Raw genomic sequence first — 144,179 nt, 5'->3', positions numbered from 1 at the left:
TTTGGTCATTCTTTCTCTGTTATACTGCAGGCAGCATTACAAAAAGGACTGAGCTAGCTGCGAGCACCTCTGAGGTTCACAGGATCAATGGGGCCATACGAAGGCACTAGTTTGCACTCTTTGAAAGATGTCACCTCAGCGGCAACATATGTGACTTCCTAAGCTCTGCTGATGTGACTGTGCCGCTTTGTTGTACATGTTACTTGTAGCTCAAGTGTCTTTTTACTATTCTTTATTACATGATGCAGGTAAGCTCTGTGCAGTATTGGGAAACTCAGTAGGACAAGGTTTAGAAAGGATCTTGGGTCAACTCATACATACAGGCGCTTACATGCACAGCTACTTGTTCGTCTTATAGGTGCTTACAGCCCACAGATCCCTACATGTGTAATGTATGTCTTCACCTACCTGAAAGTATACGTTGACAAGAGCGTTTGTCCCTGTTCTCCTGGATTTTTGTGTTTTATCCCAATAGGTGTCCCATCTGAAATAAAAATAGCTTTCTCCTGTCTCACTGTGGTGATTGTGGAGTGTAAAATACCCACAGCAGACCAAAGTTCAGAAAATCTATACCAGTATGAGAACTCTCTTGAGTCACTTGTCCCTTTGCTTCTATGAAGTTACTCTCAGTTTATATCAACATGATAGAATAATCAAGTCTTGACTGAAAATGACAGATGAATCTAGCATGGCTAAAGGGAGAGCCTTGAAAATTAGAGTTGTGTATGTACACAAACTCAAGAGTTGAATCACAGATGCAGCCATACAGAATCTGCACAATGACAGGGTCCTGTTTGACTGATGGTGGTGCTACTTCTCACCCCCATCACTGGTTTTACATTTTGAGGTCTCACAGTCAGCTTTGAGGAGCGTTTGATCTTTGTTTTTTCAATGCGTGACACTTTTCCTAAGGCCATCACCAGAAATACATAAAGGCGTCTGCTCATCCGGAACACTCTGAGCACAGCACGGTGCCTTGCTGGTTAGCACCTGTGAACGTGGACAATGTCATTTGCATTTCTAAGGATAAATGTAAGAGCTGTGGTTGAGTTTTGGGTGGTTTGGGGTGGTTTGTTTTGTTTCTAATTCTCTGCATGTACCAGCCTGGTTTAGCTGCTTCTTTATGTTGCTTTTTCAGCAAAAAAACTAAAACAATATTGAACTATCGACCAAGGTACTTACACTACTAAGTACCTTTGAGTCTTTTTATTGAAGTCTGCTCAGTTTGACCCGAACCTGAGGCTCTTCTGTGCTAATTCAAGTTACTTTTAATGAATACATTTTCTTTCTTCTATATTCACTTGTTTAGCTTCTTGCTGTTAAAGTGTGTTTATAGATGTGCTATGTCAGACTCTATAAAAAGCTCCTTTTAGAGAGTTTCAGAGATGACAGTACAGTATGAAACTGTTACCTAGTCTGGCTTAATCACATTTTTCCCTTTTCTTCTTAATCAGCTGTTAGGGGTTCTGCCAGATGGTCAGCTTAGTGTCACCATTCCTTTAGAAATCTGCCTGCGTGTTCTTTATCCTCTCTTCTTAAATCAGGGCACCCTAATGGAAGAGCTCCTTTTCTATTTCATATTTATGTAATAGTCGTCCTTTAGAGGTTTTCCACTTTCCAGCATTGTTGTCTGTCTAAAAAACAAACAGAAAAGCCCGGACAGTGTTGGTGATGGCCCATTAAGCAATATGGACACAAGTAATTTCAGCATATGCCAGCAGTTTGCTGCAGTTATTCCTCATTCTAATTATATCAGAGCTTGCCAGCCTAGTCAATACATTACAGAAACTCTTCCTGTTACTCACTAGTGCTGAATATTTTCTCTCAAGCTGAATTTAGCTGGATTCTTTGGTCTTCTCTCCTTTCATCCTTTTAAACAGGCATCATAAGGTACATTAGTAAATGGCTAGCTTTACCACTTCCATTGCTAGTGAGTACAGGGCAGGTTGGCGAGTCCCCTAAAAGCTCAGTGGCAAATTGATTAATTTTAATCCCCTTCAAAAGAGACTATTTTCAAGTGAGGCATCTCCTTCTGACAAATTCATGTAAACCTAGTGCAGTTCATGCAATAGACACATTCTCAGCTTGGTATAGACTGGTATTGACAGTAATATTAGTGGGTTAATTTGAAGTAACTTAAATTCTAATCCTATATACAACTCCCTGTGAGAGAACAGACAAGGATTCTATGTTGCCACAGTAATTAACGTGATCCCCTGGATTTTAAGAAAATATCCGTGGACGATGGGTTTTGGTTTATATATTTATTTTTTTTTTACAGAAGTCATTACTTATGAGCAACATGTCTAGATATGCTTTAATATGCCTCCAGTGCCCCCTCAAAAAAAAAAAACAAAACAAAAAACCCCAAACCAACCCACAGCAACAAAACACCACCAAAAAACAACAAACAAACTAGTACAGAGTTTCGAGATATTTTGTAAGCCTACAAAAGGTGGGAAGAGTGGATTGTGGTGTTGGTTTTTTTTTTCTTTGTTTGGCTTTGGGTTTTTTGTTGTGTGGGGGTTTTTTTGGTTTGTGTTTTTTTTTTTAATCTGTCTAAAAACTAGCATCATAGTAGCATTTGAATTTTTTAACTGTACAACCAAAAGCAAATCTTGAAACTTGAAATCAAAGAGAGAATTCTCACTGATTTTGCTAGTTGCCTTTACATTCTAGCAGTTAAGCTAACCCGAGTAAGGTGCTGAAACCTATAGAGAGCACTGTGCAAATCCTAGCTCTCAGTGCATCTGAGAGAGATGTCAAATATTAAACCTGAATTTTCTTTTTTATTGATGAGTGAGACTTCAAGACTAGTTTATTACAGAAGGTTTACTTTTTTCTGTGCTCATAATATCTTTTTCTTACATTGGCACAATCTTGACAGCTTCTTCCCTTATTTCCCCTTAACTCAGTATTGGCAATTTGTATCTCATTCGTTTGCTTGCAAGCCTCAAGAATTTACATACTTTTCTGGAAAATAAAAAAAGCTCCAGGCTAATAAGACTTTGTGGACCTTAACATTAGTTAAAAAACAGATGATAGAAAATAAAAGTAAAATAAAAAATCCATCTTGGCTATTACCCTAGAAGATCTCATGGAATTTGTGGCCTGACTTACCTTTGAACACTTGGATTTGGTAGTACTGCATCATCCAGAACTTGTCAGTGAATCAAAGATGACAGTTAAGAAAAACAAACAAACAAACCCCATAAGCTGTTCATTTTATTTGCACTCCATGTTTAAATTTTAAAATTCACTTTTGTAGTGGAAAATAAGGTGGTCAGGAAACTTTGAGTGTAGTGGGTCTTGGCGAAAACAGTACTGCGCTCTCTTTCCGATAGACATTGATCCCAAAAAAGGCTAAAACTAATGTAAGCAGTTTTAGGTTACGAGCAGTGTTCTTTCTCCCTGTATTAAATTTATTATTAGAATGCGTATTGCCACTCCATGGAAATCTGCCAGCAATATTCAGATTAGTAAAGAGTTTAATAAAGGATCAGCTTTCTTTCCTAGAAGGCAATGTGTTAGCAGTAGAAATTTTACTGATAGCAAATATTTTGAAAATTTAAATTCATGCAAGCACATGGAGTGGGTAAAAAAAGAAGTTATTAAATCTTATTTCATGTACTGTTCTTTTTTTTGTGTGTAGTTTTTCCTGTACAACTTCTGACATTCTCTCTCTTTTTTTTTTTTTTAAAAGAGAGCAAACAGAGGCTTTTTTCCCCCTCGATTTCTACTCTAAACATTTTGGTATGCAGTTTGCTATAGGTTAAACCACACTAGCTACCCTTTGTGTGAACTTTCACTGGACTCTCATACAATCAGGAAGAATAATTAAATTCTTGTAAACTACAGATTAATTCTTTTTGATTGCTCTGGTTTGAGAGCCCCTAAGGATTTACAGTCTTACCCTACAGGCAGTTATGTCCATGTATGTCTTCACAAGGAAGAGGAAGCTGGGGAGGAAAGGGTTAAGTAATGAGCTTTAATCAGGCCACACACCAGCTGTAGGCATTCGCACCTCCCTGTTAGTCTGGTCCAGATAGTGGAGAGACCAGGAGAGGTGTCAGCCTCCTGCCACAGTTAAACCACAAAATCCTCCTGTGCTCTTGTTGACAGCCTTCAAAGGTGGCTGAAACGCCCAAGCCAAGACAACATGGAGGAGAGACAACCTGCAGACCTAGACTGGGCAACCTGGAGGAAATTTAAGAAGCAGCTAAGTCCCGGCTTATTTAGATTGAGAGCCGCGGAACAGAATAAGGTGGTTTGGGTGTACTGAGGCAGTTTGTTAGTTGGTATTTCCTTATTACGTTCTTTCAATGGTTCTAATATTGCAAGGTGATAAAGTAAAGTAACAAAAATGTAACCATCTCCATTAAAGCAAATCATCTTAATTACTCATCCCTTTTTCAGCATGATACATCTGCAGGTGCTGCTAGTGGTGGCTGTAGTATTAGTTAATAAATTGTCTCTCCATATGCTGTTACGTTTGGCTGCATGCTCGTCACTGAAGGAATACTAGCATGGGACTGCTCGTGTGTCATAGGAAAATATATATTTTTAATGGAAAGTTTTCAGAGTTACAGAATTTTGTCTTAATAATACCTAAGGAGATTTTGAATCCTTCACAGGGTTTGCAACTGTTACTTCCCCAAAAGAAATAAAGAAATAGGTGAGAGGAAGGTAGGAATTCTTAAAGTAAGAGAAAAAGTGTATTTTTTTTGTGAACAGATTCTTTATTTTGTTTTATTGTGAGTCATTTTTGTTACAAGCAGTTTTATAAGCAGCTCATCAGTAACATACCGTGCTGCAGGAATTGAGATGCTCAGGATGTTAGTAAGTACTGAAACTGCTGCCCTGCAGCTGAAATCTTACTGGCTGGGTAAAAAACGGAGCAGTAAGTAGCCGTATATGTTCGGATGCTTTTCCCGGACTGGCCAGGTGGGTGGTTTCATGGTTATTAACACCACCCTAGCCATCAGATAAGACATGCCACAGAGCTTGTTGCTTGTTTATAAGGCTTTTCTCCATCAAAGACAGTAGTGTCTGTAGTGGTGAATAACGACTTCCAAATTAATCTCACTGGCCAGTTTGTCCAGATGTTTATCTGAAAAAAGGGCCAATATTTCAGTAACTTTTTTGTTACTAAATCAGAGCATGGACTGGTTCCAGCTGCCCCCTCTGGTTTACTCAGCGTTGAGCTGCTTGCAGAATTTTCCAAGCAGAAGGAACTCAAAGGAAGTTTGAAAAAGCATTGGCTTTTTTTCTTTTTCTAACACCTGTCTTAATAGCCTTTTAATGCTTAGGAACCACATCCCAAACGGAAATAAACACTAGGGACAAATCTAAGGTTAAGATTGTTTTCAGTAATACTTTTGCAGACGTTGAGACTAAATACAAATTCTCCCTGAAAGAGTTTTAAATCTTCATGTTAAATTATTTGGGAAATCTAATTGCTGTAAATGCATAATTGCAGTTGGCTGTGCAATCTGCAGCTGATTGACGGTGCATTTAAAGGGCTCTAAAAATGGTAATGGCCACATGCATTTCTTTATGCATATAGGAGAAGTGTATAATTAATTATGAACAGTTAGTGCAAACACGGAGTTTCTTGCTTTCTGAGAAGACTTGAGAATAAATGTTATGGTAAACTTATGATGTTACTGTGAGTTTTTCCAGTAACTGTTAACAGCAAATATCACAAAATCAAATAATGCTTGAAATATTAAAATTACTAATGAGTACATTTTTCAATATAAATTCCTATACTCCTAGTGCTTGTACTCAGGTGGTACACATGTTCTCAGTTTCCTTCTTAATTCCTTTATCTTCATGGGTTGATTGATTCCGTGTCAGATGATGAGTTATGCCATGGGAAATAATTCTTACATAGATTTCTTTCAGAGAAGTCCTATAAAAACTGGATTTTTTTGAATGAAATCATTATAATGAGGTTGACATTTAGCACAAGTGTCTTATGAATTTAGAAGTGTTGGGCTCTCCTAGAAATTTTAAACTTTTCTGAAGAAAATGCATTCATGCAACAGAATTCTATTACATTCTATAAGGTGATTTTGAAGTAATGCATAAGAACCACTTTGTTTTTATTATACTGTTTTTTAGTATGTTTTGATAGCATACAACCATCTAGGGTTTTCTACTCAAAAATTAAGAAAATTCAAAATTAACCTTGTGTGTGATTGATGGCTTGCTTGTCTTTCAAATTCAATTTAGTATCTAATGTCTGTCTGACCTTTTAGTGAAAGTGGCAGTACAAAATCATGTTGCTTCAGCCATAAATTAACTAATATTAACAGAAGGGAAGGATTCTTTGAATATCTATCAACTTGAGTCCCACTGGAAATTCATTTGTGTAGAATTACTCGGGTAATGTTAGTGTATGAAAAATTCAATGAAAGGGAGAAACAAATTAGTTCCAGTCAACAATTGTGCCAACAGAACACTCTTTTTTTTCTTTTTAACAGCCCATAGTTAGAAATGGTGGGTATATAGTTAGATGACATAATTTATTTATTTAAATATATTTTTAAAGTAATCTTGTAAATCTTTGTTTTATACTATGGACTCTTTTTAATTTGTTTATACAAACGTTGAAAGTTTAGGCTGTATTCAACTCAGTTCAGCTGAAGGTGATGACAGTTGTGGGTCTCTTGTAAAGTGCTTCCTTAATGGCCTCTTTTTTTGTATGAAGTAGATATCTTTAAATTATTTAAGAATTCAATTGAATTTTTTTTTTTTAAATGAGAATAATATACTGTGGCACTGATTGTCTAATCTGGGATGCTATTGATTGCACCCTGATGCTGACAGAACTGTTTTTCTTCCCTTTGTGGCTTTTTCACCTTTAGAACTTGCACAAGGTGACTCTGATTTCCACAGCCACATTCAGTGATATGTAAAATGGATTAATTAAAAATTTCCAAGCAGAGTCTTAAGTTGTAATTAAAAAGAAATGTTTTTTTTTTCACCCCAAATTTGTAGATATTCGTAGGTAGTCAAACACGTAGAAATAAAGTTCTCTGAGGTTTGCAGTCCAAAGGTCTGTCTGCGCCATGATTCAGAGTCCACAAAGTAGGATCTCTTCTTTTACTTTGAAGATTAAAAATGAATATGAAAAAATCCAATCATTTTGCTTAGTCACAGTTGAACCCAGTTTTCCTCTGGTTCCCTCTTCTTCTTTTGTCCAAAATAACTACCTTAAACTGGTTTCTAAATTTATAGCAGGACTTTGCGATGCAGGTTGCTCACCACCATCCTGATTTGAATAATCCCATGAATTTTCTTCTGCTTAAAGAGTAAGCAAAGGAAGTAAGCAAACGTTCAAACTTTTTTTTAGCCTGGAAGCAGTTAGAGACACTCTTCTCTGAAAAGTCCTCATTTGGATTTCTTAGTATGTCAAAAGTGAGAAGAGTTATTTTTAGCGTTCCCATGTAGCTGCATGTTCTTTATTTCCATGATTCCTGCACTATTAAAGATGCTGTTTGAGCAGGTGTTTCACCCATCAACATGGCTTATGTCTGTCAGGCCATTTCTGTGCCATCGACACAGTGTCAGCAGCATCTCCTGACTCTAGCTTAGAGGGGCCCCTCCAAAGAGGTGGGGAAGCAGGACCTGCTCCTGCATGCGCTGAACATCACGTCAGCCCTGGAGGAGTGTGGTGCAGAGCTGGACCTGGCCAGGCTCATGTTGGCCCTTGCGCACTGGCCGGAGGTGCTGCCCCTCCGATTCATCCTTGCAGCCCAGCGTGGAAATGGATCTGCTGCCATCACTGCCGCTGTAGGTAACCAACCCTGCTGCCCTATTGAAGGACTTTGTCTCATATAGGAAGCTTATGCCACCAGTTTATCTGTGTCCTTAAATCATCTTATTAACTGCCCCTCGAGGCACTAATTCATTCTAAAGATTTTTTTTAAAATATTTGTTTCTATTTTTTTGTCTGTCTTAGATTTTACAAGAACTTGCAATACACAGAAATTCCAGGTATGGCATAATAGAGAGTATACATAACTTAAAAAAAAACCCAACATCTACTGTTTATTTTGAGGCGTATGCCAACTACTACAGGACATAAATACATGCACTGTTATTAGCACAGACTGCAAATACACAAATGAAAATCCCTTATCTAGTTGTACTTCTGTGCTTGGGTAGGAATTGGTCCAAATTAAAAAACAAGCAAGTGGAAGAAATAATGACGATCCAAACTCCTACAGCCATCTGCTTGGAATACTATATTTGAAATCTGTGTAATGGGAACCACCAGTATTTGCTTTTCAGAATAAAATGCCGTTGTAACTCAGTGAATAAAGTTGTAGCTGTGAATCAGTGAATGAGTTGTGGCTTTTTCATCTTTCTTTTTACCCATTGCTCTCAAGCAGATTGTGGAGAACTTTTTATTTTGTTGTGGGGTTTGTTTTTTTTTTTTTTGTTATTCACAGGTTATTTCAGCCAATCATTGCTGGTTGAAAAATCATGTGAGCCCTTTGCTGTGAAAAGTTGCTGCTCATTTTATGATGGTTTGGGATTCTGTTCCACAATATGTTTCGTATGTATGGGGTTGTCTTCAGTTTCATGCTCTTACAGGAAGAGTCATATAGTGAAGTGAGAGTAGAAACAGAAATTAACATCTCAAAACAGTCAGAATGGAGGTATATTTTAATGTTTGTTATGGGACCTTATATATGTCTTTATACACCTATATGTCTATATATAGTTCTTGAAAGAACTGTAGTTCATGTAGCCTGTACAAAATCAGAGACAGAAACTGTCAGACCAAAAGAAATGATACGATAAATTTTCCTATGTATTATTTTCGTTCATTTATAATCTGAACTACTTTTGGAATCACAGGTAATTTTTAAACCACAGAAATAAATTATACAAGTGGAAGTGCAGAAATCTTATAACACAGCTTTTTTCTGATAATTTTCTATTTAGAAATAGCAAGGGAAACTTTTGCATCGCTGTTGCACAGATTTTACTCGGTATGTCAGCAAAGAGTGGGGGAGTTGGTACTACAGGAGTTGTGACATAATGCTTCTTATTTCATAGTTACTGCTACTTCTTTGGGGATTTGGAGGGGGAAGGAAAGAGTTTGTACAGCTCGATGGAGCCTTAACAAGCATTGCAATCTATGTTTTGTACTGTACTTACAATCAATAGATTTCTTTTTTTTTTCTGTAGCAGATGGGACAAATGATCAATGGTCTTTACCTCTTTCAGGAATTTGTATTTTACATCTTGATTTGCATTCTGCTCGCTTGAAGCAGAGGAGTTTATTTTGTTCACTTTTTAGATAGAAAAATATGACTTAAATACGGTGGGTTTTTTTTCCGTCTTTGCAGGAGGTGCAGTTAAGATGTAGCTTGCTTTTTTTTTTTCTGTTTAAGGTTTTTTGCTAACTTATTGTCACCGCTTTCAAAAGCTATCTTAATTCCTGGGGCATAAAGAAGTGACCTCCCTTTAGTGCTTAGATGAAGTCTCTTTAATTAGTGCAGGCATTATAATTCACCCACTGGAGGTGGTAGGAAAACACCTGCAGCAGGATTTGACATAGGGCTTATCGGTTATACATGAAACATCAAATGAAGAAAATAATTACATGAGTCTTGCGCTGACTTGGATGTCTCACTGCTTTGAAACTATTTTTAGACTTTCCCTTCCTATATTTGGAAGTTGGCCGATATAGAGCATTTTCCTGACATCATGTTTTCAGTGTGTCGGCGGCTGTGTGACTTGCTTTTAATTGTACTCCACAGAGCTTACAGAGCTAGCATGCTATTTGTTTTACTGCCTGAGCTGTCATAGAGCAAAAGCCCATGTTTGTCTTTCTGAACTAACCAGCAGTAAGATGTCCTTTGCTTGGTATCTTCTCTTATACAGCTACTCGAGGTGTCACGCTCTTATCTGGGGTGTAACTGGTAGAGGAGTTTGCATGCAAAGTATGAAAATGTTTACATTTCTAAGAATTGAAAAAACTGCTTAAGACTAAGCGGCAGAAGAAGAAACTGGTTAATGCCTCTGCTAAGAGTTCTATGCTTTCTAAACATTGGAGAAGTCAGGATTTTCAGTGCTCACACAGATGTTAAAAAACATGTATGATTCACTGGAAGATCGCTCTCAGAGGCAAAGCAGAAGCTCAGTTGTTCAGCTTGTCTTTTGCTCTGCCCTTTAGACTCATCTGCCTGGACAGAGCAGCCATTGAATCCTTCATCTCTGATGCTTGTGCTTGCTTACAAATACGAATTTCCTCAAGATGAGAAATCATGGTAATGTTTTAGAATATTATCTTGTTATATGGAGTCTTAGTGGTCAGTAGTTAACAGTACTACTACATATTAGTATTCAGTCTTACCATCTTAGTGTATGTGTGCTGTTTTTTATAGTGTGGATATTTAACACATGATCCAGAAATAACACTTATTAAATGTATTTAGACTGGCGAGTAGCTTCTCTGGAGAGTAGCAGCCAGTCACTAATTTTCCATTCCACATAGAACGGCAGTAGCATCAGGTTATAAGAAATACCTTTGGAGTGAAAGTAATCCTCTTTCTATGTCTGTCTTGGTATTATGGAAATTATCTTACTTGAGGCTTGCTTTGCATTAAAAAACCCAAAATCTTTAGTCTGCTAGAAATGCCTGTTATTTGCATACACTATTGCTTTAAAATCTCTCGGTAGAATAACGGATAGATTCTTGAGGAAACACAAATACCTGCTTGTGACATGTTCACAAAGTCATGATGGTGAAGGTGAAACACTTGCCAATAGTATCTGCAAATGCTTCCCTCCCCAGCAGATTATGTTACCATCACCAGGTGTGGCCAAATACTGTGAAAGTTCTTTGTTTCCTCCTCTTTTGGTGCTGATATGGTATGGGTCCCTTGTGTGAGGAGTATCTGTCAGCAGCATGCGTGGCACACAGAGGCCTCATTTACTTCTTAAGTAAACTACATTGCCAGGTCTAACCTACTTGTGACTTTCATTTCGTATGTCGGCTGTGCATGTTATATTCTCAAAAACTCTTGTATGATTATGTGTTCTTGAGCGGAGGGTTAGATGAAGATTAGGGAGAACATCAAAGCTGCGGTTAAAATGAAGAAAGATGAGTTAAAGTCAAGTCATTAGAGATCTCTTTGAAGTGTTTACAGATTAAGCCCTGTCTCTTTTAAGTGGACTACTTATCTGCCTTTCAATATTTAAATAATAAGACATGACAGGCAGTGCTTTTCTGAAGGATTATTGTATGCCTGTGCTGTGTTGTAAGGCGTCAGGCCAAAGGCAAGTGACTTCAGTTGCGGAAAAACTGTAGTAATCCTTTAAATTCACTGCTGGAATCGCTTTCTGCCAATGTTGAGCAGACATTTCAAAGGTGAGAAGACCACACAGTAATGCACTTTCAGATGAGTGTTGTAGATGATAATGTGGCACTGGCATTCGCTAGAGTTGGATATAGCTTTGAATGTGATGTTTATGTTTTAGGGTTATGTTTATGTTAATAGGTCTTCCTGTAAGATGTTTTAATGACATTTTACAAGAAACAAATTTATTATCTCTTGATCGAATTGAAATGCTGCCTATTTCTGCTACCTGTGCTAAACCATTTCGGCTTGCCAATCTTAATACAATTATTAGAATAAGCACAGGAGAGCTGTTGGACTGTAACCATATACTTGTTCATGCAAACAAAGGCAAACTGAGTCTGAGAGTGCTCTTCTGCATAGAAGGTGACAGCTGGCTTTTTGTGTGTGTATCTACATATTCAGAAAACTGTTAACATTTCCACTGATAATTCTACATATTCATAGCCATACCCAAAATAATTATTTTTATAGTGTGAAATAAAAAATAGTTTTCTGGTTTGGTCTCTGTACAGAGTGCTTTTTCCCCAGAGAACCTGTAGTACAAAAGTTCATGGCATCATAGAATAATTTATGTTGGAAGGAACTTCTGCAGGTCATCTGGTCAGGCTTCCTGAGATGGAATATAATGAGATAGACGGGAGGCAGGGATGGAATAATCAATATAAATACAAAAACCGTGCAGTTCTCATCCAGGTCTGAATAGGTCTGGTCACTGCCTGTGACCCAGTGGATCCAGTCGTCCATGTATTAACAAGTAGCAGTGAGTTTTGACAAGTCCTTTGAGGGACAGCTTGATCAGTAGGTGCACTGATAAATAATGGCACTGATGGAGAAGGGGAGAGAAAGGCTCTCATCAGAGCAACAGCCTCTGTGACCCAAAGCAGTAGCTGAAACATGCGGGCAGGGCCCACTGCACATGCATGGATTGAGTCGGTCCTGCTGAAGCAGGACCAGTGGTACCAGTCCTACTCTGGGAATCTCTCCCTGGGGATGCGTTGACCTCCCTGTGCGTGTGGAAGCTGTTGTATAGCACGTGTGCGTTTCTGCTTATGCCAAAGCTCTGAGCCTGTGTGGCTGTAGCCGTGGCAGTGTGGGTGCTTTCCCTTTTTTGAGGGTATTTCACTTTTGCTTAGAAGTAATATTTCCAGTTTAGCAAATACTCTTTGCTGAAAGGTTCAGGTTAAATTCCAAACAAAATTGCTGTATCATAATGAAATCCCTTGTGGTTTATCCTGGCATAACAGTAGCTGCACAACTGGCAAACACTTTTCTCTGTGCAGAAGGTCGTTTTTTGGTAATGTGCACATGACAGACAATATTCAAGTTAATGCAGTTTTCTACTTGCAGCAATTAAAGGCACAATATTTAGCAGCATTCCTGCTAAGAAATACAACTTCAGAGGATTGCTTTTTAATGATTTGTTTGCTTGTTTTGTTTGTTTTTGGTTTGTTGTTTTTTTTTTTTTTGTTAGTTCAAATACATCTTTGGATCACAAGTTAAACAAAATGATAACTTTATAACATACCTTTGGAAACTGTACTGAGACACAAATTTCTGGCTTCTCCCTGTCAAACACAAAGGTGCCATGCAAGAAGTTCTGTTACGTAAGGGAAATAAATACAAGGAAATTACAGAATTCTCACAGATGTTTAAAGGGGAATTGAAAAGTCTGTGCCGTTTCAGAGCCTTATGGGTATCAGTGTCATATTGTACCTTGTGTAAAATGTTTTCCCCTAACGTAGAGGTAACCATCAGTATCACATAATATGAAAGCTTATTAATCATTCATGAATCTTGTATTGACTATTTCTAAATGTACCTTAATATATTATCAAGAAGACACAGGCAAAATAATTCTGAAGAAGGCAGCAATTTATGGCAAGAATTCTTATTTTTGTCTGCTGAAGGTTTTAAGATTGCTGTAAGCTCTCCTTGCTTAGGGGACAGCTGAATTTCTCAAGCAGTTTCCTGACGAGCAGCATTTTCAGTTTCCATTCTTTTTGCCACTTCTCTCCAAAATTGTCAATATGTAAAATTTTTTTATTATTTTTTTGTTCCAGTGGAAAGCAGGAGAGTGCTTGTTTTTCATTGTGTTTCATTGCTAGGTTAGGTGCATTGGTAGATGAGTTGCTTATTATGTGTCCAGTGAGAAAAGTGCACACACCAGCTTCCTGGGCAGCAAACCTGGAGAAGGAGTCTCCTGCTCTTGGGACGGGGGCGGGGGGTAATAATAGCTCAGGCTGAAAAGAGAAGAAAATAATTGCTTGATGAGAGTAGCTGTACTGCAGCGTGGGACAAGAGGGGCTTCCAAGTTGGTCTGCCCAAGGTGTTTGGGTGGGAGACCACTTCCTTGGAAGGGTTATTAAAAGCTGGTACTGTCGAGTTGGATTTAACAGAGAGTTTCTATTTTAACTTGCTCTGTTTTACTGTGCAGCTCTCTAACAGGATGTAAGTGAGGAATGCTGGCTGTCTGTATTCCAGTTCCCAATCTGTTCGGGATTTAGCTGTTCGGGGAACGTACAGTAGATGATGTTATTTAAATAGAAAGTTTTGCTCTTTTGGTGCCTTGTGTTACTCTCGTTGTTTGGGAACTAATGGAGGATGCCGCTCACCCGTCTGGAGCTTTCTCTTCCAATTATATGTCTAAAAATGAGTTTCACGAACATGTCAGATTTATTATATACACAGTAAAACTGTTCCCTCAAATTATAACTCATACTGCTAAAATATGCAGCGCTCTCAAATACATTTCATCTGCCTGCTCTTTTTGTTTCACTTGGCAGATAGAAGGTGGTAAAGAAAAGTCTTTAGGATAAATCTTTAGATTGGACTTGTAAGAGCAGCCTAAGGGAATTCAGGTGTCCAAATCCCTGCCCCAGCCAGAGGCTATAAAACAGTATTTTATTTCTGCCTATCAGCTCATCAGCAGTGATGGGGCCAGATTAAGTCTTTCCATTCAATCAGCTTTTGTGGGCTAATGTTTACTAACTGTTTGACACTGAGCGACTGGCTTTTTTCTACAGCACCTGCTGATACACCCCAGGGGTTTCCCTTTCAACCCAAGTGCTAGTCAGGCCCACGTTGGCTTTGTTGTAAGGTCAGGTACATCCAGCCCAGTATGCGATTGTGTGTTTGTAAAATATCATTTGCCAAAAATACTCTTTTTTTTTTTTTTTTTTGTGAGATTGAATTTTCCACTATTGATTTTTTTAGTATTGAGGGATTATACTGCCTAAACAAAAACTGGTAGTGGTTAAAATAAACTAATTTTCATCTTGTTTATATCACTGAGGATTGTGCCTATAAAGATTTTTATTGACTACAGCATTGTGGATGTCTCATTAAAAATATTCATCATTGCACGCTGGCATCTTTTATTATATCATAAAACTGCAATGCTACATAATGTCTCATTTTTCACCCTACTATGGTATAAACCTAAATCCTGCTTTCCTTTCAAAAGTAGATAGGTAGTTTTATACTCGCAAGATTAGTGCTAAATGTTACCAACCTCAGCCTTATTCCTCAGGAGAAGTTGAAACAAAATTCAGTGACATGGTTTTGAGGTGGAATTCTTCTTTTTAATCATAGTCTCTACCATCTGATAGGTAGTGTAAAGCAGGAAGTCTGTTAACTGACTTAAAGAAAAAGCTGCCTGATTTAAATTTAAATTGTATTGTTCAACAATGTTGTGTAATTAGATGGGAAAGCAGGAAAGTCCTTTTATTAGAGATGTCTTTGTAGACAGTAGCCATGAAAGCCACAGTGGTTGATGCTAATTACCATATTTTGTTTAAACTTCCATCTAAATGAAAGGATCATTCAATTCAGAAGCTGCAGCCATACAAAAACCACAAGTGCAGTTGAATTGCTGCTGCCAAGCAGATGGGGCTTTGATCAGAATAAGTTATTTGCAGCTTTATTGTCTGGCTGCCAGGGTGGGGTTTGTATTGAACCACCTCGCTCAGAAGAAGGGGAAGAGGAGAAATGGGTCTTGCTGATCTGAGATAAATTCATGGGAGAATTTTCCCCTTAGATTATTTTTGCAGATGAAAATCCAATCTTGAAAAGAACAGCAGTAAGGTATTCGATATTGGGCTACTCTAACATGTAAGGTGGTTTTGGTAAGAATATGTTGGTATGTTTAGTTTAGTTTTAGTATGGGAAGAGGAGAGATGGAGAATGTTGAGCACAGCTGACTGCATAATTTTCCAAGGTCAATTCTGTCTAAAGCATGAGTTAAAAATTGCAGTACTACACTTTTCAATGATGTATTTCATACTGTATGGGACAGACAAAAACTTAGCAGCTTCACACATCTGAGATGCTTTCTGCAAAGGCAGTGTTGGAAACTGGTCGATTTGCAAAGCCATCAAAAGAGTAGGATTGAGGTAAGTGAGAAAGTATGCAGGAGAAGGGACAACGGGCGAGCTAAAAGTTTAGTGAGTTTTTAGGGGTTAGTTTTTTTCCCAGTCATATAGCATTCCTGGGATGTATAGGGGTATCTTTGATTGCAGCAATTTACTGATATAAAAACTGATTTCCAACAGTGGGTGGAGAAGATAGGAAACATTACCTGGCATTATGTGGATAATGAGGTTGGAAATCTGTATAGATGGAATATACCAAAGTATAAAAGTAGAAACAACCACTGTAGGACTAGCCTGAGCGATACATAGCAAACATATTTTCTATTTTTAAATTATATTGATTGCCCTCAGTCTTGTCTTCCAGTGAAAGTGAAAGCCTAAAAGTGAGAATTAATAATTGCTTCTGGGATTTTGCTATGTTATGGTCTTATTTTGACCTCTACCATATCTACATTCAGGCATTGAAGCTTTCTCAAGCATAAAAAGTCTTTTGCATGGAGAGACAGAAAGGACAGGAGTGGGGCGTGGGCGAAAAGGCAAGCCCAAACCCGTTAACTCTGAATTTCTTCAATGTTGCGCTACAGATACTGTGGCAGAACAGTATCATTTGCAGGCAATAACAATTGGGAATATTTGGAGGCTGCTTCAGATTTTTTTTTTTTGTATTACTTTTTTTCTGAGATGATGTTTGTGTTCGTACATGCTGGTGCTCAGTGTTTGAGATTTGGCCTTCATCATGCATATGAAACTAGATAATGGTTTACCCTCAAATAACTGTGAACATCTTAGATTGATCTAGAAGTGGAGATCTGTGTGATTAGTACAGTTGAAGTGGATTTGACATAAAACTGTATAGTTGCTCAGCCTGACTTCTATTTTCACTTAGTCTGTACAAAAAACAAAACAAAACCCACAGAAAACCCAGAACCTCCAAACTCAATCATTTTGGTATATTTTGCTTTTTTTCTTGAACTCTTTTCTCTTTCTTTTACAATTTCACTTCTTGTCATGTCTCTGAAAAAGGATCTCAGTGGTGCTTTACACATAAGAGGGTTTCAAAAGAAAACGTAACAATCTAGTCTTTGTGTCAGACTATCTTAAAAAAAAAGCATGAGAAAATTGAAAGTCAAAGGGTAGTTCTCAGCACTTAGAAATTTTAACCACATTTTATAAGTCAAGCTTTGTTTTAGAAGCACAGCAACACAGATATCTTTGTTCTAAATAAATTATGTACTCCTCCTAAAATAAATAAATATGAAAACTATTTTTGTAGTAAAAAAGAAACCCAGATTTGATATGCTCTGTTAAATAGATTTTGGATACCAATTCCTAAGCTTGTTTCAGAATTTTTACCCCTCCTTGTCTCCCACAGGAAACCATGGTAGAACTACTACTACTATAGTAGTAGAAGCTACATTTCAGTAGCTTATGCAGTAGAGTGTTATCATTAACATCAGCAATCTGTTTTTCTAAGTGTAGTGAACAGAGCATTAAAGGAAAATAAAAGGCTGTCCCACTGTCGTGGTGATATGTTAACAAATGAATGAGATGCCCAACAAATCTCCAACTCTTCTGCAGAGGGGACATGCCATAATTATACACTTGTGAGTAAGGCATTCAAATACCTGTTCCAAGGTTGTATTAATCCGATTTTCTGAAAGATCTTAGAGGAATCTGAAACCTCCCAGGGGATAATATTTGGATGGAAAGTCTGTTAAACTGTAGGACAGGCTTGCGCTTTTTTTTTTTCCCCCTCCATGAGTGGTAGTAGATAAGCAAAAACCTTTTTGTCATATTTTTGGCAGTAATATAACTTTAAGAAAAAAAAAAGGGAGGGGCGGAAAATCCTTTAAAACCTACTTTCTATAAGTTTTGGCTTTTCTCCAGGTACAGAAGGCATCAGTGGTTGTGGAAAGGGAAGGCATTGGTGGGAGGCAGAGAGCAGAGACTTTGGGGTTTTTGGTTGTTATTTTCCTTTGTGATGGGAGAGTTTTGATTTCACTCAGCTGTAGAATTTGGTCTAGCGAGAAGGTACGGGTAAAAGGCTCATGTTTTGATCATATACAGCTTGAATTCAGTGTGCTGCCAGCATAACAAAAGAGTTTTGTTGTCTTGCTCTTGAGAAACATATGATGGAGTTCATGGATAAGCAGAGTTCGGTGTCTGCTGAACGCTCATGCTAAGGGTTGGATAGTGGGACACATCTGGATTGGTCCAAGAGCTAAGCCTGCTGCTCCTCGCTTTGTTAGTGTCTCATACCAAGTGAAATAATTGGTGTCGACTGGGGTACAGGCAGACAATGATGGCTGTTGGCTCTTGAGGATTTCACCACAATGTCAGAGAGCGTTTCTTTGATCAGTGAGTACTTTTTATCAGTAAAATGTTCAGATCAGTCCTCAAACTGAATTTGCAGGTTACATGTTACTGCATAATTGAAATGCTTTTTAAAAAGTATTAAAAATATTTTATTATTGAAATAATATTTTAAATTAAAATAATTAAGTTATTAAAGTAATTAAAACATTAAATTTCATTTAATTAAAATATTTATTAAAGTATTATTAAAATAATCCTTGACATATAGTAAGATGCAGTTCTGAACTTTTCAAAAATGAGATCGAAAATTTTTCAATGTTGAACTTGTTGTGGCAAAGAATAATATGTGTCCATATACTTTATTGTTTAAAGACCTGTGCAGATGGCTAGTCCTTCCACTGATCCTGTGCATGAAGCTAAGGGCAGATGTCGCAATTTGTTATCTTGACAGTACAATGAGTGTTGCAGTCTAATTTGCAGTTTGCGGAATTAATGGTAAAGTGATAAGAGGTGATAAAGATCATAATCTGTGTGAAGTAACAAGGACCAGGATGAGTTGTGTCATTTACTTTGGTGCAAATGAGGTATTTGTTGGGCATTGCTCCCGTAGTTCAAATGAGGTGAAACAAATGCAGAAAGTCTGGGAAAACATGTTTATAAACAAAAGTATTTATCGTAGGCGTCCGTTTATCACCAAGTTATGCTAGAGACCAGTATGTCTGTCTTGGCTGGTTTATATCTCTATAATTGGATATTTTTACGAGAATAAAATAAAAAAATCCTTAGCTAAAGAGCACTATACTTATGTAGCTTGTTTTCTTTTTGCTTTCTTTTTTGAAACTTCAAGGTGTTGCATGAACCATTGCCATAATGACTTTTTGATTCACAAGTTTCTGTTCTTATAAAAAATAGAAGGTGACAGCTTTACAGCTGCTGTAGTGGTAGTTTGAAAATAAGAAATGCAGCCTTTTTTTAACCAGGAAGGAGTAAAAAGCAACCCAAATTCCTGATCGTGTGTAAATAATCTAAAACTGGCAGCAATTTGGAGAAGAACTTCCCAAATTTTTAAGCATGGATTCCAGCCATTTGGCATGGTTTTTCTCAGTTGTGCAATGTCATGTAATACAGTAGCTAGATGATTTTACCATATTTTGGGAGACTATGTAAATATTTGAAAGCTTTCATGTAGTGACTTCAGTCTTTTCAGCCTCTCAGGAAATAGCTCTATTTTTGAGTATTCGAGTTTAATCAGTGTCTGTGAAAAGCATTAAGGATTACTAAAGCAAAAAGCTCTCTGGGTTATGCATTCCTGTTCCTTAGTATCTGCAAAGCTGGTGGTGCATTTTGGGACATTTTCTGATTTATTTGGGGAAATGAGTGTTTCACAGGTTGAGGGTGAAATTACAGTGTATTCATGCTGTTATACAGAGCTTCTATCTTTAGACTCCTAATTGAGGCTCAGAGGATTCCTATGTAGCTAAAAGTAAGACATAGGTAGCCCAGCAGGTGATTTATAACATAACTATAACATAACTCTAATTGCTCTCTAGAGGAGTATGCCCATATCCATATAGGAGACAGCCTACATGTGTCTTGGTGTGAGGTTGCGAGAAGACTCCTAACTTTGGTACATGAAGCTAAAGCTCTGAGGTTAAGCACTGTGACTGTCCTGCTTTGTGTCCATCAGGTATGACTAGACAGGGCCATACGAATCAAGTCGCACGCTGTAAATTCACCCCGTTGCCTGTTACGCGCTGTATTCCCTGGGCAAGCCCTCGGGCAGAGGACGGGAGTGCTGACTGTCCTGGGTTTGAACACACTCAAACATGGCGGGCTCTGGACTTTGAACCACACCTCACTTCTTCAGACTTCCAGAGCTTTTGATGATCTCATGTGATAAACATACTTGTCAACGCCTCTGAATCCCGACAGTCTGAAAACCTGTTGATGTGGAAAGGTTGCTCCATGCAAGATTTTAATCTCAACGAGGTGCTTTAATGTGGAGTTTGTTTATTCAATGGCTGTGGGTTGCCCCCTGTGTAGTGAGTTATGATTAATTTCAGTTTTCTGCATAAAGACATTTTCCTTACTTAATGTTTAAAGACAATACTTGTGCAAACAAATGTTGCTCATATTCATGGCAAATCTGCCACTCGTTTCAAAGTGAGCCTGCTTATAAAACAAGTCTAGGTGTACTTAAGGAAATAGTTTTAAAAATACCTGTCCTGACAGTTCAAAATAGTTTTGTAAACTTTCACCAAAACTTGAAAATTTTATAGGGAAAACTGCAGTAGGGCGTCAGTACAGCATCTAATCTGGATGTATGGGGGAGTCATAAATGTGTGAAAATGCCTGTTAATCTAATTTTTTTAAAATAAGAAATAAAACTTAAAATAACAGATCCTAATGTAAGAAGGAGGTTTTCCTGCATATTACTAAAACTAATCTATTTCAGAGTAGGTTCACTAGAATTTTGAATAGTTTTAGTAAATTGATCCTTTTTGCTCTGCTATAAGAAAAGTAGTGAGTTGCTTAAAGAATTGTAGTTTACTCATACATTGAGAATTACTTTCTTCTAGAGAGAACCTAATTGTGCATTTAACCAATTTCAAGACGATTTCCTTATTTAGAGCAGAACTTCGCTTTTGCAGAAGAGGCCTGGAGGGACAGATTGCAAAGGAAAAGGGGAGAGCTTCCTCTGGGTTGTTTTGTTAAGATGATTTTTCCCTTACAAGACTTTCTCCTCTCTGTTGGCTCAAGGTCAGCAGTGACTTTCCTGGCTCGCTTGAAGCACAGCAGTAATGAGAACACACTTCTGGAAATGTCTTTGTTGTCTGTTGCCCTTGGAACTAGTGCTTAAAAAGGGTTTTGTCCTTAAAAGTGTGGAGGAGCAACATTCAGCCTTAGCCAAATTACTTTGTTAGATGCATGGTTTGTAGGATGGGAGGCTGCGTACCTTACTTGTGCCCCCTGAAGATTTCTTCCTCCTCTGTCCCCTCCCTTGCTGACCTTGCAGGGGTATTTCTGGAGCCAGAGCTGCAGTGGAGCTGGCTGACACATGTGGATGGAAGAGGAGGAGATCTGAGACTGAACTGCACAGCTGTTAAAGCTGCTCTTCAGTATTTGCCAAACGTAATTCCAATGGAGTTTTACATTAATTAAGATTTTGATACATTGTCTTGAAGATTAGTTAATCCTGTCATTGTTTTACTGCTGCCTACTAATACCAGTAACAGGTATTAATCCCTATGCTTTTTAAGAAATGAAAAATAATGGAATTTCCATATCAGCTCGTTTTCCGCAAGCGTCTTTCCTGAGATATACCTTTATGGCAAGATAGTACTAGATGTAGCTCTCTGCAGTTCGACTAGGCTTAATTTGAAATGGTTTAAGGGGCCTTAAAAATACATTTGCATTATAGTCAGCTTCATAACGTATTTCAGGTACCTGTACCAAATCCTGATTTTTTTTTTTTTTTTTTAAATTTCTGTGTTATCAAAGCAACACTACTTCAAATTACAAGTTCAGTTGTCAGCAGCATGAATTAATGTTATCAATCAATCTTCCTTCTTCCAGATAGTAATTTTCTAGAGCCTGCGTTTTGCTATGTCGTAATGAAAATAAAGTTGGTGCCTTATTTGGCTAAATGACGGTTGAGATCTTGTTATGTATATGGTTTGGCTATTTTTCTATTTCTTGTGACTCAAACTGGTTATAATGGATCCTACACTTAATGTTATTTAAATTATTTTCCATCAACATTTTAAACTACATGTCTCATGGACTCAATGTCATATGATTAAATCAGATCTTAATAATAAATAGGATCTTAAAATTATTTAATTCGATTTTTAATAGGTATGTTTAGCATTTCCATTTTAGTGATCTCAGAAAGATATTATCTTTTACTAAGGAATAGAAAATGTTTCTGTTATCTTGTTGGTAAAAGTCTGTAGATTGGCCTTTTTCTTAAATGGAATTTTTTGAGGGTGTCATTTTTTGTTCTCAGGATATTTTTTTTAAATGAGGAGAAATATCAACACTTCTTTTGTTTAGTGAACCAACTTTTTTTGTTGTAGTGAAAATCTGTCAAATATATCTAGTTGAACTCACATTTTTATATGTTGGTTGAATTGTGTTTTTTTCAATTATCTGGATCCACTTTTAGGGGAAAAACTGAGAACCTTCTTAACAGTTCCTTATTCAAAGTCGAGTGTAACGACCTAGCAGTCCAGAGAGAGAAATGCATTCACATGAAACCATGTCTCGATAGCAAGATTTCAAATGTTTCGAAGGCAAACAAGCAGTTATTTAAATAATAAAACAAACACCTGCTCCTTAAAAGCCAAAAGCAAAGAAAATCCAACCCCCCCTGCAAAAACCCAAATCCAGAAGCACACTCTTTGGAAGAAAATGAAGTACTGCCTTAGGAGTTTGCTGAAGTGAAAGATGATTCTAAGCTCAGTAGTTGAACAATACAGTCATGTTTCTAGTGTTTGCTTTAAATAAATGTTCTGTGGTCACTGCCTCCTTTACTGAACATGCTTTTTGTTGATTTTAGTTTTTCCTTTTTTTTTTGTTTTTTTAGTAGCATCCTCCTCCCTTCATCTTCTAGATTTTGAATCCATTTTTTTTAACAGTGTGATTTATGTTCATTTAGAAAGAAAAAAAAAAAGAAGAAAAAAGCTGTATGCATCTTGTATGTGGGACTTTTTTTAATATAAGAAAATTGCGAAGGATCTTGTCAAAGTTCATTTCTTTGTGTTAATCTAAAAAATTTAAGTTAAAAGCTTTTTGAAGTGTGTAGCAACAGCAGCAGCAATTTATATGGATGTGAGATCAGAGCTGTATAATAAATAGCAAGCTGCATACATATAATTTCTACAAGCCTGCTATCTTGTCCATTAAATAACTTTTTTTTTTTAATTAAAAAAAGCCTCTAATTAGCCATGTGGTAATATTGTGGTATGATTAAGAGAAGTTTAATTTGAACTAAATTCATTTATTTGCCAACGTGAACACAGTTTGACAACATACTATTTAACTCCATCTCCGAATCGAGCGTTCTGCATCGTAGTAATATTATTACAGTTTAATGACAGAGCTGCTGACTCGCAATTTGACCAGCATGCAATTACAAAGCTTCTTGAGCAGCCTGTTCTCATCCCCAGCTCTGCTTCTGTGGACGACTGCCCCAGAAGTGGCTGACGCACTGTGATCATGGTTCACTTCAGCATCCCACTGCAAAATATTTGGAGGAGAGAGGCCCATGTTCCTGAATTATTTCTGGAGGGAAGGACTGAATATCCCACTCCTGCTCTGTTTTAACAGGGAGCACTGAAGTTTTAAAACTAACAGACCACAGCAGAATCTTCCTCCCCACCTTCACCATTTCTTCCTGTGACTTTGTGCTCAAGCTTTGCTTTGCTTTCCTCTGGCTTAGCCTAGGGAAAGGATACCCATGTAAGATCATTCTTTGTCTAGGAGTAGATGGGTGGTGAACGTGGTTTCATGCTGCCTCATGGGCCTCTCTCAAGCACCAGCTACCCAACGAGGTGCTTATAGCAAGGACAAGAGGGTTGGTTTGCCTTCCTGCTTTGCTTTCTCTGGGCTGGTGGAATGGAGGAGCTGCACTGACTTACTAAAGCTTACTGGAGGTTAGTGTCTCGTCGGAAGCAAGTGTCCAGTTGTGCCGACTCCTGCTGGAGGCACCTGGATATTCCAGGAAGCTCATGCCCAGCCAGCACCAAGAATATTGAGGATGCGCTGCTAGGACAATCCATCAAACTGTCTTGATATCTAATGTTATGCTGCTGAACCTGATTATTTCAAGTCTTATTGAAACACCAGCTGATTTTGTGATAACGTACCTATGTAGTTGGCCTCTGAGCATCATCTGAAATTTAGAAGTCACAGAAATTCTCTAATCATGTGTTTGGGGATTGCACTGCTTGCTGCAGGATATGAGGGGGAACAAAATTAATTCAAACCCTCCTTCCAGAGGGTTTAATGTTAAACTTTAGTTTCCTAACCCATGACTGAAATAGTTGTCTTTATGCTTTCTTCATGTGAAAAATCTATGGCAAAAGTAGTTTAGCATATGATCTCCAGTAACATACAGGATATATAATTTTGATTTGGCTCATGCTGATGGAGTTCTATCTCCTGTGTGAAAACAAAGAGAGATGACAAGATGACAATCTTTCCTTCCTTTTTTCTGAACAAAGAGAATAGTTTTTCCTTATGTGTTTCATACTAAACGTTTTACGTCCCATGTCTTTTCTCATCAAATGTTCAGTCCTGGTTTTTTGGTACACCTGAAATAGACTCTGCCTTTTGATTGTAAGGAATGCAACTGTCTGTACAGAAGGCATAAGAAAACGTGTTTCTGGCAAAAATGTCCTAGAAATTTGACTTAAAACAGGAAAGTGCAGTTTTATATGTCTACAAATATATATTTAGGTATTATCAGTGACGTATACACATGCTTTGAAAGATCTGCTGTTTTCAAGCGTACAGCATGCTGGGTAGCTCATGTAAGAGCTGAACGTGGCCTCGCTGGCTGAGAGGGTTATGTCAGACGATGGCAGGACAGGGCAGAGCCGGGTAAGTCAGCACCCTCTGTGGCACTAAATTGTAACTTGCTCTGTTTACATTAAAACTCAGCAAATGAATCTTTGGGAGCGTATTAGCATTTTTGGTGCTGAGTTTTTTTCTAAATGGTACTTTGCAGGCTTCTAATAAAACAGAAAGGAAGCCTGTAAGTAGGATCAATTATCCCCAAATATGTTGCAGAGCGAGTGAGTTTGCTTTTTTGGAAGGTGTTTCTGATGAGTTTTTGTATTCTGCGTGTCTCCAAGACAGGTTTTATTGTTCTGGCAAACTACCAGCATGTCTGACTGCTTGAATATGCTATTATTATCAGTTAACTTCCTGAACTCAGACACTGAACAACATAAGATTGCTGTTACATTTTCTTTCTTGGCCAAATTGTTGTTCTGTCATATGATGGAATTGGGAAGAAGTTCAAACATATCCATTTTTCTTGACAGAACAATCTGCAAATGTAGATATTAAATGTTCCATCTCATATAACATGTATATAGAATGCATAAGATATTTTATAAAATATTTTGGAATTTACCCATAAGATATAGTTTATTAATAGAGCTAAACAATTACTAATTTGTTTCCATTAAAGATGTCTTCTGATAGGCGTCTGATTAAAAGAACGAAAAAAAAAAGTAGCTTTCTGTAAAAAAATGAAAAGAGCTGAAATGCATGCAATTCAGCATTATGAAATGCACAATACCATGCAATTATTATTTTAGACTCAATCAGTTAGTGTTCCAAAGGAAAGGAGTTCTTGGCATATCCAATTGCATGTACTGGCGGCACTTTCTGGTGTGACCAAGCAAGGTGCATGACAGAACTTCTTCCAAACAATCAGTTCTCCTGTTAAAATGTTTGGCATTCAGGAAGAAATCAATTAGAGGTGAATAGCTTGTAGATAGGAATGCTATGTTGCAGGCAATGTGTTGATCCAATTAACTGGGGGGAAAAGAAAAATTAAAGGAGAAGATCAGAGTTTGTGAAGTCCTTGTTTAACTTCCAGCACAGAAATGTGTTGATTTTTCGTCTCTTGCTTTTCACAGTTTCCATTAAATGCCTTTTCCTCCCAGAGAATTCAGGGAAACTCAGGCTGTTAACTAGCTTGTAGGACGGTGTTTGTACCATATTGAAGTTTGTCTCATGCTAAATGCAGGCTAAAAATTGGGAAGCAGATTCACCCTAGAGACGAAATATACAGTAATGGTAACTCCTAAGAAAAATAGGTTGATATAATGGAAATTCTGCCTAGCTGTGAGCTACGTCAGTACAAACAGGACCATTTGATTTATGACTTCATGTGTAACTCAAAAGGTGGAAAAACAAAGCACGTATCCAACTGCACGCACACATCACTTTCATTTTTGAGGGCTGGAGCTCTGCTGTGATAGAGATACAAAAGAAATCCAAGGTCTCAGAGTTTAGGAGCTTTTACACCAACATAGCAGATAACAAAGGGGTCTCTATATCAGTGCCGAATAGCTTTTCCTTCTTTCCCTAAATAAGTTAACATAGTTTTGTTTGATTTCTTTTTTACATCTTTAAACTTGGATTGTGTCTTCTCTGTACTGATATGGCAGTAACACATTTCTGTATTTGCTCATCTCGACCACATTCAAAATTCACACACTTCCTGAATATTAGCTCTCCTCGCTTTACCCCTCATCCTTATTCTTCTGTGACCTGCTATACTTGTTGGAGCAGCTGTTACTACGATAGTACCTTTTCTCCCATCTGGAAGGCAGATGGGCTAATCTACAAAGAGCCACTATTTGTTCATGGATCAATTTTCAGAGAGTCTAAAGTGAACGACTGACAACCTTCCCAAAGATGCTGAACATGTCCACGCCTGGGCAATGTTCCACAAAACAAGAAAAGTCTTTCAAGACTTTTGTATATTCCTCTCTATATATAGGAATAGTAAGAAAGACAGACCATGGTAATTTATTTTAAATTAGATTGTTTTGCACTCTCCTTTATGCAAGTGCCTCAGCATCTTTTTTTATTTCATTCTAGTTTTTAAAGAGAGAAAATAATAACAAAAGGAAAAAGGAAGGACTTATTCTCCTCTCCTAGACAACAGCAACCGCATTAGTTTAAGTATTTTACGAATTCAGCAAAGATTGTGTCATATCAGAAGACTAATGCTTGTTTGTATTGACCTATGATCTCCTAGATTTTTCAGTATTCCTGCTGGCATCCTGCTCTTTACTTAAATATTTGGGCTTTGTTGCATGGAAAGTCACTATATCCTTCCTGTTTAAATATGATGTAAAACTATTTATCCTCTGTTTTTAGAAATTTTGGAGAAGTACAAGATGGGCTAGAAGTACACTTAGTCTGCTAGAGTTTAGTTAGCAGTGGGATGTATGTCATAGTATGTCTGACATCATGTAAACTGTCTATACATTACCATAAGAAAAAGCTCTGTTGAAGGGCAACTTGGTACTTTATGAATCCTATTTTTAAGTCAGTTGTAACAGATTGAAAAATAAGTGGATAATAGTTTTCACGTATATTTTTTGGGTGAGTTAAATGATGAGATTGCTTACTTTGTCTCTTCAGACCTTGAGTTTCTATTCTAGAAGAGTCAGTAAGATGTGTTCCTCTTGACAAACAATTATGCCAGATCAGTATCTCTACTGCAGTCAGCGTTGTTTTTCCTTCACAGAGATTGCATCTCTCTTGTGAGCCCTGTGCATTGTCCCAGGTGGGGTAGGTAATGCTTCAGAGAAAATGTTAACAGAGAGTCTGCATATACTGTGAGTGGCTGGAAAGCGGCCCTGTAGGTGTGACCATCCCATGAAGAAAATGATACATTTTCACTTCACAACATAGGATGTCAGGAGAGTTGTAACACGTTTCAACTGAGGAGCGGAACTGCTTTCTTGTATGAGCTGGCCCACGCGTATTGTGTGTCTTTCACCTTTGTTCACCATCTGTCCTTGCTGGAGCTGACGTCTGCCATCTGAGAGCTGCCTCCCTGATGCTTAATTCTCTGATTAGATGCTTATGGCACCCTCAAAAAAACCCCAGAAAACCAAAGACAATTGGGTGTCTTTGTACGGCACACACTTCCATGTCCCCATGGCGCTTTTGTGCGTGCACCCTTACGAACAGCCTTTTGTGTGTCCAGACCCCAGATGGTTGCCTGCAGTCACAGCCTTTAGTAGAAGAATCATATTCAAATTGTCTAATGGATAATAAACTGTCGTGACTTTGCTTTTGATGCGAATGGATGTTTTCAAGTTGAAGAAACAAAAGATCTCCTGGGGAAAATTGCCGAAGATATGTATCACTGTAAATCTTGAAGGGGAAGGGGCAAGCTGAATAAATTACAGCTACTTACTGGATTTGCTGAGGAAACAAGCACTGCAGAAGTTGAAGATGCAAACCCAGAAAATACGGTAGAATTAGTAGAATATCTCTTAAATCCTGTTGTGTAGATTATTGCAGCTACAACTTTTTAACGCAGACTTTTTTTGTATGTTCTGAATTCACACAGGCCATATTTGATACTTGAAATACTTAGCAGTTTAATTTTACTGAAACAAAATGCTTTCAAGAAGAAAACTTTACAGTTGCTAAAGTATTCCCAGAAATTTGCCAGGGCAATAACTGAAAACCTTTGAGGCTCTCTCCCCTCCCTTCTGCCCTTCAAATCAGGGAACAGAAAAATGTGACACATCCTGAGAGTTTCAGATGGAGTTTCCTGATTCAGATGTTGGTAATCAGTCTGAGCAAAAAATGTCCACAAGGATATTAATCAGGCTTAAGTGGTATCTTTGAGTAAATATTCCAGGGCTGAGAAAACAAACTTGTGGGGGTCTTTTGTTTGTTTGGGTTTTTTTTTGTTTGATTGTTTGTTTTTTTTTAACATGATGAGAAACGTATTAAAGTAAATTTCTGTTTTAGCTCTCTGAGGCATGTTGCTAGAACATGTTTTTCTAACAACTAAATAGGTTTTTTTTTGTCTTTTTAGAAGTAGTAACTAGCACTGGACTTTTTATAACATAGAAGGTAAAGTTATGAAACAGTAAAACTCATATATATATCTAATATTCCTGAAATATTATATATATGTGGAAAAAAACCCCTGTGAAACAAAGCTGAATGTCTGGAATATGCTGGGTAACAGCAGTAGTGGATTTTTGTAGGGAGAATGCGAATAAATCCATCTTTGATACAGTTTCCACAAGTTTTGGAAAATTCAGGATTTTTCTTCCAGGAGCAAGGCAGAACGCAGGGTAAATTCTGCCTTTTCAGAGAGAAGGATCCTTTTTGGACCTACCTCTTCATTTGTCTGATAGCTGTATTTTGAAATCTTGTGGAAATTATCCAGTAAGTAGTTTAGGAAAGCAGTTTTGAAACAAAAACCAGTCTGTTTCAGTTAAAGAACTTCTGGGCACTGTATATGAGAGATACGTTTTTATTACTTACAGTTCCAGAAATACGTCGTGGGGAAATCTGGGGGACAGATCTACCCACATTAGCTCCTCATGACAGGATTTGAAAGAACAGCTGATATGCTATGGTTTTGCATGCTCAAGTTGCCTGTGACCCAAAGCATGCATCTTGTGGCTTTCCACAAGTAATTATTTTGGGATGTTGTATTCACATTAAAAGAAAAAGGTAGGAGAGAAAGATCATCGCAGTCATTTCTTGCTAAATATGAAGTCAAAACTTTTCCCATGGGAGGCCATAAAGGCCTCTAATCTCACTTGACTGGCTCAGTGGACAAGTACCAATATTATCAAAAGCATCAATAGTATCTAACTCGAGTTTCCTTCACATCTGTGGTAGCTGATGTAACAGAATGAATACAGAGTGACCTAATGATCCAAGGGGCTGCATCAGTCATGATTCAGTCTAAATCAAGCTAAGATTATATTGATACACTGAGGAGACTTAAGTGAGCTAATGAGGATCTACCTGCGTCCCAAACTCATCAGTGTCACTGTCCTTTTGCAAAACAAGTGCGTTACGTACTGCAGCGTCAGCGGTCTTGTATACTGACCGGCATTGTCCCAGACTCCATATCCATCTCTTCCTACTGGAAGTTCTATGTTTGATTTCCTTCCTGAAACGGACCTTCCTATAGTTGCATTTGATATACTATAAGGTGCTCCAGGAAGTGCTATGTACTAATACCACTTAAAAAGTAAAGCTAGTGCAAAATACGGTAACATACATTATTGGATTTCAAAGTGAAGACCACAATGCCGGAGTGTTGTGATGTGAACTAGCTGCCAGTCAGGTTCTGATGGGGTTTGTGGCATTGTAAGACTTGAAAGAGTCTAATGTGGTTTCAAAGCAAGGTCTAAGAAAATGCCTCTTTGTACTGGACTGCAGCAGCCAGTGGAGGTACATGCTCTCTGAGTTTCCTAAACAGGAACTACCTTCTCAGAGATCATTCTTAGACAGAGGTTTCTGTGTTGGAATGTAACACTGGAATTTGCCTTTTAGGTTGTGCAGAACCCAAAATAAGTAAGTAGAATGAGTTTTGTATTGTTTTCAGTACTGTAATAACCATTGCTATTGTTTATCAATTGATTCTGTTGCATCCTCTGAGATGTCCTTACCTTGTTTACTGCTGGCACAGACCAAGTAGTCATTACGGTGTTTAAGAAAAAATCCTTCCTTAAAAACCTTGGACTGTCTTGTTTCTGGGTTGGTGGAAAGTTATGGCTGTCTACATCCAACTAAATGTTGCATGAAGGAAAGAATTGAATACCAGCTCCACAGACCAATCAGTTACTTCAGACAGTCCTTGAGACCATGAGCTCTGATGAAGATAATACATGAGCAAAACGAAAGGGGACTTGAGCTGCTTTCTTCTTACTTGAGAGTATTGTGTGTATATTGTTTGAGTGGGTTTTTTTCCTCATCTGATGTGTTTGGGGAAGAGACTTGACTATGTTACAGGATATGAAGTATATAGTTGGCTTTGGAAATACATCTGAGAGTGGGTAGCTCTGCTTTTGGATGTGCAGACTTTTGACCTTTTAAAGTAAGCTACTTTGGCAATGGTAAGTATTTCTGAATGTCATCCTTATTTCTCCAATGGGGCATGCAGAATCTTTATCCTCTGTTTAGAATCTTTGAACTAACGAAACATTTATGCAAGTGCTGATTTCCTAATCCCTGTGGGTTTTCCTCATTGTTGTAGGGGGACCTACTCCAAGAAGGTAAATTCTAACTTCTGCCCACTGGCCTATGGGAGCAGATCTCAGTCTCAGCAGCAATGTGTCAATTCATTAAGAGATGCAGGTATCGTAGCTTCCTGGTTAATAGTTTTGGTGGACTCCAAGTAGCAGTGATAAAGTCTGAATTCACTGTTACAAGTATGTAGCTGGGTCACAATAAACATACCCATGCAGAGAAGCTCTGCCACCAGATAGTGCTTTGAATGGTTAAAGGAAGGTGTGTGCTTCTGGATTTCTCTGGATCCTTTGATACAAATGTCCAGCATTCGTGGAAGCAGAGCTTTGGGACTGGAGTGCTCTTAAGATTTAAACATCTCATGTGGGAATTTTGTTAACTTTAGACTACTATAGCTAAGGTCATGTATTTTCATGTGGATATCTAAAATGTGTGAAAACAATGATTTTCATCGTAATTCTCAACTTTGGTTCCTCTCTAAGAATGATGATTGTAGAATTGCTGTACCTAAGAGGGCGGTTAGAAATAATACGGGTTGTTTAAGCACCTTAAATGGAAAATATGATGCAATGAAACATAGTTCTTTACAGTTCATGAATCTCAGTTGTGTATTTGTGCTGTCTTGGTGGGCTTCAAGGTGGGCTTTGTCTATACTGTCCATTCTGCTCATAACCTTTTGTTTGTGGCCTCGCTCAACTCTCCCCTTATCTGGAGTTTGCACAAAACTCGGACCTACATTCAGGCCTGCATCCAAACAGGAAGAATTCCAGGGATGCAGACACACGGGGCGTAGAAGCAGTGCCTAAATGGTCTTTAGTTGGGAGCTCCTTCTGCCTGTGCTGCGAGGCAGCTCTGACCAGAAAGCCGGGCGACTGCCAGGCAGGCAGCCCGGGCTGTCAGCAGAGCAGCTCAGCCTGGTACTAAAAACCAGAGTAGATATTGACATCTTGACTGTAGCAATACCCAGAAACCAAGTGGATAAAATCATAGTAACTGATTTGTAATTTAAATAGATTGTAGGGTCAGGGCTCAATACTTATTGCATGTGTGTAGGAAATGTTTTCTAATTACTTTTGAGCAGAGTTGAGGGTGGATGAAGGTTCACTGTGCAGTAAGCGTGGAACTCACCTTGTAGGTGAGTGTGTATGGGAAGAACAAATTTGGGCAGTTACTTCTTTTCCATCTGTTTGCCAAGCTCAGATGCCAAGATACATCTTCAAACTAAGATTCTCATGTGTGATACTATTAGAAAGCAGATTATTGCCTTCTCTCTCTTGATCTAAATCAAATTTCTTTTTCCTCATCTTTTTTTTCTTAACTGCACTTACTCTTTCATGGGCAGCTCTTACTCTCAACTGGCTGCCCAGCAATTCCAAGCAGATAGGAGCGGCAGAAGACTTCTCACCTGCCTCTCACCACCTAATGGTGGTGTTTCCCAGTCATATAGAGACATGTGTAGTATTCTTAAGATTTCCTTTCTGACTGTGGCTTTTATTTTGTGAGGTGAATCAAATCAGTGGAAGACTTGGGGAATCTGAGTAATGCCAAACGCTTATGATGCAGCCTGGGTTCTGCCCATTGTGGTACGCAGCTCCAGGAATGGTACCAAATGGTTTGTTTTGTTGATTTTGTGTCGTAGAGTTTATCTCGAAAGGTTCATAATGTCATATAAACGTGTGCCTGTTCCTCATCTCCGCAGGTATCGTATGAGATCAGCTGAAAGAGAACCGGCTGTATCTGTACCATGCTCAACGTCCGTTTTAAAATTGTGTTTATATTTTAAAATGTAATTGTTTCCTATTCTTTTAATGAGCCCTGTGGAGAGGTGTATATACATTCTCATCTATCTACAAATCGCATGTTCTAGCCCTCGTTAATCACAATGACACTTTCTACACCCTCTAGTGTTTTCCCATCTGCACATGAAGTGTGTTCCCAAAACCCTGTGCTGCCTGATTGATCTCGGCATTGTTCAATTTTCAGACCTATGTGTCTAAAGCTGGCTGAGGAGATACAAAAGTTGACTTCTAATGTGATTTCTTTAATCTTCTTTTGTAGAATTAGTATTACAAACCATGGAGAAAGTCTTTCCAAGTTTGCTTTTTGCATCAAGCTTGGCACAGGCACCAAGGACCACATCTCATCTTACACTGGAAAACATACTGCTTACTGCCAAAAAAAAGTGTTAGGAGACACTGCTGCTTTGGGAAAGTGAGTAAGAGAAGTAAGTCTGTTAAAAATTGAGGAAAAGAAAGCAAAACATCCTTCAAGGCACAGGCTTGCACCACTTACTCTGTTCAAACATTGCCCGTTCTAGGGCTCCTCTCCCAAATGAGTGCCACGGAATAGACACGAGTCGGTGCTCACATCCAAGAGAAGGATTTAAATTCAATAACTTCTCTGCTAGTACAGAGCACAGACCACTACTTATTTCAAGACTTCCATGTGTGTATATATAAACCAGACAAAGACCGCCTGAGGGGATGGGAAGCAGCAGAAAGCCTTTTCTAGGCTTAAAGAACTGTGGAACTTAAAGAAAACTTCCCTTCATCCTTCGTTTTCCATTTACTGTACTTCTACCAGTTATCCCCAAGGCTAAGGGATGGGTGTCTGTGCAGGGCCCAAAGAGGAACTTGAGTTTAGTTTTCTTTTCTATAATATTTCGGTAGGGTTCTGGAGCATCTGACCCCTGGAGGCACCTCTAGGTTCTCACAGAAGGGGCACTGCCATTATCTGACACCTTTTCTGCCCACATAGTGTGTGCGAAACACACGGCCAGTTTTATTGCAGCTTGTACTGAGGATTTCTTGATTGAGGATTCTCAAAGAATTTGCAGAATTTCCTCTCCATTTTTTTATGGTCTAAGTGTGGGTATTTCTCTTGTCTGGCTCAGTTCTTTGCTAGAAGGCTGTCTGAAGATTTTAGTAAAAGAAATAAATATAATGTAGAAATAAATATCACCATGAAAGAGCAGGGTGGGAAAATCTTGTGCTCTCCATCCCCACAAGTATAAAGTGTAGGAAGAACAGCAAAATTTGAGGAAAAATACTTCCTAATGTAAGTTATTCACCTTTGTAAGTTTTCATTGTCTTGTCCTGCAAGACAGTTTTGTGTCACCTTTACGGGCTACTCTAAAATCTCAGAGAGAGGTTAATCTAGTTTTGGGGTGGGAAGCACATAGACAGTGTGAGGAGAAGCAGCACCTGATGTTTCTTGTTTTAAGCTCCGGCCCAAGTGCTGTGTGTGAGAGGGAAGGCACACCACCTGTGTAGAACTATGCTGGTGTTCTTGGTAGTGGGGGAGTTGGAGCCAGAGATTATTAGGGTTAGGAAACACTGATTTTCAGGTTGGTTTTTACTGATATTAATGAGAAGTGATGGAAGCACTCGCCTCTTGACTGTTTTGTAACCTGCACTGGTTTGACAGGACTTGCCTTGTCTGGAGCCTTGGAGGAGACTCGAAGCTTACCTAGAAGTGTGTTTGTGTTTGGCATCCAAAAGCTTAATTAGAGCTTCATCTGCATGTGTATGGCCTAGAGGGATCAAATAATGCAAAAAACCCCGAGAATATACACGCTTTATTTATTCTAAGCCCTTGTGCAGTCTCTGCCCAGTGCCCAGCTCCGCTCTCCCTCGCTGACCAGGAGGTTCCAGCAGGAACCCACTGGCAGGACTTTTGGCGTTTTCCTGTGCCTTCCTCTTCAGGGAGGCAGCGGCGGCGGCGTCATTCCCGGAGGTGCCAGGGAGGCAGCGGCGGCGGTGTCATTCCCGGAGGTGCCAGGCAGCCGCCCGCTCCCTCCCGCCGGGGGCGGCGGCGCGCGGGGTCTGTTCGGAAAAGTTCGCGGACGCCCGAGGGCGGGTCTCGCGCGGGGCCGCGCGGGGCGGGCGGGCGCTGCCCGGCTCGGCTCGGGGGGCGGCGGGCGCCGCGCCGGGGCGGGGGGAAGGGGCGTCGCCATCTGTTGTTAATTCCCCGGCCATTGGATTAGTAACCCGCGGTGATGAGATCAGCGGGATCGGCTTTCGCGAGGGGGCACGGCGCTCGCCGCGCTCCCCAGCTGCGCCGGCTCTCGCATGAGGCGGCGGCGGGCGGCCCAGGGGGAGGCAGCGCGCACAAAGCCCGGTAGCCGCCACAGGCCGCCTCCCGCCTCGCCGCCGCCCCCGGGCACCGGGCGGGGCTCGCGGGCGGCCCGGCCCAGCCGAGCGGAGCCGAGCGGAGCGGGGCTGAGCCGCCCCGAGCCCCGCAGCCGCCCGCAGCCCCCCGGGCGCGGCGACCGCCTGGGTGCCGGGCCGCGGCGCCTCCGGGCTCCCCCCCCGCCTCCCCGGGCAGCGGCTCGCCCTGGCGCGGCGGCGGTTGCTGGAAGTCGGCGGCTGAGATCAGCCTCCCCTCGGGGAAGAGCACCGTGCGAAGGGGATACTCCTGCAAGTCGCAGCGGCCGGCGGGTTTGAGTTTGTTTACTCGTGGTGCGCGGCTGTCCTCCCGATCCTGCTCGCATAACGGATCGATAGATGGGCTGTATGGTAAGTTTGCGATGGGTGGGTTCTTCCGTTCGTGGGAATTCCGTGTTTCGTTGCACGGTGTGGAGAGATGAGGGATTTTTTTAAACAGTGCTCTTTTCCAAGCTGGCGTTTAAAGAAATACACTTCCGAAACGTTCTCTGTTTTCTGATGAAATGTTTTACGGTAGAGATTAGTTTCCCGAGCTAAAAAAAGAATCGTTTCTAGATGTTAGATAGCTAAAGATTTACGTTTCTTATAAACTGAGTTTATTTGACTTTATGCTGGTGAAAGCAAAACCTCTTGCCTAATGATTGCCACAAGCTGATATTTTGCAGTGGTCACTTGGTGCTTTTTCAGGCAGTAAAAGCCAGACCTCAGTTCAACTGTTTAGACAGATCTGAAATTCTAAACTATCTTCTCAGCGAGGGTAAGAGGCAAGCCGAAGCTTTGTCAAGTCAAGCCCGAGTTTGTTTGCGAGACTTGGATTTCAACAAAGAAAGGTATTGACTGAATTTGCCCTCACGTTACTTCTAAAAACTCCTCCCAGGCAGGCGGTGGGGTTTGCTGCCGGGGGTGGGTGGCTGTCCCAGCAGCAGGACCGAGAACGGGGAGCTGGACGCTGCCCTTGCAGTGCCATTCATTCCCGGAGAGGCTTCGGTGTGAGGGCAGCCGAGGAAGTTGATGTGGCAGCATCGTGCTGGCAGCGAATCGTTTTGATTTCTTTGTGTTTAGGAGCATTGACGGCTACAGGGGGAAAGCGTCCTATACAGAGAGATGGGCAGCTACTGCTTCGGTCGCTGGTTTGATGTTGGCTACAGCCCTTCAGTGCTTAAGTCACAACTGATATTTTCATAGTGCTCCGTTTGCCTCCAGTGACAGGAGCAATCCCTTATAAGATATTTCCACGTTGCGAAAGAGTTTATCCTCCGGAGAAAAACCAGCCTCAAAGAGTTACTCTTCATGCTTGTGGCTGACGTTGCCCTGGCTTGTGCAGCGTATGTCAGAGGACACTACATTTTTAATGTTGTTTCTGTAACTAAAGCAGCCTGTCGGGGCCGTGACTATCGAATTGCTGTTAGGTTATTCGGTGCTGCTGACAGAGCAATGCCAGATACTGTACATGCTCTTAACAACAAGCGGAAGTTTTGTAACCGGCCTTGGTAATGGAAGTCTGGTTTTCTTGGTAGCGAATACGCATCAGTGTCTTGCAGCTGACTCTGGATGTCCTTGGATGACCGTCCTGTGCCTCAGTGTCCCTGCCAGGGCCGAAGGGAGGCCCGGTACTTCCCTGCGTCACAAGGATGATAACACTTCACAGCTCTGTGCCTTGCTGAGGCCCTCATGTGGGTGTTGCTCTGGAAGTACATTCTGGCGCTGCGAGGCATGGAGAGCCCTGTGCTCACACTGATACCATCCTGCCAGCTGCTCTCTGGACTTCTGTTTGTCTTTGCAAATGTCACTTCAGGCAGCTCTGAAACACCAGACGTCCTGTTCAACAGGCTTTGGGGCTTGGGAGTAATAAGCTTTTCAGAGTTGTGAGATTTTTGTCTTTTTCTCATAGAGGCACAAAAAAACTCTAGTGAAATACTGGTCGAGTGTCTTGCTTCTTGAAAGAACTAGAACTTCTGATTTTTGGTTCAGTGACATTACAGTCGTCTTTGATTCATGTTTGTGCGGCATAGGAATTTCTGCACCATGGACCATCTCTCCTGCGACTCCACAAGCAGCAGCTCATCGACTTGTCAGGCTTCATTGTTGCTGTGTAAACTTCTATAATGGATTTTCCGTGTACCAAGAGGAATTGAGCAAGCTATTTTCGTCTCATTTTCCTTTGCAATGACTGTTTGACCCTCTTCAGTGTATAGGTCACTGTCTTCTTTTTGTGGGGAAGGAAGATAATTTTCACAGTGGAACTTGAGACCATGTCGCAGAACCCCATGTGATGGTTACTTTGAGTTGGCTTTTTTAATTCAGACAGCTGGAGACTTTTCCTTTGAGGAGCTGTTTTGCTTACACATTTGAGACATAGTGACAGCAGTTGAGGAGGAAAGCAGAGCATGGTTTTCTGAGATGTTAATTGTTAAAAATATTTGGTTAATATGATTAGCAGCATCATGTTAAAGACCCAAATGTCCCATATGCATAATTCTTCTTGGCCAAGAAGAGGAGGGTGGAAAGAGGTATGCCTTTACCACATTCAAGTGCTGTAAGACATGCTGCGTTTTAGCTGTCTTTTCTCTTTAGCCTGCTTGGCTGCTCACTGCTGCTGCACTGACATCCTTAACTTGATTCTTTTTGTGCTGGGGCAACATCGCTTCAGTGCAAATTTGAGGCTTTCAGAGTGCTTCCAGGCACGGTAGATCCCGGCTTGAATAGTAGCAACGCAGAGTGGCCTTGATGCTCACTTCCATTTCCTCCCTCGGTTATTGAGGATAAATGCACTCTTCTTAATAGAATATCTGCGTAAAGGAAATCTAGACGTGCTTTCATTTTAGCAGGTTTCCCGGGATAGAGGTTTGACGTAAATGTTGCTGAACTTCATAAACCCTGGCTTAAGGCCAAGGCAAGACTGATGGTAGAGAGGATCGGAGGCTGGTATGGAGGGTGCTTGCCTTTCTGACGCCATCCGGGAAGCAAACCTGGGCTCGTGGCTCGAGTGGTGAAGGGCTCCATGCTGGCAAAACTGTTTAGATGGACACAGCTAATTTAGTGTATTCTCACTGAGCTATGTTAATACAGTATTCAACTTGAGACTAATGGAGATGTAGGCTGCACATGTTGTCTTGGGGCCTTAAAGTATTTATTAAGCCATTTTCTGTGATGATGGCAATGCTTTAGGCTGCCTGTTGAACAGCTAACCCATTTTTTGAAGTCAAAACTCAATGTAAGGTTGCTATGTGTAGCTAAATGTTTGCTAATAATGGTGGAAGTTACTGTTGTTGGACTGAACTGTTTGAAAACAAACACATGCTGTGACTTGAAACTTGCCAGACCAGGTAGCTACCTTGCCCAGACATATCTTTCTTGGAATCGTGTACATGCTAGTGAACCTGCATCACTCCATGCAGTGCACATCCTTCAGGGATGACTTAAAGCTGTCTTTTCAACATGCAATTTAGATGATTGAGAACTCTGTTAGCTGATGGATGGTTGATACTGTAGGATAAGATGTTAATGCATCATGCACTTCCTGGAAGAGTGGTTTATGTCTTCAGACTTCTTTACTCAACTTATGCTCAGGTTGTTTGTTAGGGTTGCTTAGTTGAGGAGTGTTGTGTATTTACTTTTGGCTTTGAAAAAGTGTATGTGGGTCACTAACACGGTTGGTAGACCATATCGTACAAATATATTAGGGTGTGCCATGGCAAAAGGTCTGAATTCAGTTTTCTAATAACCCAGGATCAACTGTTGTCCTTTACTTTGAGAAAGTTACTTTGTTATGCTGTTCAAGCTGCTGTTGCATGAAGACAGCTGTGTGCTTGATCTCTGCTCTCTTCAGAGTAAAAGTGTTTTGAAATGGTGGCTGCCATCTGAATCCCACTTTAAGATGATGTCAGGAAATGCCTTTGCCTTGCCTCAGCTGCTTGCACTGCTTTACAGCCCACGGTCCTTTAGATTGTATAGTGATAAAACTGGGGCTTGGGTTTTCTTTTGTGTGTGGAAAGCTGACAGTGTAATCCATAGCATCCACGACCTAGCAAGGAAAAATCCTTGCCCTGAAGAGATCTAACTTTAAAGTAAAGCTTAAAGAAAACTGCAGCCTGGTAGCCTTGGTGGCAGCGTGGAGAAATGCATCAAAGAGGAGAGAAAGAAACATGTGGCTTATGTTTCGAGAGCAGTGCTGCGTAACAGAGAGCAGTGCTCTGGGGTGCCACGGCTTCAAGCTAAGTACTGCAGTTGTAATTTCACTGGCAATATTTGATTAAAACCTGCTGGCTATATTTTGGCTACGTCTGCTCTATCAAACACTGGTTGTGCCCATCAGGAGTGCTGGGTGGAGCTCACTCCTTTCCTTCCTTTGGCTCCTTTTCCACCAAAAATGGAGTAGTGACAGGTACTAGCCTATTTAGGTATGTGTGTGTATATATATATTTATACAGTGTATGTGTGTCTTTTTTAAAGGGATGTTGCCTTTGCCTCAGAGGCCAGTGCAGTGCAGCCCCTAATGTATTTAGTGATTGAAATGTAGGAATTAAACACAATTTGCTGTGTTCTGTCCCTAGCAAAAAAAAAAAAAAAAAAAAAAAGAGGGAATTTGTACCTGTTTTTCTTCCTTAGTAAGAAGTGAAGTACCTGGGCTAAACATGAGTGCTCAGCTTTGACCTAAATACATTCATACTGAAGCCACTTGAACTTAGATCAATACTGAGCAGTATTTTGTTTAATTTTTGCTTATCTCTGCTTATTTTGTGTATCTTTGGGTTGAACATCATAGACTAATCCTGCTTTTGACCAGTGTCAGATGACAAGTTTTATTGTGTTGCACTGCAAAGCGCGGATGACTTAGCAACTTCATCTTTGAGGATTTGTCAGAGGCTGAAGTGACAAGTAAGCCTTGGTGTGCAGCACGAATCACAGCAATGTACGAAATCCATCTTTCAGCTGATAGCCAACTAATTCTTTCAGAGCTGTACAGCAGACTCTTAGTTGAGTTTACTTTCGTGATTTAAATACGTGCGTTTCCAAGAGCTTGGTCTAGTTCTGCCTTTCTCATTTTACCATATTGCCAAAGTCTGGCGTCCACTTGTCTTCTGTGAGACTGGGTTGTCCCTTAGACTGGGTTGTTGCATTCTATGTTAACAATTCCCAGAGAAGGTCTCTCAAAGGGATTTTGAGAGAGAGAAAAGGTGGCCCACGCTTACATTGTCTTGTCAGAAGAAGGAGGATTTCCTTCCTGCAGAAACAGGTCCATGCCTTAGGACCTAACCAGGGTCTGAACTGCAATAGCTCTGTCTCCCAAAACCTGCCCTTGGTGGGGTAGCTGCTGAGCTTTCTGCGGTGGGCTGGACAGCCTGGAACTCCTCTGTGTTGAGGCTGCACTGAAGGGCTGCAGAAAGGACTGCTGACTTGTACTTTACTATTTGTTGTGGGTTAGGCTGCTCCAGCAACCAAACTGCCCCCCCCACAGTCGTTGACTCACCCTCCCCCAGCCCCAGGGATGAGGGAGAGAATTAAAGGATAAATGGGATACCCATGGGTTGAGATAAGAACAATTTAATACAGGTGATTTAATACACAGTGTAGATGCTCACCACCCCTCGTATGCGAAGCCCGTCTCGTCCCGAAGCTGCAATCCCAGACGAACGCGAGGCCCCGAAATGGGGGGGGGGGAGGGAGGGAGATAGTACTCTGAGAGTGGGAGTACTGGGAGAGAGAGGGGGGAAAAAAAGGCAATAGAGCAAAAGCGCAGCAAGTGCAAAAGAGCAAAAGCGGCGAAAGAGCCAAAGCGCAAAAGCCCTTCTTCCCGGCTGACCCTCACTTTTATGCTGGGCATGACACTGCATGCTGTGGAATACTAATTGGCCAGTTTGGCCCTCAGTCTTAAGTTCCACACAAATCACAAGGGGAATCGTGGCCCCCTTGTCACAGCTATGCTCCCCCCTTATCCCGCCGTGCTTCTGCACTCCGGCCCACTGAAAAGTCCTTGGAGTCTCACGTCCAACCACAAACATCAGCTTGCTATCAGCATTGAGTAAAATCAAAACACAGAGCTCTTCTAGCTGCTAAAAAGAAGAGCTAACTCTGTCCCAGGTAAAACCAGGACACTATTGTATTTCTGCAGTAGTTTTTCTGCTTGGTACCTGCAAGACTACAGCAAAGCTCTGTATGAGGTGGAAAGTGAGGCTGGTACCTAGGGACCAGTCAAGCTCCTTCTGCACCTACCAGCAGCAGCTACCTCATGTGACTTCCAGTTTTTCTTGTGCTTAGACTGGGACATTCAGTAGTCTGAGCCATGCTGTTTCCAATTCTTTTTCAATGCAGTAGCCTTTGTTAAAAGTGGTATTTCTTGACTATTTAAAAATTGGCTTGTTTAGAATTGCTTTTTCAAGGGGGCGTTAATCATATGATCGCTTGTGTAGCTTTAGACATGGAACAAGATGGGATTTTTAATAACTGCTAAAAGGTTGAGGTGCTCAGTTGCCATTTAATTTTTACTGTTTCCCCTCTGTTTCTTCTTCAATGAATGCAGAAATAAATTCCCTCCAGTGGAGGACTACCTTTTTCATTAGATATTGGAGATGATAATTTTAAAAGAAAGCCTTGTTGCACAAAGTATTTGTGTCAGTTGTACATTTCATATTGAGAATGTGCTGTCCCCAGAAATCCTTAAGTGGTGGTTGTGGGCATGGTTATGATCTATGAGTTTTGTTATTTTTGTTTTTCTTTAAAAATATTCTGAAAAACAGTTTTGCTAGGGAGGGCCAGAAATGGCTTGGAAGAACGTTGACTGTTATCTTGGAACACTGATCTGTTCCCCAAAATCTTAAGCTTATTTCATATTTAAACTACTTTTGGTAGAAGCCACACAACACACAATTCTGTCAATGATAACTGTATTACCTCACAAGTGAGAAAAGGCTGTGACAGTCAAACCTATGTGTAGCCAAGGAAATAGTTGGATTAAGTGTTGGGTAAAAGGAATTTTTAATTCAGAGCTTTAACTCTTCTCTAAGTTACTAGCTAAATAATAAATGGTTTCTTGTTTTGAGAAATACTTTAAGGATAGCTTGGACATACAGAACAATCTGGGGACCAATTCTGATACTTTTGAAACTTCGTTTTCCAAGTTAAATATTTTAGACTCTGTTTCCAGAATAAACTCTGCTGTGTTCCTCGCCAAAGCTTGTCATGTGCTTTTGGCAGCAGAATCATTATAATGTTTTGAAGTGAATAATCGCTTTAAAATAAAGTTCAAATATTAATTTGTTTATACTAGTATAACTTGCTCAATGATGTCATTACATACAATTTTGTCGTGTGTTCTGAATTTGACTTCATTTATGTGAATTGTTGGCTCAAATTAAAAATGATTCCAAAACTCAGTGTAGCTAATCTGGGGATTTAAGAGTTAGAATTTTGATCTGGTCTTTATGGCCTTATTTGTGTTCTATTATTTGCTTTTCTGGCTGAAAGAGACAGTTAGTTGAGGTTAAAAAAACTCATTAAAATTACAATGTAACTACTGCATTTGTTTGGTTATCTTCAAAGTTTATCCTTATTTAGCCTGTAAAAAGATTGACTTGTAAGTATTTTGTCAGATTTGTGTGACGTATTTGCATGGGGAATTGAGCATCTGTTCTGCATGGTTTGTCACTTGGACTTAAATTGAGGACCTCAGAGTGTGATACTAGTGTGCAGTGAACTTTTTCAAGGCCCTGGGAATGTTTTGGGGCTCCAGCTAGTTCACTTGAGCAGGGTCATTATTTTATCCTTTGCATAGTAAAGAAGCAGCAGCATGCCCTTGGGCATGTGTTAAACCTGAGACTGTTGATAAATTAAATTCTGAGCTTTGATGGTTTCATCCTTGCTTGAGCGCGGTTGCTGCTGGTGGAGCACCGCAGGTTGGGGGTTAGTTTGGGGCTGCGACCCTGGAAGGAGGTTTAGGTGCATTATGTCGTTCTTGCTTTCATAAATTATGATGCAGCATGAAGAAGCTAAAACACTGTTTTGTCTGTTGTTGTTGAAAACTGTTGTCAAGCATGTCGGAGATGACACGAGTTACTTGAACTAAACACGATGACACATCAAAGTGTGTAAAAGACAGCAAACGTTGCCGTCCCGACCTCGTGCGGGGTGCGTTGCTGCAGATGTGTCACACCTGGTTTGTGCCAGCGATTGACTGTCGCTGCATTTCAGTGTTGTCAGTCTCTGATGCTGTTAACACCTGGGTAATACTTACTGCGATATTCTCACTTCTAATTTGGAGTGTACTGATCATTCCCTAAATATTTATGTAGTCCTTGGTTTTGATGTTGCAAGATAAAAAGGGTGCATTTTTTTTGGTATTCAAAGGCAAAAAATGCATTGAGGCTGCTGGTTATTTAATAAAATAAAGAAGTTCCTTTGTACTTTGGCCAGTGCTGATGTAACCGTTTCCAGTAGTATAGAAAATCTTAGATGTAGTTCACTGATGGCTTGTTTAGACTAAGATGCAGTGTCGTAAGTGCAATGATCATCTACCAAAGATGTGAGAATGTGCTCGGGAAGGATTTGTTACAACATGAGTTGTATCTTAACGCTTTGAGGTTTAAATATAACAAGATATATTAAACAAGCATGAGCATGAGACCTGGAATATGCACTGATTGTTCTTAAGTTTCTTAATGTTCATATTAATGGTATTTGAAGCAAAACGTGTGGGTGGAGGGAAGGAAGAGAGACTTGCTGTGCAATAGCTCTCTGGTAGCCATGTACTGAAGCACGGACATAGCAGGAGGAGGGAGGAAGAGGAACATTCAGCAGCAGAAGTTCTTGGAGGTGCACCTGGAGAAAAGGTGATTAGTTTGTCAAAGAAACTAAGCTTAAATATTCATCAGGATTTAAAAAATGGAATGGGGAGTGAAATAAACTTCATAGGCAGGGTGCACAACTGAAACTGTCAGAATTGCTGCAAGATACTTCTGTGATGTTCAGATTCCTGTGAGGAGTCAGCACTGATGTGGGAACGTACCTTCCCTCGCCTCAGTAAGCTACAGTGGGATGGGAGAAAGTGCGTGAGGCTGCTGAATTCATGTCTAGGGATAGTGAGCCACGTACAGCATTGATGCTTGGCTTACATGTCCTGCTCTTAGACCCTGTAACAAGAATCAGCAGTTTACTTTTATTCATGTACACCTCTTTCTAGCAATGTTGAATGATAGTGCAAGAGAAGAAAAAGTCCATATGTGCCAGGCTGTCTCAGTTTGACTGCTGGAAGAAGACACTGGAGGGAAATTCAAGCTGAAGTGTATTGACACTCCAGGGACACGAGACTAACTGATGAGCTAGCTTTTACTGCTGTACTCCATCCTCATCCTGCTAATAGAGGACGTTGGAGCAGGCAATCTTAATGAATGCAGAAGCCAGCCCTCTCCCTTTACTCTCTTTACTTTTGGACTTTCTTTTCCCTGTGGTAAAATAGTTTGGGATTTAGGGGAGCTATGCCCGAGGCTGGGCAGAAATGTGATTCAGTAGTGAACTGCCTGCTGTGCAGTTATTCAGGAGGTGAGGGCAGACTGTTTCCCTATAGCTAGAGATTGCTGAGACAGATTGGTTGGTTGTTGGTGTAACGTAATTCCAGTGTGTGGAGGTCTGACATCCTGTTTGCTTCTGCAAATGGATGAAGATAGTGAGTTAATGGAGAAGTGTTTTTCTTTTCCTTTTGGGTGTTGGAAAGAGTGCGAAAAATACTGTCTAAATCTGGCATCTAAATTTAGATGTCTGAATTAGCAATGCAGGAAACATAGTAGTGAGTGTAGCAAGCAGCTTCGTTCCTTCGGAGCAATGCCGGCAGTATAGCCAACTTGGGCACTTAACCCATGCAGGCATCTGAACCGTGCAGAGCAGGTGTGTCTTTGCACCCCTTGTGAAAAATGTGTGTGGGCTGCTTCCTCTGGATATCCTTACACCAAGGTATAGGCTGCCCAGAGAAGTTATGGACTTGTCCCTGGAAGCGTTCAAGGCCAGGTTGGATGAGGCTTTGAGCAACATGGTCTAGGGGAAGGTGTCCCTGCCCATGGCTGGAGGATTGGAACTGGATGATCTTTAAGGTCTCTTTAAACCCAAACTATTGTATGATTCTGTGATAACTGGCATTTTAATATAACATTAATCGCAGAGTTCCCACTAAAGTGCTCTTCATAAGGAATTTTCTGCTTGTACTTTTTTTGAGTCTGAATATTTGCATATAGTGGTTTTTGCTTCCAAAGCTGCTCTGCATTTGGTTTCCTAAGTGGTAAGAAATGTGATATGCTGAAATCAAAACTGAGCCTGATAGTCTATTGTATAAATACAATTGTAAGGGAAAATTCAAGCAGTTACTGTATTACAGCAAAGATGTGTGGGTTGATGGTCTTGGTAGAATTCAGTTCTTGTGTTTAGGTCTCTTATGGTGCAAGAAGAAATTACTACATATAATAATTAACTTTTGAAATAAATGAGATTATCTTTCATTTTAATCACTCTGTCTTAATAGCAGCGAAGAAAAATAATTATTTTGTAAGAGTCCCAACTCTGTTCTCAGTGTTTTCTAGAATAACGTTTTAATTGAATTTTGTATTTACGGGAGTGAGACTTAAAACTTGCCATTTTCATTGATTCTTACCTGTTCCCCCACTGTATATTAATCAATTGTATTTTTAAAGAGTGTAAGCTGCTGTCCTGCTCGTCTTATCAAACAAAAATTCAGTAAACACTTTTTTGTGAAGAGAATTATTACTTCCATTGATAATTTTGAGTGTGTAACTCTAATGTTCAGCTACACTTCTCTTGTTAACATGAAGCATTATATAGTTGCTTCATATCCAGTACGTGAATAGCTTGTAAATAAATAACAAAAGTAGGTTTAAATTTCATGCCCGTACTTAGTAAAACTAATGGATGGTAATCAGCGTAATGGCTGATGATAGATTATACTGTGCCAGGAGGGGAGCTTGCGCCCAGGAAAAGAAACACAAGATCAGGAATGGCTAGAGACTGCTTGGTGGATGCCTTCTTCTCCAGATGCTTTCTTAATTCCTTCAATTAACTCGATTAAGCAGCTTAGCTTAAGTAAGCAGAATTTGTGACTTGGAAGTTCTCCCATGTAGTATTTTCCCATTGCCTTAGGAATTAGTTCCTTTAATGTTTTGTCAGTGTAAAGTAGGCAGCCTTGGTTGCTCCTGTGTCTTGCACAGACGCAAGATGATGTGTGCTTAGTATGAGAGGCACACACAGGGGTGGGTTTTTTCCTCTCTGCAGTTGGATCTAGGCAGAAAGCCATAAATCATAGTGATTTCTGCACAATGCAATTGAATGGAGACTGACTACCTTATTTTTTATTGCTCTTGAGAGTTCCCCCCTGCTTAGATCACTATGAATCCTTCCTCACCAGAGAAGAGCATGCCCTTTTTTCCCCTCATCTTTTACTCTACTTCAGAGCTGTTTTTCACAGTGCAAGGTTAGCTCCAAATGCCATCCTGTGATACGAATTAGTTAGCTGGAGTATCTGTGGTAGAGCCTGGCCAAAGCAGTGACTGAGAAGGTTTTATACAGGGGATTCTTTGTTCAAGAACGCTGTGTGCCATGTTCCAGTTACAGCATTTGAAGGTGCGTTTTCTCATTGCTCTTGGTTGTCTGTGTTGGCTGCAGCTGTGGCACAGTTGACCAAATATTTTTCCTCCTACGCTTGCCAGTGAAGTGGCTGCTGTTAATCTGACCACTGTTTTAAGGCAGTTCCCAGGCAAAGGAATTCTCTCAGGGAGCACTCTGGAGTATAATTAAAGTTCCTGATTGTACCACTAGTGTCCTTACCAAGCAACCTGGTGCCTCCTCTTTCCTACAGAAAGGCTTTATCTTCACAGTCTTATATAGGGAATAGAGGTAGGGATGTTAGGGAAGTTAGGTGGTAGCACAGAGTTCTTGTCCATCTCTCTCTGTTTGCTTTCTTCAAGGATATTTTCTCCCTTTCCAGTAAGAATGGTGGTTATGTTATAGTGTCTTCTATTTTTTCAGAGTACAGAAAAGTGGCCTGAGTTCTGGGCCCCTCAGTTCAAGAAGGACAAGGAACTGCTTGAGAGAGTCCAGCGCAGGCCCACAAAGATGATTAAGGGAGTGGAGCATCTCCCTTATGAGGAAAGGCTGAGGGAGCTGGGTCTCTTTAGCTTGGAGAAGAGGAGACTGAGGGGGGACCTCATTAATGTTTATAAATATGTAAAGGGTGACTGTCATGAGGATGGAGCCAGGCTCTTCTCACTGGCATCCAATGATAGGACAAGGGGAAATGGATATAAGCTGGAACATAGGAGGTTCCGCTTAAACATGAGGAAGAACTTCTTCCCAGTAAGGGTAACAGAACACTGGAACAGGCTGCCCAGAGAGGTTGTGGAGTCTCCTTCTCTGGAGATGTTCAAAACCCGTCTGGATGTGTTCTTGTGTGATCTGATCTAGGTGGTCCTGCTCTGGCAGGGGGATTGGGCTGGATGATCCTTTGAGGTCCCTTCCAATCCCTAACATTCTGTGATTCTGTGAGATGAAACTTAATGGTACTAGAGAACTCACCCTTTAGTAACTACTGCAGCACAAACCTGGGGTTGACTTTGGAGTATTTTGGTAGCCAGGACCTCTGTCTGGCTCATCTTCCATGTTTTCAACCGCTGGCCCAATGAATTGTTGATTTCCAAATCATAAGTCTTTCCATCTGGTTCTGGCTTGCCCTCCCAGGAGGAATATGTGCTCTGTTCCACTGGTACATGGCCCGTGTCTGTGGAGAAAATAGGAGCAGCATCCACTAACAGTGGTGATGGTAAAGTCTCTGGAGTCAGGTCAAGAAGATTCGTATGGAAAAGAGCTCTGAAGGTGGGGGAGAGTCAAATTGTTAAGAAGAAAAAACCCAACAGGGACACACAAGTAAAGTCTTTCCTTCTGTTATGCAATGGGCTGAGTTTGGTGCAGAATCTTGTGTCTCAATGACTGATGAAAACCAGTTAGCTTTTATAAACCAGTCTTGCCTAACTGTAATTATTTTGGGAATTTTTCAGCTTTTTGTGAATAGATAATAAGAGAGCAGATTTAAGTCCATCAGAAAGGCTGTATGATTAAGCAAGCACATGCGGCTTCCCAGTATCAAAGATGCTGATGATTGGATGTGCAGGGAAAGGAGAAGGGGTAGAAAGGAGAGGGAGACTAGGAAGGCTGGGATTGTAACAGAAAGCCCTTTGCCATAAATCTGTGATGAATATGATATGCAGGGAACCTGTTTTTCGTTCTTTCCTTCACTGTGGGGGAAGATTGCTGTTGGTGAGAAAGATTCTTCAGGTAGTTAGAAACATTTGTAAAATTCAGGATTTTAAAACTCCATTTAACTTCCGTACTGGTTAAATTACTTTCTTCAAACTTGACTCTATTTTTAATCTGTCTTTACTGTAAACTGCAACAGAGTTAATGATAAATATAAAAAATTCACAACTGCTTGTGATCCCATGATTCTAGTAGCTATATTTCCATGTCTGCACAATACTTCTGGAAAAAGTATATGTCAATTTGTCTTTTGAAAGACTGGTTGAAACTTAAAACCCCTCACATTTCTAGTGTCTTTACATACTCTTTTTTTTTTTCTTAACCGGTTGACCAACGGGCTTGCGTTCCTCTACTGAAGCAATTTGTGGTGTTTGTGCGGTGTCCAACATGATTTTATGTTCCACAGAGTGGAGCGGTTTGTATGTGACTTCCAAGTCTTTTGCAATAGTAAACCATAGTTTGCTTCATGAATGCAAATTTGCATTTTTGCTGAAGTGAATACCTTGGTTAGATGTCAAATGATTTTGGAAGCATGTTTGTATTAACTCAGTTCTATCTTGTCTGTGCTGTACTTGAGGATGTGGTAAACAAAAACAAGTCTAGCTCTGATAAAGTTGAAAAAAGAATAATTTTCCCAGTATTTGTTTGGGACTTATGGGTTCATAACACAACAGGAAAATGCTTTTTTTTCTTTTTTTTTCCCCCCTAGAGGTAGTCCTGTACTCTTAAAGACATTTCTAAATGTTACTTGTATTCTTTATTACGCTGGAAATCAAGGTGGCCTTTATATCCCAATGCAATCTAGGATTTTGCTTGTTTTTTCAGAATTAAAAACTCTGAACATATTTTTTTTATTTTTTTTACCATTATACCTGTTGATGGAACTCAGCTTGTAATTAATGATGTGCTATCTCTTCTGTGTATAGTGCTGCTGATCCAAATTTAGACTGAGCATATTTTTCTTCCGGGCAAAGCAGAGGCTTGCCAGAGTTATTGGAGAATTGGTGTCTGGCAAATTCAGAGGGTGTCTTGAAGATTCTTTGTGGTAATATCAAATATGATTTTTTTTGTGCAAAGATTAATTGGAGCATGCTCATTTTTATACGGCTTTCACAAGACTTCCAGAATGTGATGCTAGTTATTTTATTTCAGTGACAGTACACCTAGAGATTGAATACTTATATCTTTTTATTCCCATTAAAACTTGCATCTTGGTACACATTTCTTCTGAATAATTTCCAATCTTTTTTTTTTCCTTTTCCCGCAATGGATTAAAGGATGAAATGTGATTGGTTATTAATTGTTACAAATAAAATGTTGCTTGAAAGAATATTGTCTGTCGAAGACTGTGGGAGCTTGAGTGTGAAGTTATTTTGAGAAATACAAGCGTTGTGTTTGAGCTTACAGATCATGGTCTGTGTTCAGACTCCTGTAGGTAGGTACAAAGCCGATTTATTTTTATCCATACCTCCATTAGGAGATCTAGTGTGGGGTTTTTAAAGTACTTCCTGTGGCCAAAAATACCTGTAATTGTTGGCACTTGTAACATGAAGTTCTTCTAGGAAGTACACTGTTAGGTCAGAGGTAAAGATATGTAAATGCTACTCAGAGTAGCAACTTATCATGGCTTCTCATAGTTGAAACTCCTCTCTGATGTTAACACTGGAAACAGTCTGGGATACTTTGTAGAACAGTATTTGTTTGAAAGGCAGCATTTTCACTTAATCTGACTCTAGGACAATGGAAAAAAGAAAATAACATTCCACATAGCCTTCACTGCTTTGAGACCCATCTGGGTTCTCATCAAGATGTCCCTTGTGTCTTCAGGAGTCACAGATTAGAGGTGGGGATATAACTGGCTGTAAATCTTGGTAACTCCTTAAATCCCTGTGGCTTTTTCCAGCCTTTCCTGCATTACCAAGTGCCCTATTTCCTAAACTAATAGCAAACACAAATGAAAATACTGCTCTGTAAAATGGGAAAGCTTTTGTGTGCATCAGGAAAATAAATTTTGTTGCTTGGAGCTCAAGTGGTTTGTTTCTATGATAGTACTTTCTCCATCATCGTCATTTGTCTGTGCAATTGTTCTATACTGACAGATGGGCTTTAGCAGAGGCATGTGTTTAAGACAGATGAAATTCATTGCTGTTGCTTGAAAAATGTGTTGAGCTTTTTTTGAGAAAACATTTATTTAACAGGAAGCTGGTTTGTCTTTTTGTTAGCATTCGAAAGCTGCATGTAACTTGATTTGTCGCCTCACCTGAGAATTACCAAATCATCCACATAATCTAAATTTGTGATGATGCTTCCTTAAGATATGTAAAGTCTGTTTACTTAATTTCTGTTCTTTAAAGGAAGTCACTTTAGAAACTGCAGGACTAATGAAGCGTTGCTTCCTGGATTTGTGTCTTGTGGTTGATTTAGTTTGAAATCTTTAGGACGCTTTGTTTGCAGTTACAGCTTTGAAATGAGCTCATTCTCTTCTGGGTTCCTTGGCGAGATGTGAACTGGCAGCCCAGCCTGGTATTCCATGGGGTCACTTCCAAGGTGTCTGTCCTCTCCCCACCTGCCCCTCCTGTAGGAACATAGTTATTTTTGAGCCTGCTGCTGCAGTGTCAGATTTGCCTGATGGTGGCTATTGACTGGAACAGTTAAGGGGGAAGGGTTAGGAGAGACGCAGATGGTGTGATTGTGTAAGCCTATTTTTCTGTTAAACAAAAGAATACGCTTTTGTTCAGGATCAAACTTGTTCTCGTGTATTCATCTTCTACATGTTTGTGCAAGTACAATGGCTGGGTTTGCTCCAACCCTGCCCTCCCTCTCTCCCAGTGCAATCCTGAGCAAAGGGAATGGGCCTGAGCCCTGCGTGTGTGTGTGGTTTCTTTACAAGAGATCACTGTGGTTTGTCCGAGACAGCCTTTTTGGACATCATCATCTTTTGAGTCTGTTCAGCTTGCTGCAGGGGGAACAATATCTTCAACTCTAAGAATCATGGAATCATACAATGGTTTGGCTTGGAAGGGACCTCAAAAATCGTCTAGTTCCAACCCCCCCGCCATGGGCAGGGAAACCCTCCACTACACCAGGTTGCTCAAAGCCTCATCCAACAAGGCCTTGAACATTTCTAGGAATGGGGCATCCACAACATCTCTGGGCAACCTGTTCCAGTGCCTCACCAACCTCAATGTAAAAAATTTCTTCCTTAGATCTAATTGAAATCTATCCTCTTTCAGTTTAAAGCCATTGCCCCTTGTCCTATCACCATATATGCTTGTAAGAAGTCCTTCTCCAGCTTTCCTGTAGTCCCCCTTCAGGTACTGGAAGGCTGCTAGAAGGTCTTCCCAGAGCCTTCTCTTCTCCAGACTGAACAGCCCCAACTCTCTCAGCCTGTCTTCGTGGGAGAGGTGCTCCATCCCTCGAATCATCTTCATGGCCCTCCTCTGGACTCACTCCAGCAGTTCCATGTCCTTCTTGTGTTGGGGACTCCAGAGCTGAACGCAGTATTCCAGGTGGGGTCTCACGAGAGCATCTGATGGATTTGCTTCTGGCCCATCTATGGGGAGAACATCTGATAGCTATTGTTTGTATGCTGCTGCTTCAATTCAAATGAGAATTAAACAAAGTAAGGTTTAAAAGCAAAAGAAGAAGACAAAAGTGTCTTGGCTGTTCAAAGAGAAAATTTTAAGCTGTTAGTGAATGTTTTCTTGTAGTCAAAAAGGTGGAGAGGCTAAGCACTCAACTCATCCGCCGACTGCAAAACATATAGACAGGCACTGTGAGAGTGCAGGCATCTCTTGTAGAGTCTGGTAAGTCTACAACAGCCTTGTAATTAAAAAAGAAGAGCTGCTATTAGTGGGTGTTCCTCCTTACCCCCATCCTCATCATGATACTGCCCCTAGAAAACCAGTTGTAGACCTAGACTCCATCATGATTTATGAAGACTCACCAGGCTTGGAATACATTGACACCTGTAATACTATGACTGAACCTTGAGCCAAGGGGCCAAATTTTCACCAGAACATGTTATTACAGTTTCTGCAGTTGCAATAAAGTTCTGCTGAGCTACTGTATTAAGCTAGAGGAGCTCTCCTCTGTCTGATTGTCACTTTCTACCATCTTTAGACCTCTCCTCAGTCTGCTCAGGGATCATCTCTAGCATGTCCCCTGGGATTTGCTGCTGACTAGAATAAGGAATGACGCTTTCCAGGAGTCTTTTTCTCATCTATGAGCTTCTAACTTTTCTTTCATTTTGAAGGCCAACTGGCTCTACTGTACACTGGAGCAAAAGAAAGATAATGGAAAGGTATTCTGCCATCGTGGTAATCGTTTAGTGAATGTTCTGGTTTTGAAATTGAATCCGTAGGGGTATCGATCCTCTACAAAGCTATAGAGATAAGAGTAAAATAAATTATCTAAAAAGCATTAGGCTGGTGAAAAGTAGTAATGACTGGAGAGAAATTGCACTATTAAAACTTAATTATTCTTTTGTCTTTAAATCTTATGTGGTCTGACACCTATTGGTATTACTTATTTGATGAAGCATGGCTGAATAGAAATGTAAAATGGCAAACAATCCTGTAAAATGCAAAGTAGACTGAAAACATAATTCTCAATTTAATGTTAAGCCTTTTTTGTGTGGTAATTTGCTCTTTTAATATAACCTTGACACTTGAATATGCAAGGTGGCTACGTCAGGCATTCAGGAAAAACAGGAAGGTATTTATTGTGGCAGAGAGGTGGCTGATGGATGAAAGATGCATGACTTCATGCCAGAAGGGTGCAGAAGATATAAGCAGAAGCTCATGACTGCACTGGTTTTGGACGTGAAGTTCAGTTGTGCCCCTTAGGGCAGCTTGAAGTAACTGTGGAAATTCCCTCCACGGTCTGGGCTGCTGCTTAGAGATGGTTCTGCCTTTCAGCTTTTTATTTTTTTTTTCTCTGCCTTTCCTTACACCAGAGCAAGTGTTTACATGACTATCTGATGTGCTGAATCAGAGGGCTTATCCACCAGAAAATAACCTGGCAAAATAAAATACTAGATTTTACCCATTTTAGTTTTCTGAGACCATTTGAATGCAGGTGGCTGCAAGACAAAAGGAAAAAATGAATAGGAAGGGGTGGTAGAAAGGATGTAGCAGCTTTAAGCTTATGGTAATTGTGCAATTACATGGGTATTCCTGTCAAATACTCTGAAAAGAAAGTAAATGTTTCCTTTCAGTAACTGTAGAACTAGAATGTTGCTTTTTAAAAAAGTACTTGCATAGGAAAAAAAAAAGTAATTTTTATTGTGTTATGTTACTGTATTTGTTTTTCAAATGACATTGGTGTATTCTACCTGAGAAGTCAGTATGCAAGAAACCTGTTCACAGAATAGAAGCGAGTTTTTGTCATCTTTCATGTTTCTTCAGGATATAAATGTTTGCATTTAAAACCAGCTTTCAGTACCGGAGAGGCAAATTCCAGAAACACGTATAGAGAGACGTAAGGCATAAAACCAACCCAAACCTCAAATCAGCTCAGTTCCTAAGTACAGTAGATGGAAGTATTTAAAAAATATACATTCCACTGTATTCATAGCTACTCAAGATTCTTTCTGAATTCTTCATCATATGACTAAACTGCTTCTAACTCTGGTGGCACAGATGGTCTGGTATTTCAGATTATTCTAATTCCAAGTGGCTAAATGCACAATCTATTTTAATAACAAGCCTATCTTGAATTTTGAAATAATTACATTTTTGTAACATTACTAAACAAGTTACCCTTTACGGAGGAATGTCCTTGGGATTTTCAGGATTTGCATTCCTTTCAGGAATTGAAGAAGTCATGACTTACTGTTGCATTGTTCATCCACATGTTAAATGTCATTTGCTAAGTGTGCACGCAACATAAAATTTTATCTGTACAACAGGATAGTTTAGAGTATCCAAGCGTTTTTGGCTGGTTGCATTGTTACTGTATATTCCCAGTTTGACAAACCAAGCCAACATTGTTCAAAATAAATCAACAATGTTGAATACCAGGATCTGTAGTTGAATCCAAGCTGGCCAATCTTCTAGGGTGTCAAAAATGTGCTTAATTCATTGTCACCCTCGAAACAGTCTTGTTACGTAGCTGTTTGTGTACTGGGAACATAGTTGATAAGATGCTGGGCCTCATGCCTTTACCTCGTGTGGGTGGAGGTAAGAGTCCTTATTCTTGAACTTGTAAACCCTTCGTCATCAACTTGCTCAGCACAGCAGAGCTGGTGTTTTTCTTTGATATCGGTTCTGTTCGGCATCTGGGGAATGAACAATTTTGGTGCCCACGAGAAGAGACCTTTGTTCAGAGCCTTACAGTGTAACTCTCTTAGGGTTCAGGAGACCTTTGCTGGTGACAAAGCCCAGGTCAGCAGGGGAGGTGGCAGTGATGTCTGGCTGCAGGAACGTAAAAACCCAACAAGGGTCAATAGCAAAACCAGTGGGAACTGATGTGTAGAAGTTTGAAATGCTGGTAGATAGAGAGATCACCTCTCCTGTTTTTCTGATAGACAGTTTCCCTGATGAGTACTGTTAGTTGGGACTCAGCCAGCTTCTCACTTTTTCTGTGTCAATTTAGCAGAATTAACCTAAACCCTAGCACGTTCTTACTCTAGTTTTGAATGACATTTATGTAGTGTCATTTCTCATGCATATTTTTCAAGCTTTCTGCACGTCTAGTTCTTGATAATCCAGAGGGAAATATAAGTATGAATGCTGAAAGCTGACTTTGCAGAAAGCTGTTTCCTTTATCAGCAGTTATGTTCTACTGATGCCAACATACTGAGTTGTTAAAAAACACACCCTATTTAATTATAGCAAAGTGATGTCCCAGCATCCCTTTCTCTGGTAAGTATAATTTGTGTTTTTGTTGTGAATAATTTCCCTAAATATTTTGGCAGTCTGCATGAGGACACTGCTAAGTGACGTTGACACACTTTTCCTGTTTGGAGTTGGCTTGTTCTTGTACAGTACATTTAATCATCATACCCTGACAAAGCGTAGCGTGAATGTGAAACTGTCAGACAGAAATAATTTAGGTTACAAAAACTAACAGTCTTCTGAACCAGAGATTTCCAGTTGCTACAGGAGTGTACTACTGTGTGTTTCTTCTCTTCCCATGAAAACGCTGCTTTCTTTTCCATGGAATACCTTTTATCACAGAGATAACTGATGAAATTGAGTGTTTCAGTTGTAGTCACTAAACAGGTGTAATGGAGAGGTCGTATATATTAAGCCAAATTGAAATGTTTTCTTATTTTCTAGCTCCTGTAGTGGTTTGAAATTACTGGAAGAGCAAAGTTTGGGAAGAAAATTCAAAGTGAAACTATAGAGTGAAAACACATGTTGTTTTAATTCCAGAATATTCATGTGTCTAGTGAGAAGATACAGGCAAAGAAATCTAAGTTTCTCGAAGTAGTATAAGATTACAAAAAGAGGTGGTGAGAAGATTTTTACAACGAAATATTTCCGTAAATGGATTGAACAGAACATAACCTGAAAGGAATAGTCTTCCGTCCTTTCGGGTTGACCTGCAACTTTTACTGATCCTGTGTGGTGTAGCCATTCCGTCCTGCAGACAGGAGGCCGGTTCGGGGAGCCTTTGCCGGATGAATTGACAGTCGCTGCGCTTCCCCTCATGAGCGTTGTGCTTGACTTTTCCAACAGCCGCTGGTGTGTCATAATTGTGTAGCTCTGTGGGGAGAAGCTGCCTGGAGATCCTGACAGTAATGGTGTGAGCGTGATGTTTCTGAGGCTTCTGCATTGGAAGTCTGACATTACCTGTGGAAGCAGGGAGGGGATGTTTGCCAGTGGAGATGGGCCGGACCCCGGTGAGCAGCAGCTTCTGGTGGGGTGAAGGACAAGGTGATGCCTCTGCTGCTGTTCCTTGACATAGTGAGGATCTCTGCAATCTGCTTGGTGTAAATGTACAGGATGCAGAGGAAAGGGAATCGATGGTCTTGGCTTTGAGACAGGTTGCTCCTGCAAGCAATGAGCAGGACGGTTGTGAGCTGCCAGGAGTTGTTTCTGCATGAGTCGAGAAACAACTGTCCTGTCGAGCTCACGTTAGTGTTGCACGGGTTGCAAGCAGGAGGCATGCGTTGCAACCCCTCTCTGCCTCCTCATATAAAGTTTTTATGTCAGCGGCTACTAAACACCAGCCATCAGAGCTGTTAGATCGCAGCCAGCACGGGGTTACGCCTTTATTGCTGTACTGGTGCAAATGATTAAACTTTGACACCTCCCCCCCCCGTTTTTTTTTTTCTTTGCATTTACTTGTTCAAGTCCACTGATACTTAGATGAGATTAATGTGGCTATAGTTGACCTTCTAACAGAAACTGAGAGCAACTCCCAGCTACACAGAACTAGGATGCCAGAGAGTGTAATACGTTACAGGGAGGGTAGAAAGCATTTGATGAAAAATAGCTTCTGAGTTGTACCACTGCTTAGGAACTGCTGTGTTTTGAATGCATCAGTAAGAATTTTACGCTATTGTTCTGTCCTGTGTCCATACCAATCTATTTCGCAAAATGTTATATTATATAATTAAATTATGTGTAGTGCCCATGTATGAAGCAAGGCGCCTCATATTTTAAGATACAGTTTCAAACTGAAGTACTTCCTAAGCACATCCGAGAGTAAGGGCTCAGTTGTGTGCATATCGAGGTACTTAACAATGGTGCATTTTACTCCTCTGAATTACCAACCTATCTATTAGCAGCCTATTTGTGTTACGGTTTGGGGCACATCAGGAAGAATGTTTGTCTGTGGCTTGCCAAGTGAGTCACTTCAGTGTTTATAATCTCTTGGTGATTTGCCAGGTAAACCTCTGTGCCAAGTTTAGTTTCTCATGTGACCGGGAAGTGATACAGGAGGATGCACTGAGGACTTCCCCGGCCGTCTTCCCACAGCGCCCTGACAGGAACATGGCAATTGTCTTGAGATTTAAAGAAGAAATTTTCAAAGGCACGTAGAGCTAAATCTCATACAATCATCACTGGGATTCCCTTTGAACATCTGATATTTTCCCTTTTCGTATCCTTCTTTCAAGCTTCAATAATCAAGCACCTTTTTTAAAGAAATTACCCAATCCCTGAGCATCTATTCTCCTGGGAAAAAGCTTTCTTACCTGATCACATTTACTCCCTGTTGCTTCCCTGCGTGTATATTAGTGTCAATATTTCATTTCCTCCAGGCTTATTAGTGTGGAATCAAGTACTGAACTTGCTTTGGTGGGCAAAATTTGTCATTGTACCTTTGAAACAACCTGTGAGTGCTTCTGCAATAGTGGAAATGGCAAGTGTCAAGTTAAATGTAATTATTCTTTAAACTTTCAGATGCTTTTGCATGGTTTGGAAAGAAGTAAGGGGGATTGTTCAAGCTGACTTGATATAGGGTAATTTTAAAGTTGTGATACTGTTTCAGTGAGAAGAAGCTCCTGTGAATCATTCTGAATCCTCCTGTAAGTGATATGAGGGACTTGGGAGCTCATGTTTTATTTTCATTTTAAAGATTAACATTAGGTGCAAAGAGGTGGTTGTTTTATGCTCATGTGTGCACATATACCCATGTGGGACCAGCCACCAGAAAATAATATTTTTATACAGTAACTTAACTGTCACATAGATTTGTAAATCAACTTTTAACTTTTTTTTCGGAAAGAAAGCTTTCACATAATACAGGTGTTGTTTCATTTCTGTATTTAATACATGCAGAAAACACTTCACATGGTTTTGGCCATTGTAAATAACATAAGGACTTCATTCACTTCTAAAACATGGTTGACTGGTAAATTTTATATGTGTCATTTTCCTAGACTTCTCCTTTTATTTCCTTTCATCGTGAGTGCGTGTTTCTTACTCGTCTTTTCAGAAATGATAATTTGCAATGGGACAGTATATCTAGGGTAGAAGTTCTTTAAAAGGAAGGACATGGACTTGTGACTTACTGAGTAAAGTCTTGCAAGATGTTTTTTGCAAGATGTCTATGCCACTGTCTGCTGTTTGGTACTTTGTGAAAAGCAGCTGTCACCTAGGCACTTCATGCTTTTGAGAGCCTGGTGATTTTTCCTGCCTCTTGAAACACTTCATCACTCTGTCAGTAAATAAACAGAGTGAGTCTCTGCAGCTATATTTGAGCATTCCCAGACTTGGAACTTATTTTATTAGAAGACAGAAGTATGTCTGCCAGTGCAGGTGCTTTATTTGATCCCGTGTCAGTCATCTGCCTGAGTTTATAGGACGTCGTCTTAATTTTTATCCCTGTAGTACTTCTAGAGATTCTTGACTTCCCTTTGCACTCTACCCGAGCTCTAAAAGGTGAATGCATCTAACTTATCCAGACTGCAAAGAATCTTTCCTGGGTGCTTTTGACCACTTCCGGCTACATTACTGTGCTTCTCTATGAAAGCACAGAAGGAATACATTTCAAAATCACGTATTGCTGCGTTCTACTCCTTCGCATCAGCCTAATAGTGTGATATTGAGAACGTGGATTGGCCTGCTATCCAGTGGCATGAAGAAATACCCCGTTGTACAAGTTGCCCATATGGAAAAGTCCACTGAAGAACTGAAACTGCTATTCTTTGTTTGTCCTTTCATGCCTCCTCTTCCCTCATTACTGCTCGCTTTTTTCTTTTTTTTAGCTCCTTTACGAAAAAAACTATAGCTTGATGATTTTTTTTTCTTTTATTTAACGATAGGACATGTTAACTTTTAACATTTAAAATTTGTAGCTGCATTTACTGTTGGTTGCATTTGTTTTAAAAATGGTACAGAAGCTGAAGCCCTGTGTTACCAGGGCCCAGGGAAGAGAATAGCTGGAAATAAAAGGAGATTCTGACAGTGCGTATTTTGAAGACTATGGAACAAAAGTGCAAGTGAAAGTGAAGTTACTGCTGAACATAAAGTTTATCACTGTTGCTGGGGAATAGCCTATGGCTTCTTCAGGGCTGCTGTGAACTTGGCCAGACAAAATGGGTGGAAGGGCAAAAGGTGGGGAATGTCTGCATCCTATTATGAATTGGAGGAAATGGCTGTCTGCGCTCTGTACGCCCATGGGCTCAGAGTGTCCTGCAGTCAGGCTGCTTAGTGCTGTAGGATACCGAACAAAAAGTGGGAAATTCTTAAATTTGGTGTTTAAAATAACTACTAGGGATGAGTTGTTCTTTAAAAATATGCTGTGGGCTTTCTGTTGGCCTTCTTAAACTAACTGGAAACTTTCTGCTTTCTTTCAGGAGTGTTTTTTTCTCTGAAACCATTGCTGCTAAAAAGCTCCAAAGAGGAGAAGTAAATCCAGTCAGCTTGTCAGGTCACTGGCTCGGTGTAAAAGTGCTTTCATGAGGTAACGTTGGGCCAAAGTCAACTTTTCTTTCTCCTTTGTAAGTCTGCGGCCAAGCAATGGGCCAGAAAATCTCAGGGAGCATAAAGTCTGTGGATGTGAGGGAGCCCCCTTATAGACCTGTTAAACGAGAGCTGAGAGGCCCGGATTTTTGCAAGCCGGCGCGACTGGACATGCTGTTGGATATGCCCCCTGCCAAGCTGGAGGTCCAGTACAAACACGCTTGGAACAATGAAGATCGCTCCTTGAACATATTTGTCAAGGAAGATGATAAACTGACTTTTCATAGACACCCAGTTGCCCAAAGCACAGATTGCATCCGGGGCAAAGTGGGCTACACAAGAGGCCTGCATGTCTGGCAAATCCACTGGCCCACGAGGCAACGGGGAACTCACGCTGTGGTGGGTGTCTCCACGGCCGAAGCTCCACTACACTCGGTGGGATACACGTCGTTGGTTGGTAGCAATAGTGAATCGTGGGGCTGGGATCTGGGACGCAACAAACTCTACCACAATTGTAAAAACCAGCCTGGGATCACATATCCTGTCTTTTTGGAACCGGATGAGTCTTTTGTACTCCCAGACTCTTTACTGGTGGTTTTGGATATGGACGAAGGGACGCTTAGCTTCATGGTAGATGGACAGTATCTTGGAGTGGCCTTCAGGGGACTAAAAGGGAAAAAACTTTACCCCATAGTCAGTGCAGTTTGGGGACACTGTGAAATAACAATGAGATACATCAATGGACTTGACCGTAAGTGTTACTGTATTTATTCATTACGCTGTCTTTCAGCTTTTCTCATGTAGGATTTTTGTTCTTTATCCTTTGTTGTGAACAGAGCGTGCTGGCAGGGAGAGGACTGTCCACTGTGAGTAGGTTGCATCTCAGTTACTGACCACAACTAGTATTTATCAGTTGTGTCTTGTAATGATGGTATGGATTGTATCAAAACATTTTTCCTTTTGGCAAACAGAGGGTGGAGAAATCTGTCTCTAAAGAAAGTGAACAGATTGAGCAAAAAAGATCTTGAGAAACTTCCTGGGTATATTTAACAGTAAACCTCTTGTTTACTGGAGGATATGTTTTAAATCTGTGGTTTTCAAATAGGATTTGTGGATCCTGTAAAAATTTCCTGTAGTAGTGGGAACTCTTACATGGTGTGCACAAACATACTTGAATTCAGGCCAGCAGGCTTTCTTTCCATAGTTGCCTTTCCAGGACCCTCTGAAGCAGCTGTGGGTTCCCAAGAATCTGGAAGCTCAGGTCAAATATTCCTTTCAGCAGTTTTTCTGAAAGAGAGCTCTGTTCCTTAGTTCATTTCAGAAGGTGCTCTCTCAGGGTATTTTTTTTCTCTAGAAATATGGGGGTTTGGATAAGCATTAGCTATTTTTGATCTACAGGGGTGATATCAAATTTAATCGTTATGTAGCGCTGCCGTGACCCTGAAGTAGTAGCCCACCAGAAGATGAGTTGCAGAACTGGGTTTTGTCCAATTCTTCTCACCGCTCAGGAAGATGTGTGCTGTGCCGGCTCCGTACGCCACACAGCCTATGTTCAGTCGTGCCCAGTTACCCACAGTCAGCTCATCAGCTGCTGTCAATGGGGAATGGGAGGCCGAAGGAGGTAGTAAGTGGAACTTCGCTCTTGTTTAAGACTATTATCTGTGCCATAGGAGGAACCATGAACATAAATATATAAATTTATAGATTTAACAAAAATAGGTGGCTGAATGAAATTTTCATGGTTTTTGATCTTTATGAACGGAACTTGGTCTTGTGAAAAGAGAATATAGCAAGTGTAGAACACCTGCCTTTCAATTAGGAATTTCTAAAGGAATTTACTACTTTTTTTCAATTAGGATAGGGTGGTCTAATTTTTTTTCTGTCAAAATTAATTCTCTACTCATTAGCCTTACATCTGACATACCAAGTAGAGACATAATTAAATAATTTGACCCTGTTTAAGATTACCTTTTCATAAACATCTATAATAAGCACTGGGGGAAAGAATCTTTATCCACAGAAGCCCTGCAGGTTGTTGCAGCTAGATGCTAAGTAGCAGCTTCCCGAGTGCTTCGCCACAGGGGAATATCAGAGGATGGTAAGTATTTTGCAGTTACTCAGACATTGCAAAGAGTGGTGTGCTAACAGCTTGCTGCAGATTCCTTTTTTTGGAGGGTGGTGGAGGAGAGATCCTTTTGCAAACTGAATATTTGTGTGCGAAAGCAGTTTTTATAACACTGGGAATATCTGCCAAACTAAGCAAAGTACAGCTCGGCTTGATCCACCACATCCACACAAGGAATCGTTCTGCGTTCCTTTTGTAGCCTTCACAGGGCTGCTCAAGGGAGCTCTAGAAAGATGAAAACACAGGAGGAGGATGTGAATGAGTTTGGTAGAAATTATAAAATAAAAGGGGCTAAGAAGAGCAGGATAGCTGTGGTCTGTGAGATGACAGAGAGAAAAATTCCCATCCGGTTTCTCGTGGGATAATTTTTCTGGAAAAGGCAGGATAGCTTCCTAAATTCCCTGAGAAAGTTAAGAGTCATTTTCTCTTTTAAGTGTGAACCCATGGCTGAAAGTAAACTTGTAAACTAAACTTTTATGTGGGCCTGAGTGTTACTCTGATCATGTGAAGAGGAAGTTTAAAGGCACTTTGTTGTGGGCAGTTTGACATCCTGGAATCACATAGTTTCTTGTCACATGTTCACTGATCTCTTACTGTCCTGCAACAAAAAGAGCCTTCAAGAACCGAAGTAGCTTCTTTAGCTGGTGCTTTAAAGCAAACACCTCTTTTCTGCTAAAAGTGTTTCTATCCAGCCAGCCCTTGTGCAGCGGTCCAAGTTTGGTCGCGGCACTCTTCATCTTCACTCTCGTAGCACTTAATATTCCAGGGTTTTGAGTAGATCTTGAAGAGTGAGATGCTTATGTTGCATTCACAAATTTAAATACATTTCAACATATATATATGTATGGAGGGGTGTTGTTTGCTTGCTATTTAACTATACAAATTCTCTCTTTTTTCCCTTTCCCCTGGAGGTATCTCATACTACTGATTGCAGCTTTTGGTAGATCTGCCAATAGTAACTTAGCTGTTCTTTAAACTGTGCTGTCAAACAGTGACTTGCAACTTGCTATTTAGTGATTGATTGTCACTGCTCAGAATGCATATCACAGCTTGCAGTGGTTGTTTATGTGGTGTCTTGCAGAGCAAATGGAGACCTCGACTGCAGGGATTTCCAGCGTTTTCAATACTTGCTGTTTAAATAGAAGACCTCTGAATGCTTTAAAGGCCCATGTATTTCAGTTGCCTGGCAAAGAGTGAAAGGCTTGTGGGAATGAAAGAGCGAAAGGATCAAATGATGGGCTTGTGCAGCTGCAGTGAACTTAAACATATGTCATAGTGGCATAGAGACGATGCAGGCTTGAAGTACGTTAATTACTGCATAGATGGCAGAATCACCGAAGGAGAAGGCTGCAGGTCAGAGATCAAGAACCTGTGTGCCCTCTGTACTCTGGATATTGCTCTTAGAATAATGCTGTAGTTAAAGTCAATTGTAGCTCTTCCAGCTGCATCTGATACCCAGAGTATTCTGCTTCAGAAGCTACTTTGAGCATCACATGATGATGCGCTGTGACTTTACAAGGCAGTTTTTCGCTCACATTTGAGAGACTTAGAGTTGCAAATATTTGTCAGGGTTTGGGAGGGAAGGCAGTGGGGCAGGATGGAGAGTGCTTATCATAAGTATGTTAAGTTCTTCCCGGGACAAACTTCTTTGATCAAATGGTGTCAGTATTTACCACACTGGTGTTTGCCCAGTGCTGAAGCTTTACAGAATTTTACATCAGACTCCTGACTCATTGCCTATTGCAATAATTAAAAACCCAAATCACGGAAGTGCACAGAAAATGCAGTATATATTATTTTTCAGATGCTCTTTCTTTTCATCAGGGTATGTTTGTGTTTAAAAAAAGCTTGGCTATTTATGTCTGTTGTCTGAATCCTAAAGACTCTTTATAGACTGGGACAGAGAAATGGCAAAACATTTCTGTATAAATATACATTGCAGATCATGACTGATACATTAGTACTTGTGTGTTTAAACAAAGCAGTGGGAGGACAATATAGCAGTGCCGTGGGGGAAAACTTGCTCATTACGTAGGTGAGTCGAACGCAGTGATTTATTTTGATCCTTCAAAATGCCTGACAGCATAGTCAGTATTTTGACTTGCAGAAGCCTGTGTTATGGGTCCAGCTCTGCCCTGTTCCGAGTCGATGTGGAAGAGCAAAGCGGATGGTCTGTGTTCTGGATATAGCAATAATAGGTGATCCATAGATACAGAATTTGATAATGCAACTTATAGGTAAAAAATTTAAACTTTGTGTATGTAGAATTTAGAATCTTCCGAGGCAGGGAGCATGTAGAAGGAGGCTGCAAAAAGATTTTTCCAGCAACCCCTGTGTGATAGCATAGATGTCCTTGAAATGGTGAGTGCTGGCAGGAGGCTCTGCTGGTCTTGGGAACTGTCCCACGTGTGTACACATCATGTGCTCTCACCCATGCCACAGGGAAACATCTGCAGGTGTGCGTCAGCACTGGCCTTCTGGCCATGTCTAAAACTGTCTTCTGGTAGCACTTTTGAATTTCTTCATCCTGTAACATGCACTCTCGCTGCAAGTGGAGTCCTGGCTGCTACAACTGCTGCCTTGGAGTGAAGTGTCTGTTTGGGATGCATTGAGGGATGCATCCTAATTAAAGATGCTGTCTCCATGTGATCATGACACTTTTAAAGCAAGCTACAGCTTGCCCAACTCTGGCCTAAACTCTTGACTGTTGTGCACTTGCATGAAGGAAAGATAAGTCAATGTTTAAATAAGCTCCTAAAGCCTTGAAATCACCTGTGAAAGAAGAGAACTCTGAATTCTGTGTTATGACATGTTGAATAGACTACAATAACTGAAGATGAAAAAATCGCACCCCACTGCTGCCAATTTATGTGTTTCTAATCCAGAAGCTATTTCTTAGAGATGAGTAAATTTGGCAGGATTTTGGGGTAATGCTTCCCAACTTTTCGGTAATAATATCTGATATTCAGTATAGCCATGTTTTACTCTTAGAGTTTCTTTTGCCTTTTTAAGTTTCAAAAAGAATAAGTTCTGTTTTGGTTAAAAATAGACTTGTAAGACTTTTTAAGATAAACAACAGTATCCCATTAGCTTCCTCATTCTCTTCCATTCAGAATTTAGCCATCTTGTCTTAAAATGATGTTTTCTTAGGTCTGGGAATTACATTTAAGAGACCTTTGGGATGTTGTCTGCTCTTTATGCCTGAATCTCCTCCTCCTAAAATTAGGAATGTTGAATTCAAAATAGTAACTTTCAGTTTCCCTTATGTAATAGTACAATTACTTGGAAATATTCTATAGCAGACCATTTATTTCCTTTTGTGTGATATTTATGGTTCTTTTTGCTATTTAGGTGTGAAAGAATGCTTCTTGAGCTTGATATTGAGAGCCCATTGTGGTTCTTGTGCTAAACTTTGCATAACCCTTACACAATTTTGAAAATAAGTTTAATTGTCAAGTTCAGGGAGCTGGAAGCATTTGTCTCAAGAGAAGAAGACTTTACTTAGAAGTGTAATTTCTGGAAAACATTTGTGTCTACTTGTTCATATTTTAAGCTACCTTAAATTAAGGACATTAAATTATTAAATTACCTACCTCAAATTAAGCTACCTTAAATTATTAAGGACCTTCCTGTAGTATTTGGTCCTTATCGACAAGGGTCTCTAGGCAGCATACAGCCTGTTTTTCACATCTGTAACTATTTACATCCCCAGATGAAATAGAAGTATTGTTGAAAGTATGTACTTTGAACTTACCTACAATGAATGAATAAGTGGGTTAAAGCAATTGTCCACACAGAATCTGGGGTCCTGTTTTTACACACCAGCAGCCTGTTTGCTGTGCCTGCAGTGAGCTGGTCCAAACATAAAATGGAGGATGTTTGGAGAACGTTGGCTCAGTTCAGGGAGCCGTGATCTGCTCCTGCACCCAGGCCCAGGAACAGTAGTCTGCTCTCCCTGCCCTCCCCTGGGCTGCCTGGGGGAAGGGTGGTCCCTTTGGCTCCTGCCTCTCAGAGGTTTGGCTGCTGCTGCTGAGGCTGCCTGTGCACCTGCAGCCCACGGGGAAGAAGCCTTGGAGTTGTTCTGCACCACAGGTGTGGGGAAGGAGGGAGAAGGGGGCTCAGGGCACATACCCCCTGTTTGGTGATACAGCTACAGACGTTTTGGGATGTGGTGTTCTCTCTGAACTTCTTGCTCTTCACCTAATGGAAGACCATGACTTAATCCTTGAATCACTTTCAGACCTTAGGTTGCATATGTTTAACATTGTGAAATAAGGATGATGTTTCTAAGCTAAAATGACAAATTTGGAGCTAAGCACACTACTATTCTCAGTTTATTTTAACTTGCATTGGTCTGTCTCTAACATACCACAAATGCTAATTATAAATATGGACGCTTGCCTTTGGAGGCCTTTTTACCATAAACAAGTCTAAGTCAAAATTGCAGAATTGTTAACTGCCAGGAGAAATACATAATCTCTCATCAAACTCTGAGTTTTCCCCCAGTTGGTTTTCAATTAAAATTTTAAAATCGATATGGTTTGTTTTATATGATACTTATATAATACATTACTCTGGAGGTTGCAGTGGAAGTAGTGTACTCTGAAGATTCAGTATTGCTAAACCTTAGGAAGAATTTTCCCTACAGATATGCAATCAGAGAATGGAGCAGTAGTAATTAAGCAGCTAATTCTGTGAAGAAGCCATCTTTAGCTTTTGAGATAATTTAACAGGAAATAGCATTTTCAGTTCCTACTTCAGGAATCGGATAGGTTATTGTTGTTTTTTTGTTGTTGTTGTTGTCCTCTACGTACACTGCCCTCCCCTGGGTTAAGTGCATTTCTTGTCCTTGAATCCTAATTTGTTGACACTTTCTAATTAATTCACAGCCTTTTTTCAGCAGGTTGAAACCACTATATTGTCACTGGAATAAGCCACTTGGTTAATTGGCTTTTTGCCCCAGCCACCTCCTGCCCCTTCCAGGTGGTCTCTTCATTACATCTCTCTCCAGAATACTCTTCTCTTCTTCAGTCCTCTCACTTCTTTCCTCCCTTCCTCAGTTGAGTTTATCCTCTTTTGTGTTGCCATACTCTATTAATAACAAATTCTTACCTACTCTCCCCTGCCCCCCCAACTTCAGGTGGGGCAGTTTTTATTACTGGTAACAAGAGAATATTAGATGCAGTGTCACTATTCCAGAGGAAGGACATCTCAGATTTAAGGGTGTGACTTGAGCTGGAATGGTTAATGGCCTTTTGGGGTGAATGTTGAATTTTATTTTTTTTCATTTGTATAATGACTAAATCCAAAACACAGAGCTCTTGTAGCTGCTAAAAGGAACAACCAGCTCTGTCCCAGCCAAAACCAGGACAAGCAGGGAATCCAGTTATCATTGACCTAAAACATAAGGAGGTGCTGGCATACTTTATGTTACTTTCAGTAGCTCCTAAGGCTGACAAGAAGCGTAAGTGGTCCACAGCTGTGTTAGAGTTTATTTGCATCCTGACATACCTGTGCTTTTTCTTCCTGCTCTGGTTCATAAAGGTGTCGTGGCAACTGCTAAATCTGACAGTTTAAGGGAAGAATGCATGTTAGTGTGTTCTGATCAAGTTTCCACTGATTTCCCATGTGTCCGGTTTTTAAGAAATAAGAACTTTGAAGAGCAATGACTACAGCTCTGTTCTCAAAATTGAAGTGAATGTTGTGATCTAAAGTTACGCTTTGAATATCATATTTATTACTGTAAAACAGCCGTTAGAAACTTGATAGCCTTGCTTAATCCTTGTGTGAATTTGCTTGAACTACAATGCTGGAATTGCTCAGCAATGTGAACTAACTCTTGCAGGTTTGTATTAGAAGTGGAAATTTGTGAAGAGTATTTATTTTTGGATTTGCTTTATCTGTATTGCTGTTGGGCGTTGTGCAGTGTAAATCCAAGCTTCAGTGCAAATAATTGTGCTTCTGCAATACATTATCTAGTGATATGTTTACTTTATTGCCAAAAATGTGTATGCTTTGTCCATTTTGATACGATCTCATACAAGTTTCTTCCTAAGTTATATTTCTTCTGAAGATACTCCTTTATTTATCTCTCTAGCCATGAAAGTTTCTTTCCTTCTCTGATCACAAGATGTTTCTGCAGGTGTCCTCCTTTTCTTCCCTAAAAATAGCCTAAGTAGCTTCTCTATTAGGAGAGACAGATAGCAACTTAATTTCTAGTTTAGGCTCAGAGCAAATTCCACTTTAAAAAGATAAACATGAGAAGGCCTTGATCTTCCTGAAGTATGTCGTGGTGAGTAGCAGTGTATATACCAGTCCTCAGATCATAGCAAAACCTGTATTTTTGTGGTAAATCTACAGGCACTGTGCCTGAAAACGAGCACGTCCAGAAACGCTGCCGTGTTCTGCAGATGGTTCCACTGAAAGTAGTGATGGTGCTGTCCGCCTCCCTGCGTGAACGAGAGGAAAGCTGCCCGGGCAGTAGCGCTGTGAAAAGGTAATGCTGAGGCTGTGAAGTCAAACACTCTGAAGTTGGCAAGTGGCAGGGTGGGATTTGTTTTCTGCAGCTGTAATTCTGAGCTCGGCAGCCTAAAACTGCGCTGTGTCCCACTTTCTGCCAGATAATGTTTCACTCTGCTAAAAGGTGGTTAAGTTCTGCTGCAAGTCATCCTTTTGTGTTCCTGTTCTGCCAGTGCTTTTTCCTTGAATCTTTTCTCCCCAGTCCTCTGTGTCTGTGAGCTGATGTATTTTGTAGGTTCCCTGGGATAGCCAGTGCGGAAACCTGACGGAGCATGACAGTCTCTGTGTTCTCAGGTTCAGTTTGGTGTTGCCCTTTGAAGGTAACACATGAAAAGCCTTGCTAGTGAGGACAGGACTGGATCAAAGCTCCCTCTCGTCTTGTTTGATTTGTGCATGTACAGAGAATTTAAATAACTTTTAATCTTTGCCTTTAAACTGTTTTGGGTTGGAGCTGATGATCAGATCTGTCTTCAGGTCTGTTATCAAACCTGATTGTTGCTGAAGAACCTCCAACACCAGAAGTGTGAGGTGGGGCATTTCAGTTTTCAGCACTGAAACTCAGGGTTGAGGCAGAGATGTTAGATTAGAAGTTATTGACACAATTGAATTTCACGTACAAGATCTATGAGGATTCTTTCAGTTGTTTAAATGTTAATTTTAAATGTTAGTTGGTGGTGAAATACAGAAGATGAAATAAGGATACTCCTAAGTGTATTTCTGTTGGTAATTTGAAGCAAAGTGAGCATTTTGTGTAGCTTTCTGCGCATTGTCCAGGATTCTGCGTGACTGGTTTGGAGTTGCACATCTTCAGTGTTGGTGTTGAGTGTCTGTTGCAATGGGAGGATATTCACCAGAATCATTGGATAAAATATTGTTATTGGTAAAGTCAGAGTGGACTTCACAGGCAGTAATTAAGTGAGGCAGGTGTCCAGTGGTACCTCAGATCAGTTAGTCAAAGCTATACCTCTATTGTTCATGGACACGCCTAAGAAAACACAATTTTTGTAGATATGTCAAACTCATATGATGAATAACAATATAAGGGTATCTCCCTGCCTTATGTGAATGTTTGTTTCTCAAAGTAATGAACTTCCAGCCCTGGCATGTCTTCGGGCTGGTGTGTGTTTTTTTTTTTTTTTAAAAAGAGATTACTTACTAGCTCTGTCTCTGCCAATTTCTTATCACTTATCACTGATTGGCCAAACAAATTATCTTATTCCAGGTAAGTGATTTGTATGAAACCAGAATGTATTTAGAGCAAGCAAGTAGGTAACATTAAAAAAGGATGATTTTTGTTTGAGATTCACAGTTGCGTTTTCTCGCAACAGACGTTTTTATTTCTGCAGCATGTCCATTTCAAATGGGAATTCATGTCTGCACGTATTGTTTGGACATGAAATTTAAAGGTGTGCTTCTGCTTTTCAATAAAAAGTAACTATAAATGTTTAGTAATATTCTTCTTGTATATGCCACATATCTGTATGCATAGGCCGCAAAGCCTGGATACAACATCTTGACACTAAAGAAAATTGCTTCCTCTTCTCTGTGGTTTCAGCAAGTTTGACAGCCAGAGTATATTTAACCAAGAAAAAGTGATGAATGTCTTCTGGATCCTGGTGCTTTTCCTCATTTCTTATAGTGTTTACCTTTTATTTTTTGGCATTCTCTTAAGCAGAAAGCCTGTAATTGCCCTCAAAAATATGTTCCTCTGTCTGTCAAAACGAAACAGAGTGTGGAGTTTTATTAATACCCTGTTCACACTTTCAAAATTGAAACTCTTTATGTTTCTGAAAATGCCTCATTTCCCAGTAATTCGTAATATGTAAAACTTGCTGTTTGGAGACTTTCTGTATCTTGATCTATAAAGATTAAAATAATTTTTGAAGGCTTAGGGATTAGTATTTTTTAAGCACTTAATGATTTCTTAAATAGCAAATTTTAGTTTTAAAGTGAGCATAAGTATTATGAAAATTAATGTATTTTCACTGAACAAAGAATTTCTCAGTGACTTGTCTCTGGTGAAATGTACCATCCAGCTATGGGAATCTGGTGTTCAAACAAACGCAGCCCAGCAGTGTGCTTGGTACCTTCAGTGACAACTTCTCTTCCAGCCTGGCTTTGTAAACTTTCATATTCTTTGCAGTATTAAGTGCCACAGTGCTGAATTAGCACTTGCTCTTAAAAATTTGTAAAATTTAGACACCGATGATGTCAAAGGCTGCCACTTCTTATGAAACAAGCACTGTTACAGTGAATGACTTGGGATAGACTGGACTGGAATGTTTGTGTTGGCTTCTAAAGAAATGCCAGTTAATTTCTTAGTTCATACTGAGTTTCATCGCACTGGAAGGTCTCCTCATCACGTATGTGGACTCACTATCTTAGTTATTTTAACTAAAACAATTGCTTTAATGTGCTGTATATGGCTGTAGCCATGACTACGTTACTGCTCCATGCGTGCTTGCCATATGTGTAAACAGTTTGCTGATTTTAGTGGTATGACCTATTGGCCTCTGCCTGTATAAACAAATGAAGGCCAAAGTTCAGAGACATCAGAGGGGAAACTTTAAACATCCTGCAAAATCTGCAGTCCATTAAGTGTATGTTAGTATTTGGTTACAGCCAGTGCTTTTGTACTTCTAAATAATTTGTTCATGACACATTCACAAAAGGATAGCTTCATCTGGTGCATGGACACTTCTTCAGGGAAGGTAATTGCATTGGTTTCATGTTAAGAAACCAGCTTCAGTGGTATTTTCTTGTCTCAGGAAGGGAAGTACTGCTAACACATGCTTTACTTTTCATTTCGATTGAAATTTAAATGTTAAAGTTGTGGGAACAGGCCACCGGAAAAAGGGTTTTGGTGTACAAAGAGTGAACAATGAGACAATGATGACCCACAGGCAAAGGAATGAAATGTGTGTCAAGGGAGGAGGAAAAATAAAAGGTAAAGTGAGAAGTGCCAGCAAGAATCGAGGAAGATATATTGGAAAGAGCAAGTATGAAGAAGGCACTAGTACTTAAAAGGAAGAGAGAAGGCAAGGAAGTATGGTGAGAGGGTTAAAAAAAGAAAGATGTTGAGGTTTTGAGAGAGCGAAATAAGCCTTGATGAGGTAAGCCAAGTAGCACATGGAAAAGAAAGGTCAGGACTATCCAAGCTCCTGAATGACCAAGCGTCCCTACTTCACTTTCTTTACTTTCTTTACTTTCATCAGCAGTTTTTCTGGCAGGAGCGCAGGAGCTCAGATTCCAGCCTCGAGCTGCATGATAGGGGGTGAAAATTCACCTGGCTCCTCCTGGTGTTAAGTACAGCCATGCTGGGCTTTCCTGACCGCTGGTAGCTGCTTGTTTTTGTAAGTCAAACTAAGAGCTTGTATAAGTCAAAAAACTTGGCAAATGTCTGCTGTGTTTTCAGTATGAACTTTACAGGAATCACTGTGATGCTATTGGCATCTCACAGGGTCTTTTGTCATCTGTGACTTTACAACTGAACTTTTCAATTTGAGTAGAAATGAGTGAAGTGTTAATGTTTCTGGATCTGAGAGGCTGAATTAACCCTGCAGATATTTCTCACTGGAATATTCTTAATTAATTTTCTGATGATCTCTTATGTTTCTAAAATTCTTTTTTTTTTCTTAATTTTCTGAAGACTTACTAAAAATTTCAATCTATTACTTCTATACAACAGACCTTGTGTCCTCTAAAAAAATTTTATTGAATTTCAGGTATAACTGATCACTGAAGTTGCAGACATTTTATAATTTCATTGATCAAGAAAAAAGCAGAAGCTAAATTGCCTGCAATGCAAATGTTTGCAAAATCCAGCATGTAACCTGATGTACTTGATATACTAGAGTTATAGCCTTTTATCATCATCCTGGGCAACATTTCTGAAATGAAACTCTGATAAATTGGCAGCATGAACAATGCTCTAGCATCTGGATGCAAACAGCAGCTCCCTGACAATGCAATTTTTTTCCTAAATCACTTATGCGGAGGAACATCCAGGCTTCTTCTGGCCCATTTTTTCAAACACCTTTAATACGTAATGCATATATAAGCTATAATCTTAACATATCAATGAAAATAAGTTTGTTTTTAAAATAGAATGGAGATGGAAAAAAACAGAATGATGGTTTTGACTTTGTACCAAAGAGGGTAATGCCTGAATTCAGCAGCTTCTCTGGCTGTGGAGCAGCAGCAGTTCTGTACTTGTGCATCTTACCCAGATACTGCTGCTCTGGTTCTCCAGACCTCCAGGGTCTGGTGTGGTGGTGAGGTAGTAGATGTGAGAACCTACTTGGTTGGGGGGTGTATATGAGGTGCTGCATGCTTGATTAGTTAGTGGGTGAAAGCTCACTACCGAGAAGGGGTTGCAGTAGAAATTGGCTAGAGATTGACTATTTCCAAAGCTGTCTAAAATGCATGCATTTTGGGGCGGGGAGCGAGGTGTCTACCCGCTTAGAGAGGCCTCCCCTACAATGCTTTGCTTTTGTCATTAGAGATTTTCTGTTGGGAAATACAGTATTGGGGAAGTGGCCCATCATTTCTTGCCACTTTCAGAGCAGGAGAAACCATTATGCTGTTTTGGCGGGTGGTTTTCTCAGCAACCCACTTGAACATGTCCGTCAACAAATCTCAGAGCTCCAAGGAACTTCTCATCAGACTACTTGGCTGGAACCACCATCTGCTTTCTGTTCCCCAGATTTCTGTGTTGGTAGAAACTTCCTTAAAATGCAAGTATGAAGAAACATTTCGTGTATGAAACATGAGCGAGCATAAAACCTAAACACTGCTTTTATCATAGTATATTAAATCACTTACTCCTCGTTATGCTGAGTTAGTGTCATTTTGGTTTAACAGAAGTTAACTTCAAGGGTACCTGTTTAATTTATAAGACATGTTACTAAACTGTTACAGTAAGCATGTTGTGTTAAATAGGGAAAAGGTTTGCTTTCCTAGGTAGAAAACAACAAAACACTGTATTTGTAACAATGTCAGTTTTCCTTCAAATACTCTGAAGACAACAACTTACTTGCAAATGTAAATATTGGGAACTCAGTAGGAGCTCTACCATTAAGTGGTATTTACATACGTGCATTTTGTATTCACAGACCCTAACTGACCCACAGAGAGTGTTCTGATTTTAAGGAGTTTTGGTAGTGTAGAAGGTGAAGTCCTTTGCAGGTGGAGGAAGACTACTGTATGAAAATAGAAAAAGTGTGCTAATAGTCATTAGGCAGGAGGGAGCTGAACTAATGTTTTGTACAAAAATTGTTTTTCCATTGTTGACAATTGCTTACAATAACAAAGGTCATTATTTGCTATTTTACCCCTGTTGTATGTTTAGTCACCCTTATAAACAGGATAAGCTGTAGATCCAAACCCCATTCATCTTATCTTCTAGGTGCATTCTCTCCTCAGGACACAACTGCCTCTGCGGTTAATTTTTGAAAGAGAAAGAGGTTAGGCTTTTACACTACAGCTTTTGGCTAACTCTGTGTGGTTAGTGTTTGAAGTAATCCATGAAAGTAGGTGTTTGATAGGCACTGACCTGCTCTTGGAGCAGGAAAAAATGCTAATCAAATGTTCTCTCTCTACTTGAGAAGTTGCTCAGTACTAAGAAAAGAAGAAGAAACTCACATTTATAGAACCAATATGAGAAAAGACATTAAGTGTAAAAAAAACCCTCTTGTTTTTCAAGCTTTTAGGATTAAGATTTGAGCCAAAAAGACAGATGGTAAATCCATTTCCCAATGCTAATGTGACAATAATGTTCTGATCCTCTGTAGAGCTCAGTAGTGCTGTGTGCTTGTCTGAAATCCACAGGCTGCCGGTAAACGGTGTCTCCTCATGCAAAAAGTCTTCTCTGTTGATTTAGCTGGTGGTAGAGGAGACCCTTCTGCTAGCGAGCAGGTGTGGGTAATGCTGTTTCTGTGCAGTCAGTATTACAAAATACTGTGTTTTTTCTGGAGGCAGCGAAGAGTGCTATGTCCTTTTCTGAGTGGACGGCTCTAAGCCACCTTTGACTCATTCTTTCTTTTCTTTCTTTAATCTGCAAATGATACTGTCTCTGTTCCTACAGATTTGAAAAAAGGGCTCTGTTCAGCGGAATCTGCCAGTTGTTTTGCAAAAACAGTTTTTAAAAATAGTCTGTTGAGGTAAAAAATGAGAAACGACCTTTAAAGAAATTAGAGTGAGCCAAGTGAGTGAGTCATAAAAATGCAGTTGTGCAAAGCTGTCTAGATGTGTCTTGAACACATCTAAATTTGAATTCATCCCCTGAATAAACACTAATTTTATTTTCTTTGACTGTCAAGAAGTATTAGTTTTGTTTAATGTTGAAAATGACCGTGAAACTGATTCAGTTGTAGAGCACGCCTTTAACCTTAACCTTGCAGAATCAGAAGCTGCCAAAGAGATGGATTTTCAGCTGGTAGGTGGGAGAGGCACTGACTGAAGGCCCTTCTGGACCTTCTTGCTGCCGATGCTGGGAAGGACCTGTTTTGCTTCTTTTTCTGTGTCAAAGTTGGTCTCAGTCACAGGGTTCTTAAGGGCTCTTTGACTCGGTGTGGCAGCTTGCTGTTCTGTTTGACCCAGAGTTCAATAAACGGGTAGGCAAATGGAGCCTTTTTCCCATAAGAGCTGAAGTTCGGTATTATATGACACTTTCAAAGAATGAAATGTTCTGGATTAAGCAGGATTAGACCTGTAATTTTTCCAGATCTTTATCTGTTTTTGAGGTAATGAGTTCTACATTTGGCTGCATTATAATATTACAAATAAGCTTCTGCAGACAGAGCCAAAGTATCCATGCCCCATATGGGCCATCCAAGATGATATACAAGATATACATATATTTTGTTCTTATTCATTTTAAGGCCTATCTTGAAATTCTCATAAAACACGTTCAGCTGTTCCTGAAAAAGTGAAACCGACTGCTTCATTAAACACGTAATTGGGTGGTGCAGACAGCAGTCTCCAAAGATGCTACTACCCTTTTTGGTAGGTAATTGTAGCAGGAGTTCAATGCCCTGTGGGGCACTGCTCCTGCTGGCAGTCTCTGATTGTTTCCTGCCTCACAGGAAAAACAGCAAACAGTAAATGATTTCTGGTTTTAATTAGGCTGACAAAGACGTGTGCCCTGAAGTACATTTCAGAAGGTGTAGTTGTTAAGTGTAGCATCCCTGTAGGTGTTTCCTGGATGTCCCTTACAGTTGGTGTGCCCAGGGATTTGCTGTTCAGCAGGCTGCGAGGGTTTCCACTTCTTTCTTAAACTTGCACTAAACCACCGTCTCTGGTGGTCTGTATTGCCTGGTGCTGGCTGTGTCTGATGGCTGAACCTCCCAGCACATCACCGGCTGGGGGGTCCTTGCTGTCAGGTGCAGCTAGCTGAGCCTCGGAATTCAGTGCAGCCACGGAAAAGCAGCCAGTGTGTAACACAGGGCTGTAACAGGCTCTGCAGTGTGAGACTGTATTGGCAGCGGTGTGCTCTCGGTCCTGAAAGCTGGGTTAAATTGACCTCCTTTTGGCTATTGAGAGACCAGGGATTCAGTTTTATTGCCTGTTTGCTGCTAAAATTTGTACTCAAATGACAGTTTTGAACAAAGTAACTGCCAGCGGTGGTGGTCTTGATGAATGCTTCTTTAGACTCTTCATGTAGAGGGATTTCAGTGTCTTTTCAGCCGTTGCAATTTGAGTTCAGTTTCTTTTTAATAATAAGTGTATAAAACTAGAACTTCCACCACTGAAGTGGTGGCTCTGTAGCACTTCGACTGGCGTTTTTGTGCTCAGACTACAGGAATTTTCATGTTGTTCCCATTGAGGTATCAGATCTACTTCTGCAGTGCTTTTCAATTTATCTAGATGTTCCAGTTGAGAAAACAAGTATATTTTCAATTATCTAGCCAACATTACGTACCATAGATTCCATTACAGAGGGAAACTCATACAGTTTTTGCTTCTCATTGATCCAGGCTGGAGATCTAGTGTTCAGATGAAGATTAAATTAAAAATTTTAGAAGAATTTGGGCTTCTGCTATTAGAAACTGTAATAAAGAATAGAATTATTAGGCAGGTGAAACATTTATCATAATTATGATCGTTTCATGGAAGGGGGTTAGTGTAATGCTTTTCAGAGTTTTCTGAAGGTGGTAACACGTGGGAGTAAGGGCAATCCACTAGATTTTGGAATTCCAAAAACTTCAGAGAACCTGTCAAAAGCATCCCTTCTAAGAAACCCGTACATTGTTAAAGCTGGACAGTTCTTCAGGGAACTTTTTTAAAAGACAGGCAACAAAAGATAGAAGCAAATGGTCAGATATTAAATTGGAAGGGGATTATTAGTAGGATGTCTGCTGGGATCTACTCTGCACAGTGTGAGCAATGAGCTGAAAAATACAGTCGAGTAATAATTTACACAAAATTTTTCAAGGCGGATAAGTCTAAATTGGACTCTAAGAAGAGTTGTAGAAGAGTCCCGCAGTACTTCACAACTGAATAATAAACACCAGTGAATTTCACCAACCACTTTATGTGCCCGGTAATGCATAGTGGAGGACAGGGGTGAGGGGAGCTATCTCCCTGTACGTAGTGTGTGAAGAGTTCTGGTGCACCAGAACTCTTGCCGCCTGGAAAGAGATCCTGGAGGCATTGTGCATAGTATTATGAAAGTATCAATAACGAGTGATCCAAAGGGTGAATATGATGTTGTGAATTGGAACAGAAGGGAAACCTGGCTATGTTATTGTGGCCAGCTGTATTGTGGCCAGTATCTTGAGTACTGCATGTTCTTGTTGCCCATACCTGTCCTCCTCTACCTCTTCTCCCTAGCTGTAAAAATAAGTACATAAATACTAAACGAAATACATACTAAAACTTAATAGGCTGGAAAGAAAGAAAGTATGGCTTTTACACAAGGAAGGAATAAATAAACGTGGACCTGACCAATGGTCCACCTAGCTCGGTATCCAGTCCTCAATAATGCTGATTAATAGCTGGCTAAGGGAGAGTATGGGAACTGGGTGAGCTTATAGGTTGATCCCTGTTCTTTCCGTGATTCCTATGAAGCTTATTTCATCTGGTTGATCCCTTAGCCTCTAATAATCTGGATTTCAGTGACTTACTTAGCCAGATGTGTACGTGTTTAGTAACCTGTAATAGTTAGTTTCCTAAACTCTCTAGTCTCCTTTTGTGGAGCCGTGTGAGCTTTTTGCGTCCAGAGCACGTTGTGGCAGCTTACATATGTGTTATGTGACAAACTACATCCTTTGGTTTGTTTTGGCTTAACTCTTCAGCCTGAAAAAGAAATAACTGCAGAGAATATTAAAAAAAAAGTCTACACATTCATAAATGCACAGAAGAAGTGACTATGGAAGGTCTCGTGTCAGTTTGAGTTGTTCCAGTGAAATATCAGGTGCCTTATTAAAAAAAGAAAATTAATAAAAATAAATTCATACAACTCAAATCATTGCAGTGAGATTATGTGGAAATTAAAAGTATAAACGGGTTCAAAAAGGGATTAAATATATTCATAAAAGATCAACTGATATTGATTGAACGTGGCAATCCAGTTACATCCTTCAGCACAGGAAATGTCAAAAATGAGAAACTAAATAGTGTTAGGTAAATTGTAATAAAATTGTCTACTCGTAAAAATGTTGAGATTTCATACGATGCTTCCTTGTGTATTAAAATAAATACGAGATTTAGCTATGTATTTATTAAAACTGAAATGCCAAAAGGTAACAGAAGTGAATTTGTGGCTCTAAGTATAATGATCTATGATAGGAGAGAGAGCATAACTTGGTTTTTAGTGAAATGTCAAGTAATTTTCAAGAGCACTGAAGCTGTTACATGAGTTGCAGCAGGGATTACAGGACTGGTTTGTCTGGTCAAATAAGGTGAATTTCATTTCCACTTTGCCTCTATGAATAAGATTAAAATAAAGTATGGAAATACTGCTTTTAGAATTATTTGATATTCTGTTTCTCACATGTGTTTTCCATTACCAACTAAATGCTTAAAATAGTTCCAGGAGACTGAAAACAAGTTTTTGTCAGACACAGTTTATAAAGTAGTTTCAAAAACTTAAAATGGAAACAGCTTAAAACGGATTATTATAGGTAAGCCGAAAAACTGCCCTCTATTAATAAAGATTAGACCATGGCACAATTCCTGCTGTTGCTCGATAGTGGAGTTAATTCCATTTTTTTTCTTGAGCTGAATATGGGCATCTGTCCCTATTTAGGTAACCTTTAAACCTAAAAGGAAGCTGTATGTGTTGTTCATGGGTATCCTTATAGCCACTCACCAGTTGTCCATTCAGAACTGATCATCACAAACACATTGTAAGTGTAAAACTTTCCCTGCTGAGGAAAAGCAGCAATTATTTTGCCTTTTCTCTCTCTATAGAAAGTAGATGCAGCCCAGCCTGTGAAGAAGGAAAATCTAACAATCCAGCTGTTACTCAAACCCATCACCAGTGCTTCAGGATAGCAAGGGAAGCAAATGCTGCCTCCTGACTCACTTTCTATCTGTTTGATTAGCTACAGCTTTGAGGGTTATGTCAGCAGGTTAGCACTGATCAACTAACTGGTAACGGTATCTGAAATAGGAGTTGTATTCAGAAAATGGGTAAAATGTGATATTGCTAAAATTGCTGGTATGTACCCTTGAAATGGTTCGCTTTAAGTGAATTTTCATTCATGGCAAATTTGCCCTTTCTGGTTTGCTTCCACTATGTGTATATATATGGATTGATTCCTTTTAATGATTGTATATTTATATTCTAAATGTTTGGTGACTGACACTAGCCTGCTCTGTCTTGTTTCTGCTACATTTGGAGATTGATGCTCTATAACGTGTCCTTAAAGCATTATGCAGCATGTGACCAAAGCTGCCTCTTGCCTCATGTTGTTGCATGCTGTAACTGTAAGCGTTGGTGCAAGTTCGGTCTCAGTGGGCTGGTTGTGGAACATAATTGCTACTGAATCTGGACGTGGGGAGTAAAGTGTCAAGGTACCTTTTTGGCAGTCAGTGAAGTTGGTATGGCTCTCTCTTTGTTGCAAATCTTCACCTCCCCCAAAACATGCCTAACAAACACGTCACCAAAATAGTGTCCCAGACAAGCTATTAGCGGCACTTTGCTATCTAAAAAAGATGGATTATAAGAAGAAAAAAGCATTAATTCTTAACTTCTCTCTCTTTTTAACCCTGAGAAGTTTATTTAAAAAGTTATCGAGTCTTAAGAAAAATTATTTACGGGTACCTTGAATCATTGAACAACCCTGAAGTAGTTCATTTGCAGATTGATTTATCTGCCAGCAAGCTTAATCTGTTTGACATGCATTGATCCAGTCCTTTAAAGAAGGTCACTTTCTCATTATTCCCTGAATTGGAGCTTAAGATCCCAAACTGCCCAACTTTGGCAAGGTCTTATATTAGGTAACCAAGTCTTCTCCCAGCCCAGAATGACAGCACCACCACCTCCTGCCTTGTTTCTTCCATGTTTTATCCTTCAATAGCACCAGATGTCCAAAAAGCTTATGTTTTCAGCAAACCTCCTGGGCCTGTTTGTTGTCTGACAGTTGCACTGGAGAGTGTTGGAGAGGTCAGCAGTTGACCTATTTAAAAAAAAAAAAAATTGATTTCAGAAGAAAATTAAATGCTTTAAGTGACATGTGAAAGCAGTGTGCTTTCTTTAATGTTTAAGTTTGTGTGAGAGAGTGAACCAGGGCTGTTTTGTTGTTGGCACCTAGTGATAAGTTCTTAAAGGGGGAAAAAAAAAAAAAAATCAAACTGTGACTTGTAATTCATTGAGCAGGAAAACTTGTAGTAGCATCTGCGCAATAGTTTAAAACCATACCAGAAGCTTGGAGGTCTTACCTTTATTTATTTATTTGTCTATCTTTTTTTTTTTTTTTTTTTTTTTCCAGTTCAGTGCCCTGTTCACTTTCACTCAGGCGGTTCGTGTTTCCGAGTTAGAGGTGAGGTGGGCCACCCCCTCAGTGGCTGTAAATGTGCGCGGGGCCAGCCTGCGTGTTAGGGGAGAGCTTGAGCAGCTGTCTGTCCTCGCTGACTGGTCTCTATTTGCTGAGGTTTGCAGAGCATTGTACAAGCCAGTACGTCAAGACAAATTCTACTTGGTGTCTGGTTCACCCTTCTGGCTTTTCCACTCTTCAATTAAACTCGTATTTTCAGCATTAAGATCTATTTTGGAGCTAAGTATGTGTTCTTCTAGAGGAGAACTCTGTACCTTTTCTATTTAATTATTTTTGTGTCTGTTAAATTCTCTTTTCTTCCATGAGTTATTCTAAATATGGACTGTAACTTGACAGTATGGTCTGTGCAGTCTTATATGCTCCCTGTTGCTGTTTTGAGAGAAATTCACCTCTTCAAAAATTGTACCTTAACAGTGCTGCAATGATGTTAGGGCTTTGGAACACTTCATATTCTTTCCTGATGTTAAGGTCCCGTGAAAGTGCCAGAAATACCAAGGAAAGGAATTGATAACGCATTGTGCACATCACACAAAAGACTTGGCCGTGGAAAACATTGATTTCCTTTCAATCTTGATATTTTGGGTTTATTGTCAGTTGTCTTAGTAACCAGCTTTAGTAGTCTTGATTGATGAGCTCAAGAGGGGTGCATCTGAAGGAAACGGTATTCTTTCTCTTTTTTCCCTTGTCCTCGCACCACCATGCCCCATCTGTGCTACTACGTGTACTTTGGGGTCAGTTTTGGTGTCCTAGCCATAGTTTGTGTTTTTCATGCATCACAAGCATAGAATTTGCTTTCTCTTGGGAAAATGAAAATACTGAAACTAAGCAAACTTGGACTGTAGTTGCAAGATAAGAAGAGACTTACTGGGTCAGTATTGTCCGATGACCTTTAGTACTTGAGTAGATTGCTTACGGGGCATAGGAGCTAAGTTGAGTTTCTCATGCTGTGGTGAGTGTACTGAGTCAAGATTCAAGGGGCAAGAAGAGCATGTAAAATTACACAGCGTAATCCTTTGCCTTATTTATAAAGCTCTTGTTCTGAATTATCTCAGTAGTGTAATCTATCATATTTTATTGAAACTGTAATGAATCCTGGACTGAAAAGAGAGGAGGGTAACTTGATGGTATGGTCACTTTTGGATATAGGATGATGTTGGGAATAGGCTTGTTAAATGCGATTTCATTAAGAAAATTATTTGAGCTTCGTATTGGGATTGACTCTCATTCAAATGGACATCAGCATATTTAAAAACTAGGTCCTGTAAGAAGCATGGAAAATGGACATAAGAGTTTTTTGTGTAAGAATCAGTTTTATCAGATGCTTTTTTTTGTTAGTGTGCATTCATGTGCTTTTACTTTTGAAGCATTTTTTTGTTACATAAGCTCTTAATGCAAATTTTTATTTGCTGTTAAATTTTATTACAAAAATCTTTTGACTAGACTACCACTGTATTAGAAACACAGACTCTATTGTTTCACTTCCTGCTTGACGTTGCTTTATTACAAAGAAACTTTTTGTGGAGAAAATGTTTCTGTCTGTCTTGCTTTAGGTAGCTATGATTACTGTAGAGTTAATGGGGCCGTGTGCTCCTAGAAAGTTCATAAGGCAAGGAAAAAAACTTGGCATTTCTTTAGCTAAAAAGCTTGTGTTGGGATGAGGCCAAACTAAACACTGGTACCTCTCCGGGTTTATGATTTGCATCTCTCTCTTCAGCTGTTGGGGTTCCTTGAGATTCGAGTCGTTGCTCAGGGTCTGCCTGCAGGCACTATGGATCCCATTATTGTATGGAACAAATATATGGAGTGCATCTGGGGAGAAGTAAAATTTCTCTTCTTTGACTTTTTTAAGAGAAGTTTTACTGCATCTCCCTTGACAAACAGTTCCTGTAGGTGAGTGATTACTGTTTTCCATGAGGGGAAGTGTTGAAAAACGTGTAGGTGAATCCATACGTTTTTCCTTTACAGTGTAAGTGTGTGCCTGCAATGTTAGATTTTAAAAGTATGTCTAAAACAACTGGCAAACCGTAAATCCTCATGAAAACTTAGTGAAATTATTGAAATGTGTATTTTTCTTAAAATCACTCTCAGGCCTTGTTTGTTCAGTTTTTTTTGTTCAGAAAAATTCAGAAACATTTGTTATACAGAAGATTCCACATTAAGTCCTATATCAGATTTTTTTCTCTCTCCATGCATCTGCATATCTATATAGATATAGATAAATAAAAAAAAAAGCAAAATTTGCTTGCAAGAACCGTCTTCTGTCTTTGTCAGAGATGAGGTTGCCCTCTGTACTGCAGCTGTCAGCTGCCTTGCTCCCTTCCCTGCATGGTTCACTTCTCGCTGAATGCTCCTTCAGCCAGAAACTGCATCGTGGTTTAGGAGTTTGTATTCAAGGAGACAAACGATGAGAAAGAGCTCTTTCAGTTCACATGCACAGGGCCCAGAAGGATCTGCTGGTTAGAAGGAAAGTATGAACTGGATGTAAGTTGCATGTTTTAATACCAAGGGTGATTTATTCTTTGGAACGCTTTATCGGGGAATATGCAGTAAATTCCCCTAGTTGTGAGGTTTTTTTAAGTTTAAATTCAACTGCCTAGATAAACCTGCATTCCATTTATTGGATCTAATGGGGGGTTGCAGGGTGAGATTGCGGGTGTTGCTGTGCAGGATTCAAGTTGGCCGATTTTGATTCTTCTGGCTGAATAGGTCTGCTGAGATTCATTTAGTCGCAGCAGAACCAAATGCTGATTCCTTCTGCCACAGCCGGGGCAGCTCCGCTCCGGATTTTTCAGTGGGAGTGCGACTGAGCAGCTCTGAAAACACCACCCGTAGTCACTTGCGTGGTTTGTAGCCACGGCAGCCACGGTTACTCGCCTGTTGCTGCTCCGAGCAGGTTGTAACTGTGACAAGTGAGGGAACGTGGCCGTTTCGTTCTCTGTTTTAAAAATGGAAAATGAGCACGGGCTGGTGTTCCTTCGGCTCCTGGGCACAGCGAGGCAGCCGCTGGTCTCTCCCGACGTATGACACCTGGAAGTTAAAAGGTTTTCAGGAACATGTGTTGCAAAGTAACCTTTAATACTGGGTGAAAAGATGTGACAGTTTTTTGGTCTGCAAAGCCGATGGGGTCCTTGAATAACGCACGGCTGGCTGACCGACCACCGGCTCCATAGCCTCCTCGTCAGGAACAGGGCTTGGCCCCGAGAGCGGCACCGCAGGATTCTTGTCTTTTGGTCATTAAATATCATGTATTTACTCACGTTTCTTTTAGACAGCAGCTAATGGAATTATGGATATTTTATGTCATCTCTACATCAATAATGCAATATGGGCCACATAAAGGATTGATTTTTTTGGGGTGGTGGGTGGTTTATTTTTGGAGGAGGGAAGCAGAAAGACAATTTAACTCTTGGCAATGAGATTTCTTCTAGTAATTCCAGTTTGATGTAGATTCCAGCTGTGACCTTGAAGTCACATCTAGAAGCAAGGAAGCTAATTAGTAAAATTTTATAATTACTTTGGATGACTCCCTAAATTATAGCTGTGCAATAAAATCAATATCCCCTGGAGCAAAGCAAGTTGTACTGCAAAGACATGTTAGTGCTTAGGACTATACTGGTTGTATTGCTACGCTAAATAGGTTGTCATATCAGTATTTTATTGTGTCTGGAAACTAGGTTGTTGGTTGTGGTGTTGTTTTTCTTTTTTCTTTTCTTCTTTTTTTCTTTTGTGGAGTAGCCTGTGAGAAGAATTGTTAATTCTTCTGTGTACTATTTCCATGCCTGTTCTCCTTCAGTCAGAGAAAATCAGCACTTTTGTTTACTCGTGCCAAGTTTGCCATATCCTTTGAGAGGATTGATGGAGTCCTCTAAGCTGCCTTCAGAACGGAGGAATAACTTTAGGTTGCCTGTGCCTTTGCAGATGGCAAGGAAACGCCATGACTTAGCAGAAATAGTCCAAGTCAGGAGCATATTCAAAAGGAGCTGACGATTCCATGGTGCTGTAGAAAGTGTTGGGAATGTGTGCCACTTGTAGATAAGCAAGGAGTGGACTTCAGAAGATGCAGTTTTGGTTGGCAATACTTCCCCTGAAGGCTGACAGTAAGCATATAGTTCAGTATTCATCATTTCAGAATTCTGGATTTTGTATGCGTGAGTTAACATACACCTGCTTGGTTTTGTTTACTTCAGGTATTAAGTATTGAAAAACAATACTGATGTGTTTATTTCTGTAATTTGATTTTTGTTTTATTTTGCACACTGTAAATATATATTCCAACATTTGTAGCAAACATGCATTTGAGGAGATGATGTGCAAGAACTGGAGTGTTTAACATATGATTGTGTTTTTAAAAAAAGAGAAAAAGATTTCCGATGAAGCTTTTGCTTATCTCTATGGCACTGGGAGCTTTCTGTACAAGATGCAGCATTCCTATGTAGCAAATACTTCAAAAGTGTTACTGCTGTTACTGTTAATCCATAGTTCTAATACAGGTTAATCTGGATGTTGATATTCCCAACATAAATTGGATAGTGATTTGTACATAAAGGATAGAGATTTATAGATGTGGTCTTACCGAAAACTGCTAAAGAGAAGCCCTTTGGACACTTGTTCTCTTCAATTTATTGATTTTGATAATATTGTTTTTCTTAGGCTGAATATTAACCCCTTTTGTTCCTTGCCACTTTGGTTCCTTACACCATGAAGGAAAGTAACACTTTTATGAAGTCTTCTTTTATTTTAGGCTTAGACTGACTGAGGCAGTGTTCATTTATCAAATCTGCATCTATCACATAGTAGGATTCCTATAACTGATGAAATACAAGTGTAGCTTTGCCCAGCAAAACACAGGGCCAAGTGGATAATTAGTTGGGAGAAAGTTCGAGCATGTTGTTCTGACCGGCAGGTCATTGTGGAGTGTATGAAAGAATGAGATGTCTAAATGTTTGTATAAACTTCCATTTTGTTGATGGAAGGTATGCTTCAGGTAGGATTTCCAGATTAAATACCTTGTTTCTTTCTTTACTTTATATCGCAAGTGATAAAGGTAAGTGAGATTTCTTTTCCATGCTGTTTTCTTCTGGTTTGTGAGTAATTCCTTGATCTGGCAAATGGGGTACTAAAGACAGGAGGAATGCTATTTTGATCCTGAAAATCCTCCCACATATATCATTTGTTTCAGGAGAAGTTTTTTTGGTAGGCTAAATCTTTTGTCTTGATGGATTAGCTTAGGAGCTCCATTTTGACTTCAGACAAGGGCTTAAACCATAAACAAGCAAGCTTTATAACTGAAGAACCACACAATCAATACAAATGTGGTGGATGCCTTTTACATAGCACACAGTATTGTATTTTATTCAGTATTAAAGATTCTAGTTCCACGTTGTGCTACAGGCCACTCCAGGGTTTCCTTGTATTGCTTAAGAAGTTCATACAGAAACTATTTGTATGTTTACCCAGAAGTTCTTTGCTCAATGCTTATGGGCACCAGTAGAGTACAGAAGTCAAACTTCAGTGTCCTCGTGTTCAGTTCAGCAAAGGCATGTTTGGATAATGGAAAAGCTGGCAGTGCTAATGCCGTGGCTGTGTACTGAGCACCAAGCCCAGTTCAGGGCATCATCTCTATTTAGAAAATTCTTCACACGTGTGCCTAAGTTTAGTTGAAGTCAATGGCATGTAGGCACATGCTTAACTGTACTCGAGAACTTCCTGTTGCCTGGCCCAAATCTGTAGAAAGAGACCAACCTGCCCATGACAGAAGTTGGTTACATGCACATCTGACTGAGGCAGCTGGTTCATTAGTACTGGCGGAGCTTGGGAAAGACTCGCTCTTCTGTTGGTGCACTGTACATTAAGATAATCAGCCGCGATTATAAACTGACTTACCCGGTTTTAAAAAAAAACAAACCCACAAACTCCTTTCAGTCTTTCATCAAATACTATTTTGCTGATGCTGGCAGAAATGAGGCAGGCATGCTGTGAACACACTTACCCTCTTTTAAATTTGTCTGTGATAATGAAAACTCACATCCTTCCCCATTGACAAAGAGCAGACGTGCTTTTTGCCTGCAGACTTGCTGAGTTGACACTCTCTGTCACTCAGCCTGTGCTATCAGCCCATCATCTGGTCATATTTTTATTCTGCTGGCAAACCTGCACCATCTAGATAGTTGATGGAAAAAGTCTGGGGTTTATTTCTATTGACACTTCATCTCCTGTGATATATTTACGTTTATGATCGTTGATTTTTTAAATTTCTTGTATTACCATAGGATGGTTTGGGTTGGAAGGGACCTTAAAGATCATCTAGTTCCCATCCTCCTGCCATGGGCAGGGACACCTTCCACTAGATCAGGTTGCTCAAAGCCTCGTCCAACCTGGCCTTGACCACTTCTGGGAATGGGGCAGCCACAACTTCTGTGGGCTACCTGTTCCACTGTCTCACCACCCTCAGAGTGAAGAATTTCTTCCTTCAATCCAATAGAAGTTTACCTTCTTTCAGTTTAAAGCTATTATGCCATGTCCTATCACTACGTACCCTTGTAAAAAGCCCCTCTCCACTTTTTTCTTGTAGGCCCCTTCAGGTACTGGAAGGCTGCTAGAAGGTCTCCCTGGCACCTTCTCTCCTTCAGACTGAACAACCCCAACTCCCTTAGCCTGTCTTCATAGGAGAGGTGCTCCAGCTTTATCCTGTCTAATGTGCAGGACAAGGGGATGTGCACTCCTGGCACTGGGATGTTAGCCTTTGCAAGCACATGGGTACTGGGACTTCAAAATAAATGCCTGTTTATTGATGGGTTTATGTATACTGAAATCTTAAAAAATGATAAATTTGCAGGGATTATTTTTTATCATTGTATACAGGGCTAAAGACTTATGTTCTAATGTATTTTAAACACAGAGCAAGATCTTTGCAGCTCACCTCTCCTGGGGCAAGAGAGGGGAGTGGGGCAAGAGGGAAGGGGTCTTGCTGTGCCTCCATCTCACTTTTAGTGATTGCAGCTGAAGGGGGGAAAAAGGATGAGTCATCCATCAGCTTATTGTGAGGCAGTGTAGACAGCTGTAAATATATCCTGTCTGGAGATTTGATTCCAGTAATCAGCACAAAATAACCGTTGACATCACGCAGGGTAACTCTGAGACCGTCTCCCTGGAAAAAGCTAGGGGGGAGGGAGGGGATTAATGGTGCTGAAATAGCAAAGGGTAATACTCCTTCTTGTGTAGACCGTGTGTGTGTTCCTGTGGTGTTTGTTGCCTTCACAAACTACATGGAAACAATTAACTTGTAGACTGTTATTGCTCTGTTGTTGCTCTGGGTGGATATCTTAATATGGCTTTCTTTTAAAAAATAATAATAGTAGTAAAAATCTAAACATGAGGGTATGGCAGTTTCTGTGCCTGGGGCTAAACTTGTGGCACGGGGGATGGGTTTCTCATAGCATGTTTCTTAATTGTAGACAACTTGGGTTGAAATCTTGAATTTAGCTTGCAGAAGTATTTGAGAAGGATGTGGCTGAAATAGGATGGCTATTTGATTTTTACGAGCGTGGCTTTTGTATTTCTGTGGCTAAAGGCTTATGAATTACATGTCTCCATTTGAACTTTGAAATAAGTGGAAGTGTGTTAAGTGAACCAGTTTCCCCTGCAAACCTTGTGTTTGTTTATTTGGAGTGCTTAAATCTACCAAGGCGTTAAAGCAATATAGCTGCTTCCAAAGGCAGATGAGAAACATAGCCAAAAGTGAGGAGTAGCGTGAAGGTTTGACTTTTTCACAACAGCCATACAGACAACAAATATCCGGGACAGATTGAGTGAGGAAGAGATTGCACTCCCTCAGTGTACCTATGGCCAGCTATAGCTTTCCTTTAGGAAGAGTATTTTAGCAGTATGAGTGTTTATTAAAGCCCCTTTTTCTTTCTGAAGCTACTAGTGTAATGAGAATCACTCCATAATAACCCTGTCCAAAACAGCAGTTACAATTGATATATTTTCTTTTATCCAATATTATTAATTTCATAATCTGTTAAATATGTGCACAGAGTAAATTAGGAATTTTGCATTCATTTGCAAAAGGCTAATTTGTAATGCCTCATGCAAATCAACTCTTTAGCAAAAAGCCCCAGGGAGCATATGTATACTTGGTTTTCATGCCTTTATCAAATGGATCTGAAGGTTGGACGCTTTCACAGTACAGAACAGAAGAAGCAGGTTACTTCTCTGCTTGGCATATGGAAATGAGATTTAAGAAATCATTCATACAGTGATGTCTAGATTTGCTGCTTTGAAATGAAAATTGGTTGCAAAACAAAGATGTTGCTTTTATATGGGTCTCTGATAGTCTCGCTAGTGCCGCTACAGGGGGCGGGAATGAAGTGTGAGATATTAAAATAACAAAACTGCCAAATTCTCGTCTTTCCTTTCAGCCTAGCTGTATGTAGTCCATGTTCAAAGAGTTGTTGCTTCTGTCAAAAACTTCTCAAATTAACATAAAGTCCATAATTCTGCTAAACAAATGTTTAAAATGTTCACATCAAATGTATGCGCAGTAGGATCTGCACACGTGGGTGTGGAAGGGGAATAGCCTGAAAATCCTGCCTGGCTTGTGGCTCCCCAGGCTCCCGCAGCTTCACGAGCCCCTGGCTTCAGTGTACAAGTACTGACCGTCCAGGTACTGTGTGCAGTTCAAGACAAGCAAGACACAGAGGTCCTAGACTGGGATTTTGAGATGCTTCATGTCCTGGAAGTAATTAGTGTCTCTATGGGAGCATATATGAGTTAATTGGTGCTACTATGTTTTTTTTTTTCTTCTTCTTTTCCTGCAGATTTCTGGAACCTAATATTATAACATGTAATTTTAGGTATTTTAGTGTGTGCATTCCTTCTAGAAGCAGGAGCAGGTCTGGAGCGGCGCTGCCGTATGCACTGTTGTGGGGACAAAGTAGAGGTGACTGCAGCCGAGTGGTGCTGTGAATAAAGAACAGGACTTGAACCGGACGGAGCACCAGTCCTCTCTCATGCATAAAGTACAAATAATTAAAAGTTTCCTCTTGTGACTGAGTGTTTTTCATGCATTAAAGATTTCAAAGTAAGAGGAGGGTGGTGATCGTGTGTGGTCTGAGGAAAGAGATTCACCAGTTTAATATTGAAGGATGTGCATTAAGTGCTGAATCATCCTCTTGGGGATCCTTTGAACTTTAATGCAGCTGACAAGATGTGAACATACTTTTTCTGTGCAGTATAGCATAAATATGGTATCTTTCTCTAGGAGCTGAGTATTCAACATGAATTTTGTTACTTGCTTTTGAAAATTTATTTAGAAGCTTATAAACAAGCAGCAGCTACTGGTTAATTGTTGGAATTAGCACGTGAAAAACGCATGCTCTATCCCAGAGGGAATTCTGGATGAGCACTTTGAAGTTTATTCTTTGTGCAGCTACCTAATTTTTTTCGGATGACTTGAAAGGCTGCCAGTTTCTCCGCCAATGCAGAACAAGCTGATAGTGTTCTCACTCCCTGCTGCAGAGATATGTGTCTTTAGTGACTGGCCTGAATGAATTAATGCAATGTTTGTGGGGTAGAGTCTGTGAAGCCGGTGCAGAATGATTTTTAGAGAGCAGTGGTCTCTCTTTTCATGTAAAATCAATCAAACAAAACAGAAGTATATTTCATATACTTGTAATTAGAAAATTTCAGGGGGGTGTGTGGCAAGCATTCCTGCGCAGAAAGTTCATAACCAGGTGGAGATCAAGAGCTTGGTGTTTCTGTGTGTTTTCCAGTAATTCGTCCATCAGCTTGAGCTGTCACCACAAGCTGTGTCGTGACCTGTGCATCTTATGGCTGTCAATAGAATCAGTATTCTTCTTTGTTCTTATTTCTTTTTCTGGGCTGAAATGACTGTTTTACTGTGTTGTGGTCTAGTTATTGTTTTAAAAACCTGGGTATGAATTGCAGCCCAAAGCACAGCAAAATTTGTGTGGTTTTTATTCCTAGTGGTGTAATGGGAGGTAATCCTGCTCTCCTTGGTTTCAGTAGGACCTGCAGTAAGTGCTGTGGGCTAGTTTGAAAGCTACTTCTATGAGTTATTTCACCACCTCTGGGCCTGGCATCTCCTCTTCCTTGAGGGCATGTTGCCCTTTTTCTTAATGTTTCCAAGCCTTCAACCTTTTTGTTTCTGCAGATGTGTCGTAGCTCCCTGTGTTTGGAGTAGTGGTTATATTCTAGCTCTCCAGGTGTGTTGCTGTAACCGTGAGTAACCTTCCATCCTTCTGATAAGCAGCGGAACAAGTTCTGGATTTTTTTTGAAATGTGTTTCTTATGGCTTTATTTCTCCTTTATTAAAAAACATTTTATCACCCGAAGATTTTTATTAATAGCTTTGCCATTAATTGTTGTAGGTTTTGAAATTTATGATCAGACAGCTTACATTAAAATGTCCAGTTTTTAATTTGATGTCCGTGTGCAATTGTGTGCATGCAATATAGGTGGCATACGTTCAGTATTGGATTTTTAGTATTGCAGAATAACGTTTGCTTCGACAGTAGAGCTATGCTCTACAAAATGCTTTTGTATAGATATGTGATACAGAGTGATAGTGGTTTTGCAAAATTTGCATTCCACCTTTTTCTGTTAAAATGCAGCCTTATCAACATAATCTGATAACAATCCAGGATACTTTTGCCACAAGTTTGAGGAAAGAAAATAAGTCAGCGAAACACAACAGATGCAGAAGCAGGTGCAGTCTGTGCAGAGAAAACATGCTGGTTTCCAGGGAGAGTAGTGTTCTTGGACACTGGGTCCATCACTGGCGAGTCGTGATCTGAGATGGTGAAAGCTCATTGGCATATGGTTGCAGACAATCAGATTTTTTTCTTAAAATCCTGGGAATGAGAGTATGAGGAGAAGGAATCCAATCCAGGCCACGTGCGTATCTGTGGATAACGTTCCTCAGGAAGACAGTCTCAGAGAATAAATCTGGTTTCTATGAGGGAGCACCTGTTGCTTTTCATGAAAGCCATAATCCTGGAGCAGCTGCTCGTTAGGACGGCAGTGTCAGCTCTCAGGCCCCACTGTTACCACGTGTTTAAGACCCAGTGTATGGACTCTCATCTGCTTTGTGATAAACACAGGCAGTACTTGGACTGTGAGGACTGACAAATGGCTCCTTGTTGCAGCTCAGCAGAAGTTTCTTTGCCTGCTTCAAGAGGCCACATTAGTCATCTGCAAGTGTTGGGTGCCGTGGGTCCGTACTTGCTTTCCTCTGATGCGGCAGGGCACAGCAGCTCTCCTACGCTGCCCTAAGCACTGCCTGCTTCTGTCTTTCCCTTCTCACCTCTCTAGAGGACAAAAAGCCCCACAGTGTTTTAAAGTGAATAAACATGTATATTTCTGTTTCCTGAATGTGATTTTAAAAATGTCACAGTGTAGGAAATTGCCAAGCTGTGAAAAGCTTCATACTGTTGCAGGTTGTGCTGCTTCTCTCATGGGCTGAACTGGCACTGGCAGGAAAGCAGGGCTTCAGGTCCTGGTTTAACAGGGGGCTTGGAAGCCTGGTGGCACTGATAAGTCCTTTAAAACCTATTTTTAGAGTAGAAATACTGAGGAAAATCTGACATTAGTCTTTTGGGTCAGTCGTCTCCCGTCTTTCTTTTTATGCCAGCCCAATGGCTGTTTTATTTGCAGAATGGCTGCATAAAATGAGGAAAAATCCAAACCTACAACATTTAAAGCTTTTGTAAATTATAATAAAAGCAAGAAGTTATTTCTGCATCAGCATGCAGAACATGCTTCTGAAACAAGTGACCTTTTTTCCTCCATCTTTTTTTCCTCTTCTTAAAGAGCCTGAAGATGACATTCTGAAGGTGTGATTATCCTTACAAGGGTTGTGCAACTTACTGCTAATGTCATTTGTATAAACTCACATGGCTGCTATCTTTTGGCTGTTTTATTTGAGAGAATTGGACTGCTAAGTCCCAGGTCAGATCCACCAGCCGGCATCAGCCCTGGCCAGCTTCTCATGGTCACTGCTCCTTAGCAAAATGCGATCAGGGAAAGACGCAGTGGGTGGCAATGTCTCTGCTGCCACAGTTTGCCTGAGTTTCCCAGGAGCTGATACTTGGCCAGCTGTGGGAAGCTGCACTTACGGGATATTGTTCATATAACCACAGCAACGTGGTCTACCTCCTTTCCATTCCTCTGTCTATGCCGAGGTCTAAAATTGTGTGCATGGCATATGTAAGCATGCATGTGTATTTCTTTGTAAGTGGAAGGTCAGAGGATGGCACTTTATAATTGACTACTGCTTTTTTTACATGCCTTTTGAAGACAATTACATGTATATATGCATATACACACACAGAGATATATATGTGTATGTATGCATATGCACATCCTCTCTATATCAATATCATAAGACCTTACTTGAGGCACAGGATGAGCAGAGATATCCCGCAGTACTCCCAGAAGAGACACTTTATTCTTGGAAAGATCTTCCCAGCCCTGGTGTAGCTCACAAGGAAGCGGTTGTTGTTAGTAAGAGCTGTGGTTTTCTCAGTCATCTAAAGATCACAAAGCACGTCATAGTCATGTGAAAGAAGAGATTAAAAATCCCTTTCCCCTCATCCTCCACTATCTTCATTTTACTTTTTTGTTTGTTTTGTTGTGTGTCTGTAACCAAAATCCATTTAAAATTTTTGAAAAGGGTGAGGGGAGAGTTTGGGGTTTTAATCATTCAGGATATTCCTTTAACGTATTATAAATCACCTTTTTCAATCTACATTTATTGCAGTGTTTCTTGGAAGCTGTGAGGGGAAAAAAGACAGGGGGAACAGGAGTTGCCTGTTAGATGGTTAAAGCCTGTAGCACACAACTAGCTCTTGAAATGGCCAAACACTTAACTCACCTTCAGTTTTTTTCTGTTTAAAATACAAGAGGCAAATTTTCAAATTCTTTTTGTTCTGGCTTTTGTTGCTTGTCAAGATCAAGCAAGCGTGGCAAATGCATTGGCAGAGGCTCGTATACGACGGCTGTGCGGTGCCTGCAGCACGCTCAGCCCTGTGCCCTGGTGAGGCACGTGGCCAGCCTGGAGAAGTTGATAAATCTTGGTAAAGCAATGGACAGTGGGTCAACTTTCTGTATTTGTCAAGGCATTGTGTATATTTATGACAAAGAATGTAATTACAGTATTTTCAGGGGTGTAATACATGCTATCGTTTGTACTGATTTTCTTATAATGCTGCATTTACTCATTTGGAGTTTTGTTTAGAAAAAACTCAAATCATGCCAGGTTGCACAGCAGCATAATCTGGCTTTCAGGGTGTGATTTAAAATGGATGCGTGTCTAAATTCCCTACATTGCTTTGAAAACTAGATGATTGACAATCTGTTCATTGATTTGGTTAGCAAGTGTCAGGCACCATAAATAAATCTGTGTAAATCTATTTAGATAGGTAAGGAGTACATCGCAGCTCTAGAAATAAATACACCTCGTTCGTATTTTCAAACATCAGGCTTCTTTTGGTTGTGTTTTGTGTGATGAGCTTCTGATGTGCAGATGTTGTATGGCTCAGAGGAGGATCGTTTATGGATCCTCAGTGTTTAACGAATATTGTGACTGTTCCACTGCAAGAAATGGGATCAGTGTTGAAAAAAAAATTGATCGGCACGCAACTTTCCTGCAGAGTGCATGATGGTGTTTCCTTCCACACTGAGACATGTCCATGATGTTGGTTGACTGAGAAGGCTTCTCTTCTTGTAAAACATGAGCTGAAAGCTGTTCCCTGCCCACATCTGTCCCAAAGGATGGGTTGTGTCCTAACAGAGCTCAGTGCTGTGAACCTGGAATAGTCTTAACTGCTCATATTTCTTGAGGTGAAGAGTGTTTCTCATGGGGGTTTTCTTTCATCCAAGTCAGTTACCACTATGAAGCATGAGCAGAAGGTATATAAGTACTGTTAGAAATGAATACACAATTTCTTCAATGTGAGTTAGATGGAAATCCTCATGTGGAGGCTTTCCATTATTCCTCCTTTCAGGAGTTCTGGTGAACTGCAGTGGTTTTGTAACTTGGGATATAACATATTTGTTAGATTTTTTTCAGGACAAAACATTACCACGGTATCATTAGCCTCAAACAGTGATTGAAACAATATGCTTTGGAATGTGCATAGATGATGGGTAATTGTCAGAGATGCTCAGATTGTATCACAAGAAAATAAGACAAGAGTCATAGTTCAGGAAATGGAGTACCTGTTACACAGTACGCAGCCTTTCAGGAGTGATCTGTGTGTCTCGTACTGCCCAGTACCAGAACACTTGGTCTTGACAGAGAGGACATCTCTAGTTGCACAGAGCAAGGTAAGCTGGTGGATGCATCTTCTGAGCCTGAGAAGTGATAGAAAGATGAGGCTGCTTTTCAGAGAGCTTTTTTTAGGGCATTCTGGGTGTTTGCAAAGGATAAACCTTTGTCAGTAAGTGTCTACTGTCATGAAATGCAGTGATGTTCTTCTGCTGATTTCAATAGCAGCAGATCAAGCCCTGTTGTGTTCGTAACGGTTGAATCTCCCTTTTCTACCTCGCTTTTCAGTCTGGCAGCATCTGGTGAGCATCTGCACGCTTTGGGTTGGAGCCACAACAACGAGGCTTTTGTTGCATCGAGTATTTTGGGAGAGGAGGAGGCTGTGTGAAAGTTAGTTTTGGGTAGTAGCTCATCACTGTTAGCATGCTTCCCGGCAGCCTTTGGTTGATGCTGCTGGTGCTGTGATATGTTGCCTAATAAGGAAAACGTGAGCAACTTTTCACAACGAAATTAAACTGTGTAGAGGAAATAGTTCTCTGGAGCTGTTTATAGTCTCCTTAATAGGTGGGAGTTGGGATTTGAGCATACTGTAGAAACAGGGCTGATGAAGTGAAACTATTCCTGTCTCTCATCTCTGGTAGTTGATGATTCAACGATTGTTTCTTGCATTCGGTTATTTCATTTGGTCTCCTCCTGCAGCCAGGTTTGGAGACACACGCTGATTAAATAATTTAGTAATAATAGGTCTGAAGCACTTGTGTATAAATTTACAAGAATAATAAAGAAGTCAAATGCTGTTCCAGGTGGGAAATAATATGTTGAGTAGCTGATTCATAATAACATGAGCCCTTAAAACTTCCTCAGATTTGGGGGAGGCGATGTAGTTAGGAAACACAAGCTCTAAATGTCAAGTTTATTGCTTGGTGTTGCTAATGTTTATGTATTATTGATAGTAATGTATCCCATAACTGTGCAATGCAGCCAAGTCCTTTTTTTCCAGTTAAGCAAAAAGGTTTAGTATCTGTAGGTATTAGAAAGCAGGGCACAAAAGCAAACCTTTAAAAGTCTATGTTTATGTTTGCTCTCAGCCTTTTCCTTATTACAGCGATGGCCCAGAGCTGTGCTGGTGCCTGTTTGGGGGCAGGTTAGGTGGGGTTTTTTGTTGTCTCTTTTTCTGGATCTTACAGTGGAAGTGTCTTGTGACTGAGAGTGGGGACTCCTGTTGCTGGATCGCCAGAGGCATTACTGCTGGTCATGCTGCTGTCCCCGCTCCTCTCAGCGTCCTGTGCATGACAGGGGAGCGGGCACAGTCTGTGCTCGCCTGATCCCCTCCTAGTCCACTGCTTAGTTACAGACTTCTTTTTCCACACGCAACAAAACTTACTTTAACTCAGCTTTTAAGCAGTCAGCAAGATTTGTACATTTACATGTTTTTAACAAAGTCAGAACTGAGAAATACTAGTTTTATGGTGAAGCTGAGCAAGTTCTACCGAAAGCTGAGAAGGTATGATGGGTGATAAAACTGCTTAATGTGTGTATTCCCTGTTTACTGAGTGTTAACAGACATTGCCTTGTTTTTAACAGAGAGAGTGACTGGGCAGCCAGCTTAAGGACTGTTTTATTTGATCCTGGGGTTGCACCCCACCATCACACGGGACCGCAGGGAGGAAAGGAGTGACGGTTCCTTCCTAGAAAGCAGCCCTGTCTGCTCAGCTGAGGGGCTGGAAGGCAGCAGGAGACACAAGCCCAGAGGTGAGCTCAGGCTCTGCAGGACTCGGGCAGCTGCCGAGAGGAGCAGGAAGCTGATGCATGGCCAAGGTCTGTGTCTCCAAGGTAATAGAAGAAATAGCTTCTCTGTGGACGTGCTAGGGGGAATTTGTTCCAACCCAGAAAACTGCTGAGTTGATTAGGTAAAGGTAAGCCAGAAATGGAGGACATCCTCTGCCAGACCATGGCAGGAGGTTTCTTTACAAGCCTTTTTACTTGAACTGTTTTACCTATGGGAGCCAAATTTCATTTAACATTATCTTGTTCTAGTTTGTTCTGATGAAAGGAGGCTTTGAGAATGAGGTTTTCTGGGGTGCTTACTTTAGGGTAAAGGTTTGGGAAGATTTTTCCCAAAATTTTTGTGACTTGCACATCCCTTTCTGTGGGTGACCGTACCTATTCTAGTCTACCTGTCCAAGGGTAGACTAGTTTTGGTCCATTTAGTTTTGAAGTTAATGTTACTAGTGGAGGGAGAACTTTTGGGTTCCATCTGAAAAGTGCCTGAATGGAGTCCTCATACTGTTAAACTACGTGGGAGTTACCTTGGGACTATAATTCGTTCCCTTCACACACTGCATGTTTTAATGCGTTCTCACACAACGCAGTACTTTGGTAGTGCAAGTGCCTTTACCTGAGATAAATTGAAGAATCTTTTTCTTACATTTTTTTTTCCCCTGAAGAGTAGTGTAATATAAACTCTGCATGTGACCTAATTGTGGACATTACCATTCAGTTTAGAATATGCTATACTGCCTTTCCACTCCTTTTAACATTACGTCAGTTGAGACTAGAACAGGCACCAGAGAGAAAAACTTGGGATAAAAGTAGGAAGAGATGAGAGGGTGTTTCTGTACTTCTGTAGTTTGTACAGAAAGGATGAGGATATACTAAGTTATACAATATGTGGCCATTAAGTTTTATCCAGAGATAATAGATGACAGCAATGTACTTATAGTTAATTTTAGTCCATTTTAGAATTTGGCTCAATTACCACTTCTGTGGGACCATGGTAGCATATAGTATTTATCATGTGATAAAAGCAGAGCTTAAGAAGAAAGGCTTTAAAAATACTTCACAATAAGTAACAAGCAAAACTTAGGATTCCTATGGCTGGTGTTTATACTTCTGTTCTTATGACAGTAGTTATTTTTGAAAGAAAAGCTTCTAGTGGGGAACCAGTAAGTATTTTAATTCTTTGGAAAATGTTTTCAAGCTTGCTTGCCAATATTTGGGCATTAGGTGTTACTCAGAGTCTATATGGAACATAGTCTTTCCTTAATGGTCCTAAGTCTCCAAGTATTAAGGAACAAGTAATTTTTTTTAAACTAGAATGCGTCTGTAAAAATAATGCTTTTGTAAGTTTCACCAACCTTAGCAACTTCTCATTTTATATTTAAACTCTATTATTTGCATAAATAGAATAACAAGCCAAACAGAAAAGATTTACTCCAGATATTTGAGATCTGCAGAACTGGTGTGTATATGTGTTGAAGCAGTTGGCTTCACTTGGTTTATGGTGACTATTACAGAAGATACTACAAGTAAGGTATTTGACTGAGGTCACGCTTGCTAATGAGTTCAAAGCAGAGCTTTGTCATGGGATTCAATGTCTATATCCTCCAGAGAGGAGGGCCGGGATTTGTGAAAGGAAAGTAGGCTACACAGAGCAATGAAAAGGTCTATGGTGCTGCTGTAATGAAGTAGTAATTCATCACCCTGGTGGCCAGAAAAGAGAGGGGGCGTGTGTGTGGGGAAACTTGGCTGAAATGATGTTTGAAAGATAAGTGCAGCGTTTCCATACATTTAGAGAATAATAGAAAAAATTTACTTCAAAAATAACGCTTTACTTTTATAGTCTTAGTTAAACTTTTGTTATGGCAGATCTATCTGGAACAGCCAAGTAGACTGTTCTCCTCTGTCCCCATCTCTGCGCTGTGCAGGGCAGGGGTGCTCTCTCCTCCCTTGCCCTGCCTGCAGAAATGCCGTCAACCGTAAAGAAGGGATTCAGTAGGGGAAAGTTCAGCTAAATCTCTTGTAAACAGTGAAACTACAAATACCTCTGTCTTTGTCATGAGGTTCTGGAGGTTGAAGCCGTACCTGGGAAGCAGCAGCTGGGGCTGGTGGCTGGCTGTGTTACACCTTGGTGTAGCTGCGCCGTGCAGGATGGTGCGTGGGGCTGGAGCTGCGGGGAACTCGTAGCAGCCTGGCAGGCTTCGTAGCGAAAGGAGAAGGGAACTGTTACGGACAGAAAGATGAACAGGCGAAGAGGTTTGAACAGTCTCAGTGAACATTAAATGTTTTCCTCATGGCAAGGGTTTGGGCTTGTTTTTTGCTTTTTAAGGAATTGGAGAAAGCACTGGGAATTTATTTACAGAGCACAGTACTACCATTGACTTAGAAAACAAGCAAAAACTAGGATAAAATTTTACATGGTAGCTGGGCTTTCTCTGGGGCACCTGGGTTGTGCCAAGCCCCGCAGAAACCAGGGAGTCTCTTGAGCTGTGCAGGAGGGGTGAGGAGGATGGAGTGAGCAGAGGTGGTTCTCCCATCTTGCTTCACTGGCAGCATCACCCCAGGCCGGTGCAGTGCTGTCCATGGCTGCAGGATCTGGCCTCGTAGAGGGCAGGAGCTGACAGGTAAGTAGTCTAGCAGCTCCAGCATGCAGTTAGACAACAGACGCTAGGGTGAAGAACCATCTCCTTTGCAATGCTCTTCCACTGCTGAGCACAGCTCAATTTGCAATCTTGTACTTTTGACTTGGGAGTTTTGCTGTGGATACCCACCACAGGACAGAGCAGCAGCTATTCAGATACAGAAAGGCATGGCTGAAATGGAGAAGAAGGATGAGCTCATGCCCTGCCTAAGGCTGTATGGAAACGGAGATTTAGACAGTGGAGGAGGGGCATGCATAGCCAAAGCAGAGAACAAGGGAAGGAGGAAAGAATCAATAGTTCATTAGATTTATAAAGTAGAAGAAGGAGAAAAAGGATCAATAGTTCATCAGATCTGGAGACTCACCTTATGAGATGTGGTTGGTTAACACAAGAATATTTTAGTGGAGTCATTGTTCATGTTCCGTGTTTCAACTAGTGCACATAATGTAATAGCTCATATCAGTATATGGAAAAGAATAAAGGAGAAGTAGAAATTAAGGGTAGTCAGATTGCAAAGCGTAGTTTAGGGGAAGGCACCCCCTTAAAGAGAGCTTGCTGACAAATATGAAATAATTCTTTGAGGTTCTTCGGCCCAACGCTGTCTTTGCCATGAGCCATCATTGCTCAGAATTCTGCAGTTTTCAATTAGGATTTCAGTGAATGCGAGTTTTGTCTGCTAGATTTGCTGTTGTGGTTTTAATAGTTTACAGCCCAAGTGAAAAGTAAATACTGTATTATAACAGACAGATTTCAGACATGGGTGTGAACTTTTCTAGAAAATGAGCTCACTTATTTAACACATATGGGCTAGAAGTAATGCAGTCACACGGTTTCCATGATTATACTGTGGAGAAATAATAGCTACTCTACTATAAAGGTGTATTTTTAGAAGGAAGGTTGCAAACATGCGATATTAGTTTGACTGGCACTTCACAGTGGATGTAAATAGTTTAAGTGAAAAGGGCTACTTTTAATACAAAGTAGCTCATTTCCGTGGCTTTATTAATTTAAAAGATGGTATATTGACTGGCATTAAATGCTGATGTGCTCATTAGGGCTCATGAAAGCATGCTATATAATAGCCACATGCTGTGACATGTTCTAGTAACGCAGAAGATTTCCTGCATTCAGAAATACCAGTTGGCTTAAATATTCTTCTCTGTTCCCTTGCTGTGTCCAGGGGAGAACAGGCCAGTTCTCGTGTCAGCTCTGCCCCAGGAGCTCCGGCAGCATCTGTGAGAACTGGAAGCAATCCCTTTGCCTATATGCGGCTCTGTAAGAAATGCAGCAGTTAACTATTGTTTGCTTTCGGATAAGATAATGCAGCTAGTCTTTTTAATGGCTATAAATTATCAGAGCTTCAGATTCAGAGTTCCCCATAGCCCTCTAAGCTGATGAGTGTACTTCTCTCCTCCATATATGAATAATGCATGACCTTGCTAGCTTTAGTAAGATACAGTTAATTCTCTTGGCCTTTAAGGGCTTTTTCTCCCCGTTATTACTTAGCTGTCATCCTGTTTGAAGGGACAGAATTAACCGCAAGTCTACAAACGCTGATGAATTTAGGAGACTATTACATTATTTGGATAAAGCAGCTACAGTGTTCAATTTCTTCAGCAGAGATCTGTCTCTCTAGACTTACTAAATGTCGCTCTTGTGCCATGGACATAGTTGGTATTCCAATATTCAGATAGTTTTGTCTGTGGAGCTTTATTGGATCCCAGTGAAACCCTCTGGGCGTTATGGTACAAGGGAGAGGAGCACCCAGCACAGTAGGCAGGGCAGAGCTTGGAAGGGGCACGCTTTAGGGCAGTTGACATGTTGGGGAACATCTGCAGCTGGTCCCACATGTGCTCCCACTTGGGCTTGACCCTGGCAGTCAGCGCGGCACAGGGCTACGAGCAGGGCTGCCATTTGCAGTCCTTTTTGTATTTGTGGTTTGTATGTTTGATACCATTTCTGAAGGTCAGAAGGGTATACTGAAACACTGATGCACCCTTACGAGGATGGCTAGGGAATAGAGACTTGCCTTTCTCTCTTTGTTTATCTGGATGGAATATTCTTTTGAATGTCTTAATTGAAGCTTAAATCTGTTCTTCTCTGCTTTACCCAGCAGAGCTGTGGAGAGATTTTCGGCATGCTCTGTTAATTTTAGCAACATATTCTCTCGACGTTGAGTAGGTAAGGCAAAACTTGAGAATGGCAGGGTTTGACAGTGCACCTGCTAAAACAGACTGCTCTTTATAATCTGTAATTCAAATGTTTATTTTAAAAGGAAATACTTTGGTTGTCAGGCTATGAAGTGTGTGATGATAGCTGAGTAAGCCTAAGCCTATCTGGATAGCAGAAGGTAGAACCAGGTCATGACACCTTGTGCTTTTACTCAATATTCAATGTTTTTTTCAGCTAGTTAATTTGATTTGCTGACTCCCATAAAGAATAACTGAACCCCGACAAAACGATTTTTGATTCATGAAAAGCTGTAGCTGGACTGGAACGCTAAAATTATTTTGTAGTATCTAGTGACGTTTGCATACAGTCCTAAAATAGTTGAGAATAGATGAGATTTATTGGAGTAACATGCTAACAGCTCAATGCTGGATCTTACTTTTTACTTGTTGTATACTATATTACATCTATTTATTGTTATTACTGTTACTGGCGGGCCTAAGGTGGAGGGGTGGATTCTCTGCTGATGTGCAATAGCCCAGCTTTGGCTTGATCACATTGCTGCAACGAGTGCTTGGACAGTAACACTAAGGAGTCTGTGCCGTGTGGTCAGACCCTCTCTGTTGCATCCAATCGATCTGAATAGTTTTCTTGCTAAGAAATTGTTCTGTCTGCATTGCTGCTGCCTTTCCTTCCACTGCCGCGTTTCCATTACCTCCAAAACCGAATCGCCCATTTCCACTGTTTGCTCTCAAGTTGAGAAGTATTTACAGGCGTTGCTCCGTGCAGAAAGGCCACGCAATATCACGAGTGCACGCAGGTTTTTATTCAGAGCACTGGATGGGGTGAACTGGTGTTGAGGGGTTCTGTGCTGCCTAAACTGCCCTTACCTGTGCGGTGCCAGGGGTGTGTGCAGGCAGAAAGCAGATACGATAACCCCTGAAGCGGGACTGCTCTGTTTGGATTCCTTAGTTCATTGTTTTTCAGTTTGGAAACAGTCATGCTTCTTCCAGGCTTGTTTCGTGTTGAGCTTCAGAAATATGTATTATCTGCTTCTTGGAAGCTGAGAATCGCCCAGGCATTGGAATGTTTTTCTCTGTATACATCTACATCCATGCATGTATGTATATTTCAATTGTAGTTATGAAATTAAGTTTCTAAATGTGGTGGCTAATTCAGTCACTTGGTCATATTCATCACTATCATGCTAAAAGCATGTAAATGGCAAGAAATTATGGCACCAGCTAATTTAATAGTTCATACCTGGTGTATTCCTTGGATGTCTGGCTCGCTTTATGAAGCATTGCCATAGATAAAATGAGAAAGGGAGGCTGCTTGCATTATTTCATAGCGCAGGAGGAACATTGGAGAAAGACGTTTGGTGGTGTTAGAAGCAGTAATTTAGACTGACAAAATTGTGTTATTTGCTATGCTTAACGTAATTGATATTTTCTTACAGAGGAAAGTGGTACTGTTAGATAAGATTATAAATCCACAGGTGCTGCATGTTATATGCTGTTTTTGCCTGGTTTGAGTTTTTCCAAGTTCTAACAATTGTTTAATTGTGGTGCATAAATTTCTTCCGTTTCTTGTTCTTCTCCCCGACGATGTTCTGCTGAATGTTGTAAAGACTAATCACTGCCATCCCTAGTACAGTTGCTCTTTTATATCAATAATCATTCACAACTCGCTAGATGCCTGCAGCTACAGATCAGTCCTTTAAACAACCCTGGGAAGTGTTTTGTGATTTATTTGTCACATTATACATCCCATCTGGTAATGGAAGCTAATATTGATAAGCATATTATCAACTTGAAATCAAGCCATTTCTGAAACGTAGTAATCACCAGTTACTTCAGCCACTGCGATGACTCTGAGCGTGCACATGTATGCTGCTGTGTGCGTACAGAGGACGGGGGCTTTCTCCTCCTTTTTTGCTGCATGAAAGACTTCCAGGAGGACAAAATTCTTGTAATAGTGACCTTACTACGCTTGGGCAGTGCAGCACCATTTTCTGGCTGTGCTAGCTGCAGTGAGTAATAGGTATAAAATCTAAACCAAAGGCCACAGCTTTGTTTAACCGACCAGGGAATTTTTAAAGGGATTTAAAGGTTTCCGAGGAAAAACAGTTTATGCCTTGACACCTGCCTTCCTTGAACAACCATCCTCTCTGGAGCAGTGTAGTGGCAAGTATGGACACTCATCCATAAACTTAAGAGCCAGGGGAAGGGGTTGTGGAACTGAGTGCCGGGAGCAGGAGATGGATCAGCCCTGCGTCACCCACCCTGCGCTCCCCTCTCCGCAGCGCTCCACCTGCACTCTGCTCAGACCGTGCTTACGTGCTGCAAACCAGTGCACACACAACGTGAAACCTGCTTTAAAGGCACATTTTGCATTGGTCCACAGTAACAGAAGGTACATTTTCTAGCAAGAGTAAATTTAAAGAAAAACTAAATTAATTAAAAAGATGGTGTGTTTTGTTAGGTTCTGCTGAGCATCAGCAATCTTTTAAAAAATTGTTTAATTTAAATGGACTTTGAATGGAAGCCAACCAAAAGTTCACTGTAGAAATGCAGAGTAACTTTTCTGTAGGTCAGATGCTTTTCAGTTTACATTATAGCTGTATATTTGGTGTTTCTTTTTCCGGTGCCTGTTTGAGTGATGAAAGAGGATGAAAAACCAAAATATTTTGCTTATCCATTTTCCAGTTTACCCAATCTAATTATAGATGTTATGTCTGACCCTTTCCTGTTCTTTCTAATACTTGTTACAAGGGAAAGAAACTTGGAGTGCTCTAAGATAAGGCTCAATCAGTTAATGAAATACTCTAAATTGCATTATTTACAGTACCAAGATATTAAATTCAATGACTCAGTCCTTTTTTTTTTTTTTTTTTTAAATCTCTTCTGTTCATCTGCCAGAAGACTTAATTGTTCTGGACAGAATGGTTTTAGCATCCTACCCCCCCAACCTGTGCTATTATACAAGAATCAAATGATGAAATTTCCATACTTGGGAGTTATTCCACAACTCATTTCTGATACTCATCTTAGACCACTTTTATTTCCAAAGTTGTATGATTTCCCAAGCTATTGCTCTTGGTGCTGAGAGTTACAACCATCTCCCCTTTACTGCTTTCATTTTAACAAGTTCTGTGGTGTAAATTCTTTTAATCTCTCCTTCCGAGCTAAACTTGGTCGATCTTAAATCAGGCTTAAATGTTGAATTACTGCATGTGAATGTTAGAAACATTAGAAGTGTACTAATGTAATCCATTCATTTGCCATATACTACAATTTAATGGTTCTGTAGTGAGAAACTGGATTGGGGATTTCATTTTACAGCAAATCTGAGCAATAGAAGGCTGTTTTTCTTGTTACAAACTGGAAGGAGGTAGGGGTAGGGCTGAGCTTTGCCTTTGACTCACGCTCCATAATTCACTGCTGAAAGTCACTTTCCGTGTCCATCCCTTTGACGTGTTTTGCTGCCTGGTTGCAACTGCTAACAATTGCTAACAAGCCATCTGTTACGCTCTCAGTATATTTCAGTCAGTTTTATTCAAATATGCTGAAAGCTGCTACAGGAAGAGATTTTTTTTCAGGCACTTAAGCCTGACTAAGTGGAATGAGTGACGTCTAGCTTTGCTCCTCAAGACTGAATGGTTTAATAATGGAATTAAGCTGGGCACATCCGAACCAGAGCACTCCAATGTCATTCCTGCCTGCTTGAAGAGCCGCTGTGATTCTTTCCAGCTTGTCATGATAAACCAAACTAAGAAGAAGGGTATTCATCCTATGAATAATTAATTTGACAGGCATATTTGCTATTAAGTTAGCACTAAAAACTTTGCCAGCAGTACTCAGGATAGCTCTTGGTGCTGGCAAGTGACTAACCTCATCTCTCCTCTTTTCTTCCTTTTTTTTTTTTTTTAAATTTGGTGGTTATAAATCAAAGGCAGGGTTGCTGATAGAGCAATGGAGCGCTGGTGGTGAATAATGTAGACCGTGGCTACCATGGGCTTGTTAAAAGGTACAGTATGAAGACAGTATTCATGAGCAGTGACTGAGTGATGTGGAGGTGAAGCTTTAGTTTAGATTAGAGAAAGCTGCAGTGAGTCAAGCTGTGGTGGTCTCTAGTTGCTGCTCACAGCTTTCCATTACTGCTCCGCAGCAGGATGGGCAGGGAGGCTTTGGGGGTTGCTGGAGGAGATGGGGAGCGGGGTGCTCCCAAAGCCCTCGCGCTGTCTCTCTGTGAAGAACCAGGTGGTTCCACAGTGTGGTCACCGTGGGCATGTCGCTTCTGTCCCAGCGACATGTGCTGTGTGTAGCCCCCATGAACAGCACCACAGGATAAACATAGTGAACTCTGCAGCTTTTCAAGTGACAATAAGATATCACAGTTCCTTTATCCAGCTTAGGTATTGTAGCATCACTCTTCTATATTCTATATTCCAAATACAGAAGTATTTGGATCTCAATCATTCTTTTTTATGGGTAAAAAGAAAGAAACAAGCACATGACTTAATGCATTAAGTGCCTCCCAAGTGGCACAGCTGGCTTCTTTTTGGAACTTCTTTCCTTGGTATTGTTTTGTACTGAGCAAACTTCATTTCATGGCGGAGGCACTGCGAGCACTCATTCTGTTAATATCTTTGGAGAGTTTTCTTACTATGTGAAAACTGCTGCAATGGAAGCCAGTGTGGCAGAAAGATCACCTCCTTTTAATGACTTGTGGTTTACTTTCCTTTCTCAGAAATAGCATTAGGAGAATTTTAAATTCTTTGGATATTGGTCCTTAACATATGTGCTTTGGAAAGAAAATGTCTGTCTTTCCAATGAGGAAGGCAGATAATGGTGGTGCATTGTCAAATGTTGCTTACAGGACAGAGGTCCACTCCGAGTTATGCTTGTTGTCTCCTGCCAGAATCAGTTATCTGCATTGCTGTACCACAGTGTCAGTTTTCTGAAAAAAAAAAAACAAACAACCCTCTAAAATTGAAAGTACAAGATTTCATTCATTATAATGTGACTTTTTGAAGTAAAAGTTGTGCTAAAAACAAAATCAAGGATGTAAAGGCTAGTACACTTCCCATGTTGTCATCTGACCGCCTCTTCACTGTTCTGATTTATCAGCCACAGGAGCTGCCCAGTGTTGATTTATCAGCCACAGGAGCTGCCCAGTGCCTACTTGGCACATGCCTGTTGGCTTGTCTGTGCCAGACTGGTTGCCAATGCTAAAGGCAAATACCCGTTTCTCTTTGGACTGCAGTGGCTTCTCTGGTGTGTGCATTGGGTGAAGGATCCACTGAACTCCTTGAATGGTTTCATGAGGATGTTTGCTCCTGGACAAGACTCTGGACCTCTTTCATGTCAGTTGCATCTATTGTGGTAATATCTATTCATGGCCTTTCCTTCACATAGGGAAACTTGTCAGCCATTCAGGCCTGTATTATGCACACACAATATTTGGCAGAGCTGTCTGCCAGTTTTTACCACATCTCATGTCCAGCAGATTCCAAACATGAGCCATGGCAAGACAAACATTGTACTTAGCTCAGCCTCTTCAGCTGGATCTTTGCTGCTTCAGCAGTTGAAACAGAGGGCATAGACAGAAGCCCACAGCTAAATGTTCTCTTATAAAACGCTATAACGCACAGCAAAGCAACGTAGCACTCCTCTAACTTCCAAAGCAGGAGGCCCCCCCACTGGGGACATGTCAGGTGTAAGTGTCACAAATATGTCAGTTCAGAAATGGCTCGATGGGGCTGCACAGTGATGAACACAGCTCCTCTCTGTACGTATGTGCGGTAGCGCTAACTCAGTTCCACTAACCTAAGTGGTTTGGCCAACGTCGTGTAGGAGATGTGTCAGAGGAATAAGTCCTCTGCGACTGCGTGCTTTTACGTGTGCAGTGGTTTGGTATTCACAAAGCCTCCAGAGCCCCCAAAACCCCTGTGGTTCTTTTTACAGTGTTGAAATAAAGATGTTTTGTTGGCCTTGGCTAACCAACCCTGACGTGCATTTACACCAGATGCCCACAGTCTTAAAGTGATGCAAGATGATAATTTCTTTCTCTGATGTTGGTTTTTATTAGTCAGATGTATAGTTTTAAGTTGATGACACCATATTTTGTTCTCCCCGCACATGTAAGCAATAATGTCAGTGCTATTTCAGTATACATCTAATTTCCAAAGTTGGATACCTGAAAATTTGCTGAAGTGCGAATAAAATGATCATTGGACCTGAGTGAATGTGGCATGCTCTGTCCTGTGCCTTTCATGTTATTTTCCTAATTTCTGTCACCACTCACAGGAAACTGAAATGCCCCTCAGATGTGTAAATCATCCTTTAGTAGTAAAAAAACCAGTCCATCATTTGATGCCAGGTGAAAGCATTTACTGCTGGCTGGTACTTGTGTGTGTTGGCATCTCTGCTGGTTTAGGAGCTCTGCTCCCAGGCTGATGTTTCTGTCAAATGCTCAACTTCTGCAGAAGCTTCTGTTAGTGATGCAGTCTCAGTTGTACCCGTTATTCCTTCCTTTCTACAACATCTTTCTATAAATACTTGGAAAGAATTTTAATGCATTGTTCTTGCCCTACAGTGACCTTCCTGGGACAAATGATTTGAATGAATACTCACAGGCCAAAATTGGAGGATGTGTGTGTAGAGAAGCCCTTGAGGGGGTGAAGGTGTACCTGCTGTCTGTACCAGAGCTCCAGCATTTTGAAAAGTACTGCCTGTTGTCTGACCACGGGTCACATGCTCTTATGTTTGAATTTAAAAAAATGTTTTGCTGTTATTTGGCAAGCCATTTTGGAGCCAAGTGAACTAAGCTTCGCATAGCATTTTGATGCATTCCCTAAAGCTTTGTTCAAGCCTTGTGATTCTTGTTCTGTTTCAGATATAGCAGTTTTCCATAATAAGGGCTAGTTTAACTTTATGTTACTATGGCCCTTGATCTGTGTAACATACAGTTAATATAGAAAAAGCAGTATAATTAACTTCTGCAGGTAGACTACACTATTTTATTTTAAGGAGGCTAGTAAAACTTGATGGTTTACCGCTTAGGAACGTAACTTAAATGTTCATAGTCCATGGTATTTCCCCAGAGTGATTTATAATACAGCAAGAAATGGAAAACTTAAGAAAAGGCAGGAGGGTTTGGGTGGGAACACTTAAAATTTCTTGGCAGATGCTTGCTGCTAGGGAAGCTTATTTTTTTCTCTTTCCTTCTGGGAATGAGAGATTTCAAGGAGGAAATGGCTGCTCTGGGTTCCTGAGGGTGCTTTCTGAAGGCAAGCTTAGAGAGCAACCCTGTTTACATCGCAGACCACATCTTGGTGAAAAATGTAGCATGTGCTCTTAACCTGCTGAGGTTGGCTGGTACTTTTGGGAATGGAGCCACAGCTGCCTGACAAAGGTGGCCGATACCACTGCCCCACTGAGGCTCCCTCCACTGCAGAAAGCTCATAGTTGAGCAGTAATTAATAGCTTTTTTCTGTTGGAGAGAATGGCATCACATAGGTGCAAGTGGAAAATTATGGTCTTGTTTCTGAAAGCCAAGGTTAAAGACTGCTGTAAGACTTAGTGTTCTGATGTTGCATGAATGGTGCTGTTTTGCTCTTATCAGATGAACTTCAGGTTTTTGAAGTGATATTTTAATTTTTAGCAAATGATGGTTGCAGAGAAGGCATCATAGTTGTTATGGTTTTCAAAAATACTGGATTTCCAGCATCATGCATTGTCTATAGCACTTGGGATAATCATTATTATTTGAATTTCTGATAACAACTCTTGGTTTTACCTTTTGAGCAGAGCTTCACAAAGACCTGCTTTAATGCTGTGGTAGGTAGAGCTTTACTCAGGCTCCACAGGATTAAGGTATATGCTGTGTTACGTTCTGCGGAGTGCAACTTGCACAGAGCGAGAAGCAGCTTTCAGATATCCCAAAATGAGTTAGAGGCATCAGAGAGCTTCTGGTTTGCTTACTTTTTGTGTTCTGTGTTATTCCTTCAACTTCCCTGCTTTGTAGGCTCTAGATTACTTTGTCCATGCAAATATAATTAGATTGGACATCAATACTAAAGTTTTCCATAATGGACGGTAAATTTCTTATGGATGTGTTTAATTGGTATGGCAATAGGCTTAGCTGTATATTAGCAGTGTATTTGTGGCCCTCATGGCTGTTATTATTGTATGCTTATTGTACCATGTTGCACAAGAGGTGTATTTGGAAAAATAGGAAAGCCAAAAACATGGCAGGTGTCAGTGTGGCTTCCTTTCAACCAAAAATAAATTTGGCATTGTCCTCTAAGGACTTTGTGTTGCGATGTTTGCCTTCATTTTCTCTGAAGCTCAGCTTGAGCCAGGACAGGCAATGGAAAACAAATGCAGAAAATCAGAACTTTGACTCTGAAATGGGTTTTCAGGAGCGAGACAGGCAGTAGCTATTTGGAACAGCACTGAAATGCCTAAGTCTGTTGAGAGCAGTCAGCACCCGAGGGGTCACTAGGTGTTGGGAACTGACGGAAGAGAGAAATGCAAGTCCTTTTCTCTAAATGTTTTGTTACTACTGATAAATCCCCTACTGTCCCTCTTTCCTCCTCTGGTGATTTGTCCTAAGAGGAAATGCAAGTCCTGGGCTTGGTCCGAATTCTGGTGGGAAATAGTGTGGTTTAACTCCGGTGGCTTGGAGAAGAACTGCGTCACTGCTGCCAAGAGCATGGTGAAACCTGGACCAAGGCAAAAGTCCATGCAGATTAGTGTTTTAGTGCAACAGTTGGAAATACCTTGCTATTACAAAGCAAAAAATTGTTTTTAAAAGTTAGGTGAATAGCTTTTTGGAACAGAATTTGCAGAGACAAAATTTCGGAGCAGGCCTTCAGAAGAGATACAGTAGTTGTCAGAGGGTGGCAGTTGTATATGAAGACAACTTTGGTCTGTTCTATGTTCTCGTTTTGTGATTAACAGGCAACTCAACCTTTTGAACTTTCTGGATTTGTGAGGGTTTTTCAGTTCACACATTAGTATTTGGGATCACGTTCTCATTTCAGGCTCTTTGAAAATGGTTTTCCACTAACACAATTCTGTAACCAGGATGTTTTCATATAGTACTTCTCAAAAGTAAGAGAAATTTTGTTCAGATATTCTAAATAGCCTCAAAGGAAATATTTTTGTGAGACATCCATGTTTGAACTGATCTAGCTGAATCTTTCATCAAAATTGGCCAAAGCCCATAAGGAAAAATGGACATGAAATTAATTGAGCTTTATATATTTGAAAGCAAGGGTTCAGCCCTGCTGTGACTACTGAGCGCAGAATAGGAACAGGCAATTTTGGAATGGGCAAAATTTTGTTATCTTTTCTGTCAGTGGTAATTGCTAAATTGATATGGATCATTCCAAGCACGAATTTGATGAAATGAGAAGTATTATGCACAACTGGCTCCTAAAATATGTGATGCATCTAAGAAACAAGTAGATGAAACGTTTTCCTTGGGAATGTCTTCACATTGTGCTGGAAGGTTACAAACACAGTGTGCCGAGTCCTAGTCCATACTGGAAACGCGCACACAAGAGCTGTGGTCTGCTTTTGTGCTCTTCTCTGAGATCTTCAAGCACTGGTACAAGTTGCTCTCTCTCAAGTATGCTTTTGCTCATGCATAGAAGTTCTTGTTCAAAGCTGTATGGGAGGGAGGTCCAGAAGCTTTGAACAATTCTCATCTGGCTTTGATGTTTTAAAGGGAAGAATATCCTGGAAGGTCAGTTTTAATTGATGTTTCCTAGCAAGGGGAAGGTGGTGATGAATAATATATAGTCCTGCTTTTGTTTTTGGAAGGCATATCAATAAAGCAAATCATATGAAAACATGAGCCGGCAGTGCGCTCATGCAGCCCAGAAGGCCAACCGCATCCTGGGACGTATCAAGAGAAGCGTGGTCAGCAGGTCAAGAGAGGTGATTCTCTCCCTCTACTCTGCTCTTGTGAGACCCCACCTCGAATACTGTGTCCAGTTCTGGTATCCCCACCATAAGAGAGACATAGGTCTGTTGGAGTGTGTTCAGAGGAGGGCCACAAAGATGATCCAGGGGCTGGAGCACCTCTGCTATGAGGACAGGTTGCGGGAGCTGGAATTGTTCAGCCTTGGAAAGAGAAGACTTTGGAGGGGCCTAATAGCTGCCTTCCAATACCTGAAGGGAACCTACAGGAAGGCTGGGGAGGGACTTTTTACAACAGTGTCCACTGATAGGACAAGGGGAAATGGGTTTAAGCTGAAGGAGAACAGATTTAGATTAGGTTTTAGGAAGAAATTCTTCAGTACGAGGGTGGTAAGACTTTGGAATAAATTGCCCAGAGAAGTTGTGGATGCCCCCTCCCTGGAGGTGTTCAAGGCCAGGCTGGACGGAGCCTTGAGTGGCCTGATCTAGTTGAGAGGCGTCCCTGCCCATGACAGGGAGGTTGGGTTACATGATCTCTGAGGTCCCTTCCAGCCTGTGCCATTCTATGATTCTATGATTGACCTTTTTTACTAAGCTGGAAAGTTACCTTAGAGACAGTGAAATGCATATTTCAATTGACACCAAGATCCTGAATATACAAACCCTAGAATTCTGGTTTTGTGTCAGTAACCAAAATTAAAGTATATATTATAAAAAGATTTAATTCAGAATATGGAATGTATGACATGAACATACAAATATATCATTAATAGCAGACATGATGAAAAGTATAAGGTTTGTATTGAAGACAATACACTAAACTGTAACACAGAGAAAGGAAAGAAGCCTTTATTTTTCTTTTTCCATTGTTCATTGACATTTTTCCATTGATCTTGGTGTACTGCTTGCCTCTCCCAACTTTCTTTTGTCTTTGTCAATTAGTAATGTTTTCCTCAGTCTCTTGGTCTCCGAGTCTTCCCAGGTGGGGGGTCGGCAGGAGAGAGTGTGACCTGCCTCCCGCCCTGCCTCCTGCCCTGGGAATGTCTGCGAAGGAAACCAGGGAGGTGCAGGTGATGGAGAGCTCCAGGTCTCTGCTCCATCACCAGCAGCAGGGATGTACTGAGTGAGTACACTTTTGAGTTCCTGGGGAAGCACTCTGGATGGTCACTGCCCCTCTCTCCTCATCATCTCTTGATCTGGGAGATGCTTGGAAGGATAAAGTCAGTCTGTTTCTCATTGCTGTGATGCCCTGGGTCTTTGTGTCTCTGCTTTGGTATTGTTTGACTGCTGCTGTCTCACAACTCTGAAGGAATCCATCTTCCTTGATTTATTAACTCTGCTTGTTGAAGATTTTCTGATTTTTTGAAAGGACAAGGAGGAGATGGAAAACAAGGCCAGGTTGGATGAGGCTTTGAGCAACCATCTAGTGGAAGGTGTCCCTGCCCATGGCCGAGAGATTGGAACTAGATGATCTTCAAGGTCCCTTCCAACCCAAACCATTCTGATTCCAAGTATCAGCACTTTGGGAAATGGGATACATGAGTGAGTCTGATTACCCTAAACCCTTTTTTTTTTTTTTTTTTTGTCCCTAGTCCTTGCCTACAGGCTTCTTTGGGGTTGCAGTGTTGATTCTATGTATGGTTGAGTAAGATTTAAAACTAGCACAAGGTCTTTGATCCCTCCTCCTGGACAGGGAAGTAAAAGCCATAACCAAAGTAAATAACTAACTAATGTGATGGGTTTAGAGGATGGGTTAAATTGAACGCTCCATAGGAAGTCTGGTCTGGGTGGCTGTTCCCACCCCTACGAAGGATGACTTTGGAAAGCCATATGTAGCTTTTTACTCAGTCATTGTTTACATGAATGATTAACTTAATTAGTTAAGAAATATCCAAAACATCAAAATGTCCTGGGCCTATTCTTATGCCCGAGGGGTCAGTGTTTATCTCAAAAAAACCCCATGAGTACTTGGAAAAAAAATAATCCATTTCATCTTACAGGCAGATTGACATCAGAAATGACTTGGCAATAGGGGAAAAGCAAAATATCTATGGATGGGGGACCCCATTTAGTAGTATTTACCCTGGCAAAATTCCCTTTGGCTTTGCTGACAATGCTGGTGGAGTGAAAAAGGCTGAGTCGACAGGGAGCAGAAGGAATTTGATGGGAAGCATTCTTTTGTGCTGTGTGTAATTCTGAATGTGCTTTTAGTATTTTGGGGGTTTGTACTTTGGATTAAGTACTGAGTTAAAGAATTTGTTTTCATAATTTAGCATTTTATCTGTTGCACCAATGTCACCTAGATTTTAGATTAAAAAAAGCAAAATATACTGTGCCTGATGTTTACAGCCCCACAGGCAGGAGAGCTTTTCGTTTTTAAACTCTAGTTCCCTGAGTGACGACGTTTGCTTTGAGAGTAGGAACACAGGAGAAAGGGAAGGAGATGGCTGAGAAGAGGAGAAAATGAGACAGACTTTAATGGTTTAATTGGTCAGGAGATTTGGTTGAAAAGAAAACAGACATAGTGAGGTTTTATATATATAAATAAAAATTATATATATGTTTATACATGCCACACAAACATAAAATGGGATTGATATTTATCTCTCGTCTTTTTTCTGTCTGTTTTTGTAATCACGTTAAGAAAAATCCAAAACGTAGTGTTCAAATATGAGACTGATAGTAAAGGAGTCTGTCCAGAATCTATTAGCACCAAGTGGATATCCTGCTAATTTAAAAAAAAACCACACAACCAACCAACCAACCAACCAAAAAAAACCAACCAGACAAACAAAACCCAACAAAACCAAAACAAAAAAACCCACAATTCTTCCCATTTAAAAACTTAATATGTAATTTTGGAGTTGTCATATCCCAAACTGTAAATAAAATAGCAAAGAAAAAGTTGACAAAAATGCAATTCCTTTTTTTGGACTGGAAATGACCTTATTATTATGCTGGTTTTGGCTGGGATAGAGTTAATTTTCTTCACAGTGGCTAGTATGGGGCTCTGTTTGGATTTGTGCTGAAGATAGTGTTGATAACACAGGGATGTTTTAGCTGTGGCTGAGCAGTGCTCACACAGAGTCAAGGACTTTGCTGCTTCTCACCCCACCCCACCAGCGAGCAGGCTGGGGGTACACAAGGAGTTGGGAGGGGGCACAGCTGGGACAGCTGACCCCAACTGACCAAAGGGATATTCCATAACATATGACGTGCTCAGCATATAAAGCTGGGGGAAGAAGGAGGAAAGGGGGGGATGTTTGGGGTGATGGCATTTGCCTTCCCAAGGAACTGTTACACGAGCTGGAGCCCTGCTTTCCTGGAGCTGTCTGAACACCTGCCTGCTGATTGGAAGTGGTGAATGGAATTGTTCGTTTGCTTTGCTTGCGTGTGTGGCTTTTGCTTTAGCTGTTAAACTGTCTTTATCTCAACCCACGAGTTTTCTCACTTTTACCCTTCTGATTATTTCCCCCATCCCACTGGGAGGGAGGGAGGGAGCATCTGTGTGGTGCTTAGTTGCCGGCTGGGTTAAACCATGACACTTGGCTCTGCTGCCTGCTTGACGCTGTAGTGAATCAAGTCATTTATTGTGGTATTGAAGTGTGGGCTTGCATAAACTCACTTATGCTTGAAAGCTTTAAGCTGGGTATTTAACAATGCCCAGATAAGAAAATGTGTCCTCTTGTAACTAAAACCATGTTGAAATTAGTTTATATTTTGTACTGAGAAATTATTGTACGTTTGCCTGAATTGTAGAATTCTAAAATTTTTTTTTCTGTGCTATTAATTACAGTGTTGTTCTTAATATAAATAGAATAATATTAATTTCAGCTCATAGCTTCATCTCTCTTGTCTTATTTCCCTTTGTTTAAATCTAAAATCAAATAGTAATAGCTGTTTTGTGTCACTACACTGCATGGTCTGTTACTGCCACTGAAATAAAGTCTGTGTATAGGAAGGGAGGAGAGGGTGGTTCAGATGTTTCCCTTGTATTCATAGCTTTTTATGTTCTTGTGCGCGTGTGTATGTATGTGGTTTGTATATACGCACACGTATAGTAGTGAGCTGAGTGCCTCAAGCTACTACCTGAATGTTTTCAGGAATTGAAAAATAGAAACATGTAGAACATGTTGTTATGAGGATTTTACTACGTATTCAATTTTTTTCATTCTAGTTTTTTATCTGAAATCAGCTGTATTAGTGGGTTGATGATTTCCTACAGAAATAAGCCATACAAGTACATTAAAGAGGTGAGTGAATTGCTCAGCTTTGCTTTGTTGTTCCCAGATGCATTTTTTTTTTAATTGCCAGCCTTACAGATTGACTTTGGTCTCTGAAAATCTACATAAATCTTTGTTGATAATAGCTTTTCTGTGGGCCAAATGATGCTTTCATTTACACCTGTGCAACTGCATTAGCCAGCTGGCAGCTGGGGCGAAGGGAGTGGGAAAAGGCTGGTTATGGACAAAGCATATTTGATAATGAGTCAGTAAGAAGCAATAAACCCAGAGCCTTCGTGATGTTTTATAGTTCCTTCCAGAGCGCAGCCACGCTGCTCCGTGGTTCAGCTGTATTTGCTTTTCTCCTCATCTTGTTTGACATCAATGATGTCCTCTGCAGATGGTGGTCATAAAAACGCGAGTGGATAACACAAAGAACGAGGACAGAGGGACCAAGTGTGAAGCTGGGAGGTGTGTGAGGAGGAGAGGGCTGTGGTAAAAGCCCCCCATGTCGCTTCTTGCTGTCCTCCCCTTTGTGTCTGAACTCACAGGAACAGCACGCAAGTGCCATCGAGGCAGAAGTTGTCATGTGTAGGTTGAGAGATCCAGAGAAAATGTGTTAGCTGGATGTACTGAACTGGAGGAAGACAGGGGAGAAGCCATGAGAGTATGCTGCTGCCGGCCTAGTTCTCCAAGTATATTAAGCAAAGTTGTGAGGAGCAGGATGATGAGTGGGTGGAGAATGGCAGTAGGTTCTACCACAAGTGCCACCTCCCCTTTCAGCCATTGAGGCCAGAGAAGACAGCTCAGAGAGGGCTCCTGCTGTCCATGTGTCCAGTAGGATCAAGTACAGGAACGCTTTGCGCAGTGATGCTGCCCTGGAGGTGAAGAAATTCAGTGTGAGCAAAACTCAAGTTAGCAATCAGATTCTAGTAATCCCATGCGAAATTCCAGATTTTTGTATTCGTGAGTTTTAACGTTTGTTGTCATGTTGGATCCCCTCCATGCACTCAGGAACAGGAAAAGCCACTTTGGTGGCAAACTATTGTCCTTAGCCCACCTACCCCCTTGCCTCTGCCTTCCCATCAGGGGGTTTTGTGCTGGTGCTTCAGAGGTTCGGGGTATGATAACACATCGCATACAGTGGCTGTAAGAAAGCATAATATGGAAATAATCTTTCAAAACTATTTCTCAAAAAACAACCAGACCATTTGGGAGACAACATGCCAGGAGTGCTGGTTGCAGGTGGTGGCACAGCAGTGTGAGATTTGACAGAGCTCTGCCAAGGTTGAAAGATGGTAACAGGGGCTTGTGATGAGAAGAGCTGAGCAATGAGTGAAGGCAGCCCTGTGTGCTCTACCTGTGATATGAGAGTGCGTTTGTGTTCAAAATGAATGCCTTAGAAATGTCCTCAGAGACTATCAGCTGTGTTTGTGTACCAGGAACGATGACAAATCCTAAATTCGGTATGAAAATAATTCAAATCATCTCCAGTGCCTATTTTCTGCTGACAAAGATTATGGTTCTTAAGCAAAAAGTCACTTTGAAGAAATCAAGAATATAAAGGATACTGAACTAGTGGGGTAAAATTCATTATATTGAGCTTAATTGCAATTTCATTGCTCTAGATTTATTCCAGTGTAATTCTGTTAATATCGAAACTGAAGTAACAAAGTGATGAGTCAGGTCTGTTGTTTGTGGATCTCCCCTAGAGATCATGAGCTTGTATACAGTTGCATTAAAATTTAAATGACATGCTGCTGCCATTTTTTCGCTTGATTCGAGGAAATCTGCATATGTTGGAGCCTCTGAGTAATTTAAATTGAAGCAGTTGAGGAAATGTCGTGTAACAATGATATGAGGAATGTAGTCCAATATTTATTGTCTTAAACAGCTCAGCACAATTTGTTTTATTTTTAGTAGAGTCATCAGTTCTGTTGCCCTGTCAATACGGTGAAACTTTGAAGAAAGCTGCAATGTGGTGCAATGTGATGCAGAAGACGCTTTGAATCAATTAAATTGCTAACTAGAGTAAATAACTTTATTATTTAGTATGATACTAAACACCCATACAGAAAACTACTGTGATAGGTTCCAGCTGAGAATATGAGAGTTGTAAGCAATGGAAATCTTGAATGAGCATGTGTTGGTTTAGCATGGTATTATTTAGAATTTCTTGTGAGGCTCCAGCGTGCTGGGTACAGCGCAAGAAAAGATAACAGGGTGTATTTCATCATAGAATCATAGAATCGTTAGGGCTGGAAGGGACCTTCAAAGGTCATCTAGTCCAACCCCCCTGCAAGGAACAGGGATATCTCCAACTAGATCAGGTTGCTCAGGGCCTCAATGATCCCACACAATGATCAGGTTGCTCAGGGCCTCAATCATCCCACACAATGAATGTGTCATACGAAATGCAACAGGTGGATAAAACAGGCAAGTGGGCAAAGGGCAGATGGGGCAGTTGGGCAAGCAGGTACCCAGCTGGTTCAACGTGTAGTTCCAACATTTTGTCTTTTTGCATGCATCTCTCTCATTCATTCATTTGTTCATTCTCTCTCTCTCAAGTGTACTTGATTAGTTTAACCCAAAATAAAAAACATGCTGAAGAACAGCTATGAAAACTTAACGATTTTGAATTTCAAAATATTTTAATCGTTACGATTAGGTTTCCCACCAAGAAATCTCATCATCTGCTATAATACTATAAAGGCAGAAATGTGCCAGTGAATTGAGGGATAGGAAAAAGATTCATCTAATCTGATCCACTGTTCCCTTCCCCTGCTCTGAACAATAAAGACTTGTCACAGCCATAAATGTTGTTATAGGTGTGTACCTGTGCATGGATATTTTATATGCCCATTTATGAAGCACATTTCCTGAAAGATAAACGCAAGGAATCGTTTCAGCATGTTTCAGTCATCATGTTGCGTATTGTCTGCAGTACGTGAACTCCTGTTGCAATAGTTGTCTGCAGTGGTTCGTCCTTGAAACTTGAACTTTCCTTCAACTTTCTCCATTATTACTTTGCCTATAAATCTGTCTGTAACCTCCCAACGTAGTCTTTGAACTCCAACGCATCAGTGAAATTCTCATCCGAGCTTTGATTTTTCTCTCACCTTGACATGTTTTAACTTCCCGCTTTGTGGCCTGGGATGCAAGCTGAATTTAATGGTGATAAATGCGTTTTGAAGAGCAAAAGCTATAAAGTATACGTTGGAGATTAATCTAAACCAAATCCTCAATCCCAACATGTTAAACTTGGGGAAGTTTGAGCTGGGAGGAGCTAAGGAGCCAACTGTTATAGTTTAGGCTTATCTCTAATATCAAGCACTTCATTTTTTTGTTTGTTTGTTGGTTTTAAAGAGTATATATTTATGTTAGATGTCTTTTGTACTACAGAACATTTAGATCCTCGTTAAACTAACTGTCTTGTTTTACCTTCATACTGTGTTCAAGAACAAAGCGAAATAGTTGTTTTGTAGAAGTATTTGAGGGGAGGAGAACAACAAAAAGATCAAGGCCGAAAAGCAGATCTTTCCAGCTCATTCTTCCTATTTGCATTTTCCCAATGCACACAGGGAATGAAATCATACATGCGCTTCCTCTTTCAGAAGAGAAGTGACCACCGTTCTCGCTCGTGTTCTCTGGCAGTGTGCAAATCTATCAAGCTGTAACAGAAACAGCTTATTATAGGGCTTTGCTCCTTTTCAAAAAGCCACTCGTTTGCTGGTAAAATTCTTTATTATCTGGCTCGGTTTTGTGGCTTCTGAATTATGTAAAGCAGTATAATCTAGTAATTTGTAGATTGGAAAAATAGTGTGTTAAAATATTTTGAGATATTAATCATACCTGTGATGATTTTTTTGTTTTGTTACTGGAAGTTGAATTATTATAACACATATACGCACTTAAATTAGCTGTTGTGATCCAGAAAAGGAAGGTTTTCAGGAAAGTTTCCACAGTGAAGTTTACTTGTAGATTTGTCCTGGGCCAGACTTTGTATTGATCTTGTTCTACATATTAAAGGTGCTTGATCTGGAGCCCTTTTTATGTGGATCATAAACCAACCTAGAGGGTAAACTGAGCCTCTCAGGAGAGAGTTTCTACAAGTACACATGTATATGACTGTATATATGACCTTCCTAACAATGTACACAGACAAATTACTCTTGTAACGGATATGACTCAAAAAAAAGTCTTTAGGCATATGCTTAAGTCTACGAAATAGAAATCTTTAAGAATAGATTTTAAGCCTGTGTTGAATTCATTTGGTTTAGGCAAGTGCTCTGGTGCTTATGAGTCAGGACCAAACCAGGAGATTGCAAAACACTGAAATGTAAAAAAGAAATTGCAAGGAGATGTGTACTTGTGCTCAAACAGCAGATTCTTTATCGAACCCCCAACAAGAAGCCACTGGCTTTGGGGATAGGTTTTGGTTTGTTTTCCTTCTACTTTTCAACTCTTTTCCTCTCAGGAAAGCACAGCTGGAGAGCATTAACGGAAAACAAATGATGCTGCAGAATATCTGCTTGCTCATTGCTGCTTTTTCAGCTTCATTCTGCTAAACGACGCCTGATTGAAGTTTTAAACTGGGCTTAACTGCGTTTAACACTTAAAAGCCAAAGGTATCTGTAAAACAATATCCCCCCTGCCCAGCACAAGATGTGCAGAGGGGCATGGAGGTTTACCCCTGGGTCCTTCCCTCTATTTGAGCTTTCTCGCCTTCCTTTCTCCCTTTGATGTATTTAATTTTGGGTGCCAAACTTCTGTGGGATGTGGGTTAGCTCAGAGGCACAGGGTGTGCTCGTGTTAAATATTTGTGTGTTTTTACTTCCCTGCCCTGTCTGCTAAAAGCAAAGGTGCCGGTGCGGTGCGGCGTAAAGCTTCGTTTGTCCCAGCAGACAACTGCTGGCGACAGTGGCTGCTCGTCAGCCTGGACTGATCACGCAGAATCTCGCCATCTGCCACCTGTCACACTGGTGAAGAAGCGAGTGGGAGAGCGTGGGGCTGGAGAGGGGCGGCCGCGGGGCGGGAAGGCGCTGCGGGAGCGCGGGGCTGCGCAGGGCGGTGCGGTGCTTTACGGCAGTGCGGGGCTCTCGGGTGGGAAAACCCAGGGGTGAGCGAAACATGGCGTGTTCCCTTTCGAACGGCAGAGCCGGTGAGAGCAGGGATTCCTCCAGACCGCCGGAGCTGTCAGTTAAACGTGGCGTTCTATGGTGCTGCCTTGGAGGGTTCACTGGGGTCGGCTGCGCGGCCTGGGCGTCTGCGGGAAACACAGACACGCGGTTGCTTTTGTCCTGCTATCCTGTGGCTGACTTCTCATTGCTGCTGGGAGATTTATTAGCGTTTTTCATGGCTGGTCGTAGCCTGTGTTCTTTAATATATTATTTGCAATTTCCTTTCTCTAGATTTTGCTGCTTAAGGAACGCGACTCACGTTTTCCATCAGTTGCATCAGGGAAGCCATAAATATGTCACAAGGGGTGTATTTATGTACCGTATTATGTGGGGGAAAGAACTTGACCTGTACTGTGCAAAATTAAAACAATAATTAAGCTTTGACAGAACAGTTGGAAGAAAAAAATCTTCACTTACATATATTTGTGTGTGGTAATTAAATGGTAGTTACAAATTTCTGTATACCCTAAATCACTCTAATGGAAACCCTTAGACCACATTACCCCTTAGCAGGTGCTTTAATACCTGGAGGAAGAGGGAAAATTCAAGAAAATAATAATAAAAATAGTAGTGCTGCAGTCTGGAGTATGGTGGGCACTGAGGTGCCTTCATGGAGACAGAGGATTGTCAATCAGAAGAGGTGGGCATGAGGTCAGAGTGGTGACAAGCCATGGAGAGAGCTTTCCCTTCCCGCCTGGTTTATGGGAGGCCCACCAGAACAGGGACAGTCTAAGAAGGTCAGCTTGTGTCCATATGGGATCTCCTGTCCATGACAAAAGGTTAATCTTTTGGGGATATCACTCGTCTAAAAATGATGATGCTCATTGATCTTGGACAAGTATTAGATTAAAATTGAGTGGTGAAAAGAAATGCTGGGCAGGAACCTCAGTGATGCTGGTTTACTGCTGGCAAAGAGGGGAGGGCACAAAGGGGAACTGGGCAATAGTCACCAAGTCCATAACATGCACAGAGAACCTTATGCCCAGCTGGGATACGGAACAGAGGCGTCACACGTTTTTTCTGGCTTCCAAGACCCGTCTGGGTGCACCAGGCACACGTTACTTTTGCCAGAGGTGACTGTTCTTGAGGCGCTGCCACTTCCCCTCACTTCTCTGCCCAGTGGTGGGCACCTGGGACAAGGAAGGGTACGGCACCACTACCTCATTCCTCCCTCGCAGCACTGCTGTTAGCACAGCAAGGTTAGGAGTGGGGAGGCATCATCCACTTATTTAACGATGTGCAATTTCATCTCTGTGTTGTAACACTGTATTTTTTCTTTTTCCTTTTTTTTTTTTTTTAAATCTGACTTTAAAGCTACTTTACAGCAGTTGGAAAAAGTAACATGAATCACTGAATGTAAGTGCTTTTTAATATGTTGAAGGCAAAAAATACCTATAAAAATATGGGTCTACTTAAGATACTAAAATAAATAAAAAAAATTTATTGAATTTGAGGGACGATGATTCTCACAAAAACTTCCTTTGTTTTTCAATCAGCTTTAATTTTTTCTTTGTGTTTTTTCTTTCTCAGGCAACTGTGATTTTATAAAATGAGATGAAAATATGTTCTTCGTAGATTAATGAAAGCCATGAATGTTATGTGCTGTTAGAGCTTCCAAAATTTCTTTAAAGAATGAGTATTGTCATTTGGCAAATAACTGTTGTGTGCTAAAAGCTGCTCTTTTGGTATGAGCCTTATGTAACGTTGCAGTTAATAACATTTAGTGTGGTTGGATGCTAAATGACTTTAGTATCTCAACTATAAAAGCCTGTTTACAAAGATGAGGCAGGCTCCTGTGAGTGCCAGATTGTTAAATAACTACAGGTTGCCAAAACTAAATGAACTTTTCAGCTGGTAATGATGTGCAAATTGCTATTGCAGATGCACATTTATTGGGGAAAGGCTCACAAGCACATAGTTGTTTTTAGTTACAAATGTTTCTTTGCCTTTGCCCTTAAACTGTCAGCGATACCATAAGAACAAATATATCTCTATATATAAGCACAGCTATTTTGTGTTATTAATAGCTGAATAGCTACTAAATAGCTATTTTTATTAAATTAATTTGTCGAATAGCTATTTAAGCTATTTTTAAGCTATTCGCTAGTATATTAAATAGCTATTTAAACTCTATTGTACACCACTTGGTGAAATGCAGCTCTGCATGTGAAGAGCGGCTGTTGTTGGCCCTTACTCCCAGCTTCCAGGTTTTCAGGTAGAGGCACGCACGTAATTGTGGCGTAGGGAAAGGAAGGTTTGCGATGGAGTGTCCTGTACTGTGACCCGTGGTGGGCCTGTTGCAGCTAAAACTGTGAGGAGGAGTGGAAACAAAGGTCTGTTTCTCAGCTGTTCCTTTTTTTTTTAATGGGCTTTCTTGGAAACTACTGGTTCAAAATTGGGAGACATGGGAATTAAACTCTGACACGTAAATTAAACAGTATTACATTTTTCACTGTTTGTTTTTTCTTCTTGAAAAACAGTTTTCTGTAATGTGGCAGCTATGAGGAGTGAAGAGGTTTCATAGTAAACTTTAAATGAGAAGGCGATTCCTTCAAGTACATTGAGGAAGGTGACAGGAGGTGGCCTGAGGCTCGGAGCGTGTTACCCAACAAGCTGTAGCTGCACTTTTCTCTGAGTTCTGCTGGGGCCTGAGAGGAAGCACTGGGTTTCCTGTGCAAAGCTACCTCCCTTGCCCTCAAGTGTCTCGCTTCAAATTTCTAAGCCTGGTTGGGAATTTAATACAAAGAGCTATTCTTGTGAATCGTGTTTTCTTTACAATTTTGCATTCCAGCTCAGCAATTCATTCCTCCTTTTTCTAATGGCAAGAACACTACTACAGTTCACATAACTTAAGCAAAATGGCTGGTTCATGTTCTTCTGGGGGGCTTGAGTGCTCCAGTTCCATTCCCTTGTGGGTTATTCTAAAAATACAACACTTACAATGCATACTAGGTATACTAAGTAGCCAGATGTTCTGACAATCAGTTAATATCCCTGAACTGTAACAGTTTTCTAAAGGTAAATATTTCATTTTGTGAAAGACGGACTTTTTTCAGTTGCCAGACTTACAGGTAACCATGTGGCTTCAGAATATTCCTCTTCCCATCTCTTGCATGATTAGAATATTATCTTCTCAGCATTATTTGTATGATCTCATGTGGAAATAGCGTTTTGGAAATATGTTTTGAATGTTTGAATGTGCTGTCGAGTGTTTTGGATACATCGAGTCTGTGTGTGTGTTTTAGGCAGGGTGCATAGCAATATATACTCAGGGTGGTCAAATTTTCCCTTTCCTTTCCAAAAGGACCAAGTGATACTTTTATTTCTGACTGAATTTCCCTGAAAACCTGAAGCACTTCTGGTCTTTGCATGTATGTGAAAGAGACAGTTCAGCCTTTACAGCAGATGATGAGCAACCTCTTTGCAGCAGTCCATTTCCTCGCCGGTGTGCTGTGCTAACATCTTCCCAATTCCCTCTGCCACTTGGGCTTGGCAGCCAGGCTGTATGCCAGATATTGGCACCTGCCGAAGGTTAAAGCATCTCTGAAATTAGCCATCTTCTATGTTTAGACCGCAGGGCAGCAGCGCTCTGACGTGCCTTTGCTCTGCTGGTTCCCAAGGCAGGGACCTGCTGGGGCACACATTGGCACCCGTGTAGCCCAGGGCCTGGTGTGCTGGAGAAGGGTGCATGGCCGAGTCGGTCTGCTCAGCTTCAGGGCAGGGTGCTGCTGAGGGATGCACCCAGATGCCAGAGTTGAGAAGCCCTCCCAGCTGCTGGAGAGCACAGGATCAAAGGTCTGCATGACCTTTATGCAAACTTTCTTCTGCCTTTTCCCCAGAGTAATACAAATGCCTCCTCCTGGAACTCACACAATTTTCACAACCTAACTTGTGCTTCTTAAAATCCAAACTTTTTTCCAAATGGTCCTCCTTTGTAAAATATGTAGTAAAAATGTGAGATGTGATGGGTGGGAGAGTGCTTGCATTAAGGTACATACCAAATGTTTAGTAATGTTTCTGTTGAGTTGGGCAGCCCCAGAATTGTCAGTCTTGAATTGTAAACAGTTTTACATTTATCTCATAAACTATTTTGAAAACTAAGGTTATTTCTTGTCCAGCATTTAGTTTTTAGGACTAATCATTTAGGACTATTCACAGCTGCAAAACGTTTTTACTTAAAATGCTGCTATTACAATTTTTCTTCAAGTTCTTACACCCAAGAAAACATAGCTTTTATTTAATATTGTGGGACAAATCTGTTCTAATTTTGTTGTATGTTTGAAATGCTGTTGGATAGACAGGAGAATAAAAAGAGTGCAGTTAAATTTTCAAGTTGCAATAACCCAATAGGTATGTGTAATTTAGCAGCTGTTGCAAACACTTGGGGGCGTTTTCTTTAGCATTTGAAAATTCCCTGTAGAAGTGAGACAGGAGACATTCGTTTAGCTTTTCAAGCTTGAAAAATATTTTAACCTTTCCTTATATTATGTTTTTAAGTTTAGGATTTACCTGTGTGCCTGGCTGCACAGATGGCTACGTTTTACATATGCCTTTTGTCTAGCAAAAAAAAAAAAAAGAAACTACATGGTCAGTTAATGGCTTTAAACACTCTCAGTTTTTATTTCACATCTTCTTAATGGGACCTCAGGGATTCTTGGAAGATACTCAGAAAATTGTTGTTTATGGTGTAAGACTTGTAAGATGTGTTTTCTGTGTCCTGGAACTCATGAGCTATTTTTGCTCCTACTTATTAGTCCTGGCTAATGAATTTTACAGCTTCATCCCTTAATATTTAACATTCACAATTCTGGTATGTAAAAATAAAAACTAAGATCACCAATGTATAGAAAATGTTACTTTATTACCGGAGCGTGAGGACTCTTACTTTTTCATCTTTTAATAGCTGAAATTATAGATGAAGTGGATTTTTAAGAAGTAGACTCCGAGATATCCGAGTCACTGAAGTGGTTATGAAGTTAAACAAGGTTTTTAGTCTTTCAGCATACAGCAGAAAGCTCTCTAAGCTCTTTCCCTAGATGCTTTTGGGAAACACCATAATGAACTGTGTATGGACTAAACAAATCAAATGCGACGCTGGGATAAATGATGAAAAATCCATTAAGTTAGTGGTGTGTCACCAGAGCAGACAATTATAGCTTATATAACCAATCCTTAAATTAGATATTTTGTGCTTTGTAATTATTTTTTTCAAGTAGTTTTTAAAACAATGTCAGCTAAAGCATTGGTAGATTAACGTAGTTTGTGTAAATTAACATGTAGCACATAAAAGAGCTCTTGATAAATCCACGGAGTGCTGTGCAGTGTTGAGCCCTGGTAAGTGATCTGTCAAGTTTATAAAAGGCTATCACTATAGTATAGGCACATGACATTTTTGTTCTTCTCTGTTTGAAAGTACTAGTAAGGTTTTAAAGGCTACTGCTGTCATCATGTGAAGAGGAAGAGTTTTCTGTAGTCTTGTAAGCTCTTACCCTTTTAAACCAACATGTGCAACCAAATCCATCTGGTTAAAGTTGTTCTTAAAGATCACTGCAACTGGTGAATGACTTCATGGCTTTATCCAGATTCCGCTGCAAACTGCAATCACAGAGGTCGTTCCTGCTACTATTGGATGGAAATGCTATGATGTTTCTGCAATTCTTCACGAGTCTTGCAGGCCAGAATTCGATACAAAGGGGTGAGATGGTTTGAGATGCTTCAGATCACTGTGTTTGGGTCTCCAGTCTTAAATGCTATCAGCCAGGTGTTTTTGACAGATACTTAATTCACTTCTGGTAAACTAAGAGCATCTGCAGATGTTGTTTGTATATTTTGGGGGTGTTTGTGTACAGATGTATGAGAAGGTATCCTGCCTTCTAGTCAGCTGAATCCTTTTCCCCTGATTTATTCATGGAGGAAAAGGTTAAATTTCCTCTAGATTTTTGAGGGTGTTTTGTTTAGTTTTTTGCTTCCAATGAACTTCCTAGAAAGAAAATCTAAGAGTGTTGCAGGATAAGCAGTGTTTTCTAAGAAGTTTGGTTATCCTTAAGTACTGTTTCCACTTCCTAAGATGCAGAAGGAGCTTGTATGTAAAGGTCAGAAGTTGCCAGTGTAGTTCAGATTAACATGACGTGACAAATGTTGTGTTATAAACTGATTAGGAGCTCTTTGTCTTGTTAGAAATCTGGAAAAGTAGTAACTTCTTGTGCTGCAACTTGCTAAACTTGAAGAGTGGTTTTGGATGATTGTTTTAAGCCTTACAGATAAGGAAGCTTAGTCTGAAACTTCACAGTCACATATTATGGGTGAAATGCATAGAATTCTGGTTTTGCTTCTATTGATTGTCTTAATTGCCTCCTGGTTGTCAGGTTTTTCACAATACCATTACTATCTTTATGACTGTTTATTACAATGCACAATCTATGTTAATAAATAAACCATTGCCTGTAAATGGAGATGCTGAAAAATTTAACTCTTTATTTTCTTTCTTCTATTTTTTTCAGCGGAACCCCTGCCTTTAATGGACTTGTGCCGAAGATCAATTCGTTTTGCTCTTGGCAGAGACCGCCTGCATGACATAGAAATTCTACCTTTGCCTCTGTCTCTGAAAAATTATTTACAGTACCAATAAGACATCTAGAACCCTCTGGCCTCACATTGGACTACATCAATGCAAATGGCAGAAAATTGTTTACAGCAAAATATAAATCTTCGTGATGGACACTTAAGTGTTATTTAATTTTTAATATATTTTTTTTCTGAACCAGTGAAAGCAGATCACTGGGGGGGACTACTAAAGAATGTGAAGACATTGATTTGACAGAGATTCATGTGTCATCTGTTGCCTGTTGTGTTTACAGTCCTGAAGGCCATTATTCTCATCTCTCATATATTGGTTTATCTTTGTTGCCTCTGGTAAATGCCAATAGAAAATATGTCCTGCAAGATCCACTGTCATTCAGGACAGAGCATTCTTCAACAATGTGATTTTTATTTTTTTGCTCTCTTTCTCTCTTCTACACCTCACCCCAATAGATAAAAATAAATGAGCAAAGGAAAAATCTTGGCAGTAACTTTTGAAAAATGTTTAAAATTTGCCTTTAGTATCTGGAGTTGTTGAGAGCTTTGAGCGTTCAGCACTCAGCATAATCAGGCCTAGAATATCTGAAAGTTTTATTATTAAAAAAAGCAGATTATTGTCTAGAAGAGTATGTGATTTAAAAACATGAAAGGAAAAAAATGATATATGCGTCAGAAAAATAAATTTCTGGATGTGGTAACAGTAAGATGCAGTCCATTGCTTTCAAGACCAAATCTAGTCCCTCCAAAGTTCTGCGATTTATGACAAAGTGTTCACTATCCCAAGAATTTAGGGTATTTGTATTTTAGAAAGCTTGTCACTTTTTTATTTGAATAAATTTATAATTTTTATGTGGTATGAACTCTAAATACTTGGCTCTCTTTTTAATGTATGTGTGGTTATAATGTTTATTTATCTGTTTAGAGTCTGTGGAGTTCTCATTTAACTGTCTCCCATCTTGGGGTGGCTGATTTTGTTTTTTTCCCCGACTCCACCTGAAATGTATTAATTTTTCAGGCTCATCCCATTTTTTAAGATGCTGCTTTCTTTTTGCATTTCTTACATGTTTCAAGTTATCTGCCTGATCAGTTATCTAGTTTTTAAACTGGAAGTTGTTGTTATGGCAGGATGTCAGATGTTTAGACTGAGCTGCCTTCAGCATATTTTAATGTGAATTTACTGATGAATGAGGAGAGAATTTCTAATAAAGTCTACTGTCCAAAATAAAACTCATGTCTCCTTTGATGAAGTGTTAAATAACATAGCACTGCATACAGAGTTGAAGTTCAGTTCCTCCTGCAGCTTTGCAAATGTTTCTGTTCAGCACTCCTTTGGAATCACTGCTTTGGGTTCACGTGCGAGACACATCACAGGCAGTGTCATGTCCTGTGTCTGATTTATCCCAGTCACTCTGAATATAGCTGTAGTTTTGCTTTTAACACAGTTTGGGCCAGATTACTCTACACAGAACGTCAGTTCTGCGCGAAGTTGCTCTTTGAGACTCCGTGCTTTTGAGGTAGATTGAAGTTTTCACTACTGTGCGCTGATGATACAGGCAAAACCACTGAATTGCAGATGGTTGCCCTTCTCTCAGTCACCTCAAAGAACAGAATTATAGTTTCAGTCAGAAAAGAGAAACATGAGATAAGTGAGATACAACGACATGAGCAAGAGTGGAAGCAAAAAGGGCAAGGTAACACAGGGATGTCAAAAATTAAATAACAAGACTGTGCTGCTCAGGGCTTAACTGTGTAAGTTGATGCTGCTTCAGCATCTGCTTATTTTCAGACATGCTTTCACTTAAGGCAAGAGCTACATACTGTATTCCTTAGCTTAGTCTTGCAAAGGGGAAGAAATTACAGCTGTGATCTGTGTTTCTTTTCCCACTTGCTTTGTTTAATTTAAACCTTTTGTCTCAATAGGTAACGTAGGAAGAAGGAGATATAAAGGTATAATAACTTACTCAAAAGGAAAAGTATAGCTGTGTCAAGTGATCTTTCATAAGAAAGGTAAGCAGCTATTCAGGAATGTCGTAGTAATCCTGGTACACCTTATTTTTCCATCACTGAAGTCTGTTTTAGGTAAGCATTTCCTAAAATTACTGTTTTACTGTGTAACTAGGCTTCATGTTCCTTTGACTAACTGCAGTGACACAACTGTTGTGTTGTCTTCTCTGTTCTTTTGCTTGACCCAGGCTGGCAGCTTTTTAATGTGACAGTAAAGTGGGAACTGATACCGTGAGACAAATTAATGGTGCCTTTGTGTGTTAATTAACCTAATTATTTTACAGATGGATTGGAATTTCAATTGATGCCTCTTCTATGATGATTCCTGTAAACCAAAGATCCCTATGTTAAGTTTCAGATATTTTTTGTAACACTTAGCTGTCTTCCAGGAGTGTTAGTTTTACAGGAATGATAGTTTTATTCTTTTACTGTTTCCTAATTGCATATTGTGATGCTGTAGATGGTAGATACACCGCTTCATGTGGGATTAGGGCCCTGTTTTCAGGGGTTAAAGTCTTTTTGATACAGTTTTCCTGGTCCACAGAAGTCTTGTAAGGAAGATGTCCCATGGAGAGTAGTAATAATACTTTGGTGTTCCTGCAAACCATCTCTTTGCAAATAGATTCTCTTTCAAGAGGGCTTATAGGGAAACCAGAGTGCCCATCTGTATTGCTAAGAATGAGTCAAGCATTGAGGCTAAGCAGGTAGCCAAAGTACCTCCTCACAAAATGTACCAAAAAAAGTCTCCTCTGTTATTGAACTCCAGCCTGGGTGGTGTGTTCCTCACATAGATTCTCAAGGCTCGCTTTACCGGAGTGCAAACATTGTTTACTGTCTACTTCAGGAGTGAACTAAGGAATAATTGATAAGGTGGGTGATGCATTGGCTTTTGCTCAAAACAGAGGTCAAACGCTGAGTTATGATCATTCTTCAACCAATGCAGTTGAAACTTCGCAGTCTCTCTATCCTGCAAGCCTAAATGCAGCAGCATACCTACCCAGAAGTCCACTCTCAAGCATATCTAACAGAGAGGATGATTGCTAACTACAAAGCTGTACTACTTCGAAGTTTGCAGTAAGATCTCTCTTGCTTCTGTGTTTTTAATCTCCAGCCGCTTTTGGCTTTCATTGCATGAAGAAACACAGACAATAGAGGTGAGGGGTTTCAGCTTTTGTGTCCCTGCGTCTGAGCAAAAGGAGTATAGCTTTTCTAGACATCATCTGGAAGTGTTCCTGTGGCTGGTAAACTAAGGCTAACAGGAACTCTTTAAAGCAAAATACATAAGCCTTTATTGTAGTGTTTAAAGGAAAAGGGTGCCTGCCTGGGAACTGCACCCAAATTGCAACCTTTGTGATGGGTGCGTGCTAATTAGTGGGTTGCAACAGGAAGTATTTCACCTGCTCTTTGGGATTTGGATCTCTAATATGGCCCCTCCTAGGAAGTATTGAACAGGCAGAACCCCTTCTGTTAAAACTGTGGTTAGACTTGTGGATACATGCATCATAGCTTCTCTTTGTTATTTTCTCAGTATTGCCGTTCTTCGTCCTTCTGCAATTCTTGTGAGGGAGGGGACTTGATTTATCCACGTGGAGGTGCTGCTTTGGTGATCACCATTCACAAGTGCTATAACCTCAGTGACACTCGTAGCTTTCAGACTTACTAAAGCTGTAACACCTAAATCTGGGGTCAAATTTGAGAAGCCATTGTCCTTTGGTATAGCAGCTGTCACACACGTGTCCCTACTACTAGGCTGACGAAGTCAGCGCTATGAAGGCTTTATTTCCACTTCAGACTGGACCAAGGGAAATGTATCAAAACGTCTGCATTCTCATCCAGAGATAACGTGATACAATCTGTAGAGAAATCATGAACTCTTATTTTAGACTTCACGTGCAGTCTTTCTGGAATTCAAGTTTTTATCTCAACAGATTGGCTCAAACTGTTCCTGTTGAGGTAGGATTTAACTTTGCAAGTTTCTCAGTGTTCACTTGACGCTGGGAAAAACTGTTGCAGATATGTTCAAATCATTTGAGTGTTTCTGATAGTTATAAAAGAGCAGCAAGCCAGGAATGCTATAAAATTTCCTTCTCATCTCCATTGCAGTTGCTATTGTTAAACTATAACCATATGTTCTCACGTCAGTCAGCGGCAATCGCTATGCAGGAAGCTTTGTATCAGATCCAGCAGTACTCAGTCAGGTACAATTCCCACTGACATCAGCAGGAGATCTGCCTGAGTCAGCACTGCTGCTTTTGGTTCCCATGTAAAGATCTCCAAACATTTCCAATACATTGTATTGAGCGATACTTTATTATATGTAAGCCATGTCAAGCAGATGGTTTCTGCAGCAATTTTTCTAATTTGGCAAAACATGCTGGCAAGTGTAGTTAGGTAAATGTTGTGAGAAAGTTGAACGAAAAAATGCATCCAGTTGAGGCTGAGTGTGATATTCAGAGGGGAAACTAGACTTTTTGGCTCCTTGATGAAGATTTTCAAAAGCTTTTTAGTTTATAAACCTTTAAAATCTTGCAGTGGTTTTTATTCTCTATGCTTAAAGGAATGTAGGATCTTTATCCATTCCTGTTTATCTCAGAAAAGAATGTCTGGTGATCATGAAGTGGAAATCCTTTGTTTGCTTCGTTCAAAAAGACACCAAAAAAACTCCTTCCTCCTTGGGAAATGTTCTCTATGTAGACATAGAGCCATGAGAAATATACAACGCACGTCAGCCTTAATGCTTCCTCCTCCCTTTTCTTTTTTCTTGGGATTGCAACTGTTCCTTTAGACAAGAGCTCACCGCATTCCACAGGCTGTGTCTAAAATAAAAACATTTTGAAGCATCTGCTACAAAGCAGAACACCCTACTGAAGGTATACTGAAGCAATTCGAATCTACTGGGTGTTGGGAGCAGAGAACAAAGGACCAGAACTCTAGAAAAGAGCATTTCCCTAAGGGCTCACCTTCTTTTCTTTTTTTCAGCCCCACTATAGAGTACAAGTAAATTCAGGGGGAAGAAAAAAGAAAAGTTGTTCGTGCTTCCACTGCCACCGGGTGTTTAGTGTTGATAAGTTTAAGCAATAGCATCTTTTTCTCCACGAAATTCTTCTTGTACAGCCTTAACATCCCAAAGCTCCACCACTGTGTGCCTGTGCTTCAAAAGCTTCTGAAGGACTCTGGACTCTGCAGTTGTATGAAGCAGCACCCTATTCCACATATTATCCTGTTAGAACTTAATGAATTAACTTCTGGGCAAAGAGCACAGCTGCTCTGTCATCATTGCTATGACTGCAGTAACATATGGGGGTACCCAAACCAGCTTAAATACTAGCCAAGTAGAAGCCCAGTTATTGGCAGAACAGAACTCAGTATGGGAGAGTTTACCGTGCCAGGCAGCAATGAGACAGCAGCGTCAGCATCTCTGAAGCAGTTAATAAATGGCTGAGCTTAAAAGAGTCTGCGGTTCAATTTGGAGGTGTCTTTGCAAATCCTGTTTAAAATAGGTGTCAGGATCAGATATTTCTCATTTTGTTTGTGTAGCTGTGAAAATTTGTAAGCTAAGTAGTCTCTGATCTCTCCAGGTGACGGCAGATACAAAAGTAGAGCTCATGTTTTTAATAACTTTAACGTATTAGAGGGTACTTACATTTGAGACAGCTCTGTTCTTGGATTTTAATGTATTGTTTCTCTGGCTTTTCAAAGCTACAGCATAAAAGGCAGGTGTCTTCAGACTTTTAAGGAAAAGCAAAACACAAAAATGAGCTGATGTTTCTGACAGTTCTTGTGTCCAATGAATTCTACTGACAGTTTCAAATACCAGTCATAAGCCATCTTTGTAGAGGCACTTAGTTGAGGTCAGCATCTGTTCACTGGTGCCTGGATCAGTTTCCTTCATGTTTATTTACTTTTTAAGAAGAAAAAGGTATTAAATAAGGTTATCCAAATTGCAAGCTCCACTTGAAAATGCAGTCTTTTAGTGAATAAAATGTTTATATTACACTTAAGACTTTATTATCGGGCACACAAGTAACTGCTGCACACATACCTGGGAAACTAATGCATATTTTTAAAGGAAAAATGCTTCAGCCTTTTTTCTCTTCACTAAGAAAACCCCTTTGGCAAGTGCATTGCTTCAAAACGTGAACGGCTCTAAGACATGGGGCCAGAATTTCAATATACACATTTGGAAGTGACTTCTCAAGCACAGTAAAGGTGCCTGTGGCATTATTTTGAGGACTTGAGTTTTACCTTATGTATAGATAAATTTTAACTGCATACTATTCTTGGGAATTAATAGGCTATGGATTTAATAGGATATGGATCCTCCTGCGCTAAGTATTATATCAGGGCTTGTCTAGAGAAGGAACAAACCAAAACTAAACTCCCCCAGAAATTAAGCTACGTAGGTAAACATAGCTTGGCATCAGGTGCTGCTGCTATTAAAATCTTTCCCAAATCTTACCATCTAATTACATAAATAAACCTCCATTGGAAAAAGTCCTCTAAAAAAGGAAAGGATGTTTTGAGTATTAAATTGGCCTCCAGAAAATCTAAGTTGAAATCCAGGTTCTGCCAGAAACTCTAGCACCTTGATGATTTGCTGATTGATTGGGTTTTTTTTCGTCATTTCCTAGTGTACATCCAAAACAGCACTCATTTAGTCAGTTTTCTTCCATCTTTAATAGCTACTGTCTGTGTAGGTTCTAATTCCTTTGTAGGACTGTTTATGTATCTGATACTCCAGTTACTTCTGCGGTGCTGCTGTAGTGCAGATCCCATCTCCAGTTGCATAGTCACTGGTACCAAATAGCTAAGAACTTGTGGGTTTATTTGTGGCTGGTGTAGCAAAACAAGGACTTCTCTTTCCATGCTATGGACAGCATCATACTTGGCTCTTTCCAAAAACTTGCACCACAGTGTAAGAGGCTTTGTCTGCAAGAAACAAATGTTGCTCACAGCCCACTTTAGTTTCCATGAGTCTAATGCAGGAGCTCTGGTGAGAGCCAGTACGTTACCCTTTAGGTAGAAGAGTTGGATCTCTTTTGTAGAGAGATGCAATTTAATCCACCAGCTGCCTCCTAGTATGCAACAAAGACTGATGTAAGCCCTGAAACATGGCTTCATAATTTTTCCAATTTTTCTTTCTCCCTAAGTTTCTATAATGCAAATAGATACAAAAAACATCCAATTCATTTGTTCATTGTTTTTAATCTTAGGGCATTTTTTTACTTCGCTGGTATTTGGGAATCAGACTGTGTTTCCCAAGCTAAGCTTCATGAAAATACAATTTCTTGTAAAATGTTTGACGTTTTCCCGTGACAGTGTGTGCCATGCCATGTCTAAAGGGAAGTGTTTCTTTTTGTTTATTTTTTTTTCCACCTTGTAATTTCATTCCTTTCCTCACCATCCACATTGGGGAGAGAGCATCTTTACTGTTGAACTTAACTGTTCATGACCCCCAGAGCCTACTCAAAAGCATGTTGAGACACATGTCATGTTAATGACTTTCTGTTGAACTCACCTAGTTTGTTTTTAATTTAATAACTGTCCAGTTATTAAGCCCAGTGCCCCCAAATCGCCTCATTCTGCACACACACCCAAGAGACCACTGCTGGTTTGCACTTTGCAGCTAGCATGCCTTTTGTCTTGTGCGTTTTGTTTGCCTGTTCTGTGTAACTTGGCTCTTCTATTGGGGACCTCACTCTGGGAAAACCACTGTGGGTGCTTTAACCTTCAGTGAGCTTAGTTTAATTTGTCTTTCCAGAAGGGTCAGCAGTATTTCAAGTAAGAATATGTTTTAGATCAAAGTTTTTTGAGCTGTCACAAGAGCATTGCAGAAGATTGGAATAAATATGAATTTATTATTAATAATAGAGCTTCTTATTGTTGAGGCTTGAAACTCCATGCTTTAGTTCCTCGCACTTCTTTAACTCTCCCTCACTAAGGAATGTTACATAAAACTTTACTATCAATGACCACTCTGGCAGAAAAGTAAAATAAATAAATCTGTAGATGTAATTCAGAAACTTCCTCCTCTCTGAGATCCGTGACCTCCAGCTTCCTGCTGAATCTCAGCTGGAGAATATAGATCTGGAGGGCCTGGTTTCTTGCACTGCTTGGTATTCCCACCTGCCACAGAAGTGAAAACAAATGTTTTTAGTTGTCAAATAACAGGTGATGAATGGACAGCAATCATAGAAAGCTCTCTTAGGATGTCGTGTCTTCTGCATTGAAAGCTGAAATAAGTGATTTGTTTTTATTTTTTTTTTCCCCAGAAATGTTCTCTTTCCAGAAAGATATCCTAACCATTTATCTTCTAAACATGTGCATGAAATTGAGCATAAGGAGATGCTCCTAATCATTTTGAAATACTAGCCTTTTGGATCAGGGAACTTTTTGACTTGGAAAAAGGAAGGGCACATTAGATCATGCTCTTTTTTTTATTGCTTTGATTTTTAAATAAGACTTTAAAGTTTTGTTTGCTTTCAGGTTTTGGAATTTACTTGTGGAAATATAAAAATACTCTTCTTTCTTTTGTGAGTTTGCTTACTGAACCTATATGTTTTTGTGGCTTTGCTATAATCAAGGAATCCAGAGGGACACATGACATCTTTTATGAGACCAACTGATTGAAATTGAGAAGAGGAGACACTTTCAGGCACAGAAATTCTTCTTCTCCACTGAAATAGAAATGCCAATTGTCGAAGTTAAATTCCAATAAGAACTGTTCAAACTTGATTCTGCTACACAGAAGTCTTAGGGTCAATAAATGTATTGGTTCTGTGCCCTATTACAGTTTTTCACATTCCTGAACCACCAGCATTCTCTGTTTCATTCACCAGCATTCATTCCTGTTTTCTGATGAACCCGCCTATCCTCCCTCTGGGAGGAACTGACTTACAGAGTTTCTTCTTGTTAATATTCTTCTTCCTCCATAGCTGCAGGTACAAACTTCTTTGATGTAATTGATTACCTTGCATATGTTAAACTTGTATCACTGGTTTCAAGTTATACTTTGCTTTGCGAATCAAAGCTTCAGCCTGCATATCCTGAAAGCTGGTCTGGTTTTTAGAGTATAGCATTAGTCTCGTTAAAAATATTATCTTTGTCTGTAAATTCACTCCTGTTTATGTCTGCAGTAATCATGCCTACGTTTACACCATCATTTCTACATAGAAGGTAAGTAAAAAGAAGAGATGTCATATATTTAATCAAGATCTTTCCCTTTCATGATTTTTCTGTTTAAAGAAAACAAAGATAAATGAGTTCCGAGAATTTAAATTCTCTGCTGTTTGCACAGAGGTCCCTTTTGAATGTTTTCCTAGGCCTACACATCCTCTGCTGTCATGGAAAAACATGGCAGGAGCTTGCTGTGAATTTCTATAATGGAGTGAAAAGTAGAAAAAAGACTTCCAAAGCTCTCTTTTAAATACAGTAGAGAGGAGGAAAAAGCAAGCAAAGCAAAATTGCTCCTCTTCTGGTTTTACCAGTTAGAAGGCTAATAGTAAACATACAATTTGAGTGCAATGGCTTTATTTTCTATTCTGCCAGCCATCCCATCCAAACACTTTCAGTTTGCTTGTCACATGGCTCCCTGGTTTGCCCACAGATTTAAAAACAGACAGTTAAACGCATGTTTTGACATAGTAGTCAGTCTTGTTCCTGCTAAAGCACAGTCTGAAGTCTTGCCTTCCTTCGGGCTGTGTAGGCTAACATCATCAACCTGTGACTGTTTCTTGGCTGAAAGTTCTCTCTGTTGGTCTGTAATGGAAATGGGAGGCCTCTGCCGACAGGTCCTTTTGACTAGAGGTAATTTCTAACTCCCTGAAGTCTCCAGAACCTGTTCCAGAAGCTCAGCTGGGAGGTATGTCTAGATTTATGGTTGTTCATTAGAACATGCAATACTGAAAGCAGCCTTTCCATGACTTTATCAAGGCTTTCTAAAAAGTTACTCCTCGTTTTGGGTGGCACTAAAGTAGTATAGAGACAGACAAAACAAATGAAAACTTAGGTGTATTTCCAGGCTTTCCTTTCCTTCCCATCATCAACTATAAATAGGCAGGTTTTTTATTTAGGCTGAAGTGTTTAGGATGCCCTGACAATTGACATATGAAAGCTTTTATTTCAGATTGCAGATTTTTTTTTTTTAACTTTTCTTTATCCAACATCTTAGCTTTTAGTCAGGAACTGTCTCCTGGCACAGAAGTATGCCCTCTGTGTTCCTCTCTTATGCTGTCAGTTCCTGGAATGTATAATTTATTTCACTATGATTATTTTTTTTTTTCCCCCCTGGAGAAACTTCTTTGCCCTAATCCTTTTCTTCAAGAAAGCAGTACAAAAATGTTGCCTTCAGGCTTATCTGGAAGTGCTGCTCCCTCTGTTAGCAGAAAAAGTGTGAAATGGTAAGGAGAATGCAAATAAATCAGAATTTATAAATTACAGAGATGAGTTCTTCAAATCACAAAACCTACATGTCTTGGCAGGCTAAGTTGGATCCAAAGTACAATTTCACTCTTAATAGGAATCGCTAAGTGGTGCATGGGAAGCACAGCTCCAGTACATGTCTCAGTTCCTCTGTCAAACTCAAAGCAGATTTTCAGCTGTCAGTGGTTCCTAACTCAAGAAATTGTAGGCCAGCAAAGCTGCTCTTGACCACCTGTAGCTCTCCCAAGCTCCCTATGCCAGATGTTTGCTCTGCCTCTGCAGCACAAGCAGAGCAAGGAGGTCCCAGAACATCGTTATCTGCAATAGACATTAAGCAATGCAAAGAAAATTCGTGTTCCTTTGGCAAGCTGTGCTGCCTGCCCTTGCTGGTGAAGGGAGGGGAAATGATGAAGGAAGATTTTCTCAAGAATAGTTTTTTCCCATAGCACCCACATGGGAATAGAAGGGTGAAAGAAATCACATATTTTCACAGATTTTTTAAGTCTAGAAGAAACTAATAGTTGTATAAAGAAGGTAATAACATCTCACTTTAGCAAGTCAAAACCCTTCTATTGGACTACGATGCTTAGCTAGAAGACAATAAATGTGTTTTTCATTCACCATGTCTTGTTATAGCTTGTTGAAGTAATGCACAACAGCAACAATTAACACCGAAAATTAAGATTTATTTTTCCCCACCTAAAATTACCTACCTTGAGGTGCCAGCCACTGGGGGTTCTTTTTGTATGAAATTAAAGAATGATGTAGCACTCAGTATTGTCTTACTAGGCTGATACATACACATTGTAAATGAGCCACAACTTGATAATCTTTTGATGATCTAACTATACAGATAAATCTTAAATTGTAAGGAAACATCTCTAGCTTTTGATAAAGGACACGTCTCTTTCTATGTGCCAGATTCTACCTTCTCTTTAAACTGGTTTTTTCATTCAATGGTCTAGAGCCAGGTAAAAAAATTCTGTCTCTGGCCCTGTTCCCTACTTCATTATCGATGTGAAGAACAGATTATCCTTTCTTCCCTTTGCTTTTTTTCCTCCTTTGTTTCATTTGCCACGACATTGCTTTGAAAACTCATATTTTAGCTGCATGTCTATTGTGACCCTCATGGTTTTTAGCTGCTGCTTCCTGAAATAGTCTCTCCTCTCATATTAAAATGTGATGTCTGATTCTTTGATACCTAACTTTGGCTTTTTCATCAGCATTGTGTTTGAATAGGCCTAATTCTTCAAGTGATCCAAACTTTTCTGTCCAACTGCACTGTTCTCCCTCATTATCTATCACCTCGTCAGTCCTTTTGTAGTCTGATGATTTGATAGTTATGATTGTAGTCATGATTTGGTAGTTAAAACTAAATCACCAAGGAAGCTTCAAACAGCACCGAACTCAACTGGAAATACTTTTCAGTAATGATTGCTTGTGGATAACCTCTTCAGGAGCTGTCAGCAGCCAGTGCTTATCCACTCAATGTGCATGTTGATGAGGGTACTGTCATTTTCTAAAACCAAGGCATCAGCTACTAGATCAAATTATTCACCAAAGTAAAAATAGTGCTTTCTGGTTTACAGCTTAAAAATAGTTTGAAAGAAGTATGTGAGGGAGAAGTAGAGAAGATTGGCAGACAAAAGTGTGTAGTTGAGGAAGGGAACAAAAGAGAGAAGGTAATAGAGGAAAAAAGAGAAAACAAGCTTTGTTGCTAAGTAGAAGTACAGTAAAGTCTCCTGCTGACCCAATGATTTAATGCAATCATTATGACAATCTCTGAAAAATATTGAGCAGATTCTTCAAGGCTAAATTGCAAATCTAAAATTTTGGGTTCCTAGCAGCTTGTTTTTTACAAATTTTTTTTTTTATTTCAATCATGATCTTGCTGTTACTGCATGCTCTCCACTTGTTGATTGCATTGATTTATTTCTCTTCATGAGCATGTTTTCTGTCTTAAACATTGAGGCATTGTCAATTCACGTCCATTTGACTGTATTTCATGAATATATTTACAAGCACTACACCAGAAAGCTAATATTAGTATTCTAATTTTGTCACATCTTTCCTGTGTCTTATATTATCAAATCTGTAGAGGATGTTACAGGTTGGAAGGATGATTTTTATAAAGAGTTACTGCTTTACAGGTGGTTGCCTCAAAAGACCGAGTGGTGAACTGAGAAGTGGTTCCTGCAATGCATGTCGTATAGAAAGCATAATCGCTTGCTAAAAACACAGGGAGGCAAGTTTGCTTTCTAGTTTTACCACAGACATTTTGCACCTGGTTCAAGCCTGTACTTTGGCCACTCCTGCATTTAGAGATGTTTATACACAGTCACTATTTCCAAGGAGTTAATAAGTGAAAATAGTTTTTCTAAAGGTGAACCAACCTTTGGTGCCCCAAAAGTACTTTGAAAGATAAAAGGATGGCTGGTGAACATGATAATGAGGTACTTGAGGTTAGGAAGAACTGCTGGAGTAGCTTTCATTAAGCATCAGTTTCTTGTTCCTACAGAGGCTCATCCTACCATGCTAATGGATTTATAGTAATGACAATGTATCAAGATACTACATGAGCTTACTGGTAGGATGTTATGACTGACTTCTGTGCACACGGGTTCTTGGGTGATGCCTAGTTCTTACAGCTTGGCAGCCTCACACGTATCTGTTCAGGAAAGAAGGTTGTATGTTTTAGCACCTTGGCAGAGTTACCCAATGCTTTGTTAGCAGCACAAATTGAAAATATGCTCGGCCAGATGAAGTTTGGCTCAGCACAGGCGATGAGGGAGGGCTTGGGGAGCAGTGCTCTGTGAATCACTGCGTACCAGCTGGCCACAAGCTTGCTGGCGAGCGCTCGTTCCTGCTGCCACAGTGGGAGGCAGGAGGAGACTGAGGTGGGATGGTGATCATATGCCTCTCCACAGCAGCTACAAGCGAAGCTTGCCTCTGAAAAATCCTGGTTGCTCCCTGCCCTTCTGTATTAATGCTCTCATGTTGTGATTTAATTTATTTCCAGTCAGATATAACCACTGTCTAAAATAGATCAGGAAATGCAAAACCAAACAATAGCTGTCATTATTCTTACTTCCTCTTACAGAGACTGTTCTTCAGCTCTTTGGGGGTAACCTTAAAAAATGTCTGTCTTGAAGTTTCTGCTTAGTTCTGCATTTTATATTTTGTTTCTTTCACTTGACGATACCAAAAAATCCTTGGAGTGTGGCAGGTCACTAGGTGAAGGCGTCAGCTATCTTGGCACTGCCTCATAAATATATGGAGCACCATCTCTGGTGTATTTTTGGTTCCTACCTCCATGTCATATAGCAAAATGCTGTTCCATAAAAACTAAAAACTGTGCTTTTTTTAAAGCATACAAAATGCCTTCATATTCAGTCTATGCTCCCTTTGTTTCTAGGCCAAAGAGTGACTGTTCTTCTGGGTCATTTTGCTGCGGTGTGGTTACAGACAGCGAGAGCATCCCCTCATCCGTCCGCCGCTTTGCTCACAGGCGATGTTCAGACGTGCTCCCCGTGTGAGGGAGTCTGTTCCCATCGCCGCCCTTTCCTGGGCATGGACAGCCACAGCTGTTGATGGGGCTTGTGGTGAAGTCCTGTGAGCGCTCGATACAACTCCATTTCTGGTTCTGTTTTGAGATTGTACTTGGCTTATTCACAGATCTGCTATGCTGGCAGCTCACGGTCACAAACATGAGCTGTTCCTTGCGCCCTTTGCCCCTTGGGTATGTTTCTACACTACAAAATACAGAGTCAGGGGCTATTCTCTGGCCCTAAGGTGGAGCGACACAGACTGGCCAAGGTCAAACTGTACAGCAGCCATGTCTGAAACCATGAGGAGAAGTCATAGCTTGGAACTGGGGTCTGTGAGAGTGCCGGAGGCACCAAGTGAGGTGACGTGGTCTGGAGGAGCCAAACCCACAGCAGCATTCTCTGCTGCCTACTGGGGCCGTCTCTGGCGTGCTGTCTCCCAGGCCCCTGCAAAATTCCGAACAAGTAACTCCTCATCTTCAGAGGTGTTGGCGGGAGGGAGGTCCTGGTGTGGTGACTGAATCACAATGGAGTTTAACGCTGCAGCAGTGCAGATTCAGTGTGCAGGTACTCCAATTTAGGAAAAGGAGTTAACTGGATTCCTCCCCACCTGACCAGCTCCCCACCTGCCGGCACAGCGCGGCTCTGCAGCCGGTGGCGGCGGTGGCGGAGGCTCTCGGTGCTTCCCGCCCGGACCGACGGGGGCTCAGTCATGGCGGGTCAGTCACGGCGCGGGACTCATTCCCCTGCCCCGATGGCGCGCAGAGGGTAAGCGTGTTTGGGGGGCGATGGGCCATGGGGCTGCGGGCTGGGGCTCAAACGCGTTTTGTCTTTGTTCGAGGGGTGGTGTTTTTTTTCCAGAGCAGGGGAAGCCGGTGGAGGCGAAAAGCAGGGAGGGGGGGCGGGATCTGGCTGGGTTGTGCCCGAGTATGGAGACACACCACAGAGAGGGGGAAAAGAAGTCAGGCCGGAATCTTGCAAAACGCTGACTCCAGTGTGGGGGGGAGCCCCCCGAAGTGCCAAACGGTGCAGCTTTTAAGGTGAAGAAGGGAAATAGGTGTTTTCCTAGCGAAGAGCAACACGGCAGATGCGCCTGAGGTGGGAACGGGCCGGCCTTCTCCTCAGAGGCGGTGGCGCCGGCGAGGGGAGAGGCCGCCCTCAAACCCAAAAGGCTGAGCTGGGGGAGGCGGATGCCCCTGTAACGTGTTTGGTGATGTCTGGCCTCCCCAGGTAACCGCATGGTGGGTTTGACGGTCTGTCCTGAACCGCAGGAAGGATTTGGCTGAGGAATGGCTCAAGCGGTGTAAACTGCTTGTAAGTTTTGGGTGTAATTCGTCCCTTCAGTCGGTTCACCCTTGTTGGGTGTAAGTTGAGGGGAAATCCACATGTCGTTCTCTAACCCTCAGCTCAGGCCAGTTTTCATCTGTCCTTTCCAGAGCTGTATTTAACTCCTCTGCTCAGCTGCTTCTGGCCTTAACTGCATTGTAGGGGGATGGGAAATGGGGAAATTGTTTTTGTAGATTTCATGTTATTGCTGTATATTTCTGGCATGTCTGTAGGTACATATATAAAGTCAGGAATCCAACTTGGATTGTGCCGGTGGTGGTGTCTTGAGACTTTTTTTCCTGAGTGAAAGCATGAGTTGCTGTTAAATAATTCCAACCTTATTCAAATTGATCCATGTTATCTTATCAGACCTAAAGAGATCGTACGATATGGCAAGAGGCCACGAGCTCATCGGTTACTGCAGAGGGGAGATACCTCGGGCTGGCACACAGCGTCAGCTGTCAGCAATTCTAATAGCCCAGCACAGCTTGCTCAGGCAGGCTGACAAATACTTGTGTTTACTTCTTTTTCCTTTTTTTTTTTTTTTCTTATGATGTCCTCTTCCAATTTCACTTTAGAGTCTATGCTATGATAATTGTGTGTTACTAACTTTTGCCTGATTGCATCAATATTCTGTATTTGGCTTCATGTTTTACATCACCCTATTCATAAATTACTACATCATGATTCACGTCCTGTTATGTCTGTTGGTTAATTAACTCCAAAGAGTGAAATACAGCATATATTCAGTACTTTTTGCACAGAAAATTTGTGAATGCACTGAGCTGCCTGTCTTGGAGCACTGCCTCCTGATGCTAGGTTGCTCGTGGTGTACTTCATTGCAGCTCTTCTAGTGGAGTGTTTCAGGTTTCTCATAATTTGGAGTAATAGGAAGATTAGAAAAACGTAGTTGTTCTATGATCTTACTTTCCCAGGTTAGCTGTCATAAATCACCTTAAGAGCTTGTAGCTGCTGCTGAAAAGGGCAATCCAATCTTCTCCTCTCATCCACAGAAATGATTGTGCGCTGCCTTCCCTGTGTTGGTGCTAGCAATCGTGTGGCCATGCAGACAGCAGAAAAGGAAGTAAGCAAATTAACTTTCAGCTGTATCAGCAAGTTGGTCTGACTTGCCACATACCAGTGATTGCTGGTGGTGACATGAAAAAGGGCAGAAGCATACGGACATGAGCGTGGGTTCAGATGGGTTTAAGCTGAAGATGAAACCACATCTTAAGAAGCAGCATAAAGGGAAGAAGCATTCGTCTTTTGTGCAGATACACTGTATCTTGAAAGCGACTTCTATGTTGCTTTCATCTTTCCAGCTTGTGGACTATCGCACCCAGCCATCTGTTATCACCTTTCTGCATGCAGTGCGATGCAATGCAACATCTCTTCCTCACTTTTCCTTTTTTTTTTTTTTCTAAATTAGCTATTTGCAAATAAGAAACATTTTCTCAGTTTTCATGTGCAATTTCTAAAGGGTCCTCTTGTGCTGCTTATTCCATGTTCCTCAAAACAGCAGAGTATTTACTGAGCAGAGGGAAGTGTACTAGCTGAGGAATCAGGAGAATGTATGTGAAATTCTTTTGGTAAACAGTAGTATTTCATCCCAGTGTGTTTTTGTTTTCTTTCTGGCTTCTGTTGATCTTAAAAGGTAGGTAGACAGCTGCTACTAGATTATGAATGGTATCCCATTGTCTTTTTCAGGCTGTCATAAATCAATCTTAATGCAAGTACTTACTTACCTATTAGCTTGGTTGAAGTT

The 144,179-nt window shown here is 40.5% G+C and overlaps 1 protein-coding gene across 1 annotated transcript; it reads left to right on the top strand.

Annotated features, from left to right (window-relative positions):
* The first annotated feature begins 59,732 nt into the window (after positions 1-59,732).
* On the top strand, positions 59,733-127,167 carry SPSB4 (splA/ryanodine receptor domain and SOCS box containing 4). The gene is made up of 2 exons (XM_009982236.1): positions 59,733-60,426; positions 127,040-127,167. The coding sequence occupies exons 1-2, from the start codon at positions 59,733-59,735 to the stop codon at positions 127,165-127,167; spliced, it is 822 nt and encodes a 273-aa protein (XP_009980538.1).
* Positions 127,168-144,179: the final 17,012 nt, after the last annotated feature.

Source organism: Tauraco erythrolophus, chromosome 11, assembly GCF_009769465.1.
Source record: "Tauraco erythrolophus isolate bTauEry1 chromosome 11, bTauEry1.pri, whole genome shotgun sequence".
Lineage (NCBI taxonomy): Eukaryota > Metazoa > Chordata > Aves > Musophagiformes > Musophagidae > Tauraco > Tauraco erythrolophus.
The sequence above is the reverse complement of the archived record's forward strand: the minus strand, read 5'-3'. Positions and strand labels throughout refer to the sequence as shown.

Excerpts from the sequence above, each read along its gene's own strand:
- SPSB4 (XM_009982236.1), top strand. The coding sequence starts at position 59,733 with ATGGGCCAGAAAATCTCAGGGAGCATAAAGTCTGTGGATGTGAGGGAG. Across the intron at positions 60,427-127,039 it reads ATACATCAATGGACTTGACC|CGGAACCCCTGCCTTTAATG; the intron begins GTAAGTGTTACT and ends TATTTTTTTCAG.